This window comes from Bubalus bubalis, chromosome 1 (genome assembly GCF_019923935.1).
Source record: "Bubalus bubalis isolate 160015118507 breed Murrah chromosome 1, NDDB_SH_1, whole genome shotgun sequence".
In the NCBI taxonomy this organism is placed as follows: domain Eukaryota; kingdom Metazoa; phylum Chordata; class Mammalia; order Artiodactyla; family Bovidae; genus Bubalus; species Bubalus bubalis.
In genome coordinates this window covers 54,611,293-54,755,471 of record NC_059157.1, presented here as the reverse complement: position 1 = coordinate 54,755,471, position 144,179 = coordinate 54,611,293, and the positions used below count along the sequence as shown (strand labels likewise).

General features: G+C 39.9%; 1 protein-coding gene across 1 annotated transcript; it reads right to left on the bottom strand.

Moving 5' to 3' along the window:
* Nucleotides 1–85,567: 85,567 nt before the first annotated feature.
* Nucleotides 85,568–143,540, bottom strand: ADAMTS5 (ADAM metallopeptidase with thrombospondin type 1 motif 5). Its single transcript, XM_025281930.3, has 8 exons — nucleotides 141,705–143,540; nucleotides 128,784–128,916; nucleotides 116,260–116,427; nucleotides 106,149–106,432; nucleotides 104,141–104,324; nucleotides 103,392–103,567; nucleotides 100,112–100,287; nucleotides 85,568–92,617 (listed from the first exon to the last, which is right to left on the bottom strand). Exons 1-8 carry the CDS (start codon nucleotides 142,818–142,820, stop codon nucleotides 92,050–92,052), a joined length of 2,805 nt encoding a protein of 934 aa, XP_025137715.2. The 5' UTR covers nucleotides 142,821–143,540; the 3' UTR covers nucleotides 85,568–92,049.
* Nucleotides 143,541–144,179: the final 639 nt, after the last annotated feature.

The following is a 144,179-nucleotide window of genomic DNA, read 5'->3' as shown; positions in this document are numbered from 1 at the left end:
TCAACAGATGATTGACTTAGGAAGATGTAGTATATATATGTATACACACACACACACATATATATATATATATACACAATGGAATGTTACTTAGTCAAAAAAAGAATGAAATATTGCCATTCTCAGCAACTCAAATGGACTAGAGAATTTTATACTTAGTGAACTAAGTGAGACAGCAAAAGCCAAATGTTATATGGTATCCCTTATACATAGAATCTAAAAAATAATACAAATGACTTTATATATGAAATAGAAACAGACTCACAGACACACACAGAAAGCAAACTTAAGGTTACTAAAAGGGAAAGGGATGGTGGGAGAATGAATTAGGAGTATCGGATTAACAGACACAAAGGACTCTACAATAAGCAACAAGGTTTTACTATACAACACAGGAAACGATATTCAGTATCTTGTAATAACTTACAATGGAAAACAACCTGAAAATAAAATATATGGAATCACTTTACTATACACCTGAAACTTACACAATATCATAAATCAACGATATTTCAATAAAGAAAAGAGATAATAATAATCCTTGACTTGAAGCATTATTGCAAGAATTAAGAGACCTGATTGGCATAGAGCTGTCAGGAAATAGGATTGATGATTATGGGAGACTTTAAAAGTGGTGGGGAAAGAATGCCACAAAGTTCAGTGAGACTGAATGTACTGAACTCTGCTGCTGCTAAGTCATGTCAGTCGTGTCCGACTCTGTGCGACCCCATAGACGGCAGCCCACCAGGCTCCCCCGTCCCTGGGATTCTCCAGGCAAGAATACTGGAGTGGGTTGCCATTTTCTTCTCCAATGCATGAATGTGAAAGGTGAAAGTGAAGTCGCTCAGTCGTGTCCGACTCTCAGCAACCCCATGGACTGCAGCCTACCAGGCTCCTCCGCCCAAGGGATTTTCCAGGCAAGAGTACTGGAGTGGGTCGCCAGTGCCTTCTCCAACTGAACTCTAACCAAGAGTTTTGTCTCACTGCTGTAGAACTCAGTGTGGAAATGAGCAGGATGTGGGCACCCATTTTTAAATGAATGCAACTGATGGATCTTTTCCATTTAGTAAGATCACCTTGGTGAGTGGGATACAAAAGCAGAAAATGACAGCTGGAGGCAGTTGGAGGATGTTTGTGGTGGAGAGGTGTAGAACAATAAAGAGAAGTCATTGATTGATCTCAGGGGCTATAGGAGAAAACGCAGGATAAGAAGGACTGAGAGAGGACTTCCCTAGTGGTAGAGTGGATAAGAATCCTCCTGCCAAGTCAGGGACACGGGTTCCATCCCTGGTCCGGGAAGATTCCACTTGCCTCGGAAAAACTAAGCCCACATACCACACCTACTGAGTCTGTGCTCTACAGCCTGTGAGCCACAACTATTGAATCTGCATGCTGCAACTACTGAAGCCTGTGTGCCTAGAACCTGTGCTCTGCATCAAGAGAAGCCGCTGCAATGAGAAGTCTGCACACCAAAATGAAGAGTAGCCCCAGCTTTGCTCACCACAAGGAGAGAAAGCCTGAGCACAGCAATGAAGACCCAGTGCAATGAAAAAATAATAATAATAATAATAATTAAAAAAAAAAAAAAAACTGAGGCAAATAGTTTCAAAAGTGCAGGCCAGCAGCTTGAAAAAAGAATATGTAAGATGCCTTTCCAGAGTTATCAGTTAATGAGTTGCCTCAGAGTTAAAGTTGCCAAGAGTTCTCTGTAGGTTTTGCCTTTTTGCCATTGTTTTTAGATCTGATAAGTCTGTAAGCCGACTTACTCCAGTGGGTGGGCCATTCTGAATACCTGTGTCAACACTTAGTTACCTTCTCCGTGTTTGCTCTGGGCATTGCTGTTCTGACCACTTTCAGGCAGATGTTAGTAACCTCATAGTAATTTCCTTCAGGCACACCCTGTATTTTGAATGCTTTCTTACCTGGGGCTCCTTGAAGCTGCAGAATGACAACTGTTCAAATGCAAATAGGAAGCCCAACAGCATTGATTAATAGCCACTTAACCAGAATAGTAGTCAGGGTCCTTTTCTGTCCCTTGGGGAAAAAGAGGAATGAGATATAGGTCTCTTCCAAGAATGTTGATAGAATCAAGCCCCAGTTGTCCCCAGCATGGTCCAGAAAAACATCTACTTCTGCTTTATTGTCTCTGTCAAAGCTTTTGACTGTGTGGATCACAATAAACTGTGGAAAATTGTGAAAGAGATGGGAATACCAGACCACCTTACCTGCCTCCTGAGAAATCCATATGCAGGTCAGGAAGCAACAGTTAGAACTGGACATGGAACAACAGACTGGTTCCAAATCGGGAAAGGAGTGTGTCAAGGCTGTATATTGTCACCCTGCTTATTTAACTTACATGCAGATTACTTCATGCAAAATACTGATATGGGTGAAGCATAAGCTGGGTTTAAGATTGCCAGGGGAAATATCAATAACCTCAGATATGCAGATAACACTACCCTTATGGCAGAAAGCGAAGAAGAACTAAAGAGCCTCTTGAAAGCGAAAGAGGAGACTGAAAAATTTGGCTTAAAACTCAACATTCAGAAAACTAAGATCATGGCATCCAGTCCCATCACTTCATGGCAAATAGATGGAGAAACAATGGAAACAGTGAGAGGCTTTATTTTTTTGGCTCCAGAATCATTGCAGATGGTGATTGCCGCCATGAAATTAAAAGATGCTTGCTCCTTGGAAGAAAAGCTATGACCAACTTAGACAGTATATTAAAATGCAGAGACATTACTTTGCCAACAAAGGTCCGTCTAGTCAAGGATATGGTTTTTCCAGGAATCATGTATGGATGTGAATGATGCAGTATAAAGAAAGCTGAGCACGGAAGAATTTATGTTTTTGAACTGTGGTGTTGGAGAAGACTCTTGAGAGTCCCTTGGCAGCAAGGAGATCAAACCTGTCAGTCCTAAAGGAAATCAGTCCTGAATATTCATTGGAAGGACTGATGCTGAAGCTGAAATTGTAATACTTTGGCGACCTGATGTGAAGAAACAGCTCATTGGAAAAGACCCTGATGCTGGGAAAGATTGAAGGCAAGAGGAGAAGGGGACGACAGAGGATGAGATGGTTGGATGGCATCATCTACTCAAAGGACATGAGTTTGAGCGAGCTCTGGGAGTTGGTGAAGGACCGGGAAGCCTGGTGTGCTGCAGTCCACGGGGGTCACAAAGAGGCGGATACGACTGAGGGACTGCACCGAACTGAATTGAAGGACCAGCTTGAAAAAGCACCCTGGCATTGCCTCCCTCTTTTCCTGTCTTATTCTTGCCAGGCCCCCTCTCTTGTTCCTTAAATTTACTTCTCTGCTCCTTCCGCTGCCTAAAACCTCCAGACCTGTCTGTCTGCACACAAGTCCCCCCCACCTCACCCCCCTCTTCCCCTACTCAAGCTCTGCTTCCTGGGCTCAACTCAGTCTAAAGTACTGAATATCAGAGCACCCTTTGGATGGGCCCATTCACTGATCACATACACCTATGAGGGACCCTTTGCGGGTGATCAGTGGGTGAAACAGCCCATGGCAGGCATCAGCAATATAACTTAGCACACTCTTGCTATGGGATGAGGTTCAGTGGCACTTAAAAAGCCTGAGGAAAAGAGCAATTTAGCAAATGTGTAGTTGGATGGCTTTTGATAGTCACTTCAGATCAGGAGTTGGTGGACCATGGCCTGAAGGCTTGACCATCTGTTTTTGTGAATAAAGTTTAACTGGAACGCTTGTTTATGTATTGAGTATCATTGGTTTTGTGCTACCGGGCAGAGTTGAGCACACAAGTCCAAAATATTTATTATCTGGCCCTTTACAGAAAAGTTTGTTGACCTTGGCCTCGGAAATTGTGCAAGAAATTTTAGAAGAGAAACTATATATTTTTCTAACTCAATTTCAAGACCTGTTATGAAACTCCAATACTTTGGCTACCTGATGTGAAGAACTGACTCATTGGAAAAGACCCTGATGTTGGCAAAGATTGAAGGCAGGAGGAGAAGGGGACGAGAGAGGATGAGATGGTTGGATGCCATCACCAACTCGATGCATGTGAGTCTGAGTAAACTCCGGGAGATAGTGAAGCACAGGGAAGCCTGGCGTGCTGCAATCCATGGGGTCACAAAGAGTTGGACATAACTGAACAACAACGTGAAAGTCACCTTTATCTCCTGTAGTCAGAGAGCAGACTATACTGAAAAATCTGAAAATGCTTTATCTTACAGTTGTCTTATCCAAAATTAGGGTCTTCGTACAAAAAGTATGGAAACTGCAAAATGAGATGAAGCCATTTGGGTGGATGAACCTGAGAGGCTTGAAGTTTCACATTCTCCTGGACCCTCCAGGCAGTCAGAGATAGATGTCACTCCCTTGCCACAGGGAGGAAGCCTTTTTTTGCCTCTACAGTTCTCAGCAGAATCGAGAGTTTCTCAAAAGTAATCTTGCTTCCTCGACATCTTCCCTGTCTCCTTTATTCCCAGTGTCTTACGCAAAGCTCACAATTATTAAAAATTATGTATCTATCCCACCCTGCCATTCTACCCCTCTAGGTCATAACAGAGCAGCAAGCTGAGCTCCTTGCACTGAGCAGGGGCTTCCCACTAGCTATCTGTTTCATAAATGGTGCTGTGTATGTTTCAGTGCTACTTTCTTAGTTCGTCCCACCCTCTCCTTCCCCACCTGTGCCCACAAGTCTGTACTCTACATCTGTGCCTCTAGTTTTGGCCTGAAAATAGGTTCATCAGTACCATTTTTCTAGATTCCACGTATGTGTGTGTGTGTGTTTGTGTGCATATGTGTGTTTGTGTGTGCTAATAAATCAGAAAGAGAAAAAACAAATATCATATATTAGCAGGTGTATCTTCAGGAAATTTTCAAAGAAACAATATGGATGCAAATTATGGTCTCCAAATACTTTCTAAGTTAAAAAAACAGAAACCTTCATAGCCAAACACATTGCACTAATAACAGCAGTACTGTCAAATTATATTTGGTTAAGATAGACTTATGACAGTATAAAACAGTTTAATATACTGTCGTGAAAATTTTGCCATCACACAAAAACTCCATTGTGAAAATGCAGAATTGCATTGCTTTAAGGTTAATGATATGGCCTGTTGGAGAATGTGCAGTTAGCTAAGAGGAAATTCTGGGGGTCTGGAAGTGATAAGAAATATAGAACAGTCCCAGCTGCCCTATGCGAGGACTTGGAGGTACTTGCCCATTACGAATGAATGTCAGTGGGACGATTCTTATCAGCTTCCCAAGGGGCAGTAACAATTCCAGGAAACTTTCTATTTGTCCATCTGACCTCAGGAGATTGGGCTGGGAGAATGCTGAGGGTGTGTATGTGTGTGTGTGTGCGCGCAAGGTAACTCACTTTGTAGACTCAATTCCCAGTTTTCTGAGCAGTGGTTTCCTGCTCTCCCCTGCTAGACTGTGCCTTCTCTTTCATGCTGCTTCTAAATTAAGAATTCAGTGCGCTCCGGAGAACTGGGCCACGGAAGGCAGCCAGGTGTGAATGAGATTACATCTGAATTCATATTTTTCTAGAAATTTATCATGACAATAATAATATCCATTTATTGTGTGTATGACCTTAGGTGGCGCAGTGTAAAGAATCTGTCTGCCAATGCAGAAGATCTAAGAGATGCAGGTTTGATCCCTGGGATGGGAAGATCCCTTGGAAGGAGGTGGCAACCCACTCCCGTATTCTTGCCAGGAAAATCACATGGACAGAGGAGCCTGATGGACTACAGTCCATGGGGTCACAAAGAGTTGGACATGACTAGGCACACACGCACATTTTGTGTTTACTCTATTCCGTATACACCTTACATATATAAACTGATTTATCCTAATGTAGTTTTATTATTTATATATCTGTATCACAGATGAAGCAATTGAAGCACAGAAGTTACGAGATTTGGCCAAGCCCACACAGCTTGATGGAGTCAGGTAATCTGATCTTTCAACCTTTAATGCAATATATATATATATATATATATATATATATATATATGATTATAGAACATACAAACATATAGAAGAAAGAGAACTGGGTTAAGAGTCAGGGACAATAATTTCAGATGGGCCATCATCTGGTAGTGACCTGAATGACAAACTCTCTGGACTTGAGTTCCTAAATGTATAAAACGAGCAGGTTGGATAGCTCCAGCTCAAATTTTCTATCAATTTTAAGATGATTTTAGCACTTTAATTAATTACGTATTAATTAACTGTAGGTGTACAAATTGCTGTTTATTTCTGTTAACGTTGTCTCTCTGCTGAATAATCAATTTATTATATGTTGAGTTGTTGGTGAGGTAGTTATTTCTCAGTGAAACTTTTCCTTAACTAGAAAATAATTTATATTAGAAAATGAGACACATTGCTTTTTCCTGTTTCTAGAAACCTGCCATGGCTGATGGTGTTATTGTCACCAGTGTCAGAAAACAATGAGGTAAAAAAATATCAAATAAGGCTATTTTATGTAACTTATGTTTTATGAAATTCAGCTGAGAAAAGAGCTGGAGAATATAATGGTATAAAGGGTTTTAGTTTGCAAAAGGATTTAGTGCTACATTTTGTGGATTCTATTACTGAAAAAGTCATGTATATATGCATATATATGTCATATATATATCATATATATATATTGAAAAATGGATTAAAAATTTCCATATTGTATCACTGAGGCAGGAAATATAAAGGTTTCATTTTTATGACTTTTTAGTCATAAAAAGTGTGTCTGATTCTGAGTAGGTATATACAACGCTTTCTGGAATTCATCAACACCATCCAAACCCTAATATTTATCAAGCCCTTATGTACAAACAGTGACCTACACATTTCCCATGTACTGCAGTTTTACCAAAAACAAACAAACAAAAAACCCTCCTAAACTTACAAGAGAAAGTTTCAACTAAGAATGGATAAATATATGGCAAACTTTACACTGGAATAAATCGACTTTTCTACCTTAAAGAAAAATGTGATGCTTGTCAAGCTTGCTGAGCAGCTGACATTCATTCAAACTCAAGGCAACTGTACAGGCTATATATACTTCTCACCAGAAATTAGAGATGAAATAAAAGGAAGCAAGTGAAGCCAAAGGAGCATTACACGAGATCTGTGGAAAAGCATGTGTTAACCACAGAGCTCTGTCTGAACACCTGTGCAGCAACTGAAGCTTCTAGAGAACACATGGGGCATAAAGAAGAGAAATACTATAGGGAAACAGAAGGCGCAAGTAAAGCATCATTTATTTATTTATCTTGCAAATTTAGGAAATAAAATCAAGGGGAATTAGTGACATTATACAGAATAAGCCAAAAGTAAGCAAATCCATGTAGTAATCTTTTAAAAGAATAGGAAAGAATTTTAATGAATTAGCTTTGTAATTCAGATGTCATTTTTGAGTAGCTGGGATTCAAGGACATCGTTTTTGAGAGAAAACTGAGTCTGTGAGTCACCCATTCCCTGTCTTAAGTGCAGATGCCATGATGGAAAGTAGCTCATTAACAGATTTGATGATTTTAGCGATAATGGAAAACTCAGATCATGAGAACCAGAAAGACAGAGAAAGATTAAAATTTTGCCATCAGCCCTTGTCAAATCCCATCTCTCTGTTCAGTTAATTTGCACATAGAAAATGAGTGCCCATAAGAAAAAGATTTTATTATCTATTTTTTCCTTTCTTTCTTGAAAGTTTCCACTTGACGCTGTTAGTTAGAACAAGTACAGCAATCTTGCTCTTTTGCAGGACAGTTATTTACTGTGGATGGCTGTTGAAAGCTTCAAGTAATTCACAATAGGCATATAATAGGTTAAAAAAAATGAGAGGAGAAGAAACTTTGCTACCAACTGAAATGACTTTTTAACAATTGTATCAGGTTTTTCCTCTGGGACTTTCTGTCAATCTTCTTTCTCCTTCCCTCCTTCCTGTCTTTCATTCTTTTGCTCCTCCTGTTTAATTTTGAGTGTCTGTTAGGTGTGCATCGTGTCAGGTGCTGCACTGGGCCTGGTGGTGTCCACACTGTGCTCTGAAATTTCAGTCTTGGGAAAGCTTGTTTAACAAATTTAAATTTATTTGTATTTCATTACTTTGCCAACAAAGGTCCATCTAGTCAAGGCTAGGGTTTTTCCTGTGGTCAAGTATGGATGTGAGAGTTGGACTGTGAAGAAAGCTGAGCACCGAAGAATTGATGCTTTTTAACTGTGTTGTTGGAGAAGACTCTTGAGAGTCCCTTGGACTGCAAGGAGATCCAACCAGTCCATTCTGAAGGAGATCAGCCCTGGGATTTCTTTGCAGGGAATGATGCTGAAGCTGAAACTCCAGTACTTTGGCCACCTCATGCGACGAGTTGACTCATTGGAAAAGACTCTGATGCTGGGAGGGATTGGGGGCAGGAGGAGAAGGGGACGACAGAGGATGAGATGGCTGGATGGCATCACTGACTCAATGGACGTGAATCTGAGTGAACTCCAGGAGTTGGTGATGGACAGGGAGGCCTGGCGTGCTGCGATTCGTGGGGTTGCAGAGAGTCAGACACGACTGAGCGACTGAACTGAACTGAATTTCTGCTGAGTGTACTTAGGAGTATACAGGGAATATGGTCAAATAATAGAAGATGGATCCATTGACCTGTCCAAGGGAAGGGCTCCTTAGGTGGCACTAGTGGTAAAGAACCCGCCTGCCAATTCAGGAGACTCAAGAGACTTATGTTTGATCCCTGGATGGGAAAGATCTCTTGGAGGAGGGCACGGCAACCCACTCCAGTATTCTTGCCTGGGAATTCTATGGAAGGGGAGCCTGGCAGGCACACAAAATTATGGAAAAATCCTCTTTTCTGCAAAGGGCCATTTGCTTCAGAAAAGATTTCTCAGTTCAATTTTTGTCATTTGGTTTATTCTGTACAGCTTTTGTACAGTCTACTAAATTATCATTATTCTGTGATAGAAGCAACATAGGATCTATATGATAACTCACAGATATTTACAGACTTAGTTACTGAGAAATAGTTTCGATTCATTTTGTACTTTTAGGAAATGAGAAAAAATACGCTAAAATCTAATTTCAAAAATGTAATGAATAGTTTTTACAGTTTAATTCATTCTTCTGCATTTCTATAAAAACTTTAACATCATTTAAGAATTTTATCAATGTTTCCTTGTTTTTTGTAAACAATAAAACTTAGAGATGCCTATAAAACTGAAACACTAAAATGTTATTATTTGATGTAAGGAATGACTCTGAGGCATTGTAAAAACAAAGCAAAAAATACCTTAAGCTTTTAATTTAATATTAAAACATTTAGCATTTCTTTTTAATATATGATTGATTTTTTCTTTTTAAAGGGATTGAAATAAGAAAAGAAATAAAATAAAAGAAATAAGATGTTTTCTTGCTTTTCTTGTTAATGGTGGTTCAAAATAGTGCAGCTATGAGGAGAATCTTATCTTCCTAAGAAAAATAGATTCCTTTGCATTCTGTTCCCAGATTAGAAGGAGCTGCTTATGTGAAAACTGAAGTGCCTGGTGAAAAACAATTTAATTGTTCTGTGATTTCTGGTAGGATATTATACACATATATATTAAACAAATCAACATATACCTTAAATGATATTTTTACAAATTGTGACAAAACTGCTATTTTAAGTATATTATCTGAATTGGCACTTTGAGTAATATATTTTTAATGTGCAGTTTTTTTTAAGGATTGAAAAGTCCCATTTAAATGAAACAGTTATGCAATGTGACTTTTCTTCCTCAATCACTCTCTGGTAGAAGCTAAAGAAGACATTAACACATAGGTGCCAAAAGGTCCTGAAGTAGTCAGAAAGAATTGAAACAATAATTACAGTCAAATCTATATTCTTCTGATGAATGAAAGAGTCAAATACATGAATAATTTAAAATACAAGACATACAGACACACATTTAGAAATACTTGAATAAAATTGATCAGGATGTAAATGATGATGATGGTGATGATAATAATGATAGCCCACATTTACTGACAGCATTTTGATTGCACTGCACTGGAGACTTTCCATATAATAGCTTAGCTACCCTCAAAACAGCCTTGTGAAGTAGATCCTATTATTATCATATGCTTATAATTGAGCTGTCCAAGGTCTCATAGTAAACAGAGAATTTAGTCATTAGTGTTGTTCACCAAATATTTCTGGTTCTCATTTTTTTAAGTTTTACTCGGATGTATTTGCTTTACAGTGTTGCGTTAGTTTCTGCTGTACGGTGAAATGAATTAAGTGTATGTATACATATATACTCTCTTGCTTTGGATTTCCTTTCCATCTGGGTCACCACAGAGCACCAAGTAGAATTCCCTGTGCTCTACAGTCGGTTCCTGATACGTTCCTGTCTGTTACCCACTTCATACGTAGCAGTGGATATATGTCAGTACCAATCTCCCAATTCGTCCCACTTCCCTGTCCCCCCTTGGTGTTCACACATTTGTTCTCTTTGTCCGTGTTTCTATTTCTGCTTTGCAAGTAGAAATTTTCCTGTACCATTTTCCTAAATTCCACACGTATGCATTAATATACAATATTTGTTTTTTCTTTCTGATTGACTTCACTGTGTATGACAGTCTTTAGGTCCATCACCATCTCTGCTCTTTCTAAGAACACATTAACATTGTCTTTCCTAACCACTCTGACTGTGGAAAATTCTGAAAGAGATGGCAATACCAGACCACCTGACCTGCCTCTTGAAAAACCTGTATGCAGGCCAGGAAGCAACAGTTAGAACTGGACATGGAACAATAGACTGGTTCTAAATAGGAAAAGGAGTATGTCAAGGTTATATATTGTCACCCTGCTTAATTAACTTGTATGCAGAATACATCATGAAAAATGCTGGGCTGGAGGAAGCACAAGCTGGAATCAAGATTGCCGGGAGAAATATCACTAACCTCAGATATGCAGATGACACCACCTTTATGGCAGAAAGTGAAGAAGAACTAAAGAGCCTCTTGATGAAAGTGAAAGAGGAGAGTGAAAAAGTTTGCTTAAAGCTCAACATTCAGAAAACCAAGATCATGGCATCTGGTCCCATCACTTCATGGCAAATAGATGGGGAAACAGTGGAAACACTGGCTGACTTTATTTTTCTGGGCTCCAAAATCACTGCAGATGGTGATTGCAGCCATGAAATTAAAAGATGCTTGCTCCTTGGAAGGAAAGTTATGACCAACCTAGATAGCACATTAAAAAGCAGAGACATTACTTTGTCCACAAAGATCCGTCTAGTCAAGGCTATGGTTTTTCCAGTGGTCATGTATGGATGTGAGAGTTGGACTATAAAGAAAGCTTAGCACCGAAGAATTGATGCTTTTGAACTGTGGTGTTGGAGAAGACTCTTGAGAGTCCCTTGGACTGCAAGGAGATCCAACCAGTCCATCCTAAAGGAGATCAGTCCTGGGTGCTCACTGGAAAGACTGATGTTGAAGCTCAAACTCCAATACTTTGGCCCCTGATGTGAAGAGCTGACTCATTTGAAAACACCCTGATGCTGGGAAAGACTGAGGGTAGGAGGAGAAGGGGATGACAGAGGATGAGATGGTTGGATAGCATCACCGACTCAATGGACATGAGTTTGGGTAAACTCCGGGAGTTGGTAATGGACAGGGAGGCCTGACGTGCTGCAGTCCATGGGGTCACAAAGAGTCAGAGATGACTGAGCAACTGAACTGAACTGAACCACTCTGAGTTAAGTGTGTCTTTCTTTAATACACTCTGAGCAGAGTGACTTGTTCTGGTCAGAACTGCTTGGGGGAGGAATAGAGGATAAAAAGAGACAACCCTATGTGGTGTAGACATGTGGAGACTGCTGAACTTCAAAGATCGAGCAGGAATTGAGAAAACTCATTGGCATCCCAGACATCACACGGAGTGCAAGGCATGTGGTGCTCTGAAGTATTAAAAACAAACACTAACCTAGCTTGACTCATTCCCCTATAAAATGGAAGATAAAAGAAGTGTACTCATTTCTGAGAATACATTTTAGTTACAGTTTCTATTCTTCTTCACACAATGGTCATAGTTCAACAAAAAGTTAAAATGCTCCCCCTAAAGCCAGGGACAAAACATCAGGAGGTAAAGGCAGTCAACAGAACCAAAACTTTTGAAAATGGTATTCCTGTTGTACAAATTTGTTTTGTCCCTTTGCAGCTTAAAACAATGCTTCTGAGTCATCTAGAGACAGAATTCCATCTCCTTTCCCATAGCCCATGACAATGTGGGTAGCCTCAGTTCTCACAAGACCTTCTTGCCATTTACATCCTCATGGCACCAGACTATTTGTTGTTTCCTGAACGCACAATGATGCTTTATATCTCTGTACCTTCACCTACTCTATTTTGCCCTCCTGAATCCCAGAACGTCCATTACTTTCTTGTGTGCCTGAGAAGCTGTTTACTCTCAATACTCTGCTCCTATGACGACTCCATGGTGAAAAAATGCCAGATGATGCCAGCTCTTCCCCCACATACAAAGAGACAGGCTGAGGTTTTAACAAGTGCCTTTCTTCTATTTTTGTTGCTGTATCCATAGGTTTTTTTTTTTTTTTTTTGTGACCTATCAAACAGCGGTAATTGTTTGGTTATTTATATAATTTTCCCACTGGAGTGTAAAGTTCTCTAGGGTAAGGGTTCTCTTATCTCCACTTGCCACTTGAAAAAGAAATTCTAGACAACCAAATGTTTACTTCAAATCAGTTGAACTGAAACTTATTAAGACTAATGTGGAAATGATGCTTGCCCATAATGAGATTCAAATGAGAGTATAATTCTTTTTTTTTTTTTTAAGATGAAATATGTTATGAGTTTATTCATTATTTTCATTTGAAATTTAGGAGTACAAGATTTTAGCTAAACTTTCTTACATTTGTTTTTCTTTTTCTTTCATGCTGAAAATCCCAGTTGTCAGTAATATTGTACTGTCATTTGCTACACACATGACAAATATTCATAACATTACCAACACTATCTTCAGTAACATGATTATTAAAAAGTTATATATAGAGATGAAAAATCAAGTTTATATTTCAAGGCACTCCAAATAGCTCTTTTCTGATGCTTTTTATCGCCAATGTGATAAACTAGGCTAATTTGATTAATCTTGCTTCCAAATTTTAGATATTGAATTTAAATCTGTTTTATAATTATACAAAATATTTACATGTTTCCAAAATACAATCTGTTAAGACATGATATTTTCCAGTTAGTGTATATCCCTGTTCTTTCCCTGGTGTATATTATGATTTTATTTTTAAAATCTGTATATATATATATTTGTATGTTGTATTCCTTAGGTGAATGGAAACATATATTCTACCTTGCTGTTTTATCAGTATATCCTGGAGGTGCCCCATAGCAATATATGTATTTCTGATTCTTTTTTAGCTGCGTAGTATTTATAATTTTTCCACTAAGATCTTCTTCAGATGATTTTGGGTCATTTCCATTATTTGAAATTACAAAATTTAGTGTCTTTTTATATTTTTGCCAGTGTATATTTGGGATATGTTTTTATTTTAAATATTTATTTACTTGGCTGTGCTGGGTCGTAGATGCTGCACACCAGATCTTTCATCTTCATCACAGCACGTGAACTCTCAGTTGCAGCATGTGGGATCTATAATTCTTTAAGTGAATTTTTATGTTGGAGAAATTATTTGGAGGCAGATTTTTTTAAAAGTGTCTTCCTTTATGGTTCAAAATTTAAAACAATTGGTAAGTTATGGTTTAATTTTTATAGGTGAGAGCTCTTTAATATAAGATTGATAACTGAGAGCTGTTATTTAATTTATAAAAAAAAAGATTTAAAAATGAGTAGGCTTTTATTCCTATTTCAGGTAGTACTATTGAACTAGATTGTCTTAAGAATCCTCCTGATGAAAGCAATTTAAAAAAACTGGAGGAAATATTAAAAATAAAATCTTCATGAATGCATCTATGAACAGACAGGGAAAAAAGGAATTAGAAGCCAAGGAATCAATGAGGAAAACACAACTTAAGTTTGTTCCCCTTAAACGAATTTTCTGTATGGGTGAAGTTTGTTTTCAGAGACTGTCTGGAAGTGTGGAAGCCAGATAAACCTCTGGTCTATACAAGATGAGATGTTCACAGGGAATCATCTTTCCACATCCCATACATTCACCTCTCGAGAAAGGAATAGAAAAATAGTCTCTCTTGAATTTGATACTGTATGGAGGAGAATGAAAAGCTTTCTTTTAGACTTTATGACCACAAGCCATCTGATTTCAGTTTTATGGACTGAATTCATATTTCCTGGGTGGTCTTAATATTCAGCATACAAGTATTCAGGGCAAACTGGTCCTTGGTTAGTAGTGCCCTTGGGACCTAGCAGGACCAGACAAAAGCCTTCTCTCATAAAAATCACTGCAGCTCAGGGCTCAAATAATATCTACAGTAATATGAGCTCACAGTAAAACAAAAATAAAGAAAAAACAGAACAAAATAATCAAGCCATGTTGAGTGAGAGCCAGCAGAAAAAAAAAGCCAGAATCAAATCTGCAAAAATATTAATTATTGGAATAAGACACAAAATCTAAAATAATGGTTTGAAAATAAATTTTAAAAATGAGTCTATAAAAATAACCAAACACAAAATCTGAACAACATGGGTTTATTAGTAGATTAGACAAAGGCAAAGAGCAAATTTGTGAACTGGAGAGAGATAAGGGAGAAATTTTCAGAATATAACAGAGACCATAGTATGAAAGGGCTTCCCAGGTGGCACAGTGGTGAAGAATCTGCGTGCCAATGCAGGAGACGCAAGAGATGCGAGTTCAGCCCCTGGGTGGGAAGATCCTTCGAGAAGGACATGGCTGCCCCCTCCAGTATTCTTGCCTGGAAAATTCTATGGACAGAGGAGCCTTGTGGACTTCAGTAAATAGGGTCACAAAAAGTTGGACACAACTGAGCAAACACACACACACACACACACACACAAAATGGAAACTAGAGAAAATAGGTTAAAGAAAAATGGAAGGTGGCTTAAGCTTAAAAGGAAGAAATTCCTGCCCAAACATAACAGTAAAATTTCAGATGACCAAAGATAAATAGAAAATTTAAAACCCCAGAAAGCAGTATATAGAGTTACATTTAGGGAATGACAACAGATGGGGAGAGATGATGTCTCCACATTAACAATAAAGGCTTGAGGAAAGTGAAATGATATATTTAATACACATACTGAGAGAAAAGTCCTGACAGTGAAGAATTGTATGCTAGAAAATGACAAAAATGGAAGCAACATAATAACCTTGCAAGATAAAGAAAACCGGAAATAGTTTGCCTACAATAGACACTAAGGAAAACTGAAAATGTATATTTTGGGAAGAAGGAACATAGTCTCAAACAGAAGTTTTTCCTATGGAATCAATCAACAATTTCAATATCAACATCAATGATTCTGAAGTATATACAAAAGGGGAGAACATTCCAGCTCGTTATATGAGAATAGCATAAATTTGATACCAAAAGCCCCCAAAAAGAGTGAATGAGGAAGATCTCAGGCCATCTTAGGCATGACATTGGTGCAAAACTTTTTAGTCAAATAATGAACCTAACTGAGCAATGTATTAAAAAGAAGATAAATACCTCTTGGTCAGGTAAAAGTGAAAGTGAAGTTGCTCAGTTGTGTCCGACTCTTTGCGACCCCATGAACTGTACCCTACCAGGCTTCTCTGTCCATGGGACTTTCCAGGCAAGAATACTGAAGTGGGTTGCCATTGCCTTCTCCAAGAGACCTTCCAGACCCAGGGATCGAACCTAGGTCTCTCACATTGTAGGCAGCTGCCAGGGAAGTCCTGGTTAAAGGACTTTGGTAAAAGACATTAAAGAAGATCTCAGTAAATGAAGAGATTATAATACATTCAAAGATTTAAAGACATATTTTTAAAAAAGCAGTTAGTAATTGAATTGATCTATTAATATAAACAAAAAGCAACTAAAATAAAAACCTCAACAGTTTATTAGACTTGACAAACTGATTCTAGATTTGTGTGAAAGAAAAGAGGGACACATTGACATCCTGGTAAAAGGAGAACTTATCTGATAACAAAAATTAATATGGAGAACTTCTGATAGGATACAGGAAGTAGAAGCAGACCGTTTATTCCATTATACCAGATTCAGTTCAGTTCAGTCACTCAGTCATGTCTGACTCTTTGTGACCCCATGAATTGCAGCACGCCAGGCCTCCCTGTCCATCAACAACTCCTGGAGTTCACTCAGACTCACGTCCATCGAGTCGGTGATGCCAGCCAACCATCTCAGCCTCTGTCGTCCCCTTCTCCTCCTGTCCCCAATCCCTCCCAGCATCAGAGTCTTTTCCAATGAGTCAACTCGTCGCATGAGTTGGCCAAAGTACTGGAGTTTCAGCTTTAGCATCATTCCTTCCAAAGAACGCCCAGGACTGATCTCCTTTAGAATGGACTGGTTGGATCTCCTTGCAGTCCAAGGGACTCTCAAGAGTCTTCTCCAATACCACAGTTCAAAAGCATCAATTCTGTGCTCAGCTCTCTTCACAGTCCAACTCTCACATCCATACATTACTGCTGGAAAGACTATAGTCTTGACTAGATGGACTTTTGTTGGCAAAGTAATGTCTCTGCTTTTGAATATGCTATCTAGGTTGGTCATAACTTTCCTTCCAAGGAGTAAGCCTCTTTTAATTTCATGGCTGCAATCACCATCTGCAGTGATTTGGAGCCCAGAAAAATAAAGTCTGTCACTGTGTCCACTGTTTCCCCATCTATTTCCCATGAAGTGATGGGACCGGATGCCATGATCTTAGTTTTCTGAATGTTGAGTTTTAAGCAAACTTCTTCACTCTCCTCTTTCACTTTCATCAAGAGGCTTTTTAGTTCCTCTTCACTTTCTGCCATAAAGGGTGGTGTCATCTGCATATCTGAGGTTGGTAATATTTCTCCCGGCAATCTCGATTCCAGCTTGTGCTTCCTCCAGCCCAGCATTTCTCATGCTGTACTCTGCATACAAGTTAAATAAGCAGGGTGACAATATGTCAGCCTTGACGTACTCCTTTTCCTATTTGGAACCAGTCTGTTGTTCCATGTTCAGTTCTAACTGTTGCTTCCTGACCTGCATATAGGTTTCTCAAAAGGCAGGTCAGGTGGTCTGGTATTCCCATCTCTTTCAGAATTTTCCACAGTTTATTGTGATCCACACAGTCAAAGGCGTTGGCGTAGTCAATAAAGCAGAAATAGATGTTTTCCTGGAACTCTCTTGCTTTTTCGATGATCCAGTGCGTGTTGGCAATTTGATCTCTGGTTCCTCTGCCTTTGCTAAAACCAGCTTGAACATCTGGAAGTTCACAGTTCACGTATTGCTGAAGCCTGGCTTGGAGAATTTTGAGCATTACTTTACTAGTGTCATCTACATAATCTTTACATGTGTGCTCAGTCACTCAGTCGTGTCTGGCTGTTTGCAAAGTTATGGACTATAGCCTGCCAGGCTACTCTGTCCATGGGATTCTCCAGGCAAGAATACTGGGGTGGGTTGCTGTTTCCTCCTCCAGGGAATCTTCCTGACCCAGGGATTGAACCCACATCTCCTCCATCTCCTGTATTGGCAGGCAGACTCTTTACCAGTGAACCACCTGGGAAACCTAATCTTTACATGAGACACCTCTTAATTAAGAAGTATAAAATATATAGAGAGGTTGAAAATAAAAACTGGAAAAAGATATACAACAAAAACTCTGAATATATGTATTGTGAATATCTTATCCCATCTGTTGAAAACCATTTAAAATTATAAATCCAGTGTCTTTAGAAAACCAGAAGTTTTTAATTTAATGAAGTATCATTTACCAACTTTTCATTTTATGCTAGGTGTTTTCTGAATCTCATTTAAGGAATTTTGCCTAATCTCAGGTTGTAAAGATTTTCTCTGGTGTTTTTCCTATATTGTTATATAATTTTACCTTTAACGTTTAGAGTTGTAATCCATTTCCAGAGAAAGTTTGGATAGGTGAAGTGTATTAGAGACTACATTTTATTTTTTCCATCATGATTATTTGGGTCAGGAAGTCAGAAAGGGTTTGGAAATGTAGTTCATTTCCAGTCTATGCTATCAGTTAGGGCCCCTGGGACTGAAGGATCCACTTGCAAAATGGCTTCTTCACTCATACGTAGAATGCTCAGGTTCTTTAAACTTCTCCTCTCCCTTCTTTATCTCTACCTGGTATCTTGCTTTCTGGGACTTCTTAATGTGGCTTGAGATTCTCATAGAATGAGCATACCTCCATGTAGCCGAAGTTCTTACACAGCAGCAAATCACAGTTTCAACAGATCTCAACCCACTATGGCTAAGTCTCGAACCTGTCATAATGTCACCTCCTTCATACTCTACTGGAGAAAGTGGCTACAGGAAAGCTCAGAGTCAAGGGAAGGGATCACATCTTGATGGAAGGAGTGCCAGTAAATTTGTGGCTATCTTTAATCCATCAGAGTCATATTGTAAAGATCATTCTTTCCCCATTAAATTAATTAGCCCAGGATTTGAGTTTCCTACATCATATAGGTGATTCACGTTGATGTATAGCAGAAACCAACAGAATATTGTAATTATCCTCCAATTAAAAATAAAGAAATTTAAAGAAATAAATTGACTGGCACAGTTATGATAATTTAAATGAACATTTGTATGTGAATCTATTTCAGAAAGCTCTATTCCATTATATTCTTATAAAGTTAAGTATATACTTATCATATGACCCAGAAAAACTATTCTTCAGTATTTTCACAAAATAAACGGAAAGCTATACCAATATAAAAGTCTTGCCATGAATGTTTATAGCAACTTCCTTCATAATTTTCCCAAACTAGAAACAACTTAGATGTCTTTTAATAGGTCAATGGATAAAAAGACTGAAGTACAGCCTTAAAATGAAATATTTGTTTAGCAATATAAAAGAAAGAACTATTGATTTATACAAAGAGATAAATATTATATACATTTTGCTAAAAAAAAGAAGCCAAACTCAAAATATAACATATTGCTTGATCTCATTTATAAGATGTTATTGAAAAATAAATGAGAGGATCTGCAGTTGCCAGGGTTAAGAAATGAGGGGAATGTTGACAACAAAGGGGCAGCCTGGGAGGATTTGAGGCTGATAAACCTGTTTGTATCACAGCTGCAATGGTGCATTCATGACTCTGCATTTTTCAAGAGCCTTTGAACTGTATACCACAAAGAGTGATAATTAAAAGTCAAACACAAAAGAGCAATATGCAGAATATTTCATTGTGATTACTAAGTTAGTTTCTTATAGAGGTATGCATTAGGAATTCTGAAACTACTTTCTGTGTCTTCTATGACTGATCAAGTAAGTAAATATCTTGTAGAAAATGAGAGCGGCTTCTTTTTTATTGTCTGAGAAAAAGGTTACAAATAAGTGAAACTTGTGATATTGAGTTGGAGTTGGAGACATTTGTATGAACTTATATGTATACATGCTTGGTTTTCAATTTGTACAGCGTATTTATGTTTTCTCTATATATGTGCACACAGATAAATAAATACAGAAATAAATGTAATGTGTATGTATGCTTGGGTTAGTGTACATGCACACGTGTTCGTACTACATATACTGAGAAGATTTCTCACCACATATGGTTGCATCCTTTAGCAATATGTTCACTTCTGTATGTTTCTAAACTTCTTATAAATAGAATGATATTGCATATGTTCTGCAATGCACTTTTGTTTGTTCAATATTATATTTATGTAATAATCCATGTTAGTATTTTTCTGAAGACTTATTTTCTGGCATCATAAATTGTTCTAAGCACATCACAAAATTTCTCCGCCCAGTCAGCTATTAATACTTCACCATGGAGCTTTGGTTCCTTTCACTGCAGAATGGTATTCAGAAATCAAGACCCGGGTTCCAAGTGTATGTATCACTACTGGGCTGCCATTATCTAAAGAAAATCGAAGCCATGAAAAACCTACTCTTTTGCATGGTATTTTCTTACTTGCTAAAAAACAAAAGCACCATTGAACTTTCAACAGCTGGAAGACTTTTTAAAATCGCAAATACATCTTTCCATTGAAACAATTAATTCCGTCTGTCTGGGTCCAGTTGATAGGGTGATTACGTCCTCTGGGTGGTAGCCAAACTGAAAATTGAAGACTGATTTTAGCTCTTTTTCTCTAGAGTAGATAAATAATAATTCCATGTCTTAAGGGTCACGTTCTCAAGTCATTTAGTCACATTTGCGTTGTTCCTCTGGTCTTCTCTGAATTTCCCTTATCTTTTGGCTTGAAAACCTTGTTCTATAGAGTGCTGAGGAATTGACTATTCTTGAATATCATGAGTTGGTGAATTCAATGTCTATGTAGATATTGAGTTATTTCTACAATGTTTCTACAATGTCTATGTAGAAATTGACTACTCTTGAATATCATGAGTTGGTGAACTCTATGTCTATATGAGACATAGAGGGCTATGGTATCAGTTTGCAACCCATGTATATTGGTTCCAAATTCAATTTCCAAAAACATTGTTAACAAGGTAACTCTCTATTCCACAATTCCCCAGATATACCCAAGCCTTGTACAGTTGTAATTTCTCATTCTCTCTCCATTTACTCAAATATTTCAAGGTATCATCTCTAACTACGCAGATAGTCTTTTCATTTGAACACAGTTTGTAGTCATGGAAATATCTTTCTATAAAATATGCAAATAATAATGCAATGAATATATAGAAATATAAATTCTTTTTCTCAGAGCATGTATAAATTCATTATTTCAGTATTTCCATGTGATTTTGTGCCTATACAATAAACCAAATGCAAATTAATAGATATTGAGAGCAAGATGAAAATAATAATTACACAGGAGGTAGAAAAGTTACTAAAGTCATAGACATATTTAAAATTTTTTTCTCTAAGTTTTATAGAGCCTGATGGCAGTTGTGTATTAGATGTATACTTATACTCCATATTTTGATAGTAATTCACAGAATACTTATTATATTATTGATATTTATCTTCTTTATTCAAAAGAAATATAAATATATTTTTACTCAATGTAATGAAATGTAATGAGGTATCCTGGATTGGATCTTCAGATAGAAAAAGATTAGTGGGAAAATTGGTGGAATTTGAATGAAGCTTTTAGTTAAATGAATCAATGTCTCAAAATTAATTCATTAGCATAAGAATTAAGCCTGGAGGGATGGTATGTGGAGGGAGGTGGGAGGGGGGTTCAGGATGGGGAACACGTGTACACCCGTGGTGGATTCATGTTGATGTATGGCAAAACCAATACAATATTGTAAAGTAATTAGCCTTCAATTAAAATAAATACATTTATATTAAAAAAAAAAAAAAAAAAGACTACACCAGGAAAAGGGATAGACTACTCTCTCCAGTATTCTTGGTCTTCCCTTGTGGCTCAGCTGGTAAAGAATCCACCCGCAATGGAACCTGGGTTCCATCCCTGGTTGGGAAGATCCTCTGGAGAAGGGAAAGGCTATCCACTCCAGTGTTCTGGCTTGAAGAATTCAGGGTCATGAAGAGTTGGACACAACTGAGTGACTTCCACTTTCACTTTTCAAGAATTAAACTACGGTTGTGTAAGAAGGTAACATTAGGGAAACTAAGTGAAGAGTATATGGGAATTCAGTGTTCTTTGCAACTCTTCTGCAAAACTTCTATAAAATCTGGAACTATTTAAAATGATAAGTTTATTTGAAAACAATGTTATGTTATTTTTAACTAAAAGCTTCATTCCGCTTAATTAATATATGTTGAATTTTATTAGGTTTTTTTTTTTTTTTTAACTTAAAAGGAGAAATCCCATGCATTTCAAGAAATTCAATATCTAGGTGAGTTATTTAACATCACTTAATGGTAGCCTTCAACTAGAGTTTTTTCTATTGCATAAACTTATCCTACATAGTATACAATAATGAATATGCGTTTTTAGTTTTGAACTAAGACTTAAAGGGAATTCCCTGGACTTAAAGAATCTGCCTGCAGGGCAGGGGACGCGGGTTCAATCCCTGGGTCAAGAAGATCCCCTGGAGAAGGAAATGGCAACCCACTCCAGTATTCTTCACTGGAAAATCCCATGGACAGAGGAGCCTGGTGGACTACAGTCCATGGGGTCACAAGAATTGGACACTACTTGGCGATTAAACCACATCAAGACTTAAAAAATGTTTTTTCCTGAAAAACGGTTGACATTTAATGTAACTTTGTAATTAGATGTCACATAACATAAATGTTTAAGTAATACAGAGTATATAATTGAATATGGAAGCTATAAATTTATCTTTGATGGATAATATTTTAGGTGAGCCCAGTTATATAGTCAGGATAAAGTTCCGTAAGTGTCAACTAGGTCCCAGTTATATAGTCAGGATAAAGTTCCCTAAGTGTCAACTAGGTCCTCTATTGGGGTCCAAATGAGTGGTACAGGTAACTTTCGGTATTTTTAGGGTTTTAACAAAGATATATGTAAAATATAAAAACAGCATATAATTTAGCATGATTTCTTAAAGTTTAAAAAGCAAGTCAGATTTAGATGAGCTTGGGAAAAATCAAGTAACTTCTGAGGCTACATTTCCCTGTTTGTGAAAGATCAAACAAACATAATAGATTTGTCTGATATGCTATGAAGACAAGTGCATAAGGGTGTTTAAAACCTGAATAAATATTCTATTTAAGTATAAACAATAAACTGATTTGTAGCATTTGCAAATAGGAAAGAAAAATAATAATTTTATCACAGATGTATTTCTGTTCTACTATTGGTATTAATTATTTCTTTATGTACCAAAAAATAGAGGGTAGTTAGATTTGTGTGATTTAAATGTGTGTTTATTTTCAAGATTAATACTACACTGAACTTAAAGCAAATAGAACTCTGAAAGTTGTGAAGCTTTTCCTATGTTTTGGACATTTATATTGATTCACAAGCAGAGCTCTTGCCCATCCTATGGAGTGAAATGTTGGTATATCACTGATTGTCTCTAATTTTTGTCAATGTACAATCCTGAAGTAGACAAACTACACTTCCAGAAGACAAAACTTTTGAAACAAAGTTGTGTTCATTGCACCATGTGGCTCAAGTAAAAATAATCCTAAAGGCAAGAGAATCTTAATGAACATGATGTAATTCTGTTCTCTTGCAGGGAATGTATTCCTTTATGTAATTAATTAAAGATTCATGGGCTGCCCTGGTGGCTCAGATGGTAAAGAATCTGCCTGCAATGCAGGAGACCAGGGTGCAGCCCCCGAGTTGGGAATATTCCCTGGAGAAGCCCATGGCAACCCACTCCGGTATTCTTGCCTGGAGAATTCTATGGACAGAGGAGCCTGGTGAACTAAGTCCATGGAGTTGCAAAGAGTTGGACACAGCTGAGTGACTAACACACACAGACAGAAATTTATACTATTCCTTTACTTCAATTACTCCTTTCTCATACTGAAGCAGTGTTCTCAGAAGGGCTATCCATTCAGAAGGAAGCACTGGGCTCTACCAAACACTCTCTCCCCCTCTGATGGGCCAAGTCTATAGTTCAGTGTAATGAATTCTAAGTACATGACCATTTCCAATAAGACACACTATTTTGCTTTGATAAACTCCTGCTAATCCAGCTTTTCAGGAAGCTTCATAAGCTTTCTCTTAAGAACATTTAGCTCTAGTCATTGTCTTACTGCAAGTCTTCCTGCCTATTATATCAGCATATTGTGTGCATTTGTGCTCAGTCATGTCCGACTCTGTGACCTTATGGACTATAGCCCATCAGGCTCCTTTAGCCACAGGACTTCCCATGCAAGAATACTGGAGTGGGTTGCCATTTCTTTCTCCAGGGGATTTTCCTGGCCCAGGCATCAAACTCGTGTCTGCCTCATTGGCAACTGGATTCTTTCCCACTATGCCACTTGGGAAGCTATATCAGCATATTAAACATTTTCTTAACTTAACTATAGTTGATTTACAATATTGTGTTAGTTTGGGGTGTATAGGAAAGTGATTCCGTTATACATATACATATATGTATACATTTTTTCATATTCTTTTCCATCATAGATTATTACAAGGTATTGAATGTCATTTTTTGTGTTATAGAGGAAATCCTTATTGTTTATCTATTTTATACATAGTGGTTGTTTTGTTGTTGTTGTTATCTAGTCACTAAGTTGTGTCTGACTCTTGAGACCCCATCGGCTGTAACCCACCAGGCTCCTTTCCTTGGGATTTCTCAGGCGAGAATACTGGAGTGGGTTGTCATGTCTCCTGCATTGGCAGGTGGGTCCTTTATCACTGAGCCACCAGGGAAGCCCATACATAGTGGTATGTTTATGCTAATCCCAAGCTCCTAATTTATCACTCCCTCCCCCACCTTTCCCCTTTGCAACCATACATTTGTTTTCTATGTCTATGAGTCTGTTTCTGTTTTATAAACAAGTTCATTTGTATAATTTTTTTAGGTTTCATGTATAAGTCATATCATATAACATTTGTCTCTGTATGGCTTACTTCAGTTAATATGATAGTCTCTAGATTTATTCACGTTGCTATAAATGGCAGTATTCCATCCTTTTTATGGCTGAGTAATATTCCATTGTATACATATGTACCATATCTGCTTTATCTTTTCATCTATTGATGAACACTTATGTTGTTTCCATGTCTTGGCTATTGTGAATAGTATTTCAACATGTTTGATGCATATGTTTTTTTCAGCACCTCTCCTGGGCTATGATTATCAATGGCCTCAGCTAAGACCTGTGAAGTCTTGGAAGTCTCATGAACAGCTAACTCTTCCACACTGCTCCTGTCTGATACTAGGTACAGCAACCACAACCTCCTTGCTGGAATTCCTGAATTAACTCCTACATTTTGGTGCTTGAGCTATATTCAACAAGATTTAAGACAATTTGTAAAAGAACATATAACATAAAGAAGAATAATTTGGAATAAAATCAGAATGGAACAGAGGTCAACAGCAAAGAGCAGAAAGAGTAAAGGTGACTGGTACATGAGATGATCTGATTATCATAGTTGGGCACAGAGTTTAATTTGTCTGGAAACAAAGAGGTTTAAGCTAATTTTGTTTTTATAGTCATAATAATTTAAATGATACAAATTCACTTGTAGCAGAGTTTTTTTAGGGATCAAATGTAAAAGAGGGGCTTGCATAAGGAATGTGGTGGTTAACTTTCAGTGGTGAACTACTATGGTTTTACAAAAAAATCTCTAAAGTCATGCTTAAAGAAATGATGTTTTTATTGGCCTGAAGGCTGAAAATTATGTTATAAATTTGTTAAATATTTTTATGTCAACTAAATTAATATTTTAAGTCTCTTATTTTTCAATCATCTAATTAGTTATAGGAACAGGACTTTGGAAATCTAGATGAATGGGTGGATGACATGCTAAGTAGACTCTAATGAATGACTTGTGTGAGTCAATGGCATGTGCTGGGTCCCAGTAGATGATGTTTTCTGGTTCTAACCTAAAGCAGAGAGATCTTTGCTATTGGTCACATTCAGAGCTGTAACTTTAAAAATAACCAGATGTGAGTGAGCAATTCTGTTATTTTGTTGTGAAATTTTGAGAGCAGATTTCTCAGCTCACCTGGAGTTCAACCCACTTTATCAAGATAGGAGTAGCAGAGGACTTTTGTTACAGTCAAAAGTTTCTTTGAATTGGGTAAATGTATTTGATGGAATTTAGAAGTATGAGACCTGGGTTTGATTTTAGTTCCATACTTGCAAATCATGGAGCCTCAGGAAAGCTGCTATCTCTGGCTGTGTCAATGAATGGTGTAGCTTCTATAAGCATCTTTCCTAAAAAGGAAAGAGCAGACATACTTTAGGTCAAACTTTATATTAATGTGAGTGCTGAGAGACAAGGATATAATGAATGGGAGTGACAGGGGTTGAACCTCATGATTCCAAAAACTGTAATAAGGAAACATTACAACTCCTATTTTATTACAGAACATAAGTGATAAAAGTTTCTATTCAATTCTAACACTCTACAGTTAGGGTGAAAAACTAAGGGTGTACACTTAATATGTTACTGATTAATGGATATACACACACGCTTAATTTCCAAAGTTTTTCAATTTTGATGTTATGTAATAACAAGACCACCCAAAAGGTGGCACTAAAAAACAGATAGTCATTATGTGACCTTCAAGTAAATGCAATTTAATGAGAAAAAAAAAAAAGAGAGATGGTAGATAAACTTCAGTCTTGTTTTCTAAGTGCATAAATTGTCTTAGCAATTTATAGATAATAAGCAGTAAAGGTGCTAAAGAATGGTTTCTATTTCCAGTCCAACATAAAACGTTTAAAATCTATTTGCATTGCAGCTGTATATATTTAATTCATTATTTTTCAGCTTTTAAATCTAGTGTTTTTTATTTTTATCATCTGTAGGCTAATTTGATTTTCTTTGGAGTCATGCATTTACTGTAAGCTCCAAATGGACAGATCTTATCCAAATCCCAGTTTATACATTACTGCATGTCTATGAGTTATAGAAAATGTTATCTTCAGATAACATTTGCTTTTTTTTGGTTTGCTTTTTTATTGTTGTTCTTGCCTCTGTGCAAACAATCAAGTCTTAGCCCAAGAATATTAAGCATATCATGCATGTATATTGACACTTTTATTTCATATTGCTAATAAAATTTTCTGTGAGGGACTTCCTTGGTGGCCCAGTAGTTAAGGATCCACCTTCCAGTGCAGGGGACATGGATTCGATCCCTAGTTGAGAAACTAAGATCTCAAGTGGCGCTGGGCAATTAAGCCTGCATGCACACCACAACTGGAGAGAAACCTGCGTGTCACAACCAGAGAAACTCATTCACTGCAACGAGGAACCTGCGCACCACAACTGAGACCTGAAGCAGCCAAATAAATAAAATGAAAAAAATATATACAATTTTTTCTATGACAAAACTGCAGTGGTTACACATCCTAATAACTCACAAAAATGTATTACTATCACTGCATATGAAAGCAGTAGTTGTAGTATAACAACAGTACAAAAAAGCCTATCATCAATGTTGATGACAAGTACATTTAAATAAATAATGTAGAACTATATGCTATCTTTTGAGGTGATTTGGGGAATGTGATAAATTGTACCTACCCATTCAGATTCTTCATCAGTTAAGAAATACAATAAATGAGTCAATAGGTAGAGAACCAAAAAAAAAAAAAAAAAAAATCACCCTTATTACAGGTAAAACTGACATGAAAGAATGTGCTTTGTTTCTGGGAGAATGCGGGTTTCTTAACAACAAGCCCCAGATGTATACAAACTCACTGAACTTGTCTCCCGTGCTTGACTGGGCAGGTTCTCCCTGTGGGAACAGAGCCGGCCCACAGAGAAGTAAAGCAGAACATGTGGGCAGCTATTTCTCAAGGGAAAAGGAGAAGGAAGATGCTGGCTCTGTTTGCCTGGGTCTTCTTTCCAAACTTGCCGGTTAGATAGGCTTCCTAATTAGATAAGCTGTGTGGGAATGAGTGAGCGGGCGAGGGAAGCTGGGAGTGTGTAACACTGAAGCACTCACCATGTAGAAGGAAACACCAGGTGTAAAGAAGTGCTTCTCACCTGTCTACAGATGGCCTCTTTTTCTTTTGCTTATTTCTATGGAACCAGAGTTGATTTACAATGTTACGTTAGTTTCCACTGAACAGCAAAGTTAGTCAGCTGTACATATACATATATCCCCTCTTTTTTGGACTTCCTTCCCATTTAGGTCACCGCAGAGCTTTGAGTAGAGTTCCCTGTCCTTCACAGCAGGTTCTCACTAGGTATCTATTTGATGCATAGTGTCAATAGTGTATATGTATCAGTCCCAAGCTTCCAATTCATCCTGTCATCTGCTTTCTCCCTTAGTGTCCAAGGTTTTTTTTCTCTACATCTGTGTCTATATTTTTGCTTTTTAAATAAGATCATCTATACTTTTTTTTTTTTTTCAGATTTCACATATGTTCCTATTGTTTAGTTGCTCAGTTGTGTCTGACTCTTTGCAACCCCATGGACTATAGCACACCAGCCTTCCCTATCCTTCACATCTCCTGGAGTTTGCTCAAACTCATGTCTATTGAGTCAATGATGCCATCCAACCATCTCATCTTCTTCGCCCCTTTTTCTTCATGCCCTTGATCTTTTCCAACATCAGGCTCTTTTCCAGTGAGTTGACATTAATATATAGTATTTGCTTTTCTTTCCCTGACTTTCTATCACAGTCTCTAGGTCCATCCACATCTTTACAAATTACTCAGTTTTGCTCTTTTTTATGGCTGAGTAATATTACATTGTGTGTCTGGACCGTATCTTTGTTCATTCCTTTGTTGATGAACAACAAATGGTCTTTCTGATGAAGAGGTTCTTGTCAACTATAAAATAGCCTTGAGTATTCCCTGATAATAAGGTCTTGGAGGAGAGGGGACATTTATCTTGTTAAATGCCTGTACTCATGGAATTTTCTCTAATTAAGGAGAACATCTGAAGCAATAAAATAACAAAACAGGATAACTGCTAGTTCCCATCTCTGTTTTCTTCTGGAGACTCGAGGGAATCTGGCTATAACAGATTAGATACCTTCTAGGTCATTTTAATTGATCAGCTTAGCTCAACATCAGTAAGTGGTAGCCTTTCATCCATGCTGAGTAGGGATCTCCTGATGCACCCAGGCTCTTGACCTTAAGATTCTGATATTGTGTTTCTGTCCTTGCTATTTTCCATCTGGTCTCTGACAGCAGGAGACATAAGTGGATCCACTCAGAAAGGCAGTCACAATTCTCACTTTTTACCTATAGGTAGTAATGTTTCAGTATGCAGGTCAAGAAGCAACAGTTAAACCGGACATGGAACAATGGACTGGTTCCAAATTGGGAAAGGAGTACATCAAGGAGTATGTTGTCACCCTGCTTATTTAACTTCTATGCAGAGTACATCATATGAAATGCCAGACTGGATGAAACACAAGCTGGAATCAAGACTGCTGGGAGAAATATCAATAACCTCAGATATACAAATGACACCACCCTTATGTCAGAAAGCAAAGAAGAACTGAAAAGCCTCTTGATGAAAATGAAAGAGCAGAGTGAAAAAGTTGGCTTAAAACTCAACATTCAGAAAACGAAGATCATAGCATCTGGTCCCATCACTTCATGGCAAATAGATGGGGAAACAATGGAAAGAGGGAGATACTTTATTTTTTTTTTTTATTCCAAAGTCATTGGAGTGATGGCAGCCATGAAATTAAAAGATACTTGCTCATTGGAAGAAAAGCTATGACCAACCTAGACAGCATATCAAAAAGCAGAGACATTACTTTGCTGACAAAGGTCCATGTAGTCAAAGCTATGGTTTTTCCAGTAGTCATGTATGGATGTGAGAGTTAAACCAAAAAGAAAACTGAGTGCTGAAGAACTGATGCTTTTGAACTGTGGTGTTGAAGAAGACTCTTGAGAGTCCCCTGGACAGCAAGGAGATCAAACCAGTCAATCCTAAAGGAAATTAGTTCTGAATATTCATTGGAAGGACTGATGCTGAAGCTGAAGCTCCAATACTTTGACCACCTGATGCGAAGAACTGACTCATTTGAAAAGACCCTGATGTTGGGAAAGATCAAGGGTGTGAGGAGAAAGGGGCAACAGAGGATAAGATGGTTGGATGGCATCATCAACTCAATTGACGTGAGTTTGAGCAAGCTCCAGGAGTTGGTGATTGGACAGGGAAGCCTGGCTTGCTGCAGTCCATGGAGTCACAAAGAGTTGGACACGACTGAGTGATTGAACTGAACTGAGTAAAGTTTCAATGTGAAATATTGCAATGCTTGTGTTGAGAATTTCTCTTTCTACACCAGCTAAGCTGAGAATATTGATACAAATTTATTATGATAGAAACTGTAAAGCTCTGTAAATATTGTGTTGATTCTCTATATTTTATGGCCCATTTGCAGTTATAATCAGAGGCAATGAAGATCCTCTGTACAATTTTCTAGTTTCTCTCTTTGCCTGTCACAGCATGAAGGATAATGTGGTAACAAACACTAGAGTGCTTGTTTGCTGTGTACTTGAGAGACTGTTCAGTAGAGCTACCTGATGAGCCACATGGGAGTGAGAAACAGACTTCTGTTAAGTCTCTGGGATTCAGGGATCATTTATTACTGTAGTACAAATTAGCTGATCTTGACTAATACAGTTATCTGGAACTTTTGTATATAAGAATAATCCAAGTTAGTTGGTAAATTTCACTGGAGGTACAAGTATTCCAGCAGAAAGGATTCAATGGAATCATTTTTTTAAAATGATGAAATTGTTCAAATCTTTACAAATCTCACAAATAATTGCGAGATGTTAGCTCTTAAAAGGAAGGTAGACTTTGGAATAAGTTGAGAAAGTCATGAAGACATATTGAACAGGTGACTCTGAGAAAAGGTGTGATATGGTAAAACTGGTTTGAATGTAGCAATGAGTTCTAGTTATAGCTATACAATATGAACTTATAAGTATGATGGGTCTAGGGTCAGGAATCTATATGATGTCCTTGAGGAAGATGGGGAGTGGAAGTGGAAAGATGAAAGCATCTGGCAATATGTCAAGAAGGTGATGTTGACAACGATATAACATGTTGATAAGATGATATTTTACCTAATTAGGTGGTATCAGAAAAATTGGGTATGTGATGGGTATTTTATAGCTACACTACTTGATTTCCTGGAGCATTTGGTGATGGGAGAGTGAGAGAGAGGCCAGATATAAAGTATTGAAAAAAATGTTGACATGATTTTGGAAGATCAGCATTTATTTCTACATAAATAGATGACGGAACGAAGAACTAGTATTGGGTTGAAGATTGATTTACTCTCAAATAAATTTTGCTTGAGAAAATGGCACAGAGGATAGTTGTATATATACAGAAAAACCTAAAATTTAATTAGAAGTGATAACAGGAGCTAAGAATTTGGGATTAATGCTGAGTGGTGGCAATTAATGCCCTAAGACTGTGATTATAGAAAAGGGAATCATCTTACTGAGGTCATGATATAGCAAGGAGTAAAGGGCTGATGACTGAGGACTGCTCATGGTAGAAGAAGGAAGACAAGTTCTTAAAGGATTGTATTGTGTCTTTTGTGACCAGCATATCTTGTGCTTTACATTATGCATGATGCCTTTTTTTAATTACAAACACCTATGAAACCATGTGTGTTTGCAGCATTTATTCCATTTCACTCCATCCTAGGAGAATACCTTCCATAATAGGCCTATTATCCTCCCATTTCTTGTACAGCTTTCATTATATTTGTCTGAATTCATTTACTTATAGAATATTGTCCAAAATGTATGTTTCTTCTTTGATGCAATCTTCGTCTTCTATAAAATCAATTCTGTTGGACTGGCTTACACTCCAGTGTGCTTGACGCATGATTATATGAAGTGTTTCACTGCAAAATCCAGAGGTTTATGGACATCTTCTGTTTTCAGTGTTTCTGTGAGACTTTACAAATTGAATCAAGAGAAACTTTACATAAAACTGGAAAATTTCATCTGATTGTTGTTGACATACAGAACTGGCATCTTTAGAGACTCTTGAAACTCTACAACATCTTGGTAGAAAGATGGTTCTTGTGTTTACAAATAGACTGTATGGAAACATATTCCATCCAAGTCTTCTCTGTTACTCAGGTCTGTGTAAAAGGCTCGAGTATGCAAACACTGGATGCATTATTTGTGAAAATATTTTCTGTGTATTCAGTCAGTCAATAAAACATTTATTGAGTGTTTTCACGTGCTTGGTGTTCTCCTTAGTACAGTGAAAACATAGATGAATCAGAGTTTCAAACTCAAGGAATATAACCTGCCTTCTAGAAGGGAAAACATACAAAGGGACAGAAAATGATATTATAGAGTGATGCATTTTGTGTGGGAGGGATGCATAGAGTGACTACTGTGCTGGTGTGAAAGAAGATCAGCATCACTTGGCCAAGAGGGTTGGAGTGTAGGAGTTGCTCAGGTGAAATGAGGGCAGGGAGCAGGAAGGGCATTTCAGGCAGAGGAGCAGCTGCTTGCTTGGCCAGGAGATGAGATGATGGTGCTGGAAGCAGCTGCAAGGAGCCCAATATGCTTGTAGCACAGGGTGGTGAGAGATGGATCTGGGGAGATAAGCAAGAGCCAGACCATGAGAGGATTTGCCTTTTCAATTGTTCATTTAGTTACAGTTCACTTTGTTCCAGAAGAGTTTTCAAGTGCTTTGAAGCACTGTGAATACCAGGCTAAGACATTTGGAACTCTCCCAAACACGATGGCAAACTTCAGGTAGAGCACACCATGATAGGATTTGCACTTTAGGAAATAATCTGTCATTTTCGGAGAGGATGAATCACAAGAACCAAGTCAGAGGCAGAGGGGCCAGTTGGTCATTTGCTGCAGTGTGAGGGGTTGAAATAAGGGAGAGGCTTTGGTGATGGGAAGAAGCAGGAGATTTAAAATAAACACAACCAACATGATGTGCTAGTGAATATTTTCTCAGTGAATGAAGTGTGACTAATTAGATGTGTGGGGTGAGGAAGGGGGAGAAGTTGAGGATGAATTACAGGCTGAGGCTTGGGAAACTAGGTGGGTGACAAGAAAAGTCATTGCTTGGATAGTGAATGCATTCCCTTGGCATTTGTTGTGTGCCTGGGAATTGTAATCATTGCATCTGGATTAATCTTAACTATAGAATAAACACGCTAAGAGTAAGTCATCATCTTTCTTTTTTATCTTTCAGTTTTCCAGCACCAACAACAGGATTTACCATGCAAGTGTGATGTTACCATCCATGAATTGATTACAATTTAATGAATCCAGCACATGGTGTTATTTTTCAAAGAATGACTAACTGGTCTCAGTTGAGTATCAGCTGAGATTTTTGCTTGCATGCAATAGAAACTGACTTTGACTAACATGAACCAAAGATGATTGTGGTGGGTTATTAAGCTCTCAGTTTAACATAAAGTCTGGAGAAACAGGCTCAGAAATCAGAGCAAGAACTACAGAAGAAACCATGAATTTCGGTCTCTTTGTCTGTTCAAAATTTACATTCCAGAGCGCTCTGAATTATTGGTAATCTTGAGTAACATCTCCACTGCTTAGCTAGGAGAAGGTCGAGCCCCTAATTGTAGTCCCACAACAAGAGAAGGAGTAATTTCTCAAAGCATTTTTTAAATTAATTAATTTATTCAGGCTGCATTGGGCCTTCGCTGCAGCATGCGGAGGTCTTTGCTGAGTCCCATGGGATCTTTCACTGCAGTGCATGAACTCTCTAGTTGCAGCGTGCAGGCTTGGTTGCTCCATGGCATGTAGAATCTTAGCTCCCTGACCTGGATCAACCTGCGTGCCCTGTTTCGTGAAGTGATTCTTAACCACTGGACCACCAAGAAAGCCCCTGATTCAAGCTTTTATTGTTTTCTGTTTAGAAAAATTCTTAAAACAAAAGGAAGCTTTGTGAAGTATGGGCATGAGAAACTCATTTTCTGGCTAAAAGGAACTTGGGTCTTTTTCAAGTTAGCTATGCTCTTTGACAAAGTATTAAGTCTATTATTTAGCTTCTATTTCTAGAAACAGATATTTTAAAAACAGTAGGTCATAAACACTGAACTAATGAGACAATTGGGAATTCTAGAATTGGAGGGCAATATTACATAGATTTTGTAGGAGAAATTTGAATAGATGGAGGGGGGGGAGGTGGAGTGAGAAAGAAAACATATAAGAAAAGGGAAGAACACACACAGAAGAAAAATCCAGTCTTATTTGGATACACTTCAGAACAACATTCAAACTGAATCTCTAACTCTTGAGTGTCTGGAGGGAACACCCGCCACTAATTACAGGACTAAGATATGGAAGAAGCCACTTCAGGCTGTGGAACCTGAATCAGTCATCCTGACGGTGGCTTTTAAGATGTGGCTGTGGTTGTTTGTTTGGTGGTAGAAGAGAGTTTAAAGTTATTTTCACTGGCCTTGGTAGATGTTGATATTTCCTCCATCTCTAATCTCATTCCAGAGCTAGGGAGATAGCTATGCCAACTATGGCTTTGTTTGCTATGCCGGACAGTCCTAGTACTCAAAGTTAAATCACCCTGAAGGATGTTTAGGTAAATGTGGAGAGAAGTTTTGCTTAGAGATCACTGTAATGATTCCCTAAACTATCCTTTAGGAGAAAATGAGTTAAAGGAGCTGGTATTATGATTCATTCTGAAAACTCTGTAAATATCTTAAGTTGGTCTATATTTTAAATACAATTTTGATGATGTTTCTGTTTTCTTTCATTTCTAATAATTTTTTGAAGAGTATAACAATATTTTTCTGCAAACCATGATGAGCTCAATCTTGAGAAAGCTGACATTCTTTGGTAGGGTAAAATAAAAATGAAACTTTAGACATGATTTTGAAAACCTAACTAGCATTTTTTGTGAGAAAAGTGGTTATTGCATTAGACATGTTATAACTGGTTTAATATCAATCTATGCAGTGGATATTATAATTTTCTCTGAAAAAAATATTCAGTTTCTTTTATTTTCCCAAGCTAGAGACATGTCCTAGAAAATAATGATTTACAGTTCACTTATTTACTTTTATTATTTTGCTTCTTGTGGATATAATCCTTTTTCTTCTTTCTTTTCATTCTCTTGGTAGAAAAGAGGATTATGTAATCGCAAATGAAAGGAGCAATTCTTCAAACTTGGAAATCATATAGCAGAGCTAAGGAGTAAATTTAAAGTATTTTAATTTGTCACACAGGAAAAAGACCTGAAATATTCCTTCTGCTTCTGAAATATTTCCCTGTCCTTAATTCTAGGAGATTTAATACACTGTCAGGGGTGAAATTGAGCATATTAAACATCTATTTGTGCATTGGACTAGACAATCTCTTAAATTCATTCCCAAAATGAGTACAATCTTTCCCAAATGTACGTAGAAGATTTGGCCCACAATCCCAAAGGATACCAAAATCCATGGATGTTCAGATCCCTTTTAAAATGGCATAGTTCAGAGAGGTGGTCCTAAGATGGTGGAGGAATAGGACGGGGAGACCACTTTCTCCCCCACAAATTCATCAAAAGAACATTTAAACGCTGAGTAAATTCCACAAAACAACTTCTGAATGCCAGCAGAGGACATCAGGCACCCAGAAAAGCAGCCCATTGTCTTTTAAAGGAGGTAGGAAAAAATATAAAAGATAAAAAGAGAGACGAAAGAGGTAGGGATGGAGATTCGTCCCGGGAAAGGAGTCTTAAAAAAGAGAGAAGTTTCCAAATACCAGGAAACACTCTCACTGGCGAGTCTGTGGCGAGCCTTAGAACCTCAGAGAGCAAAACTGGGAGGGAAATTAAATAAATAATTAAAGCCCACATATTATGTGCCCAACAGTAACTCCAGTGGAGAAGCAGCACAGACGCCCGCATCCGCCACTAGCAAGCGGGGGCTGGGCAGGGAGGGGAGGGCTGCATTGCTTAGAGTAAGGACTGGGCCTGAATGCCCCGAGGGCAATCTGAGTGAACTAACTTGAGATAGCAAAGCAGACTACCCTGCGAAAAGCCCTAACCTAAGACACCGCCAGGCCTGCTCACAGAACAAAGGACTGAGCAGAGCTAGCCGGCTGCAGGCTGGCCCATCCCCCTCCGGAGACAGGCAGGGAGGGCAGCCAGAGCCGGAAGGGGGCAATTGTGGCCCCAGAGAGGCATCATCTACCAAACTGCAACCGGGCTTCATTGCTAAACAAGACTTCTTGGGATTCTGGACGGTCAACATCCACCTGAGAAGGTGTGCTGGTTGTACACCCAGAAAACAGAGCGGCAGGGACTGGGGAGGTGATAAGTTGCAGTGACTATGCTTGCCAAACACCTGGTCACCTGAGCTGCTCAGACCTGGGAAGGGCACACAGGTCCAACCGAGTCTGCACCTCTGAGGACTACCCAAGTGCCTGAACCTGAGCAGCTTAGACCTGGGAAGTGCATAGAACCCAGGGCTGGCCTCAGACAGTTCCTGGCAGAGCAACCTAGAGCCTAAGCAGGGTAGACATGCATGTAGGGAAACCACACATGCCATGAGTGGGGGCAAACCCAGTGTGGCTGAGACACTGTGAGCACACGCCAGTGTTACTTGTTTGCAGTGTTCCTCCCTCCCCACAGTGGGACTGAACAAGTTAAGCCTAAAAAAGTGTCCACCACCGCCCCCTTGTGTCAGGGCGGAAATTAGACATTGAAGAGACCGGCAGACAGAAGAAGCTAAAACAGAGGGAACTGCCTTGAAAGTGACAGGTACAATAGATTAAAACCCTATAGTTAGCACTGACTACATAGGAAGGGGCCTATAGATCTTGAGAAGTATAAGCTGGATCAAGGAACTATCTGAAAATGAACTGACCCCACACTGTCCACAACAACACCAGAGAAAGTCCTAGATATATTTTTACTATTATCATTCTTTAAATTAAAAAAAAATTTTTAAGTTTTAAGTCCTCTATTACTCCTTTAATTTTCATTTTTATAACCTACTATTACTTTGCAAAAAAAAAAACTTATTTTTTAAAGCAAACTTCATATATATATATATTTTATAATTTTTGTGACTTTTTTTTTCTTTAATATTGTATTTTTGAGAATCCAACCTCTACTCCAGATTTTTAATCTTTGCTTTTTGGTATTTGTTATCAATTTTGTACCTTTAAGAACCCAATCTTCAGTACCCATTTTTACTTGGGAGAGAGATTACTGGCTTTACTGCTCTCTCCCCCTTCAGACTCTCCTTTTTCTCCACCAGGTTGCCCTCCCCCTTTTCTTCTCTACCGAACTCTGTGAATCTCTTTGTGTGCTCCGGACTGTGGAGAACACTTAGGAAACTGATTACTGGCTGGATCTGTCTCTCTCCTTTTAATTTTCCCTTTTATCCTCCTGGCCACCTCTGTCTCCTTCCTCTCTCTTCTTTTTTCTGTGTAACTCTGTGAACATCTCTGAGCAGTCCAGACTGTGGAGAGCACATAAGGAAGTGATTACTGGCTAGCTTGCTCTCTCTCCTGAGAACACTAGAGAACAACTGACTTCAGGGAACATTAATCGATAGGAGCTCATCAAACGCCTCCATACCTACACTGAAACCAAGCACCACCCAAAGGGCAACAAGTTCCAGAGCAAGACATACCACGCAAATGCTCCAGCATCACAGGAACATAGCCCTGAGCTTCAATATACAGGCTGCCCAAAGTCACTCCAAACCCATTGACAACTCATAACTCATTACTGGACACTTCATTGCACTCCAGAGATAAAAAATCCAGCTCCACCCACCAGAACACCGACACCAGCTTCCCTAAGCAGGAAACCTTGACACGCCACCTGTCCAACCCCACCCACAGTGAGGAAACTCCACAATAAAGAGAACTCCACAAACTGCCAGAATATGGAAAGGCCACCCCAAACACAGCAATATAAGCAAGGTGAAGAGGTAGAGAAATACCCAGCAGGTAAAGGAACAGGATAAATGCCCACCAAGCCAAGCAAAAGAGGAAGAGATAGGGAATCTATCTGATAAAGAATTCCAAATAATGATAGTGAAAATGATCCAAAATCTTGAAAACAAAATGGAGTTACAGATAAATAGCTTGGAGACAAGGATTGAGAAGATGCAAGACAGGTTTAACAAGGACCTAGAAGAAATAAAAAAAGTCAATATATAATGAATAATGCAATAAATGAGATCAAAAACACTCTGGAGGGAACCAACAGTAGAATAACAGAGGCAGAAGATAGGATAAGTGAGGTAGAAGATAGAATGGTAGAAATAAATGAAACAGAGAAGGAAAAAGAAAAACGAATTAAAAGAAATGAGGGCAATCTCAGAAACCTCTGGGACAATGTTAAACGCCCCAACATTCAAATCAAAGGAGTCCCAGAAGAAGAAGACAACAAGAAAGATGATGAGAAAATACTTGAGGAGATAATAGTTGAAAACTTCCCTAAAATGGGAAAAGAAATAATCACCCAAGTCCAAGAAACCCAGAGAGTCCCAAACAGGATAAACTCAAGGCAAAACACCCCAAGACACATATTAATCAAATTAATAAAAATCAAATACAAAGAACAAATATTTAAAACAGGAAGGGAAAAACAAAAATAACACACAAGGGGATTCCCATAAGGATAACAGCCAATCTTTCAACAGAAACTCTTCAGGCCAGGAGGGAATAGCAGGACATACTTAAAGTGATGAAAGAAAATAAACTACAGCCTAGATTACTGTACGCAGCAAGGATCTCATTCAAATATGAAGGAGAAATGAAAAGCTTTACAGACAAGCAAAAGCTGAGAGAATTCAGCATCACCAAATCAGCTCTCTAACAAATGCTAAAGGATCTTCTGTAGATAGGAAACACAGAAAGAGTGTGTAAAATTGAACCCAAAACAATAAAGTAAATGGCAATGGAATCATACTTATCAATAATTACCTTAAATGTAAATGGGTTGAATGCCCCAACCAAAAGACAAAGACTGGCTGAATGGATACAAAAACAAGACCCCTATATATGTTGTCTACAAGAGACCCACCTCCTAACAACGGACACATATAGACTGAAAGTGAAGGGCTGGAAAAATATATTCCAAATAGAGATCAAAATAAAGCAGGAGTAGCAATACTCATATCAGATAAAATAGACTTTAAAACGAAGGCTGTGAAAAGAGGCAAAGAAGGACACTACATAATGATCAAAGGATCAATCCAAGAAGAAGATATAAAAATTATAGATACATATGCACCCAACATAGGAGCACCGCAATATGTAAGACAAATGCTAACAAGTATGAAAGGGGAAATTAACAATAACACAATAATAGTGGGAGACTTTAATACCCCACTCACACCTATGGTTAGATCAACTAAACATAAAATTAACAAGGAAACACAAACTTTAAATGATGCAATAGACCAGTTAGACCTAATTGACATCTATAGGACATTTCACCCCAAAACAATGAATTTCACCTTTTTTCTCAAGCGCACACAGAACCTTCTCCAGGATAGATCACATCCTGGGCCATAAATCTAGCCTTGGTAAATTCAAAAAAATTGAAATCATTCCAAGCATCTTTTCTGACCACAATGCAGTAAGATTAGATCTCAATTACAGGAGAAAAACTATTAAAAATTCCAACATATGGAGGCTGAACAACACGCTGCTGAATAAACAACAAATCACAGAAGAAATCAAAACAGAAATCAAAATATGCATAGAAATGAATGAAAATGAAAACACAACACCCAAAACCTGTGGGATGCTCGCTGTAAAGCAGTGCTAAGGGGAAGGTTCATAGCAATATAGGCATATCTCAAGAAACAAGAAAAAAGTCAAATAAATAACCTAACTCTACACCTAAAGCAACTAGAAAAGGAAGAAATGAAGAACCTCAGTGTTAGTAGAAGGAAAGAAATCTTAAAAATTAGGGCAGAAATAAATGCAAAAGAAACAAAAGAGACCATAGCAAAAATCAACAAAGCCAAAAGCCAGTTCTCTGAGAGGATAAATAAAATTGACAAACCATTAGCCAGACTCATCAAGAAACAAAGGGAGAAAAATCAAATCAATAAAATTAGAAATGAAAATGGAGAGATCACAACAGACAACACAGAAATACAAAGGATCATAAGAGACTACTATCAGCAATTATATGACAATAAAATGGACAAGGTGAGAGAAATGGACAAATTCTTAGAAAAGTACAACTTTCCAAAACTGAACCAGGAAGAAATAGAAAATCTTAACAGACCCATCACAAGCACGGAAATTGAAACTGTAATCAGAAATCTTCCAGCAAACAAAAGCCCAGGTCCAGACGGCTTCACAGCTGAATTCTACCAAAAATTTAGAGAAGAGCTAGCACCTATCCTGGAGAAAGCAATGACAACCCACTCCAGTACTCTTGCCTGGAGAATCCCATTAATGGAGGAGCTTGGTAGACTACAGTCTATGGGGTCACTAAGAGTCGGACACGACTGACGCGACTTAGCCAACAGCAGCAGCAACACCTATCCTACTCAAACTCTTCCAGAAAATTGCAAAGGAAGGCAAACTTCCAAACTCATTTTATGAGGCCACCATCACCCTAATACCAAAACCTGAAAAGGTGCCACAAAAAAAGAAAACTACAGGCCAATATCACTTGTGAACCTAGATGCAAAAATCCTTAACAAAATTCTAGCAATTAGAATCCAACAACACATTAAAAAGATCATACATATGACCAAGTGGGCTTTATCCCAGGGATGCAAGGGTTCTTCAATATCCACAAGTCAATCAATGTAATACACCACATTTACAAATTGAAAAATAAGAACCATACGATTATCTCAATAGATGCAGAGAAAGCCTTTGGCAAAATTCAACATCCATTTATGATAAAAATCCTCCAGAAAGTAGGAATAGAAGGAACATACCTCAACATAATAAAAGCTATATATGACAAACCCACAGAAAACATTATCCTCAATGGTGAAAAATTGAAAGCATTTCCCTTAAAGACAGGAACAAGACAAGGGTGCCCACTCTCACCACTACTATTCAACATAGTTTTGGAAGTTTTGGCCACAGCAATCAGAGCAGAAAAAGAAATGAAATCCAAATTGGAAAAGAAGTAAAACTCTCACTCTTTGCAGATGACATGATCCTCTCCATAGAAAACCCTAAAGACTCTACCAGAAAATTACTAGAGCTAATCAATGAATATAGTAAAGTTGCAGGATATGAAATCAACACACAGAAATCCCTTGCATTCCTATACACTAATAATGAGAAAATAGAAAGCGAAATTCGGAGAAGGCAAAGCAAACCCACTCCAGTACTCTTGCCTGGAAAATCCCATGGATGGAGGAGCCTGGTGGGCTGCAGTCCATGGGGTTGCTAAGAGTCAAACATCACTGAGTGACTTCACTTTCACTTTTCACTTTCATGCATTGGAGAAGGAAATGGCAACCCACTCCAGTGTTCTTGCCTGGAGAATCCCAGCGATGGGGGAGCCTGGTGGGCTGCTATCTATGGGGTCGTACAGAGTTGGACACGACTGAAGCGACTTAGCAGCAGCAGCAGAAAGAGAAATTAATGAAACAATTCCATTCACCATTGCAACGAAAAGAATACTTAGGAATCAGTTCAGTTCAGTTGCTCAGTCATGTCTGACTCTTCATGACCCCATGAATTGCAGCACACCAGGCCTCCCTGTCCATCACCAACTCCCAGAGTTCACTCAGACTCATGTCCATCAAGTCGGTGATACTATCCAGCCATCTCATCCTCTGTTGTCCCCTTCTCCTCCTGCCCCCAATCCCTCCCAGCATCAGAGTCTTTTCCAATGAGTCAACTCATCGCATGAGGTGGCCAAAGTACTGGAGTTTCAGCTTTAGCATCATTCCTTCCAAAGAAATCCCAGGACTGATCTCCTTTAGAATGGACTGGTTGGATCTCCTTGCAGTCCAAGGGACTCTCAAGAGTCTTCTCCAACACCACAGTTCAAAAGCATCAATTCTTCAGCATTCAGCTTTCATCACAGTCCAACTCTCACATCCATACATGACTACTGGAAAAACCATAGCCTTGACTAGATGGACCTTTGTGGGCAAAGTATTGTCTCTGCTTTTTAATATGCTATCTAGGTTGGTCATAACTTTCCTTCCAAGGAGTAAGTGTCTTTTAATTTCATGGCTGCAATCACCATCTGTACCTAAAAAAGCAAAAGACCTATATATAGAAAACTATAAAACACTGGTGAAAGAAATCAAAGAGGACACTAATAGATGGAGAAATATACTGTGTTTATGCATTGGAAGAATCAATATAGTGAAAATGAGTATACTACCCAAGGCAATCTATACATTCTAGGGATTGCATCCCTATCAAGCTACCAAAGGTATTTTTCACAGAGCTAGAACAAATAATTTCACAATTTGTATGGAAATACAAAAAACTTCGAATAGCCAAAGCAATCTTGAGAAAGAAGAATGGAACTGGAGGAATCAACCTGCATGACTTCAGACTCTACTACAAAGCCATAGTCATCAAGACAGTATGGTACTGGCACAAAAGAAATATAGATCAGTGGAACAAAATAGAAAGCCCAGAGATAAATCCACACACCTATGGACACCTTATCTTTGACAAAGGAGGCAAGAATATACAATGGAGAAAAGACAATCTCTTTAACAAGTGGTGCTGGGAAAACTGGTCAACCACTTGTAAAAGAATGAAACTAGAACACTATACACTCCTCCATGTTTAGAAAAATAAACATACACAAAAATAAACTCAAAATGGATTAAAGATCTAAACATAAGACCAGAAACTATAAAACTCCTAGAGGAGAACATAGGCAAAACTGTCTCCAACATAAATCACAGCAGGATCCTCTATGACCCACCTCCCAGAATATTCGATATAAAAGCAAAAATAAATAAATGGGACCTAATTGAAATTAAAAGCTTCTGCACAAGAAGGAAACTATAAGCAAGGTGAAAAGACAGCCTTCAGAATGGGAGAAAATAATAGCAAATGAAGCAATTGACAAAGAATTAATCTCAAAAATACACAAGCAAGTCCTGCAGCTCAATTCCAGAAAAATAAACAACCCAATCAAAAAATGGGCCAAAGAACTAAACAGACATTTCTCCAAAGAAGACATACAGATGGCTAACAAACACATGAAAAGATGCTCAACATCACTCATTATTAGAGAAGTGCAAATCAAAACCACTATAAGGTACCATTTCACACCAGTCAGAATGGCTGCTATCAAAAGTCTACAAGCAATAAATGCTGGAGAGGGTGTGGAGAAAAGGGAACCCTCTTACACTGTTGGTGGGAATGTAAACTAGTACAGCCACTATGGAGAACAGTGTGGAGATTTCTTAAAAAATTGGAAATAGAACTGCCATATGACCCAGCAATCCCACTGCTGGCCATACACATCAAGGAAACCAGAATTGAAAGAGACACATGTACCCCAATGTTCATCGTAGCACTGTTTATAATAGCCAGGACATGGAAGCAACCTAGATGTCCATCAGCAGACAATAAGAAAGCTGTACATATACACAATGGAATATTACTCAGCCATTAAAAAGAATACATTTGAATCAGTTCTATAGAAGTGGATGAAACTGGAGTCTATTGTACACAGTGAATTAAGCCAGAAAGAAAAACACCAATACGGTATAATAATGCATATATATGGAATTTAGAAAGGTGGTAATGATAAGCCTGTATGTGAGACAGCAAAAAAGACAAATGTATAGAACCATCTTTTGGACTCTGTGGGAGAGGGCGAAGGTGGGATGATTTCGGAGAGTGGCATTGAAACATGTATATTATCATATGTGAAATGAATGACCAGTCCAGTTTCGATGCATGATACAGGATGCTCGGGGCTGGTGCACTGGGATGACCCAGAGGGATGGTATGGGTAGGGAGGTGAGAGGGGGGTTCAGGATTGGGAACACATGTACACCCGTGCCGGATTCATGTCAATGTATGGCAAAACCAATACAATATTGTAAAGTAATAATAAAAAATAAAATGGCATATTTCGGTTATCTCTCCCTATCTGTGGCTCTGAATCTGTGAATACTGAGGGCTGACTGTATCTATGGTACTACTGCTGTCAGGGATATGGTCAAGGATATGAGCCAGACTGATTAGATTCGTTTCTTTGTTTGTTGGTTGGTTGGTTTTCAAATTTTTTTTCTTTGTTTTACCTTTTTAAAAATTTATTTTTATTAATTTTTTAAAAAAGCTTTGTATTAGAGTATAGTTTGACTGATGGGCTTCCCAGGTGGTGCAGTGGTAAAGAATCTGCCTGCCAACACAGGAGATGCAAGAGACCAAGAGGTGTGGGTTTGATCCCTGGATTGGGAAGATCTCCTGGAGGAGGAAATGGCAACTCACTCCAGTATTCTTGCCTGGAGAATCCCATGAACAGAGGAGCCTGACAGACTATAGTCCATGAGGCTGCAGAGAGTCAGACATGACTGAGCACACGTGCATGGACACATGTGTAGTTGATCGACAGTATTGTGTTAGTTTCAGGTGTACAGAAAAGTGATTCAGTTATACATATACATACGTCATTTTCCAAATTCTTTTCCCATTTAGGTTATTAAAGAGTATGGAATAGAGTTCCTTGTACCATATGGTAGGTCTTTGTTTGTTATCTGCTGTAAATACAGCAGTATGTACATGCCAATCCCAAATTCCCAAGGCTGCCTAGATTTGTAGGTAGAATTAGCTACAAGTTGCAAACAAGTGGCTTTCTGCAGATCTATAACACTAATTGATAGAGAAAAATGTCAAAATCTCACTTTATTAGTTGGTTTTTGATTCCCTGGTTCTGGAGAGTGTTAGAAGAGTTTGTGTATGTCTTGATACTATCAAACTAAGAGAAAAAATAGTTGATATTTATAAAGCTGCTATTTCAATCCATTTCACTTTGAATACAGTTGCATCAGTGTTAAATGATTTTGTGCTAGCTTCTTTGTATAGCACAGTCCACTTCTTTGTAGTACAGATGAGATGAGCAGGTGTGTGGAGATCAAACAGAATCCAAGATAGAACCTCGTTTGTCTTGTGAGTCTTTATCTCAATCTGCGATAGACAGTGTGAGTGAAGTGGATGCTGAGATATTAACCCATAAATGGCAATCAAGATATTTATATAAGAGCTTATAGAAAAAACCAAATGAACTTCTTGGCCAACTCAATACTTTGATATCGAATGTAGAATGGTGATGAAAACTTGGTAATTTTTCTTGGTCAAATTTTTACAAAGATTTATTTTAACATTTTCTTAGTCAACTCTACCCTCCTTTCAGGCTGTCATTAATTGAAGGTAATGAAATGTATGTGATAATTTGGAGAAATTCCTTGAACCAAACTAATTCAGACCACAATTGGCAACAAAATTTTGTGACTTTCTGTGCATTGGGGAATTATTTCAGGAGAGGTTTAGCTACTGATCCTGAAACCATTTTTAGCTTGCCACCAAAATAAAAACTAATTCCCTCAGAGAAGCCTACATAATTTTGATTGATTCAATTATTTTTCCTGATAATTTTTCATAGATGATAGGTATCCTTGATCTTGTAATAGAGGAATAGATTTCTAACTACAAAAAAGGTTGTCAGGTACAGCTTCATTCCAGTATGCAACAAGTTGACTTTGTATAATTCTTTTTTTTCCCACCAAAGGTAAGAGAAGGAAAAGAGAAGTAATCATAATAAGTTACCATAAGAAAAATTTAAAGTATTGCCTTATTTTTAGAATTTATGTTTCTGTGTTGCTGTGTCTTGATTTGGGCTAGATAGACTTATTTGGAATCTGAGAAGTATTCACTCTGATATACATTTAAAAACAATTTCAGAACTCTCTAAAATTTTCTCATGGGTTCATCTCTTCATGCCACAGTAAGAACATCATTACTATATGGCAGCACATCTGGAAAATGAGTGGCAAGATCAGGTTGAAGTCATGGGACCCTCCAGAGAGGACAACATTCTAAATAAAAGCAGCTTAACTCAGAATGCTGTACAGTAAAGGGTGATTGCTTTGGCTTCTGCAGTAGCCTCATTGATGATCTGGCATTAAGAAGCTTTCAACAAGTACAATTTAAAAGATGTGCCCATTGGAAAGAAGATGAAAAATTATATCAGTCGTAAGCATTAGATCCAGTCCATCCTAAAGGAGATCAGTCCTGGGTGTTCATTGGAAAGACTGGTGCTGAAGCTGAAACTCCAATACTTTGGCCACCTCATGCGAAGAGTTGACTCATTGGAAAAGACTCTGATGCTGGGAGGGATTAGGGGCAGGAGAAGAAGGGGACAACAGAGGATGAGATGGCTGGATGGCATCACCGACTCGATGGACATGAGTTTGAGTGAACTCCGGGAGTTGGTGATGGACAGGGAGGCCTGGCGTCCTGTGATTCATGCGGTTATAAAGAGTCAGACACAACTGAGTGACTGAACTGAACTGAACTGAAGCATTAAATATAGATATTCATTTAATTCAGGGTGTTTTTCATATAGTCTTACATTGTCATAGTCTTTGCTTCTAGTACTATTGATATATTGTCCTATATATTAGTCAAGGGTCACGGGTGACCACTGAGCACCTGAAATGTAGTTTGTGAGACAGAAAAATGGAATTTTCAGTTTAATTTCAATTCCTTTAAATTTACAAATTGAACACCAAAAATCTCATGAATATTTTTATATTAATGATATGTTAAGAAGTAAATATTTTAAATACATTGGTTTAAATAAAGCATATTATTCATAATAATTTCACCTGTTGCTTCATGCTTTTTTGTTGATGTGACTGCCAAAATGCTTGAAATTACACATGTAGCTTGCATTGTATTTCTACTGGACCGTCCAGTTCCACTTTGTACTCATTACAGGCTCAAAAATGTCTAAATTACCTAGATGCACAGTCTCCTCATTTTCTGTCCCATAGAGTGATGATTATATATGTTTTTCAAACTGACTTATAGTTCTATTCTGATTCTGCCATGTAACTTCACAGTTCCTTGGAGAATACCTTGTTTTTTCTGAGAACAAGTTATCAAATAGTTATTATCAAATAGTTAATTATCAATAGTCAAAGTCACTGGATGTTCTCCCATGTCTTTCTTTTTTTTTTTTTAAATAAAAGTTATTTTTTAAAAGAAAGATAATTGCTTTACAGAATTTTTTGTTTGTTTTCTGTCAAACTTCAACATGAATCAGCCATAGGTATACATATATCCTTCCCTTTTGAAGCTCCTATGTCTGTCTTCCTTGGCTGTCTTTAATTCTCCAGACTAACCCATGCCAAAAATTACAAGCATGATGTTAGAAAATTTTTTGCTTATATATATATATATGTATATATATATAAGCTTATATATTTGCTTATATAACATATATATTTGCTTATATAATACATTGCTAATATATATAATTAATTTATATTGAAGTATAGTTGCTTTAAGTGAATCAGCTATATGCATATATCGCTCTTTTGTGGATTTCCTTCCCATTTAGGTCACCACAGAGCACTGAGTAGGGTTCCCTGTGCTATATGGTAGGTTCTCATTAGTTATCTATTTTACACATAGTATCAATAATGTGTATAAATCACTCCCAATCTCCTAATTCATCCCACCTTCTCCCTTTCCCCTCCCTGTTGTCCATATGTTTGTTCTCTACATGCTTGTATTTTTGATTGAATAATGTCTCTAAGATCTCGTAATTTAATCTGCTTCCATCCAGCTAGTTTATGGACTCCTTTAGATTTCTGAACTTGGCCTTAAACCTCTGCTGTCTCCTTATCACATCCTAGATGCATTTGTCGATCCTTATTTAAATTACCTCCCACAGTTTCCTCACAATACTGCTTCTTAAGGAACATCTTCACGATTTCAGACTCCAATTCTTGGGACGAAGGATAGTTCTGATTGAATGCAAAAGCACAGTTGCCATCTTGCAGCCTTCTTGGTCCTCCACACAGTGCTGCAGAGGCTGACTTGGCTTCTGACCTCATGTGACCCACAGACTAGTGGGAGAGGCTCAAAACAAACAGCTGTGCTTCTGCCGGGCTCCTGGAACCTGCCTTGTCTGCAAGCACAGAGAGGGGAAATGCCTGAGAATTTAGCTCTCCCTGAGAACAGCTCATAGCCAGTGACTGATATGTGGGTGAGTATAAACACTCCATCCCTTAATCAGGGCAGCTCTTCCATGAGACTTCACAGAACACAGAATGCCTTTGAGTTATTGCATTTAAATTGCACTCTGTGGAACTTTTGTTGCTACCACACCCTTCCTTGTGCTACTTCCTGTTCTGATCTCATATTATCACTCCTACGCTTGTGTCCTGGAAATATATCCAATAGATCGCTTTCTGAAAATGCCTCATCATTGCATTTGCTTCTGGGGAATCCAGTCCAATGTCACTGATCTTAGGTACTAGAATGGGTTCTAGGAAGCAGACCCTCAGGATGTCATTCTAGAATTGGATCACACAGTGAACAGATGACACAGAGGTCCTGTTGTTTGTGGTAAGTGAAGGGATGACAACCTCTTACCTGCTGTGGCACAACTTTGCTGATACGTTTACCTTCTGGAAACTGGGAAGGGATGCAAGCGAAAAAGGATTCATTGGACTACACAAAGCTAAAGAATTGGATGGTTATTAAAATTGTAAGAATGATGGATGGATGAGCAAAAAGATTTTATTGTATGTCACAGAGAACTATGTTCAATACTGTAGGATAACCCATAATGGAACAGACTATTTAAAAAAGAATATATATATATGTATATGTATGTGTGTGTGTGTGTATATATAGAGAGAGTCACTTTGCTATACAGCAGAAATTAATACTGCAAATCAACTATATCTCAATGAAAATTATTAAAACTGAAAAAAAATGCAAAAAGAAAGATGGAGTTGTTTGGTCCCTGCTAACTGATGTACTGGAGAGAGAAAATACTAAGCCTTGATGGCCGATTACCACTTTGTGGGGGAAGAAGTGGTCAAGAATTCTATTTTGCAGATGCTTAGTTTTAGTCAAGAAAAATTTCAAGGGGAGGGTGCTTATGTGACTGTTTTTGTTGTTATTCAGTCGTTCACTCATGTCCGACCCTTTGCAACCCCATGGACAGCAGCACAACAGGCTTCCCTGACCTTCACCAATCTCCTGGAGCTTGCTCAAACTCACGTCCATCGAGTCAGTGATTCCATCCAACCATCTCGTCCTCTGTTGTCCCGTTCTCCTGCCTTCAATCTTTCCCAGCATCAGGGTCTTTTCGAATGAGTCAGCTCTTGGCATCAGGTGGCCAGAGTTTTGGAGCATCAGCTTCAGCGTCAGTCCTTCCAGTGAATATTCAGGACTGATTTTCTTGAGGATCGAATGGTTGGATCTCCTTGCAGTCCAAGGGACACTCAAGAGTCTTCTCCAACACCACAGTTCAAAAGCATCAATTCTTCAGCGCTCTACTTTCTTTATGGTCCAACTCTCACACCTATATATGACTACTGCAAAAACCATAGCTTTGGCTCTATGGACATTTGTCAGCAAAGTAATGTCTCTGCTTTTGAATATGTTGTCTAGGTTTATCATAGTTTTTCTTCCAAGGAGCAAGCGTCTTTCAATTTCATGGCTGCAGTTACCATCTGCAATGATTTTGGAGCCCAAGAAAATAAAGTCTGTCATGGTTTCTGTTGTTTCCCCATCTATTTGCCAGGAGGTGATGGATACCATGATCTTCGTTTTTTTGAAAGTTGAGTTTTAAGCCAACATTTTCACTCTCCTCTTTCACTTTCATCAAGAGGTTCTTTCGTTCCTCTTTACTTTCTGCCATAAGGATGGCGTCATCTACATATCTTAGGTTATGACATTTCTCCTGGTGCTTCATTCAGCCCAGTATTTTGCATGATGTACTCTGCATATAAGTTAAATAAGCTGGGTGACAATATACAGCCTTGGCATACTCCTTTCCCAATTTGGAACCAGTCTGTTGTTCTACATCTGGTTCTAACTGTTGCTTCTTGACCTGCATGTATGTTTCTCCGGCTGCAGGTAAGGTGGTCTGGTATTCCCATTTCTTTAAGAATTTTCCACAGTTTGTTGTGATCCACACAGTCAAAGGCTTTAGTATGATCAATGAAGCAGAAGTAGATCCTCTTCTGGAATTCTCTTGCTTTTTCTATCATCTAACAGATGTTGACAATTTGATCCCTTGTTCCTCTGCCTTTTCTAAATCCAGCTTAAACATATGGAAGTACTGTTGAAGCCTGGGTTAGAGAATTTTGAGCATTACCTTGCTAGTATGTGAGATGAGTGCAATTGTGCGGTAGTTTGAGCATTCTTTGGCATTGCCTTTCTTTGGGATTGGAATGAACACTAATCTTTTCCAGTCCTGCGGCCACTGCTGAGTTTTCTAAATTTGCTGGCATACTGAGTGCAACACTTTCACAGCATCATCTTTTAGGATTTGAAATAGCTCAACTGGAATTCCATTACCTCCACTAGCTTTATTCATAGTGATGCTTCCTAAGGCCCTCTTGACTTCGGACTCCAGGATCTAGGTGAGTGATCACACCATCGTGGTTATCTGGGTCATAAAGATCTTTTTTGTTTAGTTCTGTGTATTCTTGCTACCTCCTCTTAATATCTTGTTAGTTTCATACTGCTTCTGTCCTTTATTATGCCTATCTTTACATGAAATGTGCCCTTGGTATCTCTAATTTTCTTGAAGAGATTGCTAGTCTCTACCATTCTATTGTTTTCCTCTATTTCTTTTCTTTTTTTTTAAATTTTATTTTATTTTTAAACTTTACATAATTGTATTAGTTTTGCCAAGTATCAAAATGAATCCACCACAGGTATACATGTGTTCCCCAACCTGAACCCTCCTCCCTCCTCCCTCTCCATTCCATCCCTCTGGGTCGTCCCAGTGCACCAGCCCCAAGCATCCAGTATCGTGCATCGAACCTGGACTGGCAACTCATTTCATACATGATATTTTACATGTTTCAATGCCATTCTCCCAAATCTTCCCACCCTCTCCCTCTCCCACAGAGTCCATAAGACTGTTCTATACATCAGTGTCTCTTTTGCTGTCTCGTACACAGGGTTATTGTTACCATCTTTCTAAATTCCATATATATGCGTTAGTATACTGTATTGGTGTTTTTCTTTCTGGCTTACTTCACTCTGTATAATAGGCTCCAGTTTCATCCACCTCATTAGAACTGATTCAAATGTATTCTTTTTAATGGCTGAATAATACTCCATTGTGTATATGTACCACAGCTTTCTTATCCATTCATCTGCTGATGGACATCTAGGTTGCTTCCATGTCCTGGCTATTATAAACAGTGCTGCGATGAACATTGGGGTACTCGTGTCTCTTTCCCTTCTGGTTTCCTCAGTGTGTATGCCCAGCAGTGAGATTGCTGGATCATAAGGCAGGTCTATTTCCAGTTTTTTAAGGAATCTCCACACTGTTCTCCATAGTGGCTGTACTAGTTTGCATTCCCACCAACAGTGTAAGAGGGTTCCCTTTTCTCCACACCCTCTCCAGCATTTATTGCTTGTAGACTTTTGGATCGCAGCCATTCTGACTGGTGTGAAATGGTACCTCATAGTGGTTTTGATTTGCATTTCTCTGATAATGAGTGATGTTGAGCATCTTTTCATGTGTTTGTTAGCCATCTGTATGTCTTCTTTGGAGAAATGTCTATTTAGTTCTTTGGCCCATTTTTTGATTGGGTCATTTATTTTTCTGGAGTTGAGCTGTAGGAGTTGCTTGTATATTCTCGAGATTAGTTGTTTGTCAGTTGCTTCATTTGCTATTATTTTCTCCCATTCTGAAGGCTGTCTTTTCACCTTGCTAATAGTTTCCTTTGATGTGCAGAAGCTTTTAAGGTTAATTAGGTCCCATTTGTTTATTTTTGCTTTTATTTCCAATATTCTGGGCGGTGGGTCATAGAGGATCCTGCTGTGATGTATGTCAGAGAGTGTTTTGCCTATGTTCTCCTCTAGGAGTTTTATAGTTTCTGGTCTTACGTTGAGATCTTTAATCCATTTTGAGTTTATTTTTGTGTATGGTGTTAGAAAGTGTTCTAGTTTCATTCTTTTACAAGTGGTTGACCAGAGTTCCCAGCACCACTTGTTAAAGAGATTGTCTTTAATCCATTGTATATTCTTGCCTCCTTTGTCAAAGATAAGGTGTCCATATGTGCGTGGATTTATCTCTGGGCTTTCTATTTTGTTCCATTGATCTATATTTCTGTCTTTGTGCCAGTACCATACTGTCTTGATAACTGTGGCTTTGTAGTAGAGCCTGAAGTCAGGTAGGTTGATTCCTCCAGTTCCATTCTTCTTTCTCAAGATCGCTTTGACTATTCGAGGTTTTTTGTTTCTCCATACAAATTGTGAAATTATTTGTTTTAGCTCTGTGAAGAATGCTGTTGGTAACTTGATAGGGATTGCACTGAATCTATAGATTGCTTTGGGTAGTATACTCATTTTCACTATATTGATTCTTCCAATCCATGAACATGGTATATTTCTCCATCTGTTAGTGTCCTCTTTGATTTCTTTCACCAGTGTTTTATAGTTTTCTATATATAGGTCTTTAGATTCTTTAGGTAGATATATTCCTAAGTATTTTATTCTTTCCGTTGCAATGGCGAATGGAATTGTTTCCTTAATATCTCTTTCTGTTTTCTCATTATTAGTGTATAGGAATGCAAGGGATTTCTGTGTGTTGATTTTATATCCTGCAACTTTACTATAGTCATTGATTAGTTCTAGTAATTTTCTGGTGGAGTCTTTAGGGTTTTCTATGTAGAGGATCATGTCATCTGCAAACAGTGAGAGCTTTACTTCTTCTTTTCCAATTTGGATTCCTTTTATTTCTTTTTCTGTTCTGATTGCTGTGGCCAAAACTTCCAAAACTATGTTGAATAGTAATGGTGAAAGTGGGCACCCTTGTCTTGTTCCTGACTTTAGAGGAAATGCTTTCAATTTTTCACCATTGAGGATAATGTTTGCTGTGGGTTTGTCATATATAGCTTTGATTATGTTGAGGTATGTTCCTTCTATTCCTGCTTTCTGGAGAGTTTTGATCATAAATGGATGTTGAATTTTGTCAAAGGCTTTCTCTGCATCTATTGAGATAATCTTATGGTTTTTATTTTTCAATTTGTTAATGTGGTGTATTACATTGATTGATTTGCGGATATTGAAGAATCCTTGCATCCCTGGGATAAAGCCAACTTGGTCATGGTGTATGATCTTTTTAATGTGTTGTTGGATTCTGATTGCTAGCATTTTGTTAAGGATTTTTGCATCTATGTTCATCAGTGATATTGGCCTGTAGTTTTCTTTTTTTGTGGGATCTTTGTCAGGTTTTGGTATTAGGGTGATGGTGGCCTCATAGAATGAGTTTGGAAGTTTACCCTCCTCTGCAATTTTCTGGAAGAGTTTGAGCAGGATAGGTGTTAGCTCTTCTCTAAATTTTTGGTAGAATTCAGCTGTGAAGCCGTCTGGACCTGGGCTTTTGTTTGCTGGAAGATTTTTTATTACAGTTTCAATTTCCGTGCTTGTGATGGGTCTGTTAAGATTTTCTATTTCTTCCTGGTCCAGTTTTGGAAAGTTGTACTTTTCTAAGAATTTGTCCATTTCTTCCTCGTTGTCCATTTTATTGGCATATAATTGTTGATAGTAGTCTCTTATGATCCTTTGTATTTCTGTGTTGTCTGTTGTGATCTCTCCATTTTCATTTCTAATTTTATTGATTTGATTTTTCTCCCTTTGTTTCTTGATGAGTCTGGCTAATGGTTTGTCAATTTTATTTATCCTTTCAAAGAACCAGCTTTTGGTTTTGTTGATTTTTGCTATGGTCTCTTTTGTTTCTTTTGCATTTATTTCTGCTCTAATTTTTAAGATTTCTTTCCTTCTACTAACCCTGGGGTTCTTCATTTCTTCCTTTTCTAGTTGCTTTAGGTGTAGAGTTAGGTTATTTATTTGACTTTTTTCTTGTTTCTTGAGGTGTGCCTGTATTGCTATGAACTTTCCCCTTAGGACTGCTTTTACCGTGTCCCACAGGTTTTGGGTTGTTGTGTTTTCATTTTCATTCGTTTCTATGCAAATTTTGATTTCTTTTTTGATTTCTTCTGTGATTTGTTGGTTATTCAGCAGCGTGTTGTTCAGCCTCCATATGTTGGAATTTTTAATAGTTTTTCTCCTGTAATTGAGATCTAATCTTACTGCATTGTGGTCAGAAAAGATGCTTGGAATGATTTCTATTTTTTTGAATTTACCAAGGCTAGCTTTATGGCCCAGGAAGTGATCTATCCTGGAGAAGGTTCCATGTGCGCTTGAGAAGAAGGTGAAATTCATTGTTTTGGGATGAAATGTCCTATAGATATCAATTAGGTCTAACTGGTCTATTGTATCGTTTAAAGTTTGTGTTTCCTTGTTAATTTTCTGTTGAGTTGATCTATCCATAGGTGTGAGTGGGGTATTAAAGTCTCCCACTATTATTGTGTTATTGTTAATTTCTTCTTTCATACTTGTTAGCATTTGTCTTACATACTGCGGTGCTCCCGAGTTGGGTGCATATATATTTATAATTGTTATATCTTCTTCTTGGATTGATCCTTTGATCATTATGTAGTGACCATCTTTGTCTCTTTTCACAGCCTTTGTTTTAAAGTCTATTTTATCTGATATGAGTACTGCTACTCCTGCTTTCTTTTGGTCCCTATTTGCATGGAAAATCTTTTTCCAGCCCTTCACTTTCAGTCTGTATGTGTCCCCTGTTTTGAGGTGGGTCTCTTGTAGACAACATATGTAGGGGTCTTGTTTTTGTATCCATTCAGCCAGTCTTTGTCTTTTGGTTGGGGCATTCAACCCATTTATGTTTAAGGTAATTACTGATAAGTATGACCCCGTTGCCATTTACTTTATTGTTTTGGGTTCGAATTTATACACCATTTTTGTGTTTCCTGTCTAGAGAATATCCTTTAGTATTTGTTGGAGAGCTGGTTTGGTGGTGCAGAATTCTCTCAGCTTTTGCTTGTCTGAAAAGATTTTGATTTCTCCTTCATACTTGAATGAGATCCTTGCTGGGTACAATAATCTGGGCTGTAGGTTATTTTCTTTCATCATTTTAAGTATGTCTTGCCATTCCCTCCTGGCTTGAAGAGTTTCTATTGAAAGATCAGCTGTTATCCTTATGGGTATTCCCTTGTGTGTTATTTGTTGTTTTTCCCTTGCTGCTTTTAATATTTGTTCTTTGTGTTTGATCTTTGTTAATTTGATTACTATGTGTCTTGGGGTGTTTTGCCTTGGGTTTATCCTGTTTGGGACTCTCTGGGTTTCTTGGACTTGGGTGATTATTTCCTTCCCCATTTTAGGGAAGTTTTCAACTATTATCTCCTCAAGTATTTTCTCATGGTCTTTCTTTTTGTCTTCTTCTTCTGGGACCCCTATGATTCGAATGTTGTAGCATTTAATATTGTCCTGGAGGTCTCTGAGATTGTCCTCATTTCTTTTAATTCGTTTTTCTTTTATCCTCTCTGATTCATTTATTTCTACCATTCTATCTTCTAATTCACTAATCCTATCTTCTGCCTCTGTTATTATACTATTTGTTGCCTCCAGAGTTTTTTTAATTTCACTTATTGCATTATTCATTATATATTGACTCTTTTTTATTTCTTCTAGGTCCTTGTTAAACCTTTCTTGCATCTTCTCAATCCTTGCCGCCAGGCTATTTATCTGTGATTCCATTTTTATTTCAAGATTTTGGATCAATTTCACTATCATCATTCGGAATTCTTTATCAGGTAGATTCCCTATCTCTTCCTCTTTTGTTTGGTTTGGTGGGCATTTATCCTGTTCCTTTATCTGCTGGGTATTCCTCTGTCTCTTCATCTTGTTTAAATTGCTGAGTTTGGGGTGTCCTTTCTGTATTCTGGCAGTTTGTGGAGTTCTCTTTATTGTGGTGTTTCCTCGCTGTGTGTGGGTTTGTACAGGTGGCTTGTCAAGGTTTCCTGGTTAGGGAAGCTTGTGTCGATATTCTGTTGGATGGAGCTGTATTTCTTCTCTCTCCTTTCGAAGAGTTGGGCTGCTTTTCTGGGTGCCTGATGTCCTCTGCCGGCATTCAGAAGTTGTTTTGTGGAATTTACTTGACGTTTAAATGCTCTTTTGATGAATTTGTGGGGGAGAAAGTGTTCTCCCCGTCCTACTCCTCCGCCATCTTGGCTCCTCCTGTTTTCCTCTATTTCTTTTCATTGATCCCTGAGGAAGGCTCTCTTATCTCTCCTTGCTATTCTTTGGAACTCTGCATTCAGAAGGGTATTTTTTTCCTTTTCTCCTTTGCCTTTTGCTTCTCTTTTTTTTCTCAGCTTTTTGTAAGGCCTCCTCAGACAACCATTTTGTCTTTTTGCATTTTTTTCCCCTTGGGGATTGTTTTGATCACCACATTTTACAATGTGTGATTGTAGATAAGGTCAAACCTAGAGATATAACTTTTCAAATCATCATTACACACATGGTTGATGCAATTTATATTAGAGTTCTCAGTAACAATGAACAGCCAGCAGAAACCGTTTCAAGAAAAGAACATTGAATGGATGTTAACTAACTCACAAACTTGCCAAAAAGCCGGAGAACAAGGCTCAGGGAATTGTTATGAACAAAGGAGGCTGGAAGCTAGCCAGAACTGCACAGACATTGATAAAGCCACAGATTCTTTATAGAAAGACACTGATGCTACCTCCACTGTACAAATTGTGGTCTCAGATTATATAGCCTCCGCCTCTAGCTCTAATTCCTGGATGCCACTGGAGGCGTCACTGCTACTGATGCCCTGGAAAACGGATGTGGTGCAGCTGGTTTTTTTTTTTTTTTCACTTTTGAAAATAAATCTTTTATTTTAGAATAGTTTCAGATATACAGAAAAGCTGAAGAGGTGATACAGACAGTTCCTGTGTACCCCTCACTCCATTTTGCCTGTTACGTCTTACATTACCATGGTATATTTGTCACTTCTTTTTTTTTGGTTGTGCTGGGTCTTCCTTGCAGCACATGGGCTTATCTTATTATGGAGTGTGGGGTCTAGAGAACCTAGGCTCAGTAGCTGTAGTGCACAGGCTCTCTAGTTGTGCCTCGCGGGCTCAGTTGCCCTTTGGCATATGGCATCGCAGTTCCCTAATCAGGGATCAAATCCACGTCCTCTGCTTTGGAAGGCAGATTCTTAACCACCAGACCACCAGGGAAGCTCAAACATGCTATATTTATCACTTCTAAAATACCAACATGGGCAAAACCAACACAATATTGTAAAGCAATTGTCCTTCAATTAAAAATAAATTAAAAAAACACAAAAATCAACATGGGTAAATTACTATTAAACAAAGTTCACAGTTTATTCAGATTTTATTTTATCTTTTCTTTTTTAACTTTACAATATTGTATTGGTTCTGCCATATATCAAAATGAATCTGCCACAGGTATACATGTGTTCCCCATCCTGAACCCTCCTCCCTCCTCCCTCCCCATACCATCCCTCTGGGTCGTCCCAGTGCACCAGCCCCAAGCATCCAATATCGTGCATCGAACCTGGACTGGTGACTCATTTCATATATGATATTATACATGTTTCAATGCCATTCTCCCAAATCTTCCCACCCTCTCCCTCTCTCACAGAGTCCAAAAGACTGTTCTATACATCAGTGTCTCTTTTGCTGTCTCGTATACAGGGTTATTGTTACCACCTTTCTAAATTTCATATATGAGTTAGTAGTATACTGTATTGGTGTTTTTCTGTGCAGCTGGTTTTGGAACAGATTTCCTAATGTCTCTGTTTCTATGTCTCACAAGCTCCAGTTCTGAAGAGTGATGCGTGCTTCTGATTGGACACGCCTTGGCCTTGTGCCTGTGTGTCCTGCCCCCCCCCCACCCCACCAGTGCATTTCATCAAGTGTGTGCCTCCTGAACCTTAGGAGAGTGTTTTGGAAAGTTCTCATTTGGTCATGCAAATTCCTTCCTTTCTGAGTAGTATTCATACACTATTTGGGAATGAACAATTTGTTTATATCTTAAAATATCAATGTCTTCCTTAAGTCCTCCAAGGTTATTTTTCTGTGTTTTCTTTTGGAAGCTTTGCAGCTTTAGCTTTTATATTTAGATTCAGAATTCATTTTTGAAAAAATTATCTGTATGTTATGATATGTGTTGAAGTGCATTTTTTTCCCACATGGATATTCAGTTGTTCCACCATCATTTATTGTATTTTAATCTTGTATTTCCTTAGTACGTTTATTGAAAATCAAATGACTGTATATGTGTGGATATATTTTTCAAATTTCTATTATATTTCAATGAGCAATATGTTTATACATTTGAAAATACTACCCTGTCTGATTACTGAAGCTTTATAACAAGTCTTTAATTCAGTATAATTTTTCCAGGTTTGTTCTCAAGTATTTTTGTTTTTGCTATCATCTTTGAAATTTCAACCACATTTTTGAATCGGTTTGTGAGTTTTTAGTTTTTTAAAAATCCTTGTTGAAATTTTGATTGCAATTATCAGTACATTGATTTGGGAGTACTGATATTTTAGTATTATCTTCTAATTCATGAGCATAGTATACCTCTCCATTTATTTTTCTTAATTTCTCTCAGTGATGTTTTATAATTTTCACTATAGAAGTCTTACAGGCCTATATTTACATACATAACTGAGTATTTTATGTTTTTATGCTACTGGAAATGGTATTTAAATACTTTATTTTTCTATTGTTGCTGCTAGTATATAGAATTAGAATAAATTTTATATTAAATTTTAATATTGATCTTCAGTATTTCATCCTGAGATGTTACATTATTGTAAATTTATCAGGATGTTCTAGGTAGGTTTTTTTGATAGACTGATTTTTTTAATGTGTTCTATCATATTAACTGCAAATAAAGACAGTCTCCTTTTATTCTGTTTAAGAGCATTTATGATGAGTAGATGTTGAATACTGTCAAATGCTTTTTCTGCCTATTTATTGAGATAATACATTGTTTCCCCCTTTTTCTTTTAGTATGATGAGTAACCTGGAATGCTATTGAATTATTAACCAGTCTTGCATTCCTGTGATAAACCAATCAGTTATTCTGTGTTAACTTAGGTTCAGTACAACAATTAAAAAGTTGACACAATAACTGATCGGTTTATCACAGGAATGCAAGATTGGTTAATAACCAGTTGGGAAGATCCTCTGGAGAAAGGAATAAGCTACCCACTCCAGTATTCTTGGGCTTCCTCTGTGGCTCAGCTGGTAGAGAATCCATCTGCAGTGCGGGAGACCTGGGTTTGATTCCTGGGTTGGGAAGATCCCCTGGAGAAGAGAAAGGCTACCCACTCCAGTATTCTGGCCTGGAGAATTTCATGGACTATATAGTTCCTGGGGTCGTGAAGAGTCCGACGTGACTTTCACTTTCACTTAGGTTTGCTAATCTTTGGTGTTTTTGTGTAGGTTTCTTAAGAAAACTTAGTAGAAATGTTTCTACCTTTATGTAAGAAACCTTGGTAGGTTTCTTATAATATCTCTGCCCTTGGAATCTGAGCAAAACAATTATAAGTAAATTGGGAATTGTTTCCTTCTCTTCTAATTCCTGGGTTTATGTAAGATTATTTTTTCTTCCTTCAGTGCTCCATAGAATTCACCATTAAAACCATTTGAGCCAAAGTCAGGTTTTTTTCTGGATGCTTCTCTTTTTCACTGGTTTTTAGTATGTGACTTGCTAAAGCTGAAACTCCAGTACTTTGGCCACCTCATGCGAAGAGTTGACTCATTGGAAAAGACTCTGATGCTGGGAGGGATTGGGGGCAGGAGGAGAAGGGGACAACAGAGGATGAGATGGCTGGATGGCATCACCGACTCGATGGACGTGAGTCTGAGTGAACTCCGGGAGATGGTGATGGACAGGGAGGCCTGGCGTGCTGCGATTCATGGGGTCACAAAGAGTCGGACATGACTGAGCAACTGAACTGAACTAACTGAACTGAATATATGCCTTCTTGTGGTTTTCTTTGCCTTTATCCTGTTTTTTTAATTTCCTGGTTCTATGGATTTATAGAAGTATTACTCAAAGAATGCGAAGTTTGAGTTACGTAAGTCCTAGAAATCTGCTGTATAGCATAGTGCCTATAGTTAATAATATAAAACTTACTGGAAACTAAAAATTTCTAAGACTCTAAAACTTTTGGTCTTATCACAAAAATAAGAATAAATAAAGACAATGGGGGAACATTTTGGAGGTGATAGACATATTTATGGCATAGATTGTGGTGACAATTTCATGGATACATGCTTATCTCCAAACTCATTAGGTCTGTTGTCCACTTTTGCTCTGTTGCTCAGTTGTGTCTGACTCTGAGACCCTGTAGACTGCATCATGCCAGGCTTCCCCATCCTTCACTACCTCCTGGAGTTTCTTGAAACTCATTTCCACTAAGTCAGTGATGCCACCCAACCATTTCATCCTCTTTTAATCCCCTTCTCCTCCTGCCTTCAATCTTTCCCAGCATCAGGGTCTTTTCTAATGAGTCAGCTCTTTGCAGCAGTTGGCCAAAGTGTTGGAGTTTCAGCTTCACCATCAGTCCTTCCAATGAGTATTCAGGGTTGGATTTCCTTTAGGATGGACTGGTCAAAATAGAATTTGATCTTGCAGTCCAAGGACTCTTGAGAGTCTTCTCCAATACCACAGTTCAAAGCATCAATTCTTTGGCTCTCAGCCTTCTTTGTAGTCCAACTCTCACATTGGTGTGGTACTTGATTACTGGAAAAGCCATAGCTTTGACTATACAGACCTTTACATTAAATATGTATTGCTTTGGGTTGGTCAATCACACCTCTATAAAGTGGTTTTAAAGACATTTTGAAATTGTGCCTGTTTTCTCTCTCTCTTTTTTTCCCTTTTAATCTGTCTTTTCTCTTCTTTTTCTGGAATCTCTGTTGTTCTGCAGGTAAGTGAGGTTCTGTTTATTTACTTTTCAAACATTTTCTCCTCAGGACTTTAGTTTCCACTTTTATTGTGTCTTCAAGTTGACTAACCCTTTTATCCTCTCTCTAAGCTGTGATTAAGTCCATCCTGTTAAATTTTCCTCTCAGATATTGTTTGTCAGCCTTACAAACCATATTTGCTTTTTTTAATCTTTCATTTGTCTCCTCATTAGATTCTTATTTTCATTTAAATCCTTAAGAATATTTATAACATTGTTTTACTGTATTTGTCTGCTAGCTGCATTGCTTCTGCCATTTCTCAGTTCATTGCTATTAACAAGCATTTCTTCTGACAATGGGCTTCAACAATGAGCTTCATTTTCCTGCTTCATGTTTAGAGAAAATTTTAAATGATTATAGTCATTGTGAATATTGTTCTGATAAGTGTATAGAATTTTCTGTCTTCATTTAGAGAGGACTGAAGTATATTTTGACAGGAAACTTTATTGCTTATGAATTAGTTTGAACTTACCTTTCAGCTTTTTAAGAGTGACACAGGGTAGATCTACCATGAAGACTTCTGGGGTCTCTATCGAATATCTCAGGTGTTCAATACCTTCAGTTTGGGTAGCCAATGCAAAATAGTCTCCCATCTCTGAGTGAGGTTTTTTTTTTTTTAATTTATTCAGTTTACAATTCTCTTGTAGCTTATCAATTTTGCCCAGCTTCTTAGGCATTTCCCCCACACACTGCTTAGTTTTACCCCTCATGTGTTGCTTAGTATTAAGCAAAAATCTCAGGAGGCCAATGCCTGTTCCTGGAGCTATTTCTCTGGGAGCTTTCTCATCTTTTATATTCTGCCCTGCAAATCCAGCTTTCTCAGCCTCTGAGAACTTTAATCTCTACCCCAACAGCTCAGCAGGACTGCTATGCTTTGCCTGGATTCCTCTTCCCTGCTTTGAAATTTAGAAAATGGAAAGTTGCAGTGTATAGTTCATTTTTTTCCTCCTCTCTTAGGTAATGCAGTCCTGGACTGCCGGTTGCCCGATGCCTAAAAATAGCCATTTTGCATATATTTTCAGTTTCTAATCATTGTTTGTAATGAGGCAAGTCCAGTCACTGTAACTGTCACAGGCAGAAGTGACTGTCCTTTGTTCAGGTTTTAATCTCTCTTTTGAAATTTAAATGTGTCAAAACAATAATTTGGGGTGGTTTATTTCCAAAATCCACATGTTCCTCGTATCTACTGACCTTAAGTGGAATTAGTAACAGAAGCTTTTATTTTGGAAATCCTTAGATCTCTCTGGTCTCAATTTTGATCATAAAAAAAAGAAGAATGAAACATTTAAGCAAACAAATTTCCAAAAGCAGCCTCAAAACAGCTAATTGTGTTTTGCTTATTTCAGCTTTTCATTTATGGTTTTAAGAGTGAAATTCATATTCATAAGAATAAATTAGTACTGCTGGAAGATTTTTTTATGCCTCTATCCTGTTTTTATATACTAAAATAATATTCTTGAATCAAATTTCAACACAAATAACAAGGCAAAAAAAAAAAAAATGAGAACATCAGCAAAACAATATCCTGCATTGCGGCTAAACTTTGCTCTCTGTTAGTGAATATTTTGCCATGCAGGTAAATAACACAAAAGGAACAACCAAGTATTAGCTGTCTCCTGGCATATAATGTGTATAGATGAATTTCAGTGTTACACTTCGGAAGCTTTAAATAGTGTTCTCTTCCCAAACTGAACTTTAAAGAGTTCCCTTCTGGTTCAAAATGAGGTCTAATCAATATTTCTTTCTTTTTTTTTTTTTTTTTTTCTTTTCTAATCAATATTTCTAACACTCGGCACAATCCACTCTTACTTCTTATGTTCTATCTGTTCTTGCTCCAAATCAGACCAGCACATCACAAAGGCAGCCCAAGACTTTGTGGCTGGGAAATATCAGGTTTCCTAGTGAGGACCTGAAGTTCTGTGTACTTGGTGACTCCCTGAAGCTCAAAGTGGTGTCTGTTTTGGTCAGTGTTTGTGGCAGGAGGGGAAACCAAGAGCAAGGTTGGGCACAGTACCTTGCTTGCCATGGTAGAGCATGCTGAAGTGACATGGAAATGGGAAGTGTTCTGAGGATGTAAGCACTTGATCCCTTTGAATCAGTAGATGAAACGATGCTGTTAACAGCACTGGCAGGTCGTTTGACTTCTACTCATAAATTATTGGGGACTTTTCTGGTGGCTCAGATGGTAAAGAATCCACCTGCGATGCAGGAGAAGGGATTCGATCCCTCAGTTGGGAAGATCCTCTAGAGAAGGGACTGGGTATCCACTCTACTATTCTTTCCTGGAGAATTCCATGAACAGAGGAGCCTGGTGGGCTATAGCCCACAGGGTCGCAAAGAGTCAGACACGACTGAGTGGCCAACACATGCACGCACGCATGCACGCCCACGTGCGCGTGGACATACACACACACACACACACATGAATTTTTGATCTCTTCCTCTAAAAATGCAACAGGGTGGGTGAACACACATTTTCTAATTAGTTTTGCCATCATCAGGTTTTGATCACCTTCTTGTGTATGAGTTTTCTTCTATGGGTAAGTAAATTAACTCCAGCTGTTCTGGTGTGTCAATTCTTCCAACAAGCTTGGTCCTTATCTCTGATTTGACTGCATGAATTCCAACCACTGTCTCTAACCTAATATTTCCTAGGTCCCTAGTACATCTTTAGGACAAAAATCAGTGACGTTAACAATAAATGATTATAGGTTGAGGCAAGAGGTAAAACTAATTTAAAGAATGGAGATGTGACCATTTTCCAGGTATTTTTGCTTTGAAGTCATTATTTTTGTCTGGTCACTTTTCTTCCCTCTAATTTTCCTATTGCTATTAACACATTATTGACCAGAGACATATTAATACACTTTTTGTTACCCAAACATTATCACTTACATAATAAATTGCCAGCTGAAGGTGCTAATTTCTGCAACAATCCCACTGTCAATAATGATTCCAGATACTTATCTTAGTTCAGAGTAATACTTCAGTACTTTTTGAAAAGGTAATAAGAAAAGTACAGAGATATTAAAAAAGTAATAAATGAAAGGAAATGATCTGGGCCCAAAAGCTAAAAATGTGAATATAATTGAGGCCTGGAGACTTTCCAGAAGAAAGGAAGCCTGCATGGCATTTTGTTTGTTGTTTGCGTAAGACTGTCCTTGTGTACTTCTTAACTTGCCTGGATATATCTAGTTAGTATTTGAATTCAGGTAATTGTGATCTCATGTTCATTTTGTGACTTTTAACACTTACATTAACAAGAGATTTGTCAGTGTTTTGGTGTCTTTGCTGCTGCTGCTGCTAAGTCGCTTCAGTCGTGTCTGACTCTGTGCGACCCTATGGACAGCAGCCCACCAGGCTCCTCTGCCCACAGGATTCTCTAGGCAAGAACACTGGAGTGGGTTGCCATTTCCTTCTCCATTTGGTGTCTTTAGGAGATACCAATTTTATGGAATGTTTTGCTGCTGCTGCTGCTAAGTCGCTTCAGTCATGTCCGACTCTGTGCGACCCCATCCCTGGTGGGCGACAGCCCACCAGGCTCCCCCATCCCTGGGATTCTCCAGGCAAGAACACTGGAGTGGGTTGCCATTTCCTTCTCCAACGCATGAAAGTGAAAAGTGAAAATGAAGTCGCTCAGTCGTGTCCGACTGTGTCCGACCCCATAGATGGCAACCCACCAGGATTTTCCAGGCAAGAGTACTGGAGTGGGGTGCCATTGCCTTCTCCATGGAATGATTTGCATGGAAATAAATATAACTTTAACTTTTCAAATCCTTAATTCTCTCAGATATATGTATATTTATAATAAATTTCAGGGAAATTATATATTTTATTTTGATTTATTTTCTAATTGGTGGAAAATTGGCTTAAAAGTTTGCATTGGCTTCTGCTGTACAACAACACAAATCAGTCATAATTATATATATATATATATATATATATATATATATCTCTTCTCTTCTGAGCTTCCCTCCCCTCATCCTATCCCATACCTCTAGTTCACCACAGAGCACCAGGCTGGGCTCCCTGTGTTATTTAACAACTTCTCACTATCTAGTTTACATCTGATAGTGTAATATATAAATATTTACATATTTATATGAAGTCTTCCCTAGTAGCTCAGATGGTAAAGAATCTGCCTGCAATGCAGAAGACCCAGGTTCGATCCCGGGGTTGGAGAGATCCCCTGGAAAAAGGAATGGTTACCCACTCCAGTATTCTTGCCTAGAGAGTTGCATGGACAGAAAATCTGCCAGTTTACAGTCCATTCCATTTGAATGCAGAGTTCCAAAGAATAGCAAGGAGAGATAAGAAAGCCTTCCTCAGTGATTAATGCAAAGAAATAGAGGAAAACAATAGAATGGGAAAGACTAGAGATCTCTTCAAGAAAATTAGAGATACCAGGGGAACATTTCATGAAAAGATGGGCTCAATATAGGACAGAAATGGTAGGGACCTAAGAGGAGCAGATGATATTAAGAAGAGGTGGCAAGAATACACAGAAGAACTGTACCAAAAAGATCTTCACGACCCAGATAATCATGATGGTGTGATCACTCACCTAGAGCCAGATATCCTGGAATGTGAAGTCAAGTGGGCCTTAGAAAGAATCACTATGAACAAAGCTAGTGGAGGTGATGGAATTCCAGTGGAGCTATTTCAAATCCTGAAAGATGATGCTGTGAAAGTGCTGCACTCAGTATGCCAGCAAATTTGGAAAACTCAGCAGTGGCCACAGGACTGGAAAAGGTCAGTTTTCATTCCAATCCCAAAGAATGGCAATGCCAAAGAATGCTCAAACTACCACACAATTGCCCTCATCTCACACACTAGTAAAGTGATGCTTACAATTCTCCAAGCCAGGCTTCAGCAATATATGAACCATGAAACTCCTGGTGTTCAAGCTGGTTTTAGAAAAGGCAGAGGAACCAGAGGTCAAATTGCCAACATCTGCTGGATAATGGAAAAAGCAAGAGAGTTCCAGAAAAACATCTATTTCTGCTTTATTGACTATGCCAAAGCCTTTGACTGTGTGGATCACAATAAACTGTGGAAAATTCTGAAAGAGATGGGAATACCAGACCACCTGACCTGCCTCTTGAGAAATTTGTATGCAGGTCAGGAAGCAATAGTTAGAACTAAACATGGAAAAACAGACTGGTTCCAAATAGGAAAAGGTATATGTTAAGGCTGTATATTGTCACCCTGCTTATTTAACTTCTATGCAGAGTGCATCATAAGAAACGCTGGGCAGAGGAAGCACAAGCTGGAATCAAGATTGCCGGGAGAAATATCAATAACCTCAGATATGCTGATGAAACCATCCTTATGGCAGAAAATGAAGAACTAAAAAGCCTGTTGATGAAAATGAAAGAGGAGTGTGAAAAAGTTGGCTTAAAGCTCAACATTCAGAAAACTAAGATCATGGCATCTGGTCCAATCACTTTATGGCAAATAGATAGGGAATCAGTGGAAACAGTGGGTGACTTTATTTTTCTGGGCTCCAAAATCACTGTGGATGGTGATTGCAGCCACGAAATTAAAAGATGCTTACTCCTTGGGAGGAAAGTTATGACCAACCTAGACAGTATATTAAAAAGTAGACATTACTTTGTCAACAAAGTTCCGTCTAGTCAAGGCTATGGTTTTTCCAGTAGTCATGTATGGATGTGAGAGTTAGACTATAAAGAAAGCTGAGCACAGAAGAATTGATGCTTTTGAACTGTGGTGTTGGAGAAGACTCTTGAGAGTCCCTTGGACTGCAAGGAGACCCAACCAGTACATTTTAAAGGAGATTGGTCCTGGGTGTCCATTGGAAGGACTGATGTTGAAGCTGAAACTCCAATATTTTGGCCACCTGGTGTGAAAAGCTGACTCATTTGAAAAGACCCTTATGTTGGGAGAGATTGAGGGCAGGGGGAGAAGGGGACGACAGTGGATGAGATGGTTGGATGGCATCACTGACTCAATGGACATGGATTTGGGTGGGCTCCGGGAGTTGGTGATGGACAGGGAGGCCTGGTGTGCTGCAGTTCATGGGGTCCAAAGAGTCGGACATGACTGAGCAACTGAACTGAACTGATGGAGTCGCATATAACAGACGCACACAGTGTATATATGTCCATACTACTTTCTCAATTCGTCCCACCCTCACCTTCCTCCAGAAATCTGTAGTTTTTAAGTTTTTGTTACAGGAATCACAGGAGTTAAGCATTCATTCCCTTTCCCAATTTTTCCTCCTCAAATTCTTTCTGTTTTACTCAGTGTGTCTCTGTCTCCCTCTATTTTTACTCACGTGTTGACTTTGTTGGTATATTCAGTTTGTCATTCATTAAATGTGACTGGAAGCGAAGTTCCATTAGAAGTTTAGCACAAACATGACTGGTTTATTTCAGTGTAAGCCCATCGACCAAAGGTGGAAAAAGTTCAAAAAAATTCTATTTGCCGGAAAATTTGCTAATAAACTTTTGGTGGCTCAAAGGCTTGCTCACAATGTGGGATTTGAGGGTGGGGGCCCGGGTGGAAAGAAGACAAAATATAATAAACACAGCAGAAACTCACTGGCATCAAACTGATTGGAGTGTGTTAGGAAAACAACTTATGAGAGAACTATGAAAACAGGCTTTGTACTTTGTAAATTGGAGTGTTTCAGAGATGCCGATTATAAAGATTGGAACTAATAGCAGTGCCCCAAGGCAAGGTTTCTGTTTCAGGCCTGCATATGCACATTTTATTCTTCATTCATAAAGAAATCTAAGTTTGCAAACAGGATGTATACCAGACCCCTCGAGGATCTAAGAATTTCGTCTACACAGAGAATTAATGTAAACACATGCCCTTCTTTTAGAGTGAGAAAAGGTTAAGCTAAAAGGAAACAAATGACATTTAGCTTATCTGATATTTCAAAATTAGAAAAAAAAGTATGAATGGAGAATCAGATTTGTTTTTATTAAAAACATATTTTAGAATATTTTCTTTTGTGGGGGGCCAAATTTATTTTCTTCTTCCATTTGTTGACTCCACCATGAATTTCAATAAGTTCTTGGTGTGTTCTTGGTTTATTTGACTTTTGATTTTAAAAGGCAAGGGATGAATTTCAGCCTCTAAATGTGGAAGAATGCCTTTGGAGTGAAGTCCTCCCAGTTTCCTGGAGGAAGTGGCAATTAACTTGGCCCTTAGAGAAAGGGCATGACTTTAATAATAAAAGAATGGGGTCGAGTCCTTCCAGACGGAGAGGATGGGATTCATAAGTGATAGAGAACCAAACAGCTTTAGATGAGTGCTTGCGTGTGCATGCTTAGTAGCTCAGTCTTGTCTGACTCTTTGAAACCCTATGGACTGTAGCCCACCAGGCTCCTCTGCCCATGGGATTCTCCAGGCAAGAATACTGGAGTGGCTTGCTATGCCCTCCTCCAGGGGATCTTCCTGACCCAGGGATGGAACCCATGTCTGCTGGCATCTCCTGCATTGCAGGCAGATTCTTTAGCCACTGAGCCACCTGGGAATCTCAGGTGAGTGATGAGTGAGGTGGCCTTATAATGCAGGACAAGGGCAAAGGAGGAGAAAAGATGTGAAAATTAGACTCATACCTGCCCTGGAATGCCAGGACTAAGAGTTTTATTTGGAGATTTTGTTCTTGAGAGACGTAGACAGTTTTAAGTATATAGTGAAGAGGCAAGCTAGAAAAAAAACTAAAACAAAAACAGACGTTTATGGAGCTATTCCTCTGTGCTATGTATTATATAGGGGTGCCAGGTTTCCCATTATGCAAAAAAGGAAAACTAAGACTCAGGGATGTTGGGAACTTGCTGAAATCTGTAGGTTGAGCATTTGGATCCAGTGCTGTTGAAATGACATCAAAGCTTCATCAGTGACAAGATGTAAGAGATGCTTCAGATCCAAGAGTTGCTTCAGATCCAGCGATCTGGCATTAGACAGAGATGGGGCAAGAATGCTAGATGGGAACCTCTAGACTGACGCGACTTAGCAGTGGCAGCAGCAGCAGCAGCAGCCTGCTTCTGGGTGCATGTGTATGCTATGCGTGCATGCTAAGTAGCTTCAGTCATGTCCCACTCTTTGTCACCCTATGGACCCCTATCCAAGGGATTTTCCAAGCAAGAATACTGGAGTGGGTTGTCATTTTATACTCCAGGGGATCTTCCCAAGCCAGGGATCAAACCCGCATCTCTTACATCTCCTGCATTAGCAGGTGGGTTCTTTACCACTGGGGCTTCCTTGGTAGCTCAGCTGGTAAAGAATCCGCCTGCAATGCAGGAGACCTGGATTCGATCCCTGGGTTGGAGGATCCCCTGGAGTAGGGAAAGGCTACCCACTCTAGTATTCTGGCCTGGAGAATTCCATGGACTATACAGTCCATGGGGTCGCAAATAGTCGAACACGACTGAGCGACTTTCACTCACTCACCTCTAGTGCCCCCTGGGAAACTGCATCTAAGTAGACCTCATAAACTAAATCTAATGATACAGAATGGAGGGCAGACACCAGAATTCTAGTTTTGTCCTATTATTTTTTGTGATTATCAAAGTTAATAGGATTTCAGGGTTAGCATGCTAGACATGCTTAATTACTTTACCAACAAAGGTCCGTCTAGTAAAAGCTATTGTTTTTCCAGTAGTCATGTATGGATGTGAGAGTTGGACTATAAAGAAAGCTGAGTGCTGAAGAATCGATGCTTTTGAATGTGGTGTTGGAGGAGACCCTTGAGAGTCCCTTGGACCACAAAGAGATCAAATCAGTCCATCCTAAAGGAAATAAGTCCTTAATATTCATTGGAAGTACTGATGCTGAAGCTGAAACTCCAATACTTTGGCCACCTGATGAGAAGAACTGACTCATTTGAAAAGACCCTGATGCTGGGAAAGATTGAAGGTGGGAGGAGAAGGGGAGGACAGAGTATGAGAGTTGGATGGCATCATCGACTCAATGGACATGAGTTTGAGTAAACTCCAAGCATTGGTGTTGGACAGGGAGGCCTGGCATGCTGTAGTCCATGGGGTCACAAAGCATCAGACTCGACTGAGTGACTGAACTGAACTGAACATGCTTAATATTATACTTTATCTTAGCTTCCCTTGAAAATGCCCATAGTGATACCCAGAGTGGCAGGTGCACTATAAATTAAACACAAGAGGAGAACGAGGGCAGAATTTTCTCGAATTTCATCTCAGGCATAGTGGAGTTGAAAATCTCAGTCTTAGGCGGCATATGCTAAGTTCCAGTCTCTGAACTCAGACAAGAAAGAAGCCAGCAGAGCAAGTAGGCACATTAATTTCTAAGTTGTAAGTGTATTCAGATCCAAACTCATTAAATCCAGAGCCCAGTTCTTTTCTCATTTCTTCTAATGTTTGTCATCCATTTCTCTCTTGACATTCATTCAGAGACCACACATGTCAGCACACAAAAGGCCAGGAGGTAGTGGAAGTAAGAGGTGGGCAGAGATGACAAATGAAACACCCAAAGATTAGAAGAAGAGCTATGCATTGCATCTGATTCTCACGTTGTCATAGCAACTACCGTTATGGCTGATGAAGATGCAAACTCACTAGGTGCCCCTTAGATAAATTCCTCCCATGTGCCACAAGAAGAGCAATGCATTGTTGTATCTTCTCTTGGATTTTGGATTCATTGAGACAAACTCCTCAAATTCAAGTGGTTTATGGCTGGAGGTGGGAGTGTGTGTGGATGTTGGTTGTCGTCTTCACTGCAAAAATCATGTATGGATAGACTCGAAAGCTGAGTAGCTAACAAGAAAACTAACCAAAGCATGTGGTCTATTATAAAAAAAAAATACAGAATTAGGACTAAAAACACTGCTACCACAAAGATGTGCAGAAATGCTTTGTTTTTCCAGATGCGTGATGAATCTCCCAAGGAGATTTTCTACAAATATCAACACCTGGACCTCAATTTTAGAACTTCTAGTGTGACTGATGTGGAGCTAGGCCTGGGCATTGGTCTTTTTTATTTTATTTTTTTAGAATTTATTTATTTTGATTGGAGGCTAATTACTTCACAATATTGTATTGTTTTTGCCATACATCAACATGAATCCGCCATAGCAAGGACATCTTTCCACACATACTTTCCTCTCACTTAGTCTCAGTTTCCTTGTCTGGTAGAAGAGAAACATTCAATAAAGCATTGAATCATTGTGTTTCTCTCTCCTTCTTGGAAATGCTATTACTTTCCAATATTGTTTATATTCTAAAATCCTCCAAGGAAATGTATATCCACCTGAGAGTCAAACGGCAAATGAGATAAACCAAAACTACATCTAGTTGAAGATTACTTCTTTGTGTCTTTTTAAATTTTAGAATGAATTGTCCTTCCAAGATTGTCGGAGTGCAGACTGATAGAAAGCATTACTAATAAGGACAAGGATTTTTTTTTTTTAAGAAAACATTTTTATTCCTTGGTATTAAGAGAAAATTTCTTTATTAAGACTATTAGGTCTCTTGCATGCCCAGTTGCGTCTGACTCTTTGTGACCCCAGGGACTGTAGCCTGCCAGGCTCCTCTGTTTGTGGAATTTTCCAGGCAAGAATACTGGAGTGGGTAGCCATTTACCCTTTAGGGGATCTTCCTGATCCAGGGATTTATACTGCGTTTCCTGCGTCTCCTGCATTGGCAGGTGGATTCTTCACCACTGATGCCACCTGGAAAGTATAAAGACTAGAAATACAGAGAATCTAAAACCATCTAGTAAAAGTAGCTGTATTTGACTATATGAAAGCAGAAAATAAAAGGATTCAAGATATCGCAAAGTTTCAAAACAAACATGACAGGCTGGGAAAAAGTAAATATTTTACAAAACATGTAATAAAAGGGACCCTTGTCTTTTTTTGTAGGAATTGATTTAAAAATCTTATTGAACTAATAATAAAAACTATGAATAGCATTTCATCGGAAAGGAAACAAAAGCTGCCAATATATGGAAAAAAAAAAAAGGATCAACTTGATTAATAGTCTAGAAGTTTAAAATAAAAACATCTTATTTTTTGGTTCACCACTTAGCAAAACTTCAAAAGTGTTCCAGTGTCTAGTTCTGGTGAAAATCCAGAAAAGGGGCAGATATATATTATTTGTGGGGAGTAGATTTTTGCTAGTAATCTGGAAAGTAATTTTGCAATTTTTTTTAAAGTTAATTTTATTTATTTTTAAAATTAATTTTTATTGGACTTTAGCTGCTTTTCAATGTTGTATTAGTTTCTACTGTAAAGTGAACCAGCAAATGCCCACACGTATCTCCTCTTTTTTTTTATTTCCTTCCCATTTAGGTCACCACAAAGCATTGAATATAGTTCCCTGTGCTATGCAGTGGGTTCTCATTAGTTATCTGTTTTATACATAGTTGTATATGCATATGTATATGTCAATGCCAATCTCTCAGTTCATCCAACCTTTCTTCTTCCTTTGGTTTCCACACATTTGTTCTCTATGTCTCTATTTCTGCTTTGCAAATAAGTTCATCTGTATCATTTTTCTAGATTCTACATATAAGTGACAATATGCGATTTTTGTTTTTATCTTTCTGACTCACTTCACTCTGTATGAAGTCTCTATGTCAGTCTATGTCTCTGCAAACACCACAATTTCTCTCCTTTTAAAGCTGAGTAATATTCCACTGTATATATGTACTACAATTTCTTTATCCATTCTTCTGTTGATGGACATTTAGGTTGCTTCCAAAGACAAGGACTTTGAACTTTGTCTAATGTAAAAAAAGCCTATTGAACTTTGTTCATATCTACAGACCCCCAATAACTGCCTGAAGCCCTAGTATAACCAACAAAAAAAGAAGTAGGAATGTAAGCTTGGGCCACTTTCTCCTAAATTCCCTGGCCCTCAGTTGCTTTATCTATATGATGAAGAGGGTGGGTGACATGATTTAAGGTTCCGTTAATTCTCTAATCTATACTGGGTGTTCTTTGGAAGGAATGATGCTAAAGCTGAAACTCCAGTACTGTGGCCACCTCATGCGAAGAGTTGACTCATTGGAAAAGACTCTGATGCTGGGAGGGATTGGGGGCAGGAGGAGAAGGGGACGACAGAGGATGAGATGGCTGGATGGCATCACCGACTCGATGGACATGAGTTTGAGTGAACTTTGGGAGATGGTGATGGACAGGGAGGCCTGGCGCACTGTGATTCATGGGGTCGCAAAGAGTCGGACACGACTGAGTGACTGAACTGATACATTATATTATTATTACTCTTATTCAGTATCAGGATTTCATTAGCATTGAGAATAACAAATACAACTAAAAACATATTTTTCTAACTTTTCAGCAGTTATTTTAGATGTCATGGAGATTCCGTCTCAGCAACAGGTCTCTGATGAGGTGAGTGAAGAATTTGCATGCAATCCCAAATTTAAGAAGGAGGCTGGGGTGTCATAAAAACTCATAATCAAGAAGAATAATATCTAGTTTTGCATTTAAAAAAATAAAAATGAATGCAAAAAATCCATAAGACCAAAATATCAGCAATCTATGTAAGGACATTACACTAAAAATTTAGATTGACTTAGTATTAGAAAATGTCTAGTGTTTGTCCAAGGTAATATTCAAATATGTTCTCATGCCATCATTCATACAATAAATTGGCAGTGATTGAAAATATAAGGATATTGAAGACATAGGCTTTGCCTTCAAAAGATTTATTTCAATATGGGTTGGTGAAGTCAGTGAGATAGGGAAGGAAGCAGAAATAGAAGATTATAATAATGTAGAGACCCATAATGTGGGCATTTAGATGATATGGTAATTGATTTTGACTGGGAGTGTGTGAGTGTGTGTAGTAGATCTGTACAGTCTTCATAAAGAATGTGACTTTTTACCTATAAAGGATGTCATTGAGAGACATGATACAAAAGGCAAGCAGGCTGAAGGAACAACATGGAAAAAGTACAGATACTCGGGTACACAGAGAAAATAAGAAAGATGGCGGGCTTTGGGGCAGAACTATAAGTGTGTCTGATCAGATATGATAGTTGGGCATGTGGCTGGAAAGTTGGTTGGATTTGCAATGCTATGAGTAGCCGTCTTCTGCTGGATTCCAAAGTCGGGCCTCTACAGTGAAGAACTGAACTGTAAATACTCTTCAAAGAACAGAATCCCCACAAATGAGAACCCACTGCGTTTCTAAATGCAACAGTGTTTTGGAAGCGTGTAGCTCTGACCTAGTAAACCAACCAAGAAGATTTAGTTACGCATCCAGGAAAACATGTTGCCTCCAGAAGTTAGCTTTGAACTGACAAAAGGAATTATTCACGCTCTCATCTCCATCACCTGCCCAAGGAGTCAGAAGCAAGGTAACACGTTTTTAGAGATGGCTGTCAGTTTTGATGAGTAGTGTGTGTTAACATACCAGTCATCGTGTATCAGATTTTGCGTTGAGCCAAGACTGACTCTTACGATTGAAAGTCATTTCTGTGTGAGAAAAACAAAGACATCAAAGTGCAACCATTTTTCAAATTGTACAGTCACTTCTAAAGATGGAGCACTTTTGGCTTTGACTTGAAAGCTGTGGTGTTGAGTCTTTTAGGAGGTGGAAGGTAATGAGTTGGAACAGCAGAAATAAACAAGAACCTCAGGAATCCTTCTGGTTTGGCAGGAGGGAGCCCAGTGGCAACGACACTGTATGTATCTAAAAATGAATAATAACCTCATGAAAATGTAAGCAGAATTTCACTGTGTCCTCCCCTGATCTTACCTGCTCTTAACTAAAATGCTTGTGAATCTCGCTCTCTCTAAAATCTTTTTTAAATTTAAATTTTTATTTTATATTAGAGGCTTCCTTGGTGGTTCACTGGTAAAGAACCTGACTGCCAATGCAGGAGACATAGGTTTGATTCCTGGGTTGGGAAGGTCCCCTGGAGAAGAAAATGACAACCCACTCTAGTATTCTTGACTGGGAAATCCCATGAACAGAGGAGCCTGGGGGGTTACTGTTCACACAGTTGTGAAAGAGTTGGGCATGACTTAACAACTGAGCTACTAAACAACAACAGCATAGTTGATTTCCAATATTGTGTTAGTTTCAAGTGTACAGCAAGGAGATTCAGTTATACATACATCCATTCTTTTACTGCTGGCTTCTCCAGTGGCTTAGCGGTACAGAATCTGTCTGCAATGCAGGAGCTGCAGAAAGTGCTGGTTCGATCCCTGGGCGGGGAAGATCCCCTGGAGGAGGGCATGGCAACCCACTCCAGAATTCTTGCCTGAGAATCCCATGGAAGAGAACCCTGGAAGGCTACAGTCCACGGCGAAGCAAAGAGTTGGACATGACTGAAGCAACAGCACACATTCTCTTTTAGATTCTTTTCCCATATAAGTTATTATATAGTATAATAGAATTCCTTCTGCTATACTGTAGGTCCTTGTTGATTATCTATGGACTGTAGCCCACCAGTCTCCTCTCTCCATGGAATTCTCCAGGCAAGGATACTGCAGTGGGTTGCCATTCCCTTCTCCAGGGGATCTTCCCGACTCAGGTATTGAACCCAGGTCTCCTGCATTGGAAGCAAATTCTTTACCACTGAGCCCTTATTTTATACATAGTAGAGTGCATATGTTAATCCCAAATTCTTAGTTTATCCCTCCTCCCACCTTGCCCTTTTTTTAACCGTATATTTGTTTTTGAAGTCTGTAAGTCTGTTAGTTTTGTAGATAAGTTCACCATATCATTTTTTTAGATTCCACATAAAAGTGATGTCATATGATATTTATCTTTCTGTCTGACTTACTTCACTTAGTATGATTAAGAAAAAACAAAAAACAAAAAAAACTTCTCTCCCTCAGTAGTCAATTAGAATATCATTTAGGCTATCCTGAAGAGCCAAGTTTGAGAATGTATAGTTTGGCATGAAGCTTCATATATAAACCTTTATATAACTCTTATTCTTAAACAAACAAAAAAAACATATCTATTACTAGTGACTCATGGAAAACTGAATTCAGATTTTCTGTTGTACGAGGGTTTCCCTGGTGGCTTAGACGGTAGAGAGTCTGCCTGCAATGCAGGAGACCCAAATTCGATCCCTGGATTGGGAAGAGCCCTTGGAGAAGAGAATGGCTACCCACCCCAGTATTCTTGCCTGGAGAATTCCATGGACAGAGGAGCCTGGTGGGCTACAGTCCATGGGGCTGCAGAGTTGAACACAAATGAGCTACTAACACTTGTACTTTCACCTTGTTTTTGTATTTCTTAGAGTTTTTGTGTTTCTAGAATTCCCTAGAAAGGAATACATACTCACTTATAGCAGTTATTATTTAAAATATATGCTATTGCATCTAAAATAAACTATTGTTTAAACGTACACTTGAAGGAACAAAACTTTCATTCTTCTCAATTCTTTTCACTTGGCTATTTGGGATATATTCCACTTAGCTCATTCAGAAAATGTGCATACCTGGCTTTGGGCACAATGCTAATATTCTGAAATGGATGGACCAGGGCTAGTTTCCACGCATTTCTTGCAATCGGTTGCATGTGGCTGGAAGTCAGACTAACAGGGATTTATAGTAATTGCCTATTATCAGTCTATGTCATGCTCACCTGCATAATCCATCAATTGTCCCCCATATGCCCAGGACTCATAACCTACCTGAGGTTATTTGATTCTTATATGAAGAAACACAGCAAGTGCCAATGATGCAAAATGAAGCATGGCCCTCAGCTCCTACTGCTCCAACTATCACAGCACCGAGGAGAAGAACGTCACGGGCCTGTTGACTCCCATCTCGTTAGAAGGTAAAAAGTAGTTTCCTGAGAATGTGCATTCCACAGGCCGAGCAGGGCAGGAGTCATCTACTAAGGTGGTATCTCTTAGCCTCAACACTTCTGACGTTTTGGGTGAGATAATGCCTGGTCTGTGCATTGCAGAATCTCTTGATTCTTTCCATTACATACTAGTAGTGTCTTGACCCCTGCATTCTGGCAATCAACAACATTCCCAAACAGTGTCAAATATCCCCCTGGGGAAAGCGGGGGATTTGCTCTGAATGAGAACTACTGTACCGGGGAAAAGTAAAACTAGGCTCTTATAATTGGCCAGCATTGTGCACTGAATTCCTGAAGTATACAGGATAATAGTATACAGGACAAAAGGAAATAATTAGATAAATATTTATGAAACATGTGCTCAGATGCTCAGTCGTGTCTGACTCTTTGAGACCCCCTGAACTATAGCCCACCAGGCCCCTCTGTCCACAGAATTCTCCTGGCAAGAATACTGGAGTGAGTTGCCGTTTCCTCCTCCAGGGGATCTTCCCTTATTAAACATGCTTACAAGTAATATATATATTATACCCATATCTGTGTATGTATGTATTGTTGTTGTTGCTGTTGTTCAGTTGCTAAGTCAAGTTTGACTCTTTGTGACCCTGTGGACTGCAGCAGGCCAGGCTCCGCTGTCCTCCACTATCTCCCGGAGTTAGCTCAAATTCATGTCCATTGAATTGGTGATGCTATCTAACCATCTCATCCTGTGCTGCCCCCTTCTACTTTTGTCTTCAATCTTCCCCAGCGTCAGGGTCTTTTCCAATGAGTCAGCTCTTTGCATTAGGTGGCCAAAGTATTGGACTTCAGGTTTCAGGGTCAGCATCATGTGTATGTATGTGTGTGTGTGTGTATGTGTATATATCACACATATCTCCAAAAGTACACTGATGGTTTTGGAAAACTTCACTGGGGGAGGGGAGTGGTAAAAATAAACCAGTTATGGTACTTCTGCTGCTGCTGCTGCTAAGTCACTTCAGTCGTGTCCGACTCTGTGTGATCCCATAGACGGCGGCCCACCAGGCTCTCCCATCCCTGGGATTCTCCAGGCAAGAACACTGGAGTGGGTTGCCATTTCCTTCTCCAATGCATGAAAGTGGAAAGTGAAAGTGAAGTCGCTCAGTCATGTCTGACTCTTAGGGACCCCGTGGACTGCAGCCTACCAGGCTCCTCCATCCATGGGATTTTCCAGGCAAGAGTACTGGAGTGGGGTGCCATTGCCTTCTCCAATGGTACTTCTAGAGCACTTGTTTTTGGAACAAAAGTTGCAATGTGAGAATGGTAGACTCTTTCGCCTACATTGGTCTTTACTTTGACCAATTCATTGGTTTTAATTTTACCCTTTCTTGTTATGCAAAACAATTGTAGTTTTTTTTCCACTTGATAACCCATCAACTATATGAATACATATACTATATATATTGTTCTAAAGTCCCATTCCAACTTTTTTAAAAACCATACAAAATAGGACATTGTTGTAAGTTCCTTCAGTTTTCCAACTTCTTTCTTTCCCCAAAGGAACTTCAGTCTGTTTATATTATTTTTAAATTACAGTTCCCAGAATTGAAATGGGAACTTGAGTCAATGAGCAATGCTTTTGTCTTAACAATGAGAAAATTCAACAAGGATTTAAACCTTTAAAAATTTTTTTTCGTAGAACAAGTATTCCAAAGACAGTTGACTGTTGGCACTGGTTCAGCTTTGCAATGACAGTCTCTTCTGCCCTACTATTGTTAATATAGAGCAAGGAGGAAGGTGAAATATGTTAACATTAACAGTGTCTGCAGCATGGAGAATAGGAGCACAATTACTGAATGCAACTGTATCAGTATACTTCAAGAGTCTAATTGCTTCTTTGGCAACTATATCACATGACTGCCTCTGTATTTAACTATCAGAGAAACTGTCACACTGCAATATAATTTCTTTGTAACCTATATGCATCTCCTTGAGGAATTATAACTATTTATTATTGCAATGATATTATTAACATCATTTCAGGCTATATTCTTTAAGTGAACAGTAAATTTTTTTTTAAACTTATCAATGTATACCAAATATATTCTAATCTAAAACTTTTCACTTGCAAAAGTTGTTTATTAGAATATTTCCATTTAAAACATATTTATTTTTCTTTCTGTTGCATTATAATTTCTTGTTTAGCTCAAAGTTCTGTGAATTCTCTAGTAATTGTGTATAATATTTGTGTGCACATCCACTTATGAAGCAAACCACAGTTTTAATCAGGTTCTTAAAGTGATACTTGGCTTAAGAAGTTTAAACTTCTTATACAATATAGATTTTTTTTAAAAGATGAGAAATTAAAAGAAAATTTCTCTGAGAGAATTATTTTCAGGAAAATGAAAGCAACGAGCAAGGGCCTATTTTGGAGAGATCTCTGTCTTCCTATGACCCTGAAGTAGTACCAAAAGAAGAAAAAACAGAAAGAAAAAGAGAAAGAGAAGAAAGAAAATAGCATCTTCTATGACACTTCTGGATTTCATGTCAAACTGTCTCTGAGCTCATATACTGGTGTCTTGCCAATGTCAAAATCCAAAGAAGGTTCAGGACTCTACTGGATTATAAAAACAAAAATAGTGGGCTCCAGAAATACTCCACAAGTACTGAAACAGTTTTATTATTTCACTAGGAGAAAAATGCAACAGACGGGTTGTCCTTTCTACAAATCCCTACCCATTTTCAGAAGTAGATGCCTTTATGATCCAGCAATCCCACTGCTGGGCATACACACTGGGGAAACCAGAAGGGAAAGAGACACGAGTACCCCAGTGTTCATCGCAGCACTGTTTATAATAGCCAGGACATGGAAGCAACCTAGATGTCCATCAGCAGATGAATGGATAAGAAAGCTGTGGTACATATACACAATGGAGTATTATTCAGCCATTAAAAAGAATACATTTGAATCAGTTCTAATGAGGTGGATGAAACTGGAGCCTATTATACAGAGTGAAGTAAGCCAGAAAGAAAAACACCAATACAGTATACTAACGCATATATATGGAATTTAGAAAGATGGTAACAATAACCCTGTGTACGAGACAGCAAAAGAGACACTGATGTATAGAACAGTCTTATGGACTCTGTGGGAGAGGGAGAGGGTGGGAAGATTTGGGAGAATGGCATTGAAACATGTAAAATATCATGTATGAAATGAGTTGCCAGTCCAGGTTCGATGCATGATACTGGATGCTTGGGGCTGGTGCACTGGGACGACCCAGAGGGATGGAATGGGAAGGGAGGAGGGAGGAGGGTTCAGGATGGGGAACACATGTATACCTGTGGCGGATTATGTAAAGTTTAAAAATAAAATAAAATTTAAAATCTTAAAAAAAAAAAAAAAGAAAAAAAAAAAAGTCTGTATTGATAGATTTATATTAATTCAACCATAGTCTCTGGCTTCCCTGGTGGCTCAGAAGGTAAAGAATGCCCCTGCAATGTGGGAGACCCCAGTTCGATCCCCGGGTTGGGAAGATCCTTTGGAGACTGGTGTGGCAACCCACTCCAGTATTCTTGCCTGGAAATGTCCATGGACAGAGGAACTTGGTGGGCTACCGTCCAGGGGATCACAAAGAGCCAGACACAACTGAGTGATTAACACACGCTAACTTCCTGTAGAACCAATGACATAGGAACTAATAAAATTAGGAGTGAGGACTATCACTGTAAAGGAACTAGAACTTGAGGTTGCCTGTACTAAATAGAGACAAATTAAGGTACTATTCACATTTCCTAAACAGCCCATTTCCTAAGTCTTCATCCTCCTAATTAGAGTGGCTTCCCTAGTGGCTCAGATGGTAAAGAATTTGTCTGCCATGCAGGAGACCTGGGATCACTCCCTGATGTGGGAAGATTCCCTGGAGAAGCGAATAGCTTATTCACTCCAGTATTCCTGCCTGGAGAGTTTCATGGACTGAGGAGCCTGGGGGCTATGGTCCATGGGGTCGCTTTACTTGCTTATGAAATGACCTGCAGATGATTGAACAATTTTATTGTATACATGTGGCTTAATATATTTTATAAAATAAATATTTATTTATTATTTGCTTAATTCCACAGGTACAGCTGATACCCTAAAATTTCTTTGCAATATTAAGTTTGAGACCTGATTAAGTCAGACATTCCTGGTCCACAGAGCTTCAACAACTTTTCAGACACATTGAAATGTTTTTTCAGGGAAAAGCATGCATAGTGGGAAAACTACAATAACAAAACTGAAACAGAGCAAAACAATAAAAATCAATTCATGTTTCCCACCCAACCAGAAAGATTCCCTAGAGTCTGGGCTGGTATACCCAGTTAATTACAAGACTGTGTGACTTCTTGTCTGCAGCCCACTGGTTTTGTACTCACACAAATATAAAGGGTAATGATTTCCACTTAATTGTTAGCTATTATGTCTTCGTAATTCTAAACATTGCTTTTTTCTGAAATGAAAGCCTCCATTTATTTGTGTGGAAATGACATGGTTGCAGAGAAAAGTTAACTTTTAAAGGTTGATAACTACAAAGAATAGCATATCGTATAATCTTTCAACTTTAGAAGAATCAAGGAAGGATCTATGAATGTTGTTGATTCCTGTATTGTGAAATTTTTAATTAGTTAGTTGTGCTAAAAAAGAGTGTTCTGGGACTTCAGAATCTTGGCCTCCAGAAACCATGTAGGTTCCACTTGGTACTCTAGAAACACCTACTCTTGGCCTTCTGAGCCACCTTGTAAGAAGACTGACCACAACCTGCTGAAAAGATCTTTCTTCAGGGCAAGACCTGAGATATATAAAAAGGAAGGCTCCAGCTGAACCCAACCTTCTCGTTGTCCTTGCCAAGATGCCAAACTTGTGAGTGAACCTGTCTTGGACCCTCCAGTCCCATCCAGCTACAGATGAATCTCATCAAATAACTCCAGTTCATATGTGAGGCAGGCACATCGCTTAACTGAGGCCTGACTCACAGTGTCATGAGGCTCAATACGCTGTAGTCTTAAACCACAAAATGTGGGGATGGTTTGTTAATAGCAATTTATACTCAGAACATCCTTATTAAAACTTTGACTTATTTGATCAAAACTTTTATTCACTGATTTATTGCCAACAAAAGATTTCTTAGCTGCATTTTGGAGAACAAGGTTCCAGGCAATAGATTTCTCTATTTCATGAACTCCTATCCCTTCTGCCCCTATTTTCAATCTGTTTTCACTTGTTCTAATCTGTAGCTGCAGATTCTCACTTCCCCTCAAGTTTTTAGCTCATCCTGTATTTGAGTCAAGGTATATATATGGACCACTTTTCCAGCAGCCCAAGCGACTCCATGTCAAAGTGAGCTTAGATAAGGGTCTGATCTCAAGCCTTTGTCCCTGTTTTAGCAAGTCAGAGTCTTTGTTTTTCTGTGTTCCCCCTTCTTATACTATAACCCCAAGAACTAGTTCCTAACCTTGATCATTGTTCATTCAGCTTAATGGTCTAAACCAGTTCAGTTAAGTTCAGTTCAGTCGCTCATTCATGTCCAACTCTTTGCAAACCCATGAACCGCAGCATGCCAGGCCTCCCTGTCCATCACCAACTCTCAGAGTCCACCTAAACCCATGTCCATTGGTTCAGTGATGCCATCCAACCATCTCACCTAGAGCCAGACATCCTGGAATGTGAAGTCAAATGGGCCTTAGAAAGCATCACTACAAACAAAGCTAGTGCAGGTGATGGAATTCCAGATGAGCTATTTCAAATCCTAAAAGATGATGCTGTGAAAGTGCTGCACTCAATATGCCAGCAAATTTGGAAAACTCAGCAGTGGCCATAGGACTGGAAAAGGTCAGTTTTCATTCCAATCCCAAAGAAAGGCAATGCCAAAGAATGCTCAAACTACCGCACAATTGCACTCATCTCACACGCTAGTAAAGTAATGCTCATCAACTGTTGTCCCCTTCTCCTCCTGCCCTCAATCTTTCTCAGCATCAGGGTTTTTTCAAATGAGTCAGCTCTTTGCATCAGGTGGCCAAAGTATTGGAGTTCCAGCTTCATTCAACCTTGAATGTTCATTTGAAGGACTGATGCTGGAGCTGAAGCCCCAATCCTTTAGCCACCTGATGCCAAGAGCTAACTCATTGAAAAGACCCTGATGCTGAGAAGGACTGAGGGCAGGATGAGAAGGGAGTGACAGAGAATGAGAGGGTTGGATGGCATCACCAACTCAATGGACGTGAGTTTGAGCAAACTCAGGGATATAATGAAGGACAAGGAAGCCTGGTGTGCTGTAGTGCATGGGATCCCAAAGAGCCACACATAACTTACCAACTGAAAAGATATTAGGCTCAGCTTGGCTCAGTTGGGTCTCTGGTTTGGGTATAACCAGGTTGAAATCAAAGTGTCAACAGAGTTGCCTTCCTTTCTGGAGGCTCTGAGGATGACTCTGATTCTGAACTTCATGCTGTTGCCAGAATCCAGTGTCTTGCAGGTGTAGAGCTGAGGTCCCTGTTTTCTTCCTGGCTGTCAACTGGGGGATCATTCTCAGCTTCTAGACTCTTTCTACATTCCTTGGCCTCTGACTCCCTCTCTCCATCTTCAGAGTCAACAGTCATGCGTAGAATCCTTCTCATTCTTGGAATTTCTCTGACTTGCCCTTCTGCCTTTCTTTCCTGCCTTTAAGAGTTCATATGATTACTTTGAACCCTCCACCCCACTCCCGGTTAGCCCAAGATAACCAACCTAGATAGCATATTCAAAAGCAGAGACATTACTTTTCTAACAAAGGTCCGTCTAATCAAGCCTATGGTTTTTCCTGTGGTCATGCATGTATGGATGTGAGAGTTGGACTGTGAAGAAGGCTGAACACCAAAGAATTGATGCTTTTGAACTGTGGTGTTGGAGAAGACTCTTGAGAGTCCCTTGGACTGCAAGGAGATCCAACCAGTCCATTCTGAAGGAGATCAGCCCTGGGATTTCTTTGGAGGGAATGATGCTGAAGCTGAAACTCCAATACTTTGGCCACCTCATGCAAAGAGTTGACTCATCGGAAAAGACTCTGATGCTGGGAGGGATTGGGGGCAGGAGGAGAAGGGGACGACAGAGGATGAGATGGCTGGATGGCATCACTGACTCGATGGACATGAATCTCAGTGAACTCTGGGAGTTGGTGGTGGACAGGGAGGCCTGGCATGCTGCAGTTCATGGGGTTGCAAAGAGTTGGACATGACTGAGCGACTGAACTGAACTGAACTGAACCTTCCTTTCTTGAATTAGAGAGGGTAGTAGCATTAATTCCATCTGCAAAATGCCTTTACAGCAGTATCTGGATTAGCGTTTGATTGAATGATCAAGGGATGGGAATTATGGAGGGACATCTTTAGAATTCTTTTACAACATGTCATCCTAGGAACTAAAGATCTGTCTTGGAACTAAGGAGCTACCATCCATCGGCTTTGGTTTCCCTACATCCTTGATCTTTTGTCTAAAATGTCAGAGCTCCCTGTTTAAAATATTTTCATTACCTGTTTTTCCCCACTTGCTAAGATATCTTTGACCATTTTCTGAATCCCTTTAGTGATGATTATCTACTTGGTTGCTATCCATTCCTTCCCTCTTTCCTTCATTTGGCAAGTACTTATGAGTATTTATTTTTGCCAGGTACTTTCAGGGTAGCTGAGGAAATGGCAGTGAAGAAACAAACAAAAGACTGTGCTCTCAAGATATGTTGTCAGTTGGCCAAAAAGTTCATAACAACTTGCAGAAAAACCTGAAAGAACTTTTTGGTCAGCCCAATATATCAAGAAAGACCCCAGAGAATCTAGGAATTAAAGATGGTTTGGACTTTTCACATGCCTATAGTTCCATTTTGAACCATCTTTTTTGTTCATTTTACTTCTAATCTAAAAACTAGCCTCCGGACCACTTTTATACTTTCTACTTTGCCTGAACTAGCTCAATATTAACGTGAAGGAGTTTGTACGATTAAATACCAAGGTGCTTTTTCCCCTTCCAGCCATTTACTGGTTTTCTAAATCAAATTCTCTCTCCTTAAACAACAGTTCTTTGTACACTCTAAGCTCTTGTCTCTTTTCTCACCGTTTGCCCAACTCTCCACAGTTTCCATGCCATTTTAATTGGAACTTTAGGATCGCTCTTGTTTTTACTCAAAGGCCCACACATTAGGTCATTTAAATTCTCCCCCTAACCCTCCCCCCAATTTCACGAATTCTTCCATGCACCCTGCAACCTCTCCCTCAGACTCCTAGTACTTTAAGAAGCCAATAATTGATGACAAATATCTAAGGGTATTATACTAGTGCTTGGTCCTTGGTGGCAGCTAGATGACCGCTGACAATTATTATGATTTGAGGGCCATCTGCAGTGTTGGGATCTTAAGACCAATGTGCTAAGGGTCGTGGAGTGGAAAACCTGGGAGACAGATTGTGATGTATTTACTATTGCGCCTGACACAAAGAGGTGTTCAATAATCTTAAATTATAATATGCCAGACTTTTAAATGTTTAAGTGTTTTTAATTATTTCTTTCAACACTATACATCCTACCAAGAAGAAAATTTAAAGTACAATTCTGAAGTACTATTTGATAAGAAAGAGAAATTCAGGGTTTGCAATGTATACTAACTAATAATGATTTCAGTTTTAGAAGGAATTCATGTCCTTCAGAATCTTAATGCTATAAATTTGATACCAAATAAATAGCCTTTTGCTAGTGAATGTTAATGCCTTTTAAATTTCCATGCATGCATTATTTTTTTGGCTCTTTAGTTTTATAAAAGTAAGGATGAAGTAGGTAGGTTATGTTGCTTGTGGTTCCAATTTAACATCAGAAGTCTGATACTAGACAGATGTAGGGGCTGATGGTCTGGTAAGAAGAACGTGAAGCAAAAGTTCATTATAGCTTAAGATAGACCAAGTATTAAAGGCCTGTGCCAAAGTGGATGAGAGATGGTAGATTCTAGAGAACCTGGGGCTTCATTAGGACCTAGCTTGGTCCTGTTGCTGTTATGAGAACAGACAGTAGTTTCTACCTCTAAAACATATTATATGCCGTACATACTTTAACCTATTTTACAATTTACATTTATTATGCCCACTGAAACCACAAAACCAATGTTTAATTTTACAGTTTAAAGTCACACATAAGGAAATGCTTTACAAAATAGGATATTGTTCCTTAATGAAAAATATTACAGTAAAGGTCCCAAACATCTTATATCAAGTGGTTTACCTGAATAACAGAGCTGTTGTGGAATGTAGGCTACAAAACACAGTAATGCTTTCAATAGTTGTTTCAGGTTTGAAATATGCCAAAGCTGAAGAGACATTTTAAACAAGACCCGTCTTCGTTTTCCAAGATCTTTTTTTTTAATTTTCCAACAGCATTGTATTCACTGAAAAAATGCCATCACTTCTGGAAAACTGAGAGTAAAAAGCAGCTTACATTTTACTGCTTGTATACAGCATGTAAATCTTCAATATTTTACTCTGCCTTGAAAGCATCTTTCAAGACTTAAAAATATCAGTTCTATACCTATTTTGGTTTATTACTTGACTTGACTCACAGACACTAATATGGAAGTCAAATATCTGTGGCCACTGCCCACATCAAATCCAACATATTCCTGAAATCTGTTTAGTTATCCACAGTCTATTTACAAAGCACATGCATGATTTTCTCTGATGAATGATCTTATTAAAATGTAAGCAGTATTTGTCAACTCCTACATTTATGTTATGCTGGAGTGTGCAATGCAAAAATACCATCCAGAGACAATATAAATTTCTTAATCCAAAGTCTAGTTTCACAAAGTCACACAGTATGATACTCTATCTTAGATATACTCAGCATGGGGTGAAATGTTTCTAATACGTTGTGAGTTGTTACAGAAAAGATGGAGATAGAGTAGCCAAGTGTACAGACATAAAATACTGCATAACTTGAAATCCAGCCAAATATACACAAAAGGTCCTTTGTGTATAAGAAACTTGAAACAAGTTTGTTTGAAAGGAATGCAGATGCCTTAGTACATGATGGAATGTGACTCATCTAAAACTGGGCTACGGTGACCTGATGCTTTTCAAGTTTGGATGTCACCTTAAATATCCTCAATGTACATGGAGCTTCTGTCACTAAACCCTGCCAATCTGAATGACCATTAGGTACAATTTCCCAAACTTTGATTATCAAGTTGTGCCCAGCCTTGACAAAAAGACTTAAAGAGCTCTTTCTTGCAAACCAAGAAATCACGTAGAATAAAATAGTAACTCAGTAATACTGCATTTGGCAGTTGGGTCACTGAAAATGCTAGCACCTTGATAAAGATTGCAATTGTTCATTGGATGTGCCAAAGGAAAAGTAAAAAAAAAAAAAAAAAAAATCCCTGTTTTATTTGTAAATCACAGTTGTCCTCACAGTGTTAGACTTGGATCATTCTGCTGTGGCAGTGCCTTATAGGAAGATGTGTGCGTGTGTGCTCAGTCATGCCCAACTCTTTGGCAACCCCATGGACTGTAGCCCACTAGGCTGCTTTGCCCATCGGATTTTCCAGGCAAGAATACTGGAGTGGGTTGCCATTTTCCTACTCCAGGGGATCTTCCCAACCCAAAGATTGAACCCGCAATAGGATGATGGGCCATTATTTTTTTTTTTCACTTAACCTATGGCAGTGCACATGGACCAGCTGGTGGAGCCGTGAGATATGGACCACAGACAGCAAACTTACTGTTAGTGTGAGAACATTAAGAGAGTGCAAGTTAATGAATATATATATATATATATATATATTTATTTCAGTCCTATTCCATCTTAAAACCAACATTTTCTAACAACACATTCCTTTATCTTTTCTACAAAATCTGCATTGACAATTATGATAGCATGGCAACAGGATAGCCAAATGGAATACTTTCCTGATCTGAACACTATGTATATTTTCATTTTCTGAATCACTGATGCATGGGTTGGTGTTTCAATATGTTCTCATATATTAATTGAATAGAACATTCAGTATGCAGTGTAGACTGATGTGTTTTAAGAGCTGTAACTTGAAAAGTCATTTCTGTAGTTCATGCTAGTGAAAGTGAAACTCACTCAGTCATGTCCGACTCTTTGCAACTCCATGGACTATTCAGTCTATGGAATTCTCCAGTCCAGAATACTGGACTGGGTATTTCCCTTCTCCAGGGGATCTTCTTATCCTTGGGATCAAGCCCCAGATCTCCGGCATTGCACGCAGATTCTTTACCAGCTGAGCTACAAAGGAAGCCCCGTAGTTCATGCTAACAGGGAGCTACTAGAAAGACTGTATTTTTCAGTGGGCTAGTTGATCTAACCACTTAGTTGGTCTACCTGTTTGACAACCTAAAACTACAGGTTGTTGTCAAATTAGAAAAATAAGAGAGAAAACATACAAGTTCCTTTTCTGTGTGTCTATATGATAGATCACCTTGACCCTGCACTTGAATGGCCATTTGTGTTCTCAAGGTCATTCATGTAGAATAAAATAGTAACTCAGAGGTTTCTTTGTAACTTTGAAATGTTAAAAAAAAATATATAAGGTGTTTCTATCACTTCAAGTTTGACTATTAATAGATTAATAATAGTCACTGATCATGCAGATAAGATTTCATACTCAGCCACAAACTATTAGCAAAATCCAGCGGTTGTTAAGTTCAATCTTATTTCACAGTGAACTCTAAGTTATAGCACAAGTCCTGAACTTCTTTGGATCTGGCTGCTGTCCTCTCCTAAACCATTAAAATGATCTTGTTAATAAAGGAGCCAAGGGGAGAAACATCAGAACCAAAGATTGATCTGGTCAACTGCGTGTCCAGAGGTGCTTTGCCTTACTGTGACCAGATTGTGAAATTATAGTCTGGGGCAAGCTGGTGTGATAAAGGTGTCCCTGCTTGTCCCAAATATTATCCCTCCAAAAGATTAACTTGTAATAGTAAAACATCATATCATATCAATGGAGATCCAGAAACAGTTGTGACTACAGAAAGTTATGCAGAAACAGCTATGACTACGAACATCTAAATCATTTAAATTCGATTTGTTTACTCTCATTTATAAATTCCTAAAGATGCTGAGAGGAAATGATACTAATGTTAAGAAGGGTTTCTAAAGCAGCAGCAGAAGTTATTTTGCTGTATTATCATTGATATCATTTGGAGGTTGTGATATATCAACAACTCCTTGTCCAAGTTTGTCAGTGAAAGTGTATGGACCTGATTCTGAATTGTCTTAGCTTCTACTGGAAGCTTCCAGGCTACCTATATACTCTGGTTTTAAACTTAGACCTTAGTTCCTTGAATAAATGTGTTTCTTAGCTGAGGTTTGGGAAGATTAGGAACCCAAAGACCTGTTAACATAACTACAAGTGATGAACACTACTAGCCATGGAAGATTAAATTTAAAATGTCCTTAGAAAGGAAAGGAACAGTATCAGAATAAGAATACATAAGGAATATACACATATACACCTGTTTCACACAGAAAGCTTTCAGTAAAAAAAAAAAAAATACAAAAGCAACCAGTGCCATATATTATGTAAACTCACAAAGTGTACTTTATACACAAATATGAAGCATAAATTAAAAAGTAGGACAACAGCAAAACATCTTAAATATAGAAGAATTTGCACATATTTTTGTTAAATAAGAATAAATAATTTTATCACACAAATTCACATACCAGTTGCAAAAACAATAAATTACTTTTTTTTTCAGTGCTGCATTTTTTTTGTCTGTGATTAATCCCTTCATTCTTAATGTGCTAAAACTGTTTCCACAGGAAGGCAGAGGAAATTGAATTGGTTGAATAAATTAAAACAATGTCCTTAAGCCTCTAAACGACAAGGTAGGGCTTCATTTGACATTTTCTGTTCCAGAAGAAATAAACGTTGTATTGTTCAGGGATCCCTTTTATCTACTGAAACAATCTGGAGCGTTTAGTTTTGTGAGTGTGATTAGATTCTTACTAACCTGAGCATTTTCATACAAACTCTTTTAAACTCTTTTCTTTTTAGGAAGTGGCTTCCAGCATCCTGAATTTTACACTCTTAATTCAAGATGCAACTATGGAAAGGGAAAAGGCATAACACAACTTGAAACTGAACTAAATTACTGTGCATATAGTGAGGATTTTTCCTTTGCTCATCATTCTCTGTGTCTACCAAACACTCCATTTCTCTAAATTTCAGTTTCCAGTCTATATATTTTCTCAGGAGTTTAGACATACATTCCTTAGTCAATCTACTGATACCCATACAAAAAAAAAAAAAAAAAGCCCCTTAGATAGAAGCATGGAATAGTGGTTTATTTATTTTAAACTCTCTAGGATTGCTCCTACGAGAAGTGTAAAACTTCGGTATTTGGGGAAAATTGGAATCATTGATAAATCATATTTTACAAATCTATGAATACAGTATGGAGAAGCAGAATAGGAGACAATCACGTTTGCTCTTCAATTTTTTTTAATGTTACTGCCAATACAACCACAAAAGATTAAAAAATTGCCATAGCTGAATTACTTGATTCAAGTTATTTTGAATATTGGAAAAAGTAAAGCTGGTCTGTTAATTCTCTCAGCATAGTCAAATGATCAGTGTTATTTTTCTTTTTTCTACTGATGGGAACAGCTTTGCTCTCAGTGCCTCATATCAGGTACCTTCATCAAATGAAGGTTACCAGTCATGTACAGGCCTCCATTCTCTAGCTGGTACTTGATTAAGAAAAAGGACCATGTCTACAATGAAGTCAGCCTACAAAAACCCAAAGGATGATTTAACACTTTTGATTTCTTGAGAAAATACTTGAAACACAGAGACATCCATTCCCTTGGTTTACTGAAATGAATGTGCTATATCAAGATCAATTACATAATTCTTTTATATTAAAAATATGTTATGACAAAAATAAACTCTTATGAGTTTAAGGAAACTCAAATAGTAGTTCCCTAATATCCTTATAAGCAAATCTCTAATAATAGGGCACATTTGGTAGGATTATTATAAAATTTCATAAAAGCAAATTGTTTGTGCTATTTCACAAAGAAAAATCAAATAAAATGAAATATTTTAGTTTTTCTGAACCATGGCATAGAGGGATGTGGTTTATTGCCTATAAAGTTTCTATGCAGGTGACTGGAAAAATTTTCCATGTCTAACTATTCCAACTCACAATCTACCTAAACAGGCTATGGAAATAAGAGCAAACTTTGCAAAGGCCATCACATTTCATCACTCACTGATACTACCAAATGCTTTCTAACTGGGAACACTCTTAACAGTATCAGTATACTTGGATTAAAAAAAAAATGCAAAGAATTATTGCCCATGGTGTGGAAACAGTCTTGTTAATATTCACTTTTTTTTTGCACTAGCCACATTAACGATAACCACTTCTACATGCGTCAGACTACCAAGTCAACAAGTCCAAAACATCGTAGGTTCAGAACCCTTGAACAAAGCAAACAAACGAGCGAAAACAAAACGCATTATAAAGGCTTGCTGGTAAGAGGTATACCAGTGTTGAATGTGATTGAAGACTTTGCTGTGTGTTCTGTATGGCTACAACACATTGTGAGATATCAGATAGAAGCCACAGAGAGAGAAAGCAGTTGTGAAAATATAACTTGAAAATATGGTGAAGCAGGTATTTTTTTGTTTGTTTTTACTTTTAAACTCTAACAGGAGGAAATTAATTTTCAGACCTTTGAATACTGATACACACACAAACACTTCTTCTACCTCCTCATGATACATTAATTTGTCTGGCTGCCTGAAAAAATACAGGCAGTTAGTGATTTAAATAAATGGACCCCTGCATATATTTAAATGACTAGATACATTGAGACCCTTTTTTCTTTTCAGAATTTCTCAGAAGATGCTTGCTGTCAAAATGGTTTTTGACAAAAATTATATCTCCCAGAGTCTGAACATATAACTAACTCTTTTTAAAGCAGCAGCAAGTTCTTAATTTCCAGTAAAACATCCACAGCTCTTTCTGGAAACTGGAAAGAGTGGAAATAGCTGCAGACCTACTTTGGTCAAATACTTTTTTTTTTTTAATAGAAATATATATATATATATATATTTTGATAGAACCGAGTGATATAAAGTGACATACCAAGGAAGAATGTATTTACAAACAATAAAAATAAGCTGCTGTGTAAATAATATGCATGAAAATGATTATGATGCCTTTGAAGACATTCTATAAGAGGTAGGTGACGAGGGAGAGCCTGCTCGGCCATCTTCGAATGTCCCCTGATTCTACATTCATCCGTGTTTCTGCAATCTCCTCGGCCCAGGGGATGTTCAAGAACTCGCAAGTGTTTCCACGTTCCAAGGTCACCACTGTCCCACGAAGCAGTGCACACCTTCATTTTGGTCGCTGAGGGCAGATTCTGCCCATAATCGGACTCCTCGTTGACGATGACACGGCAGGGTGTGACTTTCTGCGCTTTAGGTGGAGCCTGTGTTCGCCACGCCTGCATCCGCGAGCCATCCTTTCAGCCGTCCGGGAGACGGTAACCACAGGGCTAACACTTCTTGAGCAAACACTGCTTAAACGCGGAAGGCCTCTGGGAGAGGAGACATCCCTTCGCCAGCTTCCGATTCCCGTCCTGGCACTGCACCGTCCTGGTGTGCCAGCCCGTGTCACAGGTTCGCGAACAGGCAAGCCAGGGGCCCGTTACCCACTGCAGCTGCGGGGTGGGCGAGCCCACTTTATTGCTGCCCTGGCTGGTGACAGAGTTTGCTTTTGGAGCCGACTTCTTGGGAACGAAGAAGCTGTAGCGGACATCGAGGGCTTTCGTGGGGTCTGTGGCAAGAATCTGCACGATGAGAATTTCCTTGGTGGCTGAGTAGCCCATCCCATGCAAGAAGTCGTCCCTGTGGCTCCAACCGCTGTAGTTCATGACGGTCCCGTTGATGTCGATGATGGTTTCCGAAGTGGAGATCATGTACTTGCCATTGATCAAGTACTCACCGTTTTTCTTCTTCAGGGCTAAGTAGGCAGTGAATCTGGTCTGGTCTTTGGCCTTGAACTGGCGGACTTTTATGTGAGTTGCCCCTTCCGGGATCCTCACGACGTCAGTGTAACCCTTACTGGAAAGCAGGGATGTCGGGCAGGGGAGAGAGGAGGAACAGGGGGCGAGGTGGGGGAGGGAGGAGGAAGAAAAAAAAAAAAAAAAGTAAGACGCTTAACAAATAGATGCACAAATAGAATTTCTCTAAAAGCGTGGAAGACCCGGGTTTCATCCCTGGGTGGGTATCAAAGGGAATGGAGAGAAGGGAATGGATACCCACTCCAATATTCTTGCCTGGAGAATTCCATGGACAGAGGAGCCTGGTGGGTTACAGTCCATAGGGTCACAAAGAGTCGGACACTAACTGAATGATTAACACTCATACATTACCTTATCTTAGTGCAGTTTTAATGTATTAAGATTTAAAATTTTCAATTTATTAAAGCTTAAAATTGTTTTCAAATGGTTTTCTTATAACAAGATAAAATTATAGTTAGACTATCACATGGTATACATTTCTTTAAACAACAGGATTTTTTTTATTTTTAAAATTTTCTCTTATTATTTTTGGCCACACCATGAGTCACGAGGGATCGTAGTTCCCTGATCAGGGATTGAACCTATGCCCCCTGCAGCGACAGCACAGTCTTAACCACTGAACCAGGAAGGGATGTCCTGTATACATGTTTATTACGATGCTCAAAATTTACAAAGCTACTCTATGTTCTTTTTGGCACAAAATGGGATACACATAAACTCAAACCAACAAAAATCTACCCTCAATTCATCTCACAGAAATCTTTCAATTAACGTTCCTCAAGCTTGTATGCACATTAAGATCACATGGGGATCTTTGAAAAAGTTCAAAGCCTGCAAATCTGAACCCAGGGCAGTTGCATCCTCATCTTTCAGGATGGGTCAGAGGCAGCAGTACTTTTGGAGTTTCTCCCGCCGTTCCAATGCACATACTAGTTGAGAAACCATGGGCTTAATTATTTGTTAGACCAGAGACAGCATGGGGCTCTGATTGGGTTTCTACCTAACACTCTGGATTTGCTGGGGCAGGACAGAAAATACAACATAAAATTCTGTAACTGGGTAACCACAGCTTACTGGTATCAAAAGTGGGGGGGTGGGGTGGAGAAACATTAATGCCTTAGCAAGTTTCCCAGAATTACTAGGGTCTGCAAAACTTTATGGTGGACTGACTGAGGCTTTTATGATGAGCAACAAATGAGATAGATTTCTAATGATCCATCTTCTGCTCAAGAAAGTGGGCAAAGGTATAAGTAGCTCTGATACCCATAAGTTTGCAGAAAAGGTTAGGATGAAAGTTAACTGAGCACCAAGGCATTACACCAGTGCAGAGGAGGCATCTTTTGCCAAAATCTTTGTCTAAGTAATTAATGTCTCCATATGTTTTAGCTTCCTAGCTATTAAAATATAAACAAATACTTTGCTTGTGCAGTTTGACTAATGTGTGTGAAATTTACTTATTTACTTTCAAATTCTTACTCAAGTTTAGAGGATATGGGGCAACTGATCCATATATGGAAAATCCAAGTGTGTTTCCCACTCAAGCATTTCCTCTGATTTGGAGAGAAGGCTTATTCCCAGCGAAGGCCCCTTTGTACTGGGCATCTGATCTACAGTGATGGCCAGGCAGGTGGCAGAGCTTCTTACTGTCTTGAAGAGAGGAGATGCAATGTTGACTATACGGCTTACCTATTCAATTTGATTTATTAACTTTATTTATGTAGTACATTTTGGATTAAATTCTGTCACAGGATCTTTTTTTTTTTTAAGTGTCTAATAGTAAGAGATGAGATGTTTCTACAATGGCTTCAAACAAAGCCAGGAGAAAAATATTCCATCTTACCTAAAAGGCCTTCAGGGTGAAAGAGGAGAGTGAAAAAGCTGGCTTAAAACTCAACATTAAAAAAATGAAGATCATGGCACCTGGTCTCATAATTTCATGGAAAATAGAAGGGGGAAAAGTGGAAGCAGAGACAGAATTTACTTTGGGGGGCACCAAATCACTGTCGACAGTGACTGCAGCCATGAAATGAAAAGATGCCTGCTCCTTGGAAGAAAAGCTATGACAAACCTAGACAGCATATTAAAAAGCAGAGACATCACTTTGCCGTCAAAGGTCCATCTAGTCAAAGCTATGGTTTTTCCAGTAGTCATGTATGGATGTGAGAGTTGGACCATAAAGAAGGCTGAGCGCCAAAGAACTGATGCTTTCGAACTGCAGTGCTGAAGAAGACTCTTGAATCGCTTGGACTGAAAGGAGTTCTAACCAGTCAATCTGAAAGGAAATCAACCCTGAATATTCATTGGAAGGACTGATGGTGAAGCTGAAGCTCCAATACTTTGGCTGCCTGATGAGAAGAGCCGACTCATTGGAAAAGACTCTGATGCTGAGAAAGATTGAAGGCAAAAGGATAAGGGGGTGGCAGAGGAGGAGATGGTTAGAATCACCAACTCAGTGGGCATGAATCTGAGCAAACTCTGGGAGATAATGAAGGAAAGGGGAGCTTGGTGTGCTACAGTCCATGGGGTCGCAAAGAGTTGGACATGACTTAGTGACTGAACAACAACAACAAAATCATACATTACCATGTGTAAAATAGATAGTCAATGGGAATTTGCTATATGACTCAGGGAACTCCAACTTGGGCTCTGTAACAACCTAGACGGGTGGGATGGTGAGGGAGGTTCAAGAGAAAGGGGACATATGTCTACTCATGGCTGATTCATGTTGATATTTGGCAGAAACCAACATAATACTACAAAGCAAGTATCCTTCAATTAAAAACAAATAAAAATAAGAGAAAGCATAAAAATTCAATGTGTAAATGAATTACACTGCAAATCTAAACAAAACTCAAATACATGTTTGGAAAAAAAAAGCCTATCGGGGAAGATGTATTAAAGTAATTTGCCCAAGTTCACTAGAGTTAACCAGTGGCAGTGCTGGGAGATTTGACTCCCAATTTCTGCTCCTTTTACCAGGTCTCTGTGCATGGAACCCTTAGCTCAATCAGCTGAACTTACTAACAGTTAAATGAAAATACGTTCTGGTAATGTTCAGAGTTTAAGTGATACCAAACAGAGTGTCAAGAAAGTAAAGAATGTCGGTTGAGAGAATCAGGCAGCACAGACTTTTTTTTAATCCTTGTTCTTGGAGTCTGACTCATACTCATGAGAATCACTGGGAACTCAGCCCATGCAGGTCTCCAGACTGAGCAGCTCAAGGCACTGGGCAGTATGAAGATTTGTGCGCTGATTTCTTGATGCTTCAGTAAAATAGGATTTCCTTTTATTCCTTATTTGTTTCCTTTCACCCTGCTTGGTATCATTTAAACTCTGGGCATTAACCAGTTTCCTTGGTCACCATGAATGAACGCAGCTGTTTTCATGTAAGTATGAAGTATGAAGTGTGGATGGCAGGGCAAGGAATCTTCTTTTTTCTTTATGCAAATATCCCCTTTTTTTGGATTTCCTTCCCATTTTGGACATGGAAGCAACCTAAATGTCCAGAGGAATGGATCAAGAAGATGTGGTACATATATATAAACAAATATTACTCAGCCATATAAAGGGACAAAATTGTGCCATTTGCAGAGACGTGGATGGACCTAGTGAGTCTCATACAGAATGGAGTCAGAAAGAGAAAAACAAATATTATATTAACACATATATGTGGAATCTAGAAAAATGGTACAGATGAAACCTATTTGCAAAAGGAATCTTCTTGTGTCCAGGGCTTTCTCCATAGTACTAAGAACAGCACCTGCCATGAAGGAATACATGCATTCTTACATACTACACATGCTGTCATGGAAGTGACATTCTAGCAGGAGTGGGGGAGTTAGACCCCCAAATAAAATTATGTGACTATATCTGTTGATAAGAGCTGTGGAGAAGAGAGGAGAGTAAGAAGACAGTGGAACAAGGAGGAAGGGGGAGAGACCCTCCAATTCATTTAAGGTAGTCACTGCCTGGGAGCAATGGGGGTTATATTTAGCAGACATTTAAAGGAATTCTAGAGTAAACTATGGTTATATTCATTGTCAAAAACTGTTCCAGGCAGAAGAAATAGTGCCCGTACTCCTGCTTGTCTTGTTTGAAGAGCGTTGGGAAGTTGGGAAGTACAGGATGTTAGAGCAGAACAAGAGAAGAGGCCAAGGAAGAAGAGACTCAGAGCAGGGCAGGGACCAAAGCTTTGGCATCACCCAGGTTACAAAACAGCCTTGTACACTGACTCTAAGTGAGCTGGCAGCCACTGAAGAGTTGAGCCCAGGAATGCCACCATCTGACTCAGGTAAGAAGAGACCATGAAGACCCATGGGCTGGGAAGCCACCCTTGGGAAGACTGTGGGATTGATACAGCCAAAGAGGATGACCACTGGGTCATGGTGTTTGTCCTCCTGGTGGTGAGGGGCAACCAGATTCTGGGACACACCTTGGAAGTAGGACTGAGCGGATTTGCAGATGAACGGATGTGGGGTGTGATAGAACATGAGGTATGAAAGACGGCTCAAAGTTTTAGAGCTAGGCAGTAGAAGGACTGACTTGCCCTTTAGTGACATGAAGAAACTTGAGAGAGGAGTGAATTAAAATTAGGACCATGTTCCTGAAGAGTTTTGAACTTGGTGAAATATTTTAATATGCATAATCTCATTTGATCCTCACGAAAACATTTATTTGCAAGATAATTACTATTACTTGCATTCTACTTTCAAGGATGTTAGCAGGAAAGAAGTTGAGTGATTCCTCAAGACCATGTTGCTAGGGAATTACTAAGTCAGAGCTGGATTGCAAATATTCCAGCTCCAATATCAATGTTCCTTTTTCTCAGTCAACTATGTCAAGGTAATTTATTCAGGATACTCAAACAGATCATTTGCATCACAAACTCTAATCTTGGTCAAATCAGTTTGCAAGGATTTATGGTGCATCCTGCTTGTTGGTATCATGAATACCTTCATCTTTTTGTGTGACAGCAAATACATGTTTATTTGCTGTAAATACATAAAAAACCTAAAAGCTAAATCTAGCATTATAAGAGTCTTATAAGTTGATGTAGGAAGAATACATAGCATATAGTACATAAGCTATTTTTAAAAAAATAATTTTCTTTCCTTTTTTGGTTCTGAATTTTTTCCTTTCCTTCTTTCTCTCTCTCTCTCTCTTTTTTTTTTTTTTTAACAAATAGCCTGTGCATCCTATTTTTATGACCTAAACTATAGCCTTTACTTTGGCATTCCCCAGTCATGGAAAACTGCGTAAATCTAAACTTTCAGAGTCCCAAATCCCTCATTTATAAAGCAAAACATTAGATGGGATCTTTTCTAAGGTGCCTGCAGCTTTGAAATATACTGAAATGCAGAATATAATTGGACTTGCAGGCTTTTTGACCCAGATGGTCCAACACCATTAGATGAATAATTATAATATCACTAGCAACAAGATTAGGAATGAATATTTTAATACAGAATAAATTTTCCAGCCATATATTTTTTATCATATCAAAGATCACTTTTAGTTTTTTTTACATTACCATGGCATGTGATTTGTTTTAAGAAATGCTTCTTATTGACTTGGCTTGTATATTCCTCTCCAGTTACAGACAACACAGCACATACATCAGGAATACAGATGCACCTGATTGATGTATGTGTGTGAGTGTGTGTGCACACTCAGTCGTGTCTGATTCTTTGTGACTTCATGGATTGTAGCTCACCATGGAACTGTAACCCTCCTCTGTCCATGGCATTTTTCAGGCAAGAATATTGGAGTGTGTTGCCATTTCCTGCTCCAGGGAATCTTCCTGACCCGGGGATCAAACCCGTGTCTCTGGCATCTCCTGCATTGGCAGGCAGATTCTTTACCACTGTGGCACCTGGGAAGCCCCATCAAACCAATACCACATAGTGTAAGGGTAGTCTGGTGAAGAGGAAAAACAATTCTGCATTCCTGCAGACTCTTTAGCTGACTCAGTCATCCTAGCCGAGCGTATAATATTTCATGCCAGAAACTGGTTACTTTCTAAACTTACATTTTTAAAGCAAGAGTGTAATCAAGGACCATGAGAGGGAGCAGGAAACAGATATTATGCTTCATAGAGTAGATAGAAACCAGGGTAGTGCACTCAAAAACAGGCTTGCCCTCTACACCACTGCAGATCACTTACATTTTGGTTTGAGAAATGTTTTCTCAGGAAAAATATAGCCCAAAGAGAATTTGTTTGTTTAAAAAAAAAAAGTAGTTAAGATGGAAACCAGTCATCTCTTCCTAAATTGCGTTTCAGGAATAACAGATCTGCAAGGTATGGTTCAAGTGGAATGTCACAGATTTTTGTCTTTGCCTTTTCCACACTCTTCAAAACCTGGAGCCATGGCCATTGTGAGTCCATCTGCTTTGAGAGGTGCCACAAGTTTCCAGTTGGCAGCCAGGGCTCATTTCACATCCTTGCCTTCCTTTCTCATATTCATGAAGCATTAATAAGGGGAGGCTGGCTAAACCTCCTCTGAGACAGGCCTGGGATCTGGGACACTTTGCTGCAGTGCTGCAATGCTTGCAGCTGGACACACCTCTCCTCCAGCAACAAAACTCAAAGAAACTCTATGGGACTAAAAAGGACTGCATGTGTGATCGACTGTGTGTAGCTGGGGCAAATTCTGGGCCCCCAAAATACGAAGAGATTAAAAAACCCAACCGCCACTTTTGAAGAGCATGGAGCAAAAAACAGGGTACTGTGCCTGCCCCCCTTCACTCCACACCACCAGAAAGTGAAAGCGTTAGTTGCTCAGTTGCGTCTGACTCTTTGCAACTCTATGGACTATAGCCCACCAGCCTCCTCTGTCCATGGAATTCTCCAGGCAAGAATACTGGAGTGGGTAACCATTCCCCCTTCTCCAGGGCATCTTCCCGACCCAGGGATAGAACCTGTGGTCTCCCGAATTGCAAGCGGATTCTTTACCCTCTGAGTCATTCCACCAGAAGGGTGGGCAAAATACCTAGGTCCCCCTCTGGCCGACCCATGGACACATTCCTACTCATCCCATATAAAGAATGAGCTCTCCCTCCTCAGGGGAGTGAGCAAGCAAGGGAACCTGTTGCTTGTTGTTTTGCTTCCCTTTGTATGGGCCCCAGTAAAGCTTTTCTTGAATTTCTTGTATGCCCTCTAGTCAATTTCTATTGCTTGAAGGAGGCCAAGAACCCTGGTGGGTAACGTGCCCACAGAAAACTTAGGATGTAATGAGTCCTCCTTTATCAATTTTGTAAGAGTCTAAAGTCACATGACGCGAAGAACTGACTCATCTGAAAAGATCCTGATGCTGGGAAAGATCGAAGGCAGGAGGAGAAGGGGATGACAGAGGATGAGATGGTTGGATGGCATCACCGACTTAATGGACATGAGTTTGAGTAAACTCCGGGAGTTGGTGATAGACAGGGAGGCCTAGTGTGTTGCAGTCCATGGGATCGCAAAGAGTTGGACACGACTGAGTGACTGAACTGAAAGTCTTGTTCAGGTCAGTTAAAGGTGGTTCTCTCACATTACCTTTTTTTATTGAAGGTTCCAACCACCTTTGTGCAGCTGGAGTTGTCTCCTCCACAGATGCCACACTTGTCATACTGCAGCTTCGAGCCAATGATGCCATCACAGCCTGTCCGCACACACTTCCCCCGGACACACACAGAATTGCTGTATGGCCTGCATTCTGTTCCATCGGTCACCTGAGTAATGAGAAACACCTTAGCGATGGAAAATACTGGGTCTGCATATGTGGTTTCTTTGATTAAATCAAGTTTTAATTTGGGACTTTTAAGTTTGATTGGAATAGATTTTATATCAGAAACTAAACAACCAAAAGAAGAAAAACAAACACCCACCCCCCCAAAAAAAAGCCATGGTTTTCAGGAGTATTGAGTAGAAAATCTTTGACATATTGGCAGGAAGATGAACTGGGATAAATCAGGGTTATGCCCTTTCTTTCTTCTTTGTCTCTTGAGCTTAATCTGAATGTGTTAGGAGATCCGAAGTCCTCATCTCCATTTCTGTGTCTGTGATAAGTCCCCATGGTATAGTCTTGTCTTTCTATTGATAGAATATTTCACCCAGTATGTGGGACTGTTTGTCACTTGTTGGAGAGAGGGAGAGCAGGATTTGAGCAGGCTCAAGAATGTGGGCATCCTTTCTGGTTGCATACTTGTTATTACTGTCATAAAATTGAAAATCTACGCCAGACACGCACAGCCTTGTCATGCTGGAAAGCATTCCCTATTGTGTGAAATGGTGAGATGCTGAAATAGAGATGTGTGCATGTATGCTCAGTTGCTTCAGTCATGTCCAGCTCTTTGCAAACCCACAGTCCATGGCCCAGCAGGCTCCTCTGTCCATGGGATGGTCCTGGCAAGAATACTGGAGTGGGTTGCCATGCCCTCCTCCAGGGATTGAACCCGAGTCTCCTGTGTCTCCTGCATTGCAGGTAGATTCTTCACTGAGCCACCAGGGAAGCCCCAAATAGAGACAACTTGTATAAAAAAAGGAGTCTGGGGGAAGTCTGAGAAAAGTACTTACTGGAAGAGACTGCATATTTTTGAAAAAAAGAATTAGCATATATTGAAAAAGGTAGTTATAGTATATATATGACCTCTGAGTGGTTTGTGTACGTAAGTAACACACATAGTCAAACAAATAAATGTACATATTTTGTATTTGTGTTTTTTTTTTTTTCTTTTTTCTTTTTTTTTTCTTCTTTCTTCCTGATACCTGAGCTACGGTGCTTGGGATGGGGCCAAGAGAGGGAGAGGGCCACCGGGTGTACTGCCCGAAGGAGAGGGGAGAGCGGAGCCTGAGGGGACAGGGCCAGTTTTGCCAGATTGAGGAGGGGGTGGGCAGAGGGGTAGTTGGGTGGCTGTGAGCCTGAAAGGCTGTGGCGCTCTGCAAAGTTTTGTTTACCCTGTGTACTTAGCTGGGGATGGAAGGGGCGAGGCTCTTCAACTTTGCAGCTAAGATGATGCTGGTAGTGGCTTGAAAAGGGTCTAGTTTGGGAGGGTGGGAAGGGCCTAGGTTTGCCGGCTGCCAGCCCCTGGTGACTTAGAGGGGCTCAGGACCAGACTAGGCCGGCAGAGAGCCCTGAAGCCGATAAGTACGATAGTGGTGGTGATTCCAGCAAGCTGGTGCTGATAACATGAGGGTTTGGCGCCCCCCGTCCCAAGTGTTGGGGGCAGGTGGCTTGCCCTCGGTCGGCCCTCCTAGCTTTGGGGCTGTTCTCGTAGCAGAGGCTGGGACCTCAGATGGTTGCCCTCTCCCCTTCTCCAGATCTACCAGTACATCCAGAGCCGTTTCTACCGTTTGCCCGAGGTGCTCCTGGGCACTCCCTACGACCTGGCCATTGACATGTGGTCCCTTGGCTGCATCCTGGTGGAGATGCACACTGGAGAGCCCCTCTTCAGTGGCTCCAATGAGGTGTGCTCCCGAGGAGGGGGTGGAGGCCCGGCCGGCCCAGTGACCCTGACGGCCCGCCTGCTCTCAGGTGGACCAGATGAACCGGATCGTGGAGGTGCTGGGCATCCCACCAGCCCCCATGCTGGACCAGGCGCCCAAGGCTCGAAAGTACTTTGAGCGGCTGCCTGGGGGCGGCTGGACCCAGGGCCCCGGGACACGGCGGCTGCAGACATATATGACAAAACTCTTGTCATATATGTCTGTGAGTATATGAATATGTGGATGTGTGTTAATTGGGGTGGGATATTCTTCAACAGGTTAACAACTCTCTGAATGATTATATTTCCAGATAATGGTTTTTGATTTTATTTTTTATATAATATTTTTAAAAGAAAATGTATTACTTTGCAATAAAAGATGAAATGTTTTAAAATGTACATAACTGGGACATTAGCTTATTTTTCAATAATATGTCATAAATATCTGAAGATCTGTTACAGAGGTGGTTTTAAATATCACATCTATTTACAAATTAGATAAACAGTATTTTAAGCCATAGCATAATGTTGATTGTGAGAAGTGAAACTTCAGTAATTTAGAAAATGCTCTTCTATGGAAAATAAAGGATGCATATATTATGATGTGTATATCTAGAGGGACATTGATTCATATTAAAAGTGCAGGACATTTTAAAGTCTCAGTCAGGGATAATGATGTTGACATCCTGCTTCATGAATCACCAATGGAATTCTTCAATAAAACATAGAAAAATAGACAACTTTCTTGTTTTATAGTCCCCTTTACAAATATAATTTGTGCTAAAAATATGAAAAAGTATTCTTTTGAGAAGTAGTCATTCCATCTAGGAGGGAATACAAGCTTTAAGTATCCTTTATATTTATCTTTGCTTCCCAGGTGCCTCAGTGGTAGAGAATAGGCCTGCTAGTGCAGGAGATGCAGGTTTGAACCCTGGGTCGGGAAGATCCTCTGGAGAAGGACATGGCAACCCACTCTAGTATTCTTGGGAATCCCATGGACAGAGGAGCCTGATGGGCTACAGTCCATGGGGTTACAAAGAGTCAGACATGACAAATTATAAATGTACCTAGGGAATACTATTTTGAAGTTAAGGTCACAACTCATCTTCTTGACAGAGTTACGCTTTTTCAAAAAATAGCTTTTAAAACATTTACTTGTTCTGTTTACAAAATCCTTTTGATTCATTGTAGCAAGTTTGAAAATACAGAAATTACAGAGGTGAAAATAAAACCTTCCAAAATCTAGCCACCCCTCAAATAATGACTGTTTACATTTGGTATGTGCAGCCTCCATTCTACCAAGTAATTCCCACCAAGGACGCCCACTGTTTCTGGACAGTCTGAGCAGTTACCTTTGGAGAAAACACCACGTAGTAGCCAGTGCCCTTAGCTCTGCAGGTCAGTTTGCACACGTCTCCGGGCAGGACACCGGCATATTTGGGAACCCATTCCACAAACGTTTTGACTCCTTTTGCATCAGACTGATATCCATTTTTGGCCTCACACTGCTCATGACGAAAAGATTTACCTAAAAATAAAAAAAGCACATTATTACTCTGTTCTGAAACTCAGATACATTCTTATTCATGTAAATACTTTCAAGGAGAAGATGCTATATTTTTTCTACAGTCTCTTGACACACCAGTGTTGAAGGATTTTTATCCACAGAGTTGAAAATAGCAATTATTTTTTCCTACTCCCAGAATACTCAGCTGTTTATGATAATAATTTAAAAACCACTCATGTATTTGTTACTGATTTGCACACTGGTGGAACAGTGCGGTACAAGATTAACAGAATATTTCTTCAGCCTCTCCTATTGACGACGGCTGGAATAAAATTGTTGTTGTCTAGTTGCTAAGTCCTGCCTGACTCTTTTGCAACCCCATGAACTGTAGCCCACCAGGCTCCTCTGTCAGAGGATTTCCCAGACAAGAATACTAGAGCCATTCCCGTCTCCAGGGGATCTTTCTGACCCAGGAATTGAACCCATGTCTCCTGGATAGGCAGGCAGACTCTCTACCACTGAGCCACCAAAGAAGCCCCAGAATACAAATTACGCTTGACATATGGTGGCTGCTGACACTTGGGAGCAGCGTACCATTAGCTGGGCAGGGTGTGACGCTGCAGGAGCGGTAGATAGCCCTCTTCCCTGTGCAGTAGCGGCCGTTGTTCCTGGGCGCCGGGTTATTGCAGTGGCGGTAGGCAAACTGCACTCCGCCCCCACAGGAGCGAGAACACTGGCCCCAGGATCCCCAGGACCCCCAGTTGCCGTGGCTTGATGTCTAAAATAGAAAACAGGAGATATTTTACTCAGAAGCGTGGACAATTTTCAAAATGTACATTTAGAAATCACTTGTATGCAACGACTCGGTGGAAATGTCATTGCAGATAAAACATGATCATCTTTGAGTTTAACATGGTCACAGATGTTGAACACTCGGAAGTTGCAATGCGATTCCAATTCTAAACAATCCACCTTTTCTGACCCCTGCTCCCCCAGCCCTAGAGGATCTGAACAGGTGTGTGCTTGGTCACTCATTCTTGTTCAACTCTTTGTGACCCCATGGACTGTAGCCCACCACGGGCTCCTCTGTCCATGGGATTATTCAGGCAAGAATACTGGGGTGGGTTGCCGTTTCCTCCTCCAGGGCATCTTCCTGACTCAGGGATCAAACCCGTGTCTTCTGCATCTCCTGCACTGGCAGGGCAGGTGCATTCTTCACCCCTGAGCCACCTGAGAAGCCCAGAGGGTTTGAATATTCACCTGAAGTACTGAGCACGCTGCAAGAACCTTCTGCTACTGTGTATTTCTGTCAATCACCACCAAATCATGGTTCACTTGTGTCCACTCTGACTTTGCATCTTGAAAGAACTGTGTGATGCTAAAGAAGCTGCATGATCCCAGGCTGATTATGCTTCCATCTTTTCTCCCTCTTGAGCGCTCAAGTTCTGCAGTCCCTTTGCAGACATCACACAGCCCATCTGTCACATGTAAACGTATCTGACCTGAGCTTGGCCTCATAACACCCAGAAGAAAGGAAACAGGACAGATACTAACAGCACCCAATCACATGGACCAACACCACAGGGAATGAAGAGCCCTGTTATGACATCCCAGGTTGATTCCTCTGGAAACGCTGCAGCAGGAAGCCGAGAGATGCCAAAAGGAAGATATTAGAAACTCCTTTGTCAAGGACATTCCTGAACAACCTCCTCTGGCTGCATGGTTCAGGGTGTCTGTGTCAGGGTATCTGAGACTGGTAGCTTGGGTGGTAAGCCTTGAAAGGAACAAGCAATGAGCCCATGGCAAAGGTCTTTCAGGGACTCTGAAAACGTGGCAAGTGAGAAGGAACCAATGCTTTGCTTGACAATGAAGGTGGTAGGAGCTGACCTGAAGCTGGACTGGGTGTACAGGGAGGGAGGTCGGGTGCCTTCCTACAGCAGATGTGGTTACTTTAGTTCCTGAAGTTAGATGACTTGCCATTGCCTCAGATGGTTAAAGGATCTGTCTGCAAGGTCGGAGGCCCAGGTTTGATCCCTGGGTTGGGAAGATCGCCTGAGGAACGAGATGGCAACCCACACCAGTATTCTTGCCTGGAGAATCCCACAGACAGAGAAGCCTAGCGGGCTGTAGTCCATAGGTTTGCAAAGAGTCAGACAGGACTGAGCAACTAAGCATGCAGCAGGCACACCATGAGGGGGACCAGGAACATTTTGGAGCTGACCAAGTATTCCTGAGGATCATCTGTCAGCTCTACTGTGATTCCCTTCCTGAATTTAAACAAATGTATTCCGATAATTTGAAGAGCAGTTTGAAAGCAAACTCCCAAGTAGTGACTTGGGGGCCCTACTTGTGGTCTCAATGAGACAGAATCTGGGCTCTCTACTTATTTATTACTGGTATAACCCGAGACTGGCATTTTCTCCAGTAATTAACAGCTGAGGATGACTCCTGCAGGTAAAAGAGGAAGCGGTAAATAGATCCCTCAAGGAAAAATATTTTAACTAGGAAACAGAGCCTTCTGGGGACAGTCCCCTCCATATGTCACAGGAATGTACTTCAGCCCTTGGGGCTCCGGGCCTTGCGTGACAAGAAAAGCACTTACCGAATAATATTTTTTCTTGGTTTTGTCCACACACTTGCCCTGCAGGCAGATCCTCCCTTTCCCACATGGCGTTCCTTCCACGGCCGGCAGCTTCTTGGTCAGACACACCATCTGGCCCTGGCGCACCACGGCACACCAGAGGCGGGCACACACGTCCATGCCGGGACACACGGAGTAGTCTGGCCCGAAGGTCAGGTTGCACTGCTGGCTGGCATCGTAGGTCTGGCCCGGGAGCTCCTCGGGCCCCGGAATCTGTTTGCGTGGTAGGTCCAGCAAACAGTTACCTACAAGAACAACCAAGATTGGCTACCGTTCTGCGTTTCTGTTTCCAACTTTGAAAATGATGGATCTAAAGAGGCAAGACTCCAGCTGGTGTGGAGACACATTGCATCCACAGATCCCCAGTGAGGGGACTCTCTGGACGAGGCTGGGCACCTCCATGAACTCGCCAACACCCACCAGGATTTCTGATGGATGATGTGCCCTGGGGTATCCATAATGATGGTATCTTAATGATGGCAGTGAATTTTATTTGATTAAATAAAATTTTGCAATAATTAGCTGTGAAAATAACCATTGTGCTGAGGGACTAAAAGAACCTGGGAGGGACCTAGCAGAAATCAGAAAGTGGGTATAATAACAATGTGTGTGCTGTGCGCTAAGTCACTTCAATCATGTCTCACTCTTTGCGACCCCATGGACTGTAGCCTGCCAAGCTCCTCTGTCCATGGGATTCTCCAGGCAAGAATACTGGAGTGGGTTGCCATGTCCTCCTCCAGGGGAGCTTCCCAACCCAGGGATCCAACCGTGTCTCTTATGTCTCCTGCACTGGCAGGTGGCTTCTTTACCACTGGTGCCACCTGGGTGTTACAACAACGAGAACGACAACAACATTAAGTTGTGTTCACAACTTTGAGAACAGAGCTTGTCCTTGCTCCCTTTCTATGCCCCTTTGTCCACTACCAACCCCAATTCTTGCCTCTTTTTCATGCACTCATGCCCCATCCATGTCACCTTTCCATTAATTCCATAAATAAAGAACAATGGTCATTGCTGCACTCAATAAGTATCTGCTTAGCATGTACCGTGTTCTACCAAACATACCAGATATTTGGGAATACAGAAAAATGACCCAGATCCACTCCTCACGGGCTCCTGATAAACTGAAGGGAGCAAAGTAAGTCAGGTCTTTCTCTTAGACTGAAACAATTTTAATGAAGAGCTTTCAGGCACCATGCATTAGAGCAGTGGGAAAAGAAAGGAAAATATCTCTGATAACTTGGGACTGAGCCCATTTTGTCACTCTTCACCTCCTTTTCTCCCTTTGTGTCAGTTGCTGAGTGCAATTGGTAATTTGTTGGGTCTTTGGAGGGTGTCTGAGTACATAGTGATGGGGGGATCAGAAAGGGAGTGGGGAGTCAGTAGAAGCTGACACAAAGACAGTGCAAACTCAGAAGCTAAAATACACCTCTCCTTCCCCAGAAAGCTTCCCTAAGAAATCCCTTCTGAGTGAGTTCACTCCGTTAATTTCCTCAGTTTGTATAGGAGCTTACATATTGTCTATCAGTTTCAGTATTTTTCTATTTACTTGATTTTAGGGTTTACACACTGATTGCTACTGCTAAGTCACTTCAGGAGTGTCTAACTCTGTGTGACCCCATAGACAGCAGCCCACCAGGCTCCCCCGTCCCTGAGATTCTCCAGGCAACAACATTGGAGTGGGTTGCCATTTCCTTCTCCAATGTATGAAAGTGAAAGGTGAAAGTGAAGTCACTCAGTCGTGTCCAACCCTCAGCGACCCCATGGCCTGCAGCCTACCAGGCTCCTCCATTCATGGGATTTTCCAGGCAAGAGTACTGGAGTGGGGTGCCATTGCTTTCTCTGACACACTGATTATTTACACACTAAAAATGATGAATATTTGTTATACACTGACACTTGTTTTGGGCTTCCCTGTGGCTCAAAAATTTAAAGAATTCACCTGCAATGCAGGAGACCCAGGTTTGGTCCCTGGGTTGGGAAGTTCCCCTACAGATGGGAACGGCAACCCACTCCAGTATTCTTGCCTGTAGAATTCCATGGACAGAGGAGCCTGGTGGGCTACAGTCCACAGGGTCACAAAGAGTCAGACAGGAATGAAGCGACTTAGCACGACACTCTTTTCAGTTCTTTAAATGTATCAGTTTATTCAATCTTTACTAGAATTCTACGTAGCAGATTCTGTTGTGTTGGCCAAGAACTTCATTTGTTTTTTTTTCCATAGATGTTATGGAAAAACTGGAACAGAATGTTTGGTCAACTCGAGCATTATTTTCTTTTTTGCAGATAAGGAAACCGAGGAACCTGAAGACCTAAGGATCAGTTACCTAAGGTCTCATAGCTATCAGGGCTTTATGCTCAGACCCTGCTCTTCTCATCATATACAAACCCGACTCTGCTTACCATGTGGCCAGGCTGCTTATTTTATTGCTAAAGGGCAGGCATGTGTACGAATCCTTTAAACGGTAACACCAGGCCTAATGGTAGAAACACCCGGTCTAAAGTTTAATTCTGGCAAAACACTAAATGGCTGAGTGTTCTTGGCCAAATTAGTTCACCGTCCCTAATTTATTTTCAAGATCTATGAAATGTTGCTTTTCTCACTGTGACACTGGAGGGGCAAAATTAGCTCACAGAGCTATTAAGGGGTGACCAGAAAAACATAAGACTATCATACTGGTACTATGCCCAACATATTTAACAACATTTCAGATTTATTTCGAGTTATTCTTTTTATCCAACAAAAGAAAACCATGTTTAAATCCTATTTTCCACTGAGAAATGGAATATTCAGCACATTTTAAGTACACTGCAAATGTTTTTACAACTACGCTCAAGTTTCTTCAAAGCGAATACCTTGAAATTTGTCAATCTGTGATGGAGGCATTATATGAAAATGAATAAAGAGCAAAGTTCCTATTTAACTTCTAAGCCAGAACTTTTGAAGAGGTAAAGCTTCTTAAGGCAGGCCAGAAAAAGCATTAAAATGTACTATCCAGCCAAATAGAACTTTGGGAGGAAAACATCAAGTTAAAAGAAAAACATCAACAGCAAGTCAATAGGAGGGAATGATAGTAAAAGCTCACTAAGCTTTGTTTAGAAGATAAAGTGAGATGAGGCCCTTTGGACTCCAGGAAAAGCATTATCTTCCTTGCTGCATAAAAAAGAGCCTTGTGTAAAGCAGAGAATGCTTAGTGGGTTGATGATGGTAGAAGACTGTCAACAGATTTCTGAAGCATCAAGAATGCTTTCCAGATCTTCAAAAGTACTGTTTGACGAATCTTTTTTTTTCACTGAAAATCACAGACTGTAACACTGTAACTAAACATCAGCTGGAAAGTATTTAATATGCGTGGGTGCCTGTGGCATGGGTTGACATTGCTTTTCCCCAAGTCAAAACAACTCATCACCTCCCCATGGATATGTCACTGACACCCTTTCAACCTCCCCGGCAGATGACTTGTGAAAAGAAATGGACAAGGTAATTGGAAATTGACTTACAACAAAGGAGGCTTCAGGAGGTGGGCCCTCTTTATTTAAGCTCATGTATGTCTCGTGCTCAGTCGTGTCTGACTGCTTGCCACCCTTTGAGCTGTAGCTTGCCAGGCTCCTCTGTCTGCGGGATTTTTCAGGCAAGAATACTGGAGTGGATTGCCAATTCCTTCTCCAGGGGATCTTGTTGACCCAGGGATCGAACCCGTGCCTCCTGTGTCTCCTGCACTGCAGGTGGATTCTTTACCCACTGAGCCATAACATATTTGCTTGACTATTAAAAAAAAAAACATATTTAGCTCTGTGGTTTTCCCTTAGAGGTCAGTTGGAGACAAGCTGTTCTTGCTTAAAAAAAAAAAAAAAAGCTTTATTCAGATTTGCCTTTTACTTATGACTTTAATGTTCTCAACATCAGGATTTGTTGCTGCATTAGTTGCTGATAACACTGAAATCTACAGTTGATCGATTTCATCTATATGTTGACATGTCGTTTGGCGATAAAATAGATATAGACAGCGCTACCAAATGGCAGACTGGTGCCAGGGAACAAGAATAAAAAAATCAAAATACAGTTTGATTCTGAGTCTCACGATATGAAATATTTAAGATCTGAGTAACAGTGGACTGGATATACATCTTCCATCTAAAAAATGTGTACAATTTGGGGAGGGGTTAGCAAGGAAATTGATCAGCCTTTTAATACCATTTATATTGACCTCTAAAAGTGTTCAGTCTATTGCTGACTTTTATTAATCTCTATTACTTTTATTCTCAACCATCTCTTTACATATTTTAAGATTTATCTTAGCCTGAAATCCTATCTGGACTTCACTGCCAACATTTTGTCTATTTATTTTGCTCCATAAAATTGCCAAGTTCTTTTTCTCTTTTCTTTCCCCATCTCTTTTCCTTCCTTCTTTCCTTTTGTTTTAACATTCTGTGTAAAGACAATGAAAATGTGTGCATATTGCAAATTTGTTTTCACTATCCATGTTAAATTAAATGCTTTAGGTAAGGTGAAAAGTTTAAAAAGTAAGACTCAGTGATTTGTGATGAACAAATAAAGGGAATAATGTGGTTATATCCCATGGCCATAAAGTACACTTTTGGGTGATGGAAGGTATGCCAGGTCTCCAAGAAATGGAGCAGAAAAATTTTTCTTTTTTATATATGACTGGTGCCACTGTCTATCTTTCATATTAATGATTAATGAAAATTATCAGATGAAGGTAGGTTGTTCTTTTTCTCCCCACTCCCCCCCCCCCATTTCTAACACTGTAGTTATTTCTGTCTTCTCTTCCTTTTTAATACACATGATAAAATTAAGAATTGGCCCAAATAGAGAATTCCCTGGTGGCCCAGTGGTTAGGATCTCATGCTTCCACTGCCAGGGGCCTGGATTGGATCCCTGGTCAGTGAACCAAGATCCTGCAAACCGAGTAGAGCACACAGACACACAGACACAGACACACACACACACACACACACACAATGGCCCAAATATTCTTGGCCTAGGAGAAATAAGTTAATATTCTTAATGAAACTCATTCAAAGAACCCTCATAACACTACAAACTTGTTTCTTTATCATCATCTGTCTGTGGTCTTGCAACTCTTCTTTGAGGTCTTTATCTGAATGTCTAACATTAGAAGAGACACTGAAGCATCATGGGTTCAATGATGGATAAACTAACTTGTTGCTTGTTGTTTAGTCCCTAAGTCGTTTCCAACCCATTTGTGACTCTGTGAACTGTAGCTGCTAAGCTCCTCTGTCTATAGGATTTCCCAGGCAAGAGTACTGGAGTGGGGTGCCATTTCCTTCTCCAGGGAATCTTCCTGACCCAGGGATCAAACCTACATCTCTTGCACTGGCAGGAGGATTCTTTACCACTGAGTCAGTGACTCAGTAGTTAGTTGCTCAGCCTATAGCTCTCTAGACTCCTCTGTCCATGGGATTCTCCAGGCAAGAATATTGGAGTGGATTGCCATTCCTTTCTCCAGCAGACCTTTCTGGCCCAGGGATCAAACCCCAGTCTCCTGTATCGCAGGCAGATTCTTTACCATCTGAGCTAAAGGGAAATCACTAGCGAGGCCCTTAAACTAACTCGGGCGATGACAAAGGCACAGTCATTACTGTGCCAAAGTAATTCAAAGTAATTCATGAGATCTGCTTGTGAAAGTGTGAGAAGCATTAGTACACTGTTTAGCAGACGTTATGCCAGGGAACTTTCGATTAAAAATTCTCTGTATTTGAGGATGAAGATTAGCTTTTTAAACAGGTCACTGTGGACTTAAAATTCATGTCTTACTTGCAGACTCTGTTAAAGAACATATTTACTGTGATAAATCAAGAGGCTACCATAGTGGGCTTTGAATTTCATAAGACCTTAAAAACCAAATATTAAGATCGTATTATGACCTCTACTATCTATACTTACAAAGGATTAAGAGAATGGCTTTTTAATGCCAGTTTTTCTCCAAAGTTGTGTGTTCAGTAAGTGGCTGCAAATTAGTTCTTTAAATATGAATTTGTCAAAGATGTCTCTAGCTTTTCCTTAGCAGCCTGTGTCTTGGGTGTGCTTGAGTTGTATCTGCTTTGGCAGTGGCCCTTTCTCATCACCTGGCACTGGGGACTCAGGGATCCAGAGGACACGGCTATTATTTTTGGCTTCAAGATTATTAAGCATTTGAGAAAAGGAAATTTAATAACTTGCTTTTGCTAAGCAATTTCTCTGCCAGTGCTTACCTTTATTTTTGAGGATCATACTCCTAAGCCAATTTGCCTAGAGCTAGGCTGTATAAACACTACAGAAAGTTACAAGTATCTTGGCCAGGCTGGGATTGTGGGTCTCCCATAAGACATGACTTTTTCCTTTCTGAATCACAAATTTGCAGGCCCAGTTATTTTAGAGTGTGCAAACTGAATTGTCAGTCATAACCTAATTGCTGTGCATTTCTTGTTGGAACTAAATCAGAAAGCACTCAATATTAATAAATTTAAATTTTGCAGTGGTAGAGTGCTACACATGTCTAGTTACTTATGGCTAATAATTTTAAAAACAAATGATACAAATTAAATTGTACTCTAAGAACTCATTTCTCTAGCATTGCTGGAGGTGGGAAGGAGACAGGTAAGCAATTATATAAATGGATTTTCTAGGTACTCTGCATGCGTGCGTGCTAAGTCGCTTAGTCGTGTCCAATTCTTTGTGACCCCATGGACTGTAGCCCACCAGCCTCCTCTGTCCGTGGGATTTTCCAGGCAAGAATACTGGAGTGGTTGCCATTTCCTCCTCCAGGGGATCTTCCCAACCTAGGAATTGAACCCGGGCCTCCTGCATTGCAGGCAGATTCTTAACTGACTGAGCTATGAGGGAAGCCCTAAATTGTTAGTGGCCTAGAAAATCAGAACAGAAAAACAGAACCATTTCATTCCTACTGCATGTGAACGAATGGGCTCTGCATGCAAGTAGTAGATGGAAAAGGAAGGTTTGATGATATGGTTTCATGACATCAGCTTAGTCTTCTAACAAAGATGTGTGTTTGTTTGCTTTTGTTTGTCTTTCCATTGCCTTGGGCTTTAATGGTGCCCTTGATTCTCTCCTAAGCTCTGAAGTTGAAATATCAGAACCGCCACCATCTCAAAATCCCGCTGACTAATTCCTATCACCACACTCTCAGTTGAATTGACCTAAGTCAGCTTTTGGTTGCACTCTAAAAGTTATTAAGGTATTTAAAGTGACGCTTAAATGACAGTGCTACATAGAGTATTGCAGCTTCGATTCTGTATCTGTTTTTCAATGAATGCTTCCCTGGTGGTTCAGCAGTAAAGAATCTGCATGTGACACAGGAGACTCAGGTTTGACCCCTGGATGGGGAAGATCCCCTGGAGAAGGGAATTGCTATCCGTTTCATTATTGTTGCTGGGATAATCCCATGGACAGAGGAACCTGGTGGGCTACAGTCCACGGGGTTGCAGAGTCGGACATGACTGGGCATGCATAGGTTTGAAATGAATATAATTGATCTTGCCACTGTGTCACAGCTATGGTGCCTTTCTTAGACCCTCATCATAAAATCAGTTTTCTTTTGGGGGCAGAGCGGGGTTGAAGGGTTAGCTAAAACACAAAACTGCTTACTCAACATTCAAAGGTGAGAGAGTCTAGGTTTTGATGAAACAAATGAATGAATGACTATATTATGAGAATTTCCTGTCCAACAAATATTGGTAATGAAATTTATTTATTTACTTAACATATAGATAGGAAAGTTAGATAAGATTTTCTCAGTGCAAATGAATGAGATCTATTTCTAGTAAAAGTACGGTTTGGTGGTTATCTACCAGGAGATCCTTTGGAGCAGATGCAGAAAGATGTATAAAATTTGTTGTAAAAATTTTAAAAATCTGAGTGTAGACTCTTTTAAATACAGAAATGAGATTTAGAAAGTGAAAACAATACTGGAAGCATCTTCACTGCATGGAAAGTAAAATCATGAATTCCACAAACATGAAATAAATGAATCATTCCAGAAATATGGCAATAAGGAACAAGATTTTGCACAGCATTGTAATTAGCTGACCTAATACTTATACAGGCAAAAAAAAAAAAATGTTGGTCCCATTTTAGCCATAAGTATTTGCTGCCTTAGCAACTAAATCTGTTCATTTAGTGATTCAAAGTTTAGCTCAACCTTTTGGAATGTGTAATGTGGGATGCTAAAATAAAATATTAATGTTATTCCATATTCACAAAAGCTGAAAAAACAAAACAAAACAGTAAAAGTAACACTAAGAGTGGAAACTAAGATTCCACCTAAGAAGAAATGTTATTAGATATGGACTTGATCAATGTAGGTAGGCAGATAATTAGGTAAACATTCATCTCAGGACTCTGCATTTACTCAGCATTTTAAACTGAGCTAACTAAACAGAAAATTACCACTTTATTATTAGTCTAGGATAAACCTAATACATCGATTCTTGAAATTGTTTCTAAATCTTTGAGATATTAGGCCATCTTTTCAACTAACAAAGAACATTTATTTTGTGTTAAGGGAGATTTTAAAGCAAGCTAGGTAGGTATTGTTTTCAGGAACAGGAAATTTAAATAGTCGAAAGTAGCTAAAACATTATCAATTCACTATTAACATAGCAAAAATGAGTTTGTGAACATTTTGGCTATAAGACAACAAAAGGCTATATAGTAGAATTTCCTTTTGTCTGAAAAGAACTGAATTTACTAATTGTCTTGTAATTATGTAGCCAAAGCTCAAGATGGCAAATTCACTAATAAATTACAAAAATATCAAGCTATAACTGCTGTGGAACTAGGGAAAAACAGTTACCCCAGATTCTCTTTATCCAGCTTTGAACCATATCCTGAGATAAATTTGTGAACAATTATCATGATCAAGAATTTCTGTCGCATTTACTTCAACCATCAGTTTTAGAAAGAAATAAATTTTAAGAGGAAAGAAAAAGGAATGGGAATGTGTCCATTCAGGTGGCACAGAGGGTAAAGAATCTGCCTGCAACTCAGGAGATGCAGGAGAGGTGGGTTCAGTCCCTGGGTTGTGAAGATCCCCTGGAGAAGGAAATAGCAACCTACTCCAATATTCTTGCCTGGAGAATCCCATGGACAGAGAACCCTGGTGGGTTATAATCCAAACGGTCACAAAAAAGTCCATAGTGTCTGAGAGTAGGAACGGACTGAAGTGACTGAGCATGCACACATGTAATGTAAGAAACTTGAACTCTGTGGTCTCTGAAAATCTCTTCCAAATTTATCTCATCTATTTGCCTGTGTTTCCAGTATTTTAAAGTAACAGGGATGCTAGGAAATTAGCAATAGCTTGTTTCAAAGATTACTTCAGGGTCAGAATTTATTATTTCTAAAAACTGTGACTTCCTTGGTATTTTGATATAATTTACAGCACTAATCCTAGATTTAATAGACCTTAATAAAGTATGCTGTGCTCTCGAACTCGATTTAGAGGATAAAGCCAAAGATTTTCTTTTGAAGTTCTTAAACTGTTTTCTCATGGTTCAGATTGATTTTCTATTTCTGTTTCTGCAGCTTTTACCCCACTTTCATGAAAACGGGCTGCCAGGGTGAAGCCAAGCCTTGTAGTGAATGTAGATCTATAGAGCTTCCTTTCTTGGTTTTATGCTGCCATAAAGAGAATCTGACAGAATTGTCACTTATATTCTAACCATATCTTTATAATAAGCGTGTAACAAATAATTCTGAGAGTCCTATTAATAACAGGGAAATGAGATATATGCCAACATTCTCACAGGAGGCTGGTGTGGTGAAAGAGGGAATAAAAGCCAGGCTTTCAGGGCACTAGCGAGGCCTTCTGTGTGGTCTCCCACACTGCTTCTCTTTGAACTTGGCAATTCAAAAGCAAAAAATACCATAGCTATAATGCCACCAAGGATGTTGGCATTCCATACCAGTAGACAGACCCCCTTGTTCCTTTTTCTGACACTGTCTCAGCAACCATTGTCTTAGAGGGCAAGGTGCATACCAGGAGGATACAATGAAGTGTTGTTTCTGAGCCTGTGGAACTGTACCTACCGTGGCCATCATCCAGAAATTCTGTGATGGTGGCTGAGGTGCATTTGGACCAGGGTTTGGATGCGTCAATGCTGGTTAGGATGGAAGACATTAAGCGCTTATCTTCCGTGGAGCCGAAATTTTCTTCACAGAACTTGGAATCGTCATGGGAGAGGCCAAGCAGATGTCCTGAAAGACAGGATAGATGAAGTGCAAATAATGAGCGATTTTTGCACATCTACTTTTCTGTGGCAATTAAACTAGCACTTGACTCTTCTCTTCCCAGTTGTACATGAGTTCATTTTAACTGCTTTTTCACACAGAGACTGGACTCCCCCTAGGGAAATTAAAGCTGGATGTCATCAGAGAGGTCACTTTTGGTGAACATTCTGGGGAAAACTGAAAAATTACACGAGACGAGATGTTCCCATAATCCATCTGGATCACACATGCTCAAGAATATGCAGAAACAGACCTTATTTAGAATCTAGAATTTGCAAGGCAACTGTGGGATTATGTCATAGTCCTCACAACATATTATTTTGAATGCTTGTTAATTTTCCATCTTCTGTGCTCAACTATAAGCCCCATGAGATCAGAGAGCATTCCCCACCCCCCGACTCCCCACCAGCCACTGCAGGAAAATCTATATTTAACTCTATGTTCTGCAAGTTACAAACACTTAATACATGGTATTTGAAGGTCAGGGACTTCCATTTTATTGGCCACATAAATAGGTAGCCATATAAGAGATGACTAGAAGAGAAAAGAAAGAAGTGAACTTAGCAACTTCCTGGTTTCATGCAAATGTTAGCTTGCTTCACTCTTTCATTTCTTTCAGTTATTCAGTGAGTTGTGAATGTTCACTAGTTCCGCAAGTAAATGGTATATATTGAGGATATACCCATTTGCATTTAAGAAATACCTAAAGCACCAATATGACTCTCACCAAGTGTTAGCCGTTGGAGAGAAAACAAATACTAAGAAGGGAAGTGATTGTCCAAAACCACTCAGGTGGTGTTTGTGCTTAAGTCTACCAAACATACTCTCTGTGACCCCACACTGGTGCTCCCGTTCTACTGTGCTAGGTATTATTCTAGAGTACATAAGCCCATTTTTACAATCTGATTAAAATTTTTTTATTACATAGGATTAATTTTTCACATAGTCTAAAGGTATAATACATTCTACAATACATTTAAAATACTGTTTTTTGTGTGTTTTTTTTTTAGTTTTTAGTTTTTTAATTGGGGGAAAATTGCTTTACAATGATCTGTCGGTTTCCGCCATACAGCAATGTGAATCAGCTATAAGTACACATATATCCACTCCCTCTTGAGCCTCCCTCCCACCCTCCTATCTCACTCCTCTAGGTCATCACAGAGCACCAGCCTGAGCTCCCTGTAGTTATACAACAACTTCCCACTAGCTATCTAGTTTACACATGGTGGTGCATGTACTTCAGTGGTAAAATTCAGATTGGAGAAATTCTAAACAGTAAACAAGACATCCTAGTAGTGTAGTGTTTTTTGCAAAGCTTTTAAAACCCTACACAAACCACCAAAAAAAAAAAAAAAAGAAAAGAAAAAAAGTGGAAAATACCATAGAAAAGCGATTACTGCATTCTCTTTGGGTTCCTGAATACCAAAGGCAGGAACTTTGACCATTCTGCCAAGAAAAAGTCCAGTGTGCAGCAGTAAAACCCAACAGAGATGAAATTTTTCACGCCAAATTCCAACTACTTGGGGCCAACTTGTTAAATCACTAACACCTCATAACAAAATTGTCCACTGAGCAGCTGGTTGCTGTTGTGGTTGAAATTAAGTGGCCAGGGCTCAGTGACCTTCTAAGCTTCGCATTTTGATGCTATTTATACAGTTATTTACTTCAATAGCATTTACTCAGCTAGTCAGTTCTCTGTGGGAAACCCTCTTACCACCACTCACGTTCTATTTGGTCAGCAGCATAAACTCACAGTGTAGTTCATAAAATACCTTCCAAATAATATGCAAAAGAAGATTGGCAGGAGCTCGTCCAAGTTTTGGGTGGTATGTCGAGTTTCACCGCACCCACAGAAAAATAGTACCTTTCATTCACATCCTATTCAAAACTGCTAAAAGTTACTTAGTACATCAAATACTTGTTAAGAATGTAGAAAGTTTATCAGTGAACACTGTGGGATTAGTGTGGAGGTTTCACACTTGAGTTTTTCCCCCCCGGCATAGTAGAGAAAGTGGCCCAAAGGAACCTCTGTATTATGAATCTAGGTTTTATACTTCAAAAAATGTGATTTTTGCACTCTATTTCCTAAGACATTTATATTTATTTAATGGAGAAATGGTGGCTTAGACAGTAAAGAATTTACCTGCAGTGCAGGAGACCCGGATTGGATCCCTGGGTTGGGAGGATCCCCTGGAGAAGGGAATGGCTACCCACTCCTGTATTTTTGCCTGGAAGTTCCATGAGCAGATGAGCCTGGTGGGCTCCAGTCCATTAGGTCACAAAGAGTCAGACACGACTAAGTGACTAGCACTTTCAATAGAATAATAGTCTTTTCCTCCCAATGTATCTAGATAAAAGCATTCATATGCATGTGTATTATTGCCTCAAGAGATACTCACTTCATCTGGATGCTAAATTTTAGATATTTCATTTAAATACAAGCCACATGGTAAACACCACATTCACTTTGAGGGGTCAAGAAAACTACTTCTATTTTTTTCTTTTATACATAATGGTGATGCCTATGTGCTAAATATCAATTATGAAAGCAAAGCAATTTATTTTAAGATGCTCTGGTCTTTTTAAATGAATCTTTTGGCAGACTCTTTGGCCTCTGAATTGCTAATTTATCCATGTGATAACTTGTTGCTGAAGATACAGGTATATGATTATTAGAAAAGACAGCCACTCTGGGCATGAATAAATTGGAGGTCCACTTTGGCAAGAGCTGAAAAGAGAAATGAATTTTATAAGAGCTCCCAGAGTCAGTCAGAAAGGGACTGCTTGCGGGTCAACTGAGAGAGACAGACTCCTTGGAGTGAGGATGAATGCTCTGTCCTCCATGAAGAAAGCCTGTCAGCTGGCTGGGAGAGGAATGCTCTCCCCAGGACAAGGAGAATCACGGGCAATGTGAAGACCGTTTCGGCACCAGAGAAACAGGCAGCCAGTGCCACAGGAGCTGGATCCAGGGCACAGTGAGAGAGACCCATGTGACTTCCCTTCAGAAGCTGGAGAGGGATTGAAATGGAAGAACAATGCGCGGGATGTCTGGATACTCTTCAGGAGAGACGTGACAGGCATACTAAAGGCTGCGGACAGCCAAAGAAACGGCATTCTCAAATGTGATTCCCCTCATCATTAAGCTAGGACACCTTACATCAGCCTGAAATCATCCTGTATCTTTGAGCCCTAGAATGGCAAGATATAGATAAAAGCATAAGTTTTTTTCAAGGGACACTCACATTAGAGACCACATGCTTATTAACAGAGAAAAGCCTGGAACCTAGGAAATTTCGAATGTTCTGTAGCAACTGACAACAACACATTTTAAGTGGATGTTGTGAAGGGCTTGACCAGAATTTATCATGATGTCACTGATGGCCTTTTCCAGTGAGAATCTGTCCCTAAATCATCCAGTGAGATGTGCAAAATGACAGGCATGGATTAGAGATTAATCACTTCTCCCACAAGCAGCCTTGAACAGTATTAGTGAAGCTGAGATTTAAACACATGTGCTCCAGAGGATAAAACAGTGTCAGAGAAAATGTTGACATCTCCTAAAATAATGTACTGTTTTCATCAAAAGGCTTTTTTATGATGAGTTTTTTGAGCAATGCAAACCAGAGTTAGTTGAAGGGTGGGCTTCTCAGGTGGTGCTGGTGGTAAAGAACCTGCCTGCCAATGCAGGAGATGGAAGAGACACACGTTCAATGCCTGCATCAGGAAGATCCCCTGGAATAGGAAATGGCAACCCACTCCAGTAATCTGGCTTGGGAAAATCCATGGATGGAGGAGCCTGGCAGGCTACAGTCCATAGAGTCTCACAGAGTTGGCCCGACTGAAGTGACTTAGCGCAAGATGGAGGAAGAGTCAGGGAGATAAGATCCAGAAAGTCATAGAGAAAGGCAATTCTTTCCCTTGGAAAGACAGAGACATTTCTTTCTCTAGGCCAAGTATGGGAAAAAAGTGAATTTAAGATTCAAGGCAGTTTTGAAAGGTAAGGGAAGAAATTTGAGGAAGTTCTACCAAGCTCCCTTACTAAAACAGGATGTGAAAAATCCTAGTGAGGGGGCAAGGCTGATATGGATTAAGGACCACAATTCAAGATCTGGGTTTAAAGGAGAGGTTCCAAAGTCTTGCTTCAAGGAAGCATTAGCAGTTGTATATGGAACCATTTGTAATCAGTAGACGTGCAAAAGATTGAAGAGCGGTTTGTTTGCCTTAACTAAGTTAGGTAACCTTATTTACAATGCTGTCTTTCTTGGTGAACCTTTAATTCTTGAGTGATGTAATTGGGAGCCACTTCTCATGTAAAATCCCAACACAGTTACAGACCAAACACTGTTAGGCAGTGGGTGAGTTTGTTAACAGCATTCATACACTAAATTTCTTAAAAAAGTATTACAGAAGTCAGAGTGAAATTTACAGTGATGTGGGGGTCCAATTCATTATTTCCCAAGTGATGCAGCCCTTACAACTGTATCTTGATGTTTGAAATCATTAGTAAAAATCCAGGTGTAGATTATAAGGGCTTCTGTAGAAAATACCCATCTATTCTTAATAGATATTAAACCATGTCATAAACATGACAGTCCTGCTAATGAGTGCCCATCATACAAAGTAACCTCAGGAAAGAGTTTATTTGAATTATGTGGAGGAAATAAGTTTCGGGTAAATTATGTCAAAGCAAAGTCTGTAGGGTAAGAGTCTAAGTGTTAGTTCAGAAACAGCAAACTATTAGTCATCTGGTAATTTTTTTTGGACAAGAATCATTTTTTAAAACTGGTAAATAGGCAGAATTTCATTAAATCAATTTCATCTTGGATATTCACAATGTAGATTTTAAAAAGCATCTTGCCTCCTTAAATTCACACATGAATTTGGTGTCAGAAAATCTGAACTAATGGACACCCTGGTGAAGACACATTACAGGAAAATGTTGGTTTAGCTTCTTATTCAACTCAGGTATTACTGTACAACTAGGGCTGACTTATAATATTAACCTCAGGAAGGAAATTGGGTTGTTTTTCTAAACTTTGGTCTGTAAATTAAACAGAACTTCAAGCTCTTGTGTCCTGACCCCAAACTGGCCACTAGGCAAGGGGCCACAGCATCACATCCTAAAAAAATGTCACAAAAAGCTCTGTCATGTGTTTACTTAAGAAAGCCCTGCTCATGAAGCATCTGTTTCTTAATGAGGTCATGTTTTTATTTTTACCTAATTTTCCAGCTGGGATTATTAAGGTTCAGGAAGGTCTTGCCAGGGGTTGAAAAGGGAGTCAAAAACGCACAGGGGATCAGGACTAGAATCCTTGGTGAAGGAAACCAGGATCCCCAATAATTGGATCCTACATATCTATTCAAATGCAAATCCTTAAGCGAAGTGATACAACTCTTAAACTTCCATTTACAAACATTTGTGTTAGTTACCCAGTCCTGTCTGACTCTTTGTGACCCCATGGATTGTAGCCTGCCAAGGTCCTCTGTCCATGGAATTCTCCAGGCAAGAATACTGGAGTGGATACCCATTCCCTTCTCCAGGGGGTCTTCCTGACCCAGGGATTGAACCTGGGTCTCCTGCATTGGCAGGCAGATTCTTTACCATCTAAGCCACTAGGGGAGCCCTAAACACAAATGCTAAATGTTATATCAGTGATGTAATTTAGAAGGAAGAAAATACATTTTTTTCACCTTATAAATAGCTGTGTCAATATCCTTTTGATTCAAATTCAAGACTATCTTTCAAAAGGGACCCTAACAAGCCATTCTAGCATAGTGTCCAAATTTTGGGCTCTGGAGCCAGATAAATTGGATTTAACTTTTCCCCAAGCAATATACCTAGTTGTTGACCTTAGATCAGTTTAGAGACTTCTGTGTGTGTCAGCATCCTCCTTTCTTGGGTGACTCATTAATAGTACTCACTTCATGGGATTTGGTGAGGCTTAAAGGATATAAAAGTTGCAAAGTGCTTGGAAAATGTGCCTGAGAAATATAAAGGCCTGGTGATTGTTACTGAACTTTATTGTTCTCACTGATATCGTGGGTTTGTTAAAATTTTAATTTACGAGTAGTTTAATTTTACATAGTTTTTGATAAATTCCAATTACCAGATGCTAGATTACTAGTGTCTGATTAGTAGACACTTGATTACTAGTGTCTGATAATCAGACACTCAATTTGGGAGACAAGGGGAAATTTTCTAATCCTAAGAAGGAAAAAAAATTACATGTTGTGTGTGATATATTTATTTTCTGTCACCTTCAACTTGTTGGCTTTCCATACCCATGGCAGACAACCCATAGGCTTTCCCTAGAGAAATACGAATTGGGATTTGATTTAAAAACAAACCAACTGATACTAAAACTACATCTTTCAATGCTGCCTCTGGACACGGAGCAAAGACCTATTCCCACCTTTCATCTGGGGGCCAAGAAAGACACTGTATGGCACTGCTCCAAACCGGACAGAAAAAAAAAAAGCTCAGTTCATGTTGATTAAAGCTATGGGTTTTGAGGGTAAATACCAAATTTAATCCTGGCTTCCTTTCACCTCACATCTCACAGCCAGTCCTGACATCTGATTCTGTGTACTTGGCTTTGGTCTATGGTGTTTCCAGGGCCTCTGCAGCCTTTCAAAACATGGCCTCGTTTAATCTAATCGATGGCGAGGGCAGAGTCCCACGCAGATCAGCAGAACCAGAGCACTCCCTCCAACCGCAGCAAAACACAGGCAGCCATACTGTTGTGTCTCCACCACTTCCTAAGTTTCCAGCTGACTATCTGGCCCTGACTCTTTGAGCGGCCTGATTTTAGCTTAGGAAGCATTTTTGGAGTCTTTCATGATGGAGAGATTCACTTAGCACATTTTATAATTAACCACTCTAAGGCAGAGCTTCAGCCTGTTTGCAAACTATGGATATCATGAGTCTAAATAAAATTAGATGGCTCCCCTAGCACATTAGAGGCTGGCCCAACATCAATAAAATTATTATGTTGGAGAACCATGTGTGCAGCAGGTGAAATCATTATTACAAGCCCATAATAAAAGTTTGACAAGTTAAAAACATAAACTCTAAATGTAAACTTACATTCACTTGAAACTTGCTACAGCTCACATTTGGATTGTAAAACAGCTATAGTCACATTCTTACCTCCACCCATAGTCCAGGGATAGGAACCACGCTCTTGATAGTTTAAAAAACTTTCTCAAAGATCCTAACACTTTACCCGATGTTGGCCTGTCCATAAGATAGCAAGAAGGCAGGCGGTAAGGCAATTCTTTACTGCCTAGGCAGTGTCTAGACGCATCAAAATCTATTTTCCAGAAAGCTGTATTGACACCAGTGGACTGCGTCTCCAAAATCTAGCTTTCTGTTAAGAAGGAACAGGAAAGCAGGAAAAGAGAAGTATTCCCATTCACATGTGGCACATGAAGCAAAGGTACAAGATAAAGACTTAAGGCTTGCCTCTGTCTTACATGATAATTCTTAATGTAGGGATGTTTCAATGGATTGAGTGAAAGAGCAAGTAAAAGTGAGTAAAAGAACAAAAAAAAACTTTGGGGGACTTTCCTGATGACCCAGTGGTTAAAGAATCCACCTTACAATGCAAGGGATGCAGGTTGGATTCCTGGTCTGGGAACTATGATCCCACATGTCTGTAGAGCTACTGAGCCTGCACACTTCACAGCCTGTGGACCCCGATGAAAGATCCTGCACAAATAAACCCAGACCCAAGTAAATAAATTATTAAAAAAGAACAAAAGATTTTATATTCAACTCTCAAGACTGTGTGTTTTAAATGCTTATTGTATAGAAAGAGGAAGTAGTGACTAGAACATGCCATGAGAAGCTAAACCAGTTAATAAAAGTGAACCTATATACAGAGTACATCATGCGAAATGCCAGGCTGGATGAAGCACAAGCTGGAATCCAGATTGCTGGGAGAAACATCAATAACCTCAGATATGCAGATGACACCACCCTTATGGCAGAAAGTAAAGAGCAACTAAAAAACCTCTTGATGAAAGTGAAAGAGGAGAGTGAAAAAGCTGGCTTAAAACTCAACATTCAGAAAACGAAGATAGTGGCATCCGGTCCCATCACTTCATGGCAAACAGATGGGCAAACAGTGGAAACTGTGTCAGACTTTATTTTCTTGGGCTCCAAAATCACTGAAGATGATGACTGAAGTCATGAAATTAAATGACACTTGCTCCTTGGAAGAAAAACTATGACCAACCTAGAGAGCATATTAAAAAGCAGAGACATTACTTTGCCAACAAAGGTCCGTCTAGTCAAAGCTATGGTTTTTCCAGTGGTCATGTATGGATGTAAGAGTTGGACCATAAAGAAAGCTGAGTGCCGATGAATTTATGCTTTTAAACTTTGGTGCTGGAGAAGATTCTTGAGAGTCCCTTGGACTGCAAGGAGATCAAGCCAGTCAATTCTAAAGGAAATCGGTCCTGATTATTCACTGGAAGGACTGATTCTGAGGCTAAAGCTGCAATACTTTGGCCACCTGATGTGAAGAACTAACTGATTCATTGGAAGAGACCCTGATGCTGGGCAAGATTGAAAGCAGGAGGAGAAGGGGATGACAGAAGATGAGATGGTTGGATGGCATCACCGACTTGATGGACATTCATTTGAGCAAGCTCCGGGAGTTGATGATGGACAGGGAGGCCTGGCGTGCTGCAGTCTATGGGGTCACAAAGAGTTGGACACAACTGAGCAACTGAACTGAACTGAGCGACTGAACTGAACAGATTCTTAATTATACCTTTCATTGCTGATAGATGAAATAAAGTAGAAAAATCATGGGAACATCCTGGAAATTTTCTCCACATCTTATGTTTTGAGCACAGAAACATATTTACCATACACATGAAGCAAATTGCTCATTTTGGAATAGACTCAAGTGAATTCAAAACACTCTGGCAAAACTGAGGTTTCACAGCAGCACTTTATCACCATATAACCTGTCACCATATCACCATATAGCCTGGATATAACTTCCAGATCTGGAAAGTTGTAAATGTCTAATAAAAAGGGAGGAAATTACATAGAAGAACAGAGTAGAATTAGAATCCAGAGCATAATAAACTCAGGCTGATGGCTACAAGCAACAATCTAAAAATAAAGGGCTGGAAACAGAACAGGGAACTCCATGACCCAAGAGCACACTGGCTGCAGAGGCAAAGCTCTGTAATCATATACAGATGATTAGGAAATATTTTGTAAGGTTATCTTTGCTACAATTTTTAAGGCTCATACTTTATAACACGTGTTTGCAATATTTAGGTGAAAAGTGAAATTAAAGAATAATAAAGCAATTAGAAAACAAAATGAATGAAAGCCAGATTCCTTTATGAAAGGGAAATTAAACCCATATTCCCCTATCCCCAGAACTTACATTTCTCAGATTAGGCCATAGGTGACACATAAAGAGAAATGAAATAGGCACTGTTTTATTGGAGAACAAATTACACAGAATTCTAAAGTACATAGAAATGATCCAATCAAGAAATTAAAAGGAACATGGAGTGTAGTCAGACAGCAAAGATTTAGGTTTGATTTTTCTGCAGAGAAACCCACATTTCTCCCACATTATTCTCTTGTAGAACCATGTCTACTTAAGAAAAGAAAACTTCTCATTGTACATAAATAGTTTTAATAAAACACCTGTTCTCATTAGCATCTGGCTTCCTACCTCTCTGCTGTATCTGCCTGTGTAATCCCTTGTAATTCCCTAGGAATTCAGGAGGGCTGAGAAAAGTGGTGCTAGAAGGTTCTTCATTCCAATTCAGTTGCTTTGAGGGTCCATGAAACCTCAAAGAAGCTGCATTTCCTGCCACTGTGGTTCCCTAACAAAGAAACCTCCCAGATGCTGTCAGTGTGTGAAAATAGATAACTAGTTGGACCACAAAGAAGGCTGAGCGCCAAAGAATTGATGCTTTCGAACTGTGGTGTTGGAGAAGACTCTTGAGAGGCCCTAGGACAGCAAGGAGATCTAACCAATCTGAAAGGAAATCTACCCTGAATATTCATTGGAAGGACTGATGCTGAAGCTCCAATACTTGGCCACCTGATGCAAAGAGCTGACTCACTGGAAAAGATCCCGATGCTGGGAAAGATTGAAGGCAAGAGGAGAAGGGGGCGACAGAGGATGAGATGGCTGGATGGCAACACTGACTCAATGGCCATGAGTTTGTGCAAACTCTGGGAGATACTGAAGGACAGGGAAGCCTGGCGTGCTGCAGTTCATGGGGTCCAAAGAGTTGGACACAACTTAGCAACTGAACAACAACAAGAGGATTGAAGGAAGAAAGCCCGTCCTTCATGGAATCTGAACTCTCTTTTTTAGAAGGTCAATTTTAGGGCTCATGAGCTTATGGTGGTTGATTCCACAATTCCACTTTGTTGCTTATCCTTCATCATTCCTTAACCAGCCTCTGCCTACCAGGGCTTAGAACTTTCCTTATGGAACTTCTCCCATTCTGAATAATGGTGATTAAATACTGGTGTACTTTGAAAATCATCTCTGGGTAGTTACAATGCCTTTGAGTATTTGAATTTATTCTTCTTAGCTTTGCTGAAAAATCAGAATATTGCCTTGCGTGGCTCTTGTGTTTCTCCCACTTACTCACTTGTGCACATATAGATATATGTAACTAATATTGATGAAAGACCAGTGCTAGGCTGTATTTTTATTAATCAGTTTAATAGGCAAGAGTAAGAGATAGGTGAAGGCATAATCCCAGCCCTGAAGTTCAAATGGCAGCTGTGTTTTAAAAATATTTGCAGCCATATGAGGTCTTCTAGTACAGTCACCAGAGGGCCGTCTCATTCATTATTGGTTTACCTTCTAGGGAAAAAACGGGGACTCGTCTGAATCTCTTGCCTGAGATAAAACAGAGAACATGGAGATGGAGCTGGGAGTCCATCTCGAAGCTAAAGAGGCTCAATTAACAAAGTGTTAAATTGGATTGTGATCAGTGGTGCTCTTGGACAGTTATTTACATTAAGATGCTATGTTTGTGCCTTTTTTTTTTTTTTTTTTTTTGCTTAGGTGGTAAGAAGAGTGTCAGTTAAGAAAATTAAGATCATGATTAATACATATTAATTGGAATTTAACTACTGATTTCTATTTTACTGTTCTAATATACAGACTTATGCAATTGCACTTTTGATGTGAAGTTAAGTCCCCAAAGAAAATATAGCGGCCAAAAATCAACACATTGTGAAATGTTCTTTGCCTACTAATGTGGAAGAAAAGTTTTAATTTCTATTTTAAAATTACTGTGTTAGCTTAAGAAAACTATATCTGTTTAATAAAATACAGCAAAAGGCGCAATAATTTGCACCATACTTTGCCCCCAAAAAGATAATGCTAAAAGGTGATACATTTAATAAGTAAATTAATTAGTTAATTAAAAAGCAAAACAGAAGTGATATGAATATAAATAACAGCTGGTATCTATAATTTACCCAACTTGGCCCCTGAAATAATTCAATGAAGTAGGCGCTATTATTTCTATATTTCAGATATGAAAACTGAAGCTCAGAGAGTTTAAATCATCAGACCAACCGGACACAAGCAGAAAGTACTCTAGCAAGAACTGAGTCCAGATGTACCTAATTCTAAAACCTAATCCTACATAGTAAATTAACTTCTCATATGTCTAGTAGCCTCGGTCACTGATTACAAAACACATATTCCTAATTGCTGGGATATTTGTCATATTTAGTCTAAAATTTCCAGTTTCAGGGTTGAAATGAGTTTCTTAATGTCACCAGGTAAGGAACACTTTACAATCAACCCTGGTGACAGATTTTGTTTCATTTGCTTCGCTTCTTAAAAACAAGACTGGAATGGTGACCTTAAGCTATTGATTACCTTTGCCAGGAGTCGATGTATCACTGACAGTGGAATAAAACCTGATGAATTTCTGTGTAAATTGATTTGCCCTGGATGAGTCCACAGAGTGATTTCTAAGACAAACATCTCTGCATTCCATTGTCAACTGTGACAGATTTTATCTCATCAGGTCCTGGGTGGACACTTGACAAGACAGTGGCAGTAGAAACTTTCTCTGAAACTTTTAAATGGTACCAACAGAAAGGAAGTCTCTACCACGTGTGCCTAACTTTGGTTTCCATCCCTCTTAGGAGTTAACCCTAAAAGTGCAAATATAAACAAATATAATCCCCAAGGGTTATCTGAACCAGGAGAAATCTGGAATTAATTGACAAGTATGCCGGTTCCTGTTGCAGCTGTTACAAGTGTTTGATTTGGCCAGGAAAGAGAAAAGACACGGCATACCAATTTCGTGAGCCACGGTGAAGGCTGCATGGAGGCCATCGTCTTCTATCACCGCACAGCTGCGCTCAGGAGAGCATATGGTCCCAACGTCTGCCATTCCCAGGGTGTCGCAGGAATGATGCCCACATAAATCCTGCCCAGGAGAAAGAAAGAAATCATTAGAGTCAATTTACATCCAGAAGGAGCCACCTTGTAGAACCACTTGCTCACTCCAAATGTCAACACTGGGATTTGTTTATGGTATCACCTGCTCAGCTCTGGAAATGGTCCAAAGACAGACTAACGGCATTATCTCTGCTGAGCTTCTCCGGGCCCCAGAGGCACAGAAGGATGATGGGACTCAATTACATTTTAAAAGATGTCCAGGATTGTGGCTTGTCCCGTACAAAAGTAGCCACAGTCTTAACAAAGCTGTATCATGTAAATGTAGGCACATATCTCATTTTCACATAGGGTCATGCTTAAGAAAGTCTTAATATTCTGACCTAAATTCATGTTAAATGTATCAGAAGTCAAATGTAATTTGTTTTCCATCACAGGGGCAAAACTGCAATTCTGCTACCTATTTATGGCAGAATATATAAACTTTTCAGTCATTTGGATAGGAAACTAAGTTTTAATGTATGAGGGTAATTCCTCAAAAGATCATCTCAATTTCCAAATCCAGTGGTAATTTCATAGATTGTTTCTTCAGAAATGTATACAATCTTTCCCATAGTGTTTAATGTAGTGTTTCTCAATTTGGTCAATCCTCAGAAAATATAGGTAACATATTGTGGGTGCTCAGTCACTCAGTCATGCCTGACTCTTTGTGGCCCCATGGACTGTAGCTCACCAGGCTCCTCTGCCCATGGAATTTTCCAGACAAGACACTGGAGTGGGTTACCATTTCCTCCTCCAGGGGATCTTCCTAACCCAGGAAATGAACCCAAGTCTTTTGAGTCTCCTGAATTGGCAGGCAGAATTTTACCACTAGTGCCACCTGGGAAGCCCCTGTAATATACTGTATTTATATAAATGAGTGTATGCATTTGTCTGGTGAGAAGAGAACACGATCACACCTCACTAATGGTTGTGAAAGTGGCTCAGTCATGTCTGACTCCATGCGACCCCATGAACTGTCTCCAGGTAGAATACTGGAGTGGGTAGCCCTTCCCTTCTCCACAGGGTCTTTCCAACCCAGGTCTCCCACGTTGCAGGATTCTTTACCAGCTGAGCCAAAAGGGAAGCTTGTTACTCATGGTTGAGATGATCAAATTAGATGAAAGAGACATCAACAAGACAATTTTAAATTATGAAGCATAAAGAGAAAATAGAAGCCAAAATTTATGATATAGATTTGTAACGATAAACTTTCCACTAAATGTTATTTGAATATTAATGCACATTAGCTTTTCTTGTATTTGACTCCTGTTTTCAATGAAAATGAATTGAGAGTGTGTATATTTCTATCAAAGAAACTGTAAGTGAATAACAGCAGAAGAGTTTTATAAAATATTGATTACTATTAAAGATGACTGTTTACTAATTGAAATTGTTCTTTCTATTGCAGTTATTATCTTTGTGTCTCCAACTACCACAATGTCTGACTTTCAACAGAACTCAACAAACATTTGCTTAATTGAAGGTGAGTTCTCAGATGCAATGTAGACCTCACAGGCCTTTATTTTTTGTTCATTTATATTTTGATGACATAAGCTAATATTTTTATCCTACCAGGACGAAGAGAAAAGATGTTTATCTTATGTGGACTTTTGCCTTACTGAACATTGTCACACAGGTTTAATATGCTGTATGCTAACAAGACTGCAATAGACTCCAGGAAGCCAACACGAGATGTTACTGCTATATAACCAATGCTGCCTAGTCAATGTCTACATACTCTTCTAACCCTTCTCTATTTTGCTGCATGGAAGTCCAGCCAAGGTGAATAATATTTAAAAGATGTACACTACAATCTCCCTACTTTTTCAGATCCTTACTGTGTTCCATATGAGATCCCAGCTGTGATGAACGGTACTGTGGCCACCATGTCATTACAACTTCAGACAGTGGAAATCTCAGCCAAGTACCTTTGGTGAATCGAGTCACCAAACCAACAATAGCCTCCCAAAGTCTCCTGGGTATCCTCATATGCCATCCTGTGGGATGTCAAATTACTACTGTTGAGAACAAATTAGTAGTTTTTAAAATTGAAATTAGAACACACGTTTGCATAACAATCGGTCTTTGAGATAATTGTATAGTTGAATGCATGTTTTAATCCATTTTTTTCCTCCAGTCATTTTAGTAGCTTTAAGACCAAAGACCGGGGTCATGGTTTAAGTGAATTGCTGGACACTGTAGGTTATTTCTGCACATGCAAAATTTTTTTTTAAACCAGGATTTATGTTTACCTTCACAGTTTGGGGTTATTATCTTCAAATGACAAAATCTAAGAAATGTTTCCCCTTCTTACGCTTTACTTCATTAATAAGCTTGGATGAAGAGTCACAGCTAATGGAAATGACCTCTTGTTCTACACAGAGTTTAATGTGGATTCTTCATCTATCTCTGTTTACTGATAATCAATTGCTCATTAGAGCCCATCAACTCTCCTTGTCATCCTTGAATTGCAGTAAATGCATTTGGCCCTTTGCCATGGAAATTTGTACATGTGACAAAATTATGAACAAAAGCAGTTTTTTTTTTTAAATCACATTGATTAAACCCCTTGACTGCATAGCCACAGTCTTTATTTCTGTAACTGTAATTATGTGAACTGGCAACCTTTCCATTTTACTTATGCAGTTTCAAATCATGGCAGCCCAGTAATGGTGTCTTCCTCAAGACTGACAATGACTGCCTGTGCTTCTCTGTGATCCAACGTTCACTCTAATCCACTAAAACTGAACTTGTGCATCAAATTATTAACACATCAAACTCATCTCTATTTTCTGATGATGATTTATAACAACATTTACAGGTGCAAAGCTTATTTGAAGTTTATAGGTGTTTTTGTTTTTTTAATTCAGAGCAGGATGAAGCATCCTAGTGAGACAATAGCATATCTACGTATCTACCTGTCTGTCCATCCATTCATCTATCTTCCAAAACTGGAGGTAGGAGATACTGTTGCTGCTGCTGCTGCTGCTGCGTTGCTTCAGTCGTGTCCGACTCTGTGCGACCCCATAGACGGCAGCCAACCAGGCTTCCCCTCCCTGGGATTCTCCAGGCAAGAACACTGGAGTGGGTTGCCATTTCCTTCTCCAATGCATGAAAGTGAAAAGTGAAAGTGAAGTCGCTCAGTCGTGTCCGACTCTAGTGACCCCATGAACTGCAGCCTACCAGGCTCCTCCGTCCATGGGATTTTCTAGGCAAAAGTACTGGAGTACTAAAGGAATGAAAATCACAAAAGGTATACATATAAGAGTCCAACGAATTAAGAGTGCTGACAAGGATTTTTCTGCTTAGTCAGTGTAAATCTGAAGGTTAATTTATATCTGTTATGTTAAAGATGGTTCTTTTTAAGCAGGATTGATTTCATGATATTGATATGTATAGACAATGATGCAATGGAAAATTGAATACAATGTAAGGGTTTTGAGAGCATGCAGAGATTTAACCAGTGGGCTTTGGGGTGTTCCTGGCTGGAGGACAGGACTGGGACACTGTATCTAAAATAGAGCTGAAATGGTCAGCAAGACCAGGGAAAGCTTGACAGAGAGGTCATTGACATGGTGACTAGGGGTGGCCATTTACAATATCATGAATATGGCAGTATCTGTGATTCATCATGGAGTTTAAAAGGACTCACAGCGTCCCAGACCTATTCCTGCAGATGGAGCGGGGAGTAGGGAGCCAGCAAAGCATGCTATCTTGAAATGCAGGTGCCTAGAAGCTAATACAACTTGGAAAATCAAAGTGATTGGTACTGGGTGGAGAAAAGGAACTAAGTAGACATAAATGTGCAAACTGGAGGTAACAGCAAGAGATGTAGGGGAGACTGGTCTCTCAGGCAGCACAAACGCGCTGGGGGAAGGAAGGAAACACGGAGGCTGATAAGAGCAGATTTGATCACATCTGCAGAACAGCAGCCAGAATGAAGGCAGAGTGCTTCGTAAGGGGGAATCTGAGTTAACTAACACTTCAGTTCAGTTCAGTTCAGTCGCTCTGTCCAGTCCAACTCTTTGCGACCCCATGGACTGCAGCACACCAGACCTCCCTGTCCATCACCAACTCCCAGAGTTTATGAAAACTCATGTCTATCGAGTCCATGATGCCATCCAACCATCTCATCCTCTGTCACCCTCTTCTACTCCTGCCCTCAATCTTTCCCAGCATCAAGGTCTTTCCAAATGAGTCAGTTCTTCACATAAGGTGGACAAAATATTGAAGTTTCAGCTTCAGCATCAGTCCTTCCGATGAATATTCAGGACTGATCTCCTTTAGGATGGACTGGTTGGATCTCCTTGCTGTCCAAGGGACTTTCAAGAGCCTTTTCCAACACCACAGTTCAAAAGCATCAATTCTTCAGTACTCAGCTTTCTTTATAGTCCAACTCTGACATCCATACATGACTACTGGAAAGACCGGCAGAGTTATGTCTCTGCTTTGTAATGCTCTATCTGGGTTTCTCATGGCTTTTCAGCTAGACCCCTACCTATTGTTGATCGGCTGGTCATTGCTGTTGAGGTGCTCGACAGTTGTGGTGAAGTGATGCTCAGCCTTGCTTCTCCCAGTGTTTGTAACAGTACTTTCTATTAAATATTTATACAGATATTACCACTGATAAGGACAAGCCTGGGCTTCCCTGGGGGCTCAGTGGTAAAGAATCCGCCTGCCAGTGCAGGAGATGAGGGTTCAATCCCTGGGTCAGGAAGATCCTCTGGAGGAGGGAATGGCAACCCACTCTAGTATTCTTGCCTGGAGAATGCCATAGACAGAGGAGCCTGAATGGCTGTAGTCCATGGGGTTGCAAAGAGTTGGACACGACTGAGCCATGGAACACATACATGAGGACAAGCCTGGCGCTCAAGGGAAGGGCAGAGAAAAGGGTTTACGTAGCCTTGTGTGTCTGCCTATCTGTCTGCCCAGTTCTTAATGAAGAAGAATTATTGATAGGAGAAAGGGGTGTGGTACATATTATGGCCTTCAGTATAACTCAGATATACACTTATTCATCATAATTCATATTTTTCCTGTGGGATCCTATTAAGATTTTTTTGATGTGGAGCATTTTTAAAGTCTTTATTGAATTTGTTATAATACTGCTTCTGTTTTATGTTTTGGTATTTTGGCCTCTATGAATGTGGGATCTTAGTTCCCTGGCCAGGGATCAAACTAACACCCCCTGCCTTGGAAGGTGAGGTCTTAACCACTAGACCGCCGGGGAAGTTCCCCTGGATCTGATTCTTGAGGTGTCATTTCCCTCTCTGGCTATCTAAATGGCATCCCCCCAATAACAGAGGGTCTTATGTGGGCCTCAGCAGAGACTATATTATTTGGGTCTGTTTAGCCGAACAAGACAATGTCCCATGTTATGCAATCTCCATCTGTGCTTCTGGATACAGCTAGGTAACACAAAACACAGAGAGCCCTGCTGGATTAGGGACCAAGGGACGTGGGTACACTTACTCCTAAAACAATTACTGTGTGGTCACAACCTGCCAGACACTGTACTAAGTGCTGACAGAGTAGTGAGTAAATAAAACAAGATCTGATCTCAACGGTTAAGAAACGTGACATGATTTAGACACGTTGAGAGGGAGGCAGACTGAACAGACTATTGAGGGATTTCAGAAGAGGAATGACACACTCTCCTTGGGGAAATCAACAAAGGTGTCTCAAAGGAGGTCACTGGATCTTGAGGGATGAAAAGATGTTTGACAATGTTAAAGAAAAAAAAAAAGTGGAAGTATTAGTCTCTTGGTCATATCTGATTCTTTGTGACCTCATGGACTATAGCCCACCAGGCTACTCTGTTCTGGAATTTTCCTGGCAAGAATACTGGAGTGGGTTACTATTTCCTCCTCCAGGGGATCTTTCCACCCAGGGATCAACTCGTGTCTCCTGCAGTCCCTGTATTGGCAGGTGGATCCTTTACCACTGAGCCACCTGGGAAGCATCATCTTTATCTCTATGGCATGTCTGGTGAAATTCAATAATCTACAGGCGCAGTACAATACATATGAAATGCACTGAGAAAGATATTCCAGAAAAGAAGCTGAAAGTGATGGATAAGACACCTGGTGACCTCATTAACTTGCCTGCCTCTCCTGGCCATATCAGATTGGTCACTGTGAGTCACAAATGTCTCAGGTAGCTGTCCTCTCTTTCTCACTCATTTCATTGTTCCTTCCTGTCTATCACTTCAGGCTTTTAAAGGGTCCTTTGTCTCCTGTGAGATCTCTGCTGCTACTGCTGCTAAGTCACTTCAGTCCTGTCCGACTTTGTGTGACCCCATAGATGGCAGCCCACCAGGCTCCCCCGTCCCTGGGATTCTCCAGGCAAGAACACTGGAGTGGGTTGCCATTTCCTTCTCCAATGCATGAAAGTGAAAAGTGAAAGTGAAGTCGCTCAGTCGTGTCTGACTCTTAGCGACCCCATGGACTGCAGCCTACCAGTCTCCTCCGTCCATAGGATTTTCCAGGCAAGAGTATTGGAGTGGGGTTCCATTATGAGATCTCTACCTATATGCTACAGTAAGTTACCTTTCAGCATCCTGATGTCGTGCTGGGTGCTAAATAGTTTCAGTCGTGTCCAACTCTCTGTGATCCTATGGACTGTAGCCAGCCAAGCTCCTCTGTCCATGGGATTTTTCAGGCAAGAATACTGGAGTGGGTTGCCACTCCCTCCTCCAAGGCGTCTTCCTGACTCAGGGATCAAACCTGAGTCTCTTGTGTCTCCTGTGTCTCTTGAATTGGCAGGGTCTTTACTGCTAGCGCCACCTGGGAAGCCCCTGTCCTTTCATTCCTAAAGCTTATTATATTTCCCAGGATTGCCATGCTGCCTCTGGGCAATTCCAATAATTAATTTGGTGTTTCTACAATGCCTATATCCTCCTTCCATAAGGAGGTTAATTCTCCTCTTTCTTCCAAACTGAACTCAGATGGGTTAGGCTACCTTCTAATGTACTCCCATGACATTTAATGACCACATTTCTTAAAACATCATCACACTGTAGAACAATCATCTACTTCCTTTTCTGTTTCCTACATTAGGATTCTTAGGAAAAGGGCCACTTTTCAAACCTCTGAATCCCTCTTTGCCTATTAGAAATATATTGAATGTTTTCATAAATTCATTGTAATATTTTTATCTTAGAGACCACTTAATAGGACAAGGAGAAGGCAATGGCACCCCACTCCAGTACCCTTGCCTGGAAAATCCCATGGACCGAGGAGCCTGGTAGGCTGCAGTCCATGGGGTCGCTAAGAGTCAGACACGACTGAGCGACTTCACTTTCACTTTTCACTTTCATGCATTGGAGAAGGAAATGGCAACCCACTCCAGTGTTCTTGCCTGGAGAATCCCAGGGACGGGGGAGCCTGGTGGGCTGCCGTCTATGGGGTCGCACAGAGTCGGACGCGACTGAAGCGACTTAGCAGCAGCAATAAGGACAACTTCCCTCTCAGCCATTTGTCAGCTGTTACTGGGAGAAGTTTTATCTCTGTTTCTCTTTGTACACATGTCCTTATCTGTCAAATGATAATAGGATCAGATGCATGCACATTGTTGAAAGAATTAACTCTTAAATGATTTATGACTATGAATAGCATCTTATGAAATGCTCAATAAAAGCTGGTTGAATCCAAATAAAATCTATCCATCCTTTGAGGACCAATTCAATTCTCCATTTACAATAAAGCCTGTATAAAGATCCAGAGGCAGAATTGATTGTTCCCTTCTTTTTCCTTTCTCAGCTTTTGTTTATAGCTCAGTTGCAGCAATTATCAGAGCTTTCCTAATATTAGAGTAATATATGCATATATGTGAGCCTCCCAGGGAGTACTAGTTGTAAAGAACCAGCTTGCCAATGTAGGAGAGGTGGATTTGATCCCTGGATTGAAAAGATCCCCTGGAGGAGGGTGAGGTAACTCACTCCAGCATTCTTGCTTGGAGAATCCCATGGACAGGCTATAATCCACTGCATCAACTCAAACAACTTAGCTTGCAGACACAACACATATATATATACATAAGCGGACAAAGGTCCGTATGGTCATAGCAGTGGTGTTTCCAGTAGTCATGTACAGAAGTGGGATTTGGACCATGAAGAAGGCTGAGCACTGGAAGAATTGATGCTTTTGAATTATGGTACTGGAGAAGACTCTTGAGAGTTCCCTGGACTGCAAGGAGATCCAACCAGTCCATCCTAAAGGAAATCAGTCCTGAATATTCATTGGAAGCACTGATGCTGAAGCTGAAGCTCCAATACTTTGGCCACCTAATTCGAAGAGCCGACTCATTGGAAAAGACCCTGATGTTGGGAAAGATAGAAGGCAGGAGGAAAAGAGGGCAGCAGAGGATGAGATGGTTAGACACCATCACTGATTCAGTGGATATGAATTTGAGCAAACTCAAATGGTGGATGATAGGAGATGGTGGAGGACAGGGGAGCCTGGCATGCTGCAGTCCATGGGGTCACAAAAAGTTGGACATGACTTAGTGACTAAACGACAACAACATGCATATATCTGCTTCCTCTCCCCTGGTGACAAGCTGGAGTGGGCAGGGATGAGATATTTTCTTACTCCCTTCAACTCCCTAAATGAGTGTCTCACAAATAGGAGGTGCTCAGATGCATGAGCTGAATATAAGAGAGACGACAGTGAAATATATCCTCTGTGTCATGGTTTATTGTCTCTGATCTAACGGCTTTTGATTTTGTGGAATATTCTTCATGACTACTTAATTTAGACATAATTTATTTACAACATTATGTTAGTTTCAGGTGTGCAAACTAATGATTCAATAGACACATATATTGCAAACTGATCGCCATAGTAAGTCTACTTAACATCCATCACAAAGTTTTACCCTCATGATGTAGAACTTTTAAGACCTACTCTCAGCAATTTTCAATTCATAATTTATTATTTAAATATCAACTTGAATGGCTGAAACTTCCCCCTGTCTTCCCAATTCTGAGTTATTTAGCTTTTTACCAGTTAGAATTGACCTATTGGCTATGATTCTTTGAGAAGGCTTCCCTTGTGAGTTTAAATGGGATTTGAACTCAAATGTGTGATAGAATCAGTTAATCCAGCCTATAAGCAAATAAGAAAGAGCTCATCCTTTTCCCTCTTCCAAGCTCCCAATCTTCTTCTAGGGTGCCCTAATATGATAGCTAGCTAGTAATTCTGAGTGGAGTCCCTGTTACAATGTAAGAGTTCCCCTTATAATGCCTTACAGCATTATAAGGCAGAATGTAGATTGGCAATTTGGGATTGACATGTACATACTGCTATGTTTGAAACAGATAACCAACAAGGACCCACTGTGTAGCACAGGGAACTCTGTTCAACACTCTGTAATAGACTGAATGGGAAAAGAATTTGAAAAAGAATAGATACATGGATTTGCATAATTGAATCACTATGCTGTATACCTGAAACTAACACCAATATAAAAAATACTTTAAAAATAAGAGCAATTATAGGAGCAAGGTGTTAACTGGCAGACAATTACCTGTTAACTGGCACACTGATGATTCATGAAAATGAATGAACTATTTCTTTTGTATAGTTTGATAGCTGGTTCAGTTTCGATCCAACCTTTCCAATCCGTGACAAAGTCAAGCTTTCATTGATGTGGTGCAGAGGGCAGAAGATATTAAACAAATAATTTCCCACTCTGTTCTCAAGCAGGCAGGCAGGTGTTTTATCTCTAAAAAAAATTGCATGGCCCCCAAAGTGGGTTTAGGAGTTTGTCTTTAAAGAAACTATCTTTAAAAAAAAAAAAGAAAAAGAGGAAGCCAAGAACTAGAAAAGGATTCTGGAAGGCAAAAATAAACCCTAGGGTGATGGGATTTCTACTGTTTGATGGAAGAAGTGGTGTGAATTCCAGTGTAAGTGCCGCTGCAGGATGAAAACTGCTCCTCTTGCAAGAAACAGTGACTGGTGCTAAGTTTCTCTAATTAGGACAGCACCAAGGGCTGGGGTACAGTCCTAACAGCGAAGTCTGTTAGTTTGATAAATGAATTACCAGCAGTATTCTGCTGACTCCTAGACACAGCATTCAAGGTGGCCTCGGCTAGTCAACAGGGGTGGAAAACATATCCTCACACATTTGCTTCATGCCTGAAAAACAAGCAATTTAGGAGAAGACATCTGGACACAGAATTTGAACAGTGCTCAGAGCCCATCAAAACATGGATTTCATGGCTTGGCGTCTGGCTGCTAAGCAACGTACTTCTTACATTCAAAACAGAGTTGTAAAAGCGGGATCCTGGTGCCAACTCCGGGTATTTCTCATTGAAAAAAAAAAACAGCCATGAAAGTTTTTCTTTAGATCCCAGATATCTGATTTCCATGAAACTGAAGATCTCAGATCATTTCTCCTTTAGTTCCCCTTGGTTTCCATACTCTGAAGTATTAAGCAGAGACTGACATTGTATTTTAAAGTACTCCCCAGTGAATGCTATGTGAGAATCTTGCTATATTCTTCTCAGCCCCTTAATTAATTGTGCTTTTTAAATTAGATGCATATAATCATGATAATCTGCTTTACAAATATTTGGTTCTCATCAAGATAGATGTATATACCAGAGAGCCAGCCACCAGCTAAATGAGATTTACTTTACTGCTTCTGCTTGGCAAGGAGGCCAAGGAGGGCCCATGTAAAATATTTTCATGTGTAGACTAGCTTGAAAAATGAATGTCCTTATAGTACTTATTAAAATGAAGACAGATGTTAATTTATTCCTTCCTTATCTAATAAAAGGTACTGATATATTCCAAAGCTCGGAAAATAGGAATTGTTAACTACTCAAATCAAATCCAGAAAAGGCAACAGGCAAATCATTTAGAATCACTGACTAGTTTTACCTTTTTCTTTTTATTCTAACACGCAATTAGGAAAATTATAGGGCAGGAACTAGGGAGTCATGGGGTCTTCTATTTATGTTTATTTAAAAAATTATGGAATTGGCATTTGTATTAAAAATGAGAGTGCACCATGACAATGTTCAAAGGGAACACTTTGGAGTAGTATGCCTACAAAAGTATTTTTTCTTCTGTCTTTGGAGAACTTCCTTCCATAAACTCTCTGAAGCCTCCTTCTTGGCAGCCTCTAGTGATGTAGCAAAGCAAGAAATCCAGACACGGAAAGTTGCTTACCAAAAAAAAAAAAAAAGACCTGGAAACCAAATAAGAAAGGGATAGTTTTACAGGAGAACTTCACTTCATATGGAAGGCAACAAAAGTGAATGTTCTTCCGTTTTAAAGATTAATGTTGTGCAGAAAAATTAAAGGATGGTGTCCAGGAGATCACTTAATGAAGAGAAAGATTTTCCATCTTGCAAAGCACCCTGTACTGTCGGCTTCTCCCTAACTGCTGCCCTCCAGCGTCTTTATTTACATGTGGTTTGCATTTATGTCCACCCCATGAACCACAAGTGTTTCTTCACTCCAAATTTATCAACACTTTTCCTTCATACCAGGAGTGCCTTAGTAAAAATAGGAGAATTAGGTGGTGGAGCTGTGTGATTCTGAAACCTCCTGCAAGCCGTCATTGAATTTCCTGTCCTATTTCTGTTCGTTCCCTTTTGTACCATGAATTTGCATAATATTCCAAAGTTTCTAATCCTTCCTCTATCCTGGATGGATCTCAAGCACTTAAAGAATGTGCTATCAAGGTCCATTCTTACCAGACATCTGAAAGCATGACTCAAAACTGCCAATCAGAGGACAGCTGTGAAAACGGAGGCTCAGAGCTCCCAGCAAAACCAGCACAAAACCAGCTCAGACTCTGTATCCTAATGTCACACTTTTGTGGTGGTCTACATAGGTACTGGGTTACTCCCAGAACCTCTGAGTCTATAAAGATCATTTTTTTCCCCTCCCATTACCTCCGTCCTTAAAAGAGGGAAATCCTGGAAAAACATTCCTTCATGTCTTGACTCTCTGCCCAGATCTTTCCGCTCTGGGACTTCAGAAACATTCATCCAAAACCCAAACATGCAAGTTGGATGTGACCCTTGACAGGCAGCTGTGGACAACCTAGCAGGGCTTGCTGTGCACTGAAGAACCAGGCAAAGGCGTTGCTAAGGAACCTCACAAGACTGGTTTCTATATCCTGCTGGCCCTCCTGCATCTCTTCCATCCAAGGAACCAAGTTTCCACCAAGGTGGATATGTAAGAACTCCATTACAAAGCCAGATGAGAAAATGAATCCTTCCTTTAGAAAGTCTTCCTTTGACTTATGTCCCGAAAGAGGTTCAAGGAAGAAGGTTGGACATTTACAGAGGAAGATGGTGGATAAGAGTGACTACAGTGAATCACCCATCACAGCCCTTTCCATCAGGTTAGCCAAAGTTCTATCTTTGGGTTCATTGGAAAGTAGATGACCTCTGATTCCAAAAAGAGACTCAGCTTTCCCCTTCTCCCCACGGAACCGTGTACATTTCCCCAAGAATGCTAGCCCAGCCCATTTTATCCTATTTGCACCTCTATGGTACCAGATCTCAGACGGGAGACATCCAACCCGATGAATTGATGTCTAAGCCCGACTTGGTCATTTAAAGTTTGATTTGCTGCTGACTCTATACTCTGAAAACACGAGCACAGTGGGAGGCTGTCACGGGTTTCCTGCAAGGAGCAGATCAGCAAACCCACGGGGCCAGGCGGTTCGTGGGAGAAAGAAGGCTGTCAACAAGGCTATCCCTTTGACCTACCTCCTTACTGCAGGGCTTGAACCACCCACCCAGGCGGGACCTACCTCCCGAGTGAACAGGATGGCCGCGTCATAGTGCTCCTCGTGATCATCCCCTAGCTGGTTGTGCTGGTGCTGCCACTTGCAGAAGTTCTTGAGCGTGGTGGCCGCGTTCTTGCTCACCTCCAGGCTCTTGTCCTTGTCGCCCAGCACCACCACCTTCACCACGACCAGGCGGATGTGGTTCTCGATGCTGGCGTGGCTGTACAGCTTGTTGGCGATGGAGGCCAGGGTCAGTAGGTAATGCTGGAGGCCCCGGCCGTACATCCGCGCCATGGATGCGTCGGCCACCAGGAGCAGCTCCACCTGGCGGGCCCGGGAGATTGAGCGGCGCCGCCGCCGCCACCACGTCCGTGGTCCCTGACTCCGGTCGGACGAGGGAGCCGACTGGCCCGGGAGCTGCTGCGGGGCCAGAGCCCAGCGTCCGTCCAGGCGGCTGGGCGCCGGGGGGCGCTCGCGGGCGCCTGGCGGGGACGCGTGGGTCTCGCAGCTAGTCCGAGGAGGCAGAGCCTCAAAGCTGAAACCCTCGCGGGCATAGACGTGCAGGATCCGCGCGGACCCGTCCCCGTAGACGCGCGCATCGTCCTCCGCCTCTGCCCAGGGACCGCGCAGCAGCGGCTGCAGGGTGTAGCGCGCGCGCTTGACAGCGAAAAAGCCGTCGAGGCCGCCGCAGAGGTCAAAGACGGCCAGCGAGCGCGGGCTGCCGTCCACTGTGCCCCGATAGAAGCAGTGGCCCCGGTGGCGCCGGGTCGCGTTCGGCCCGCCTCCTGCGGGCACCAAGCCAGCGGCGCCCACCGAATCGTCCCTCTCCAAGTCCAAGAGGAACCGCCGACCTCCCGCGTAGACGAGGTAGCCCACCTTGCCGCCGCCGGAGTAGAGCTGGTCGATGTTCTGCACGAGCCCGCGGCTCCCGCGCTGCGGCGCCAGGGGGTGCGGGTGGCCCGGAGGCTCGGCCGGCTCCTGCGCCTCCTCCCCCCGCCGCCCGCGGGGCTGGGCGGCCGCAGCCACAGCAGCAGCCCGAGGCTGCCCGGCTTTATCCTGGGCAGGTGCCGCGGTGGGGCCGGCGGCCACCGGGGGCAGGCGGAGCGCGCACAGCATCAGGGACGCCCACCCGAGCAGCATAGTGCGCTGCCCGCGGGGAGGGGCTGCGCGCCGGGGGGCACTTGGTGGGTTATTTGTTATTAGCTCTGGAAGTTACCGGGGCGGGAGGTGGGGATACACATACACTTGCTTGCAAGGTTGAGTCTAGTGTCGGAGGGAGGGGGAACCCGGTAGCAGCGCCAGCCTGTCCCGGCCGCGATGCCAGCGTGCGAACTTTTCTTTGTTGCTTTGGAAAATGTTTGGATTCGGGCTCCGGAAAGAAGAGGAAAGAAAGAAAAGGAAAAAAGGGGAAAAAAAAAAAAAAAAGCCGGGTTGTGGATATTCAGCAAGTACTAGAAAAGGGGGGAAAACCCAAACACGGCTAGGATCGGGGCACCAAGAAAAGTCAGGAAGGTGCCGCGCACCAGGCGGGAGACTGGTGCATGCTTTCCTCCAGGCTCCTTGCTGCTCCCGATCCGCCGGCCGCGGGGTTCCCAGCTCCGGAGCCGGCTTCTTTTCTTATTTAGGGGATCTCCTTGACTCTACTGGAACAGGCCAGAAGGCAAGAAGAAGAGGAAAAAAAGGCAGAAAAATTAAAACAAAAATGCCAGGGGCGGCCTGGGGCAAGCCAGCGAAGCGGCGCGTCTGGGTCCCTTCGGATGCGGTGTCTTCCTGCCCGCCGTCATCCCCAGTCTGCCGCTGCGAGCGCCGAGAGCAGCGCGAGCGCTGTGAAGATGCGAGGAGGTGGAACAATGAATTTATAGCGGCATGCCATCCTGCAATGGCAATTTCAACAATTCGTCACTGCAAGCTGCCTCTTAAAGGGAGAGCTTCCCCCACCACTCCCACCCTTCCTGGTCCGCGCCTAATCAGATGGGGGAGGGCGGGCCTGGGATGGGGTGGGGGGGTTGATCGAGGAAAGGGCGACCGCGGAGGAGGAAGGGACCCGGCGAGGTGGAAGGAGGGAGGAGGGAGAGAGCAAGGGCGAAGGGGGAGAAAAAAGTATTTGAGGAAGCAAAACAGAAGATTTCCTTGGCCTCATTTAAAGCCACAGCGGCTCGGGATTTGTCTGATATTTCACAACCAATGGGGTTGGCTAACCTCGGCTTACCTCATCTCCAGAAGGGGTGTTTTTGGTGTGCTTTTCAAGTTACTGAGACGTTTCAAGTCTCTCCCTGCCTCCTTCTCGCCTGCTTTTCTTTCCCTCGGTAGGAAGTTCCTGCCGCAAGTTTTTTCCCCTCTCTCTTTGCAGGCCGGTGCGCGCCGGCCTCGCAGACCTTGCAGCAACGCATCCACCAGCCAAGGGCTTTCGGCTTCCTGTGCACCCCCTCGCCCTGCGCTCCCGGTACCAATCTCCTCCCTCCACATTCCCCAGACTCTTCGCTGTCGGTTTCGGATGCC

Bases quoted from the DNA above. Each gene is read 5' to 3' on its own strand.
- ADAMTS5 (XM_025281930.3), bottom strand. From the start codon at position 142,820: ATGCTGCTCGGGTGGGCGTCCCTGATGCTGTGCGCGCTCCGCCTGCCC. The intron at 116,428-128,783 runs GTATGCCGTGTC...CCTGTCTTTCAG, and splicing joins CACCGTGGCTCACGAAATTG to GACATCTGCTTGGCCTCTCC. The intron at 106,433-116,259 runs GTAGGTACAGTT...TTGTTCTTGTAG, and splicing joins ATTTCTGGATGATGGCCACG to GTAACTGTTTGCTGGACCTA.